This window comes from Ornithodoros turicata, chromosome 4 (genome assembly GCF_037126465.1).
Source record: "Ornithodoros turicata isolate Travis chromosome 4, ASM3712646v1, whole genome shotgun sequence".
Classification (NCBI taxonomy): domain Eukaryota; kingdom Metazoa; phylum Arthropoda; class Arachnida; order Ixodida; family Argasidae; genus Ornithodoros; species Ornithodoros turicata.
In genome coordinates, this window is record NC_088204.1 from 31000415 (window position 1) to 31144593 (window position 144179).

The 144179-nt window shown below is 44.5% G+C and overlaps 2 protein-coding genes, 1 long non-coding RNA gene and 1 other non-coding gene across 4 annotated transcripts; 1 reads left to right on the forward strand and 3 right to left on the reverse strand.

The window, feature by feature from the left end:
• Nucleotides 1-26636: 26636 nt before the first annotated feature.
• On the reverse strand, nucleotides 26637-27686 carry LOC135392279 (uncharacterized). Its single transcript, XM_064622996.1, has one exon. It carries the CDS (start codon nucleotides 27684-27686, stop codon nucleotides 26637-26639), a length of 1050 nt encoding a protein of 349 aa, XP_064479066.1.
• Nucleotides 27687-29919: 2233 nt separating this feature from the next.
• Nucleotides 29920-73625, forward strand: LOC135392929 (uncharacterized). The gene is made up of 5 exons (XR_010422312.1): nucleotides 29920-30108; nucleotides 32835-32945; nucleotides 35487-35700; nucleotides 72416-72730; nucleotides 73506-73625. It is a non-coding gene; the product is annotated as an uncharacterized LOC135392929 (long non-coding RNA).
• Nucleotides 73626-105202: 31577 nt separating this feature from the next.
• LOC135392281 (uncharacterized) lies at nucleotides 105203-106604 on the reverse strand. The gene is made up of 2 exons (XM_064622997.1): nucleotides 106208-106604; nucleotides 105203-106143 (listed from the first exon to the last, which is right to left on the reverse strand). Exons 1-2 carry the CDS (start codon nucleotides 106602-106604, stop codon nucleotides 105203-105205), a joined length of 1338 nt encoding a protein of 445 aa, XP_064479067.1.
• A 36818-nt stretch (nucleotides 106605-143422) lies between these two features.
• LOC135393617 (U6 spliceosomal RNA) lies at nucleotides 143423-143526 on the reverse strand. Its single transcript, XR_010422712.1, has one exon. It is a non-coding gene; the product is annotated as a U6 spliceosomal RNA (small nuclear RNA).
• Between the last annotated feature and the right edge of the window lie 653 nt (nucleotides 143527-144179).

A 144179-nucleotide genomic window follows, 5' to 3' on the forward strand; every position in this document is an offset into this window, starting at 1 on the left:
CTGAAACAAAGTCAAAAGCAGTAATTAATTTAGGCAAACATTTTTCATAATCACACAGCGCAAATATACATCACAGAAACATGTCTTTTTTCATTCAGAACCCACTAGTGGAAACGAAGTGAGAGAGTTCCCGTACACATTCGTTAAGGTTACGCCCGCAGGAAGTAGGGGAATCCAAACAATGGTCTCGGTATACAAAGCCATAAAATCGCTCCTACAAGTCAAGTTAGGGAAGGAGGGTCTCTTGCGCTGCCTTGTACATAGAATCACTAAAAGCAAACGTTTTTCCTGTACACATCACATCTTTTTTGTAAATTGACTTTCATAATTCTAACGTCAGGTGGATGATTACGAACCTGATAATAAAATTTTAATAAATAAAATTAGCACCAATATGATTTAATTAAATGTCGAGGCGCACTACAAAACAGAACAGACAACTGATATACATTGAAGAGATGGACAGATTTTGTACTCGTTACCATTCGTCATGGGAGGACCTGATAAAAAGTTGCTTCGAAAAGGAGGAGCCGCGAAACGATTCATTTATCGCTGCATTTCAATACGTCCTAGACATGGTCGTATTCGGAGATATGGTGCAAATTATGGAATTCAAGATGCGAGACATTGTATGTCGAATCTACAATAGTTATAAAAATATTTGCACGTCAACATCGGAAGGACCGTTTGGACTGATGGTGGAGTTTTTGAGGTTTGCTAACGAAGAATTGAAATACACTAGACCAAACGTAATTGTAATCATTGCAATGGGCATTGCATTAATCAAGAAAGCAATCAGATCAAATTATCATATACAAGCAGTCTATATCGCACGATTCATTACGGATTTGTTGAAATTACACCTAACGGTTGAAATGGAAAGTACATAAAAAATCTTATCACGTGGTATATTCCACCCTAGAACCTCTACACATGTATTTTATTCTACCAGTCAAGGATGTCGAATGAACAGAAGTTCAATATTGTCGTGCAAGGTCTGATGTATCATCACTTATTGAAACTCAACAAACATATCAATTGCGGTGGGCCACCGGACGATTTTCATCTAATACTCTCTTGTACGCCATTCAAGAATCTTCATACAAAGAAAGGAAGCATCAATAAGAGACTGTGCAAATTCGTCGCAACAAAGTGCAAGTTGTTGAAGCAATACAAACACGGCGACAACATATCACCTGCGTTAATCAACGCTGGATTCAAGCGCCCAATAATCAGAATAAATTACTTGATGTCTTCGGAATTCATCAATCAAGACAACAAACGAAAACTTCGGAGTTTGGAATAGAATTGTAATTTATCGAAATAAACAAGTGTATAATTGAAATAATAATTGTATTCTTTGTCATCATTGTAATGTATTCTACACAGCGCAATGAAAACAGCTTTTGATTAGATTGCTAAGGAGACACTACGTACAAGGATCTTCGCATGGAATCAGCGCTGGCAATCAAAGAGATTTTTACACGAACACACTCTATACAACACCGACACCCGAAGGAAAGAATTGTAGAAGAATCGATAATAGAAATTTAGAGGCATGTTACATCAATCTTTGTTTACAAAGAGGATCACTAATATTTCGCGAAAGCTTATTTTATGAATTAAATTGCATAGTGTATATATTTTCTCAAACGATTGGACAGTTGACAATACTATATTGAAAGGAATCTATTATCAAATGACGCGATGCAAGTGATGGACATGCATGACGCGCTAGCGGAGTCTACAATTCTAATCATCATAACATGCGGCACACAATTCCAATAAGATTTGGGGAGAATCGAATCACATCACTGTCATCAGAAATATTTAACCACTATGCAATGAAGATGAGCACTATCCATAAGATATGTAATTATAATAAGTAAATATTCCTTTTGCAAACTTAACCAAAGCAGCACCCATAAACAGAGCTCCAATTCACAGAATGTACCCAAGGTTTTTAATTAGCCATACTGAAAAACTATGAGTCTGTTCATTATGTCACGGCATATGAGGCACTACAAATGGAAGGACATACATTAATTTTAGGAGATTTTAGCTCATAATGAAACAAAACGCAAACACCAAAGGTTCGTGTTTAAATTTTCAAAGTCAAAACTGTATACGCTTTCTTACAATTTTTTATTATATAGATTAAAAAGCTGTCTATATAGTCACACATTGTATACAATATATTTGTTATTACATTAATGGATACAATTTATCAGATCACATTCCGGAGCAATGGTGACTATCGGTAAGTGTCTAATTAAAACTTGAACTGCTGCGGCAATTTACGAACTGAGTTGTAGAAAGTGTAATTTCACGGCTTTAGCTGGCTCACTTTGATACGCGAAGGTTTTAAGAACTCTTTCACGACGACAAAGAATTTAATCGAATGTATTGATATTTTCTATACACTCTATAACGTAATGTGAATTCTCCATGATGCGGATAGTAAAAGTTACGAATATTTTTCGAACAAAATTTACTTAAAACTCGGAGAAAGGGTCATCCGTGTCGTCGAACCCGTTTCCGGTAGAAAGCAACACGCTAGCGTGCGGTACCGCGTTAACGCGTCGGGCGCAGAATCGCGTTCGGTTTCGGGTACGGCATTCGGGAAAGGCGGCCCGGCGTGTTGCCGAAACGCATTCGACGACACGGATGACCCTTTCTCCGAGTTTTAAGTAAATTTTGTTCGAAAAATATTCGTAACTTTTACTATCCGCATCATGGAGAATTCACATTACGTTATAGAGTGTATAGAAAATATCAATACATTCGATTAAATTCTTTGTCGTCGTGAAAGAGTTCTTAAAACCTTCGCGTATCAAAGTGAGCCAGCTAAAGCCGTGAAATTACACTTTCTACAACTCAGTTCGTAAATTGCCGCAGCAGTTCAAGTTTTAATTAGACACTTACCGATAGTCACCATTGCTCCGGAATGTGATCTGATAAATTGTATCCATTAATGTAATAACAAATATATTGTATACAATGTGTGACTATATAGACAGCTTTTTAATCTATATAATAAAAAATTGTAAGAAAGCGTATACAGTTTTGACTTTGAAAATTTAAACACGAACCTTTGGTGTTTGCGTTTTGTTTCATTATGAGCTAAAATCTCCTAAAATTAATGTATGTCCTTCCATTTGTAGTGCCTCATATGCCGTGACATAATGAACAGACTCATAGTTTTTCAGTATGGCTAATTAAAAACCTTGGGTACATTCTGTGAATTGGAGCTCTGTTTATGGGTGCTGCTTTGGTTAAGTTTGCAAAAGGAATATTTACTTATTATAATTACATATCTTATGGATAGTGCTCATCTTCATTGCATAGTGGTTAAATATTTCTGATGACAGTGATGTGATTCGATTCTCCCCAAATCTTATTGGAATTGTGTGCCGCATGTTATGATGATTAGAATTGTAGACTCCGCTAGCGCGTCATGCATGTCCATCACTTGCATCGCGTCATTTGATAATAGATTCCTTTCAATATAGTATTGTCAACTGTCCAATCGTTTGAGAAAATATATACACTATGCAATTTAATTCATAAAATAAGCTTTCGCGAAATATTAGTGATCCTCTTTGTAAACAAAGATTGATGTAACATGCCTCTAAATTTCTATTATCGATTCTTCTACAATTCTTTCCTTCGGGTGTCGGTGTTGTATAGAGTGTGTTCGTGTAAAAATCTCTTTGATTGCCAGCGCTGATTCCATGCGAAGATCCTTGTACGTAGTGTCTCCTTAGCAATCTAATCAAAAGCTGTTTTCATTGCGCTGTGTAGAATACATTACAATGATGACAAAGAATACAATTATTATTTCAATTATACACTTGTTTATTTCGATAAATTACAATTCTATTCCAAACTCCGAAGTTTTCGTTTGTTGTCTTGATTGATGAATTCCGAAGACATCAAGTAATTTATTCTGATTATTGGGCGCTTGAATCCAGCGTTGATTAACGCAGGTGATATGTTGTCGCCGTGTTTGTATTGCTTCAACAACTTGCACTTTGTTGCGACGAATTTGCACAGTCTCTTATTGATGCTTCCTTTCTTTGTATGAAGATTCTTGAATGGCGTACAAGAGAGTATTAGATGAAAATCGTCCGGTGGCCCACCGCAATTGATATGTTTGTTGAGTTTCAATAAGTGATGATACATCAGACCTTGCACGACAATATTGAACTTCTGTTCATTCGACATCCTTGACTGGTAGAATAAAATACATGTGTAGAGGTTCTAGGGTGGAATATACCACGTGATAAGATTTTTTATGTACTTTCCATTTCAACCGTTAGGTGTAATTTCAACAAATCCGTAATGAATCGTGCGATATAGACTGCTTGTATATGATAATTTGATCTGATTGCTTTCTTGATTAATGCAATGCCCATTGCAATGATTACAATTACGTTTGGTCTAGTGTATTTCAATTCTTCGTTAGCAAACCTCAAAAACTCCACCATCAGTCCAAACGGTCCTTCCGATGTTGACGTGCAAATATTTTTATAACTATTGTAGATTCGACATACAATGTCTCGCATCTTGAATTCCATAATTTGCACCATATCTCCGAATACGACCATGTCTAGGACGTATTGAAATGCAGCGATAAATGAATCGTTTCGCGGCTCCTCCTTTTCGAAGCAACTTTTTATCAGGTCCTCCCATGACGAATGGTAACGAGTACAAAATCTGTCCATCTCTTCAATGTATATCAGTTGTCTGTTCTGTTTTGTAGTGCGCCTCGACATTTAATTAAATCATATTGGTGCTAATTTTATTTATTAAAATTTTATTATCAGGTTCGTAATCATCCACCTGACGTTAGAATTATGAAAGTCAATTTACAAAAAAGATGTGATGTGTACAGGAAAAACGTTTGCTTTTAGTGATTCTATGTACAAGGCAGCGCAAGAGACCCTCCTTCCCTAACTTGACTTGTAGGAGCGATTTTATGGCTTTGTATACCGAGACCATTGTTTGGATTCCCCTACTTCCTGCGGGCGTAACCTTAACGAATGTGTACGGGAACTCTCTCACTTCGTTTCCACTAGTGGGTTCTGAATGAAAAAAGACATGTTTCTGTGATGTATATTTGCGCTGTGTGATTATGAAAAATGTTTGCCTAAATTAATTACTGCTTTTGACTTTGTTTCAGATGATCACTCGATTGATATTAATAAAAACATTCTACTAGTTGGGAATGTATTTTTAAGTTGTGTGCGTTGATTTCCGCTATAGCAAACACAATAATTTGCATTTCACATGAGTTGTTTGCGACTTCTGCGTGTATTGCAAAGTTAACATAAAACGATGTAATTAAATTTGTTTCTCGTTTTCGAATTAGTATTGTTTCTATCACTGAATAAACTTAACTTTCACTCGATTGATATTTTGTGAGTTGAGAATAATGATTGCCTAGTAGTTGTGTCTGATTTGAAATACATTAAATGCAACGTTTCTCGTTGAGTATTGTTTGCACCGATAATATTTTCTCGTTTGCTTAGAAAGTCTATTCTTAGATTTTTTTTTTTGATAGGATTCTTATTGTGTTCTTGAGAGTCGAATAATTCCAATGTCTATTTGCGATCAATAAAAAATTTCGCCTCTGTACACCGGTCCTAAGAATATTTCCTTTTTGGAGGAAAGAATTTGAAAAAGAGAGAGGATTTCCCCACTCCGCAGATTGACAACAGGTTCCCGCTTTTGGGCTGTATAGATGGAGAGAGTGACCCCACCGGCCTGCATAGAGGGAGAGAGTGACCCCGCCGTGTCTCGAGTCTGGTTGTAATTATTGTAAAGCTGTGGTGCGTGTTTGGATAACTCTGTCAAGGTAAGTGCCTGAGTAGGATATTGTTAGCTCGCAAGGTTGATTTTATGATAGTTCAAAAGATATATTACTTCAAATTGTAATGTTTGCTATTATTTTCCTGTGTGTTGTTTACATGTTGGCAGATGCATCGTTCAAAGCCTTTCTCTGCTATTCATTCGTGCATGTTTATCGTTTTGATTGATTCTTTTTCAATTATTTTCCTGCATGTGTCTGTTGTTTACCGTTGGTAGATGCACCGTTTAGAGTGTTTCTCTGCTATTCATCCGTGCATGTTTCTTGTTTTCTTAGATTGTTCTTCAACTATTTATCCTCTGTGTACCTCTTGTTTACGTGTTGGATTTTGGCTCTCTATTATCTGTTTCAGTAATATTTTCCTGTCTGTTGTTTACACGTTGGCAGATGCGCCGTTTAGATTGTTTCTCTGCTATTCAGCGTTAGCTCTGTGCTGTATTAAATTATTCATCATGTGCTGTTCAAAGTGTTTCTCTGCCATTCATCCGTGCATGTTGATCGTTTTGATAGATTCTTTTTCATTTATTTTCCTGCATGTGTCTGTTGTTTATGTGATGTGTTTTGGTTCTCTATTAGCTGTTGATCGTTTTTCTCATTATTTCCGTATGTCTATGCTGTTTACTTAATAAGAAATTGATTAATTGTGTAATGTTGGAATAATCTTCCCTATTGCGCTCGAAAATGTTCATAATTGTCAGGTGTACGCCTCCCGTCTTCAACAAATCAGTGCAGATATTATTAGAGCTGATTGTTGGCTAGGAGCGTGCTACGCAGTGAAGTTCATTTTTTAATATATTTTCTGTGTTGAATTCATAAAACAAAGTAAGGTTTGTAGTGTCTCTTAGAATGAAAATTGTATGGGGAAGTCACGAGGATGATTTTATGATATTTAAAATGATAGTCTCCTCCTCTGTTGTTTTGATTAACCAATGTATTGTTATAGATTTTATTTCCTCTTGTGTTCGTGTCCCATGGTCTTCCAGGTTCTCTGCTGTTCACGTACATCTGTCAGAACTTCCCGCTATTGCACTGATGGTTCTCACATATAGGAATATTAATTTTCTGATGAGTTTGATTTTTTCTTCTGATTTTTGAATGATAGATTACTATGTTGTTTTGATTAAGAATAACTTCTTTGTAGTGGTGTAGATTTTATTTCCTCCTGTGTTCTTGTCGTTCGTATTCCGCGGTCTTCCGTACATCTATCGGCACCCGTCTTCAACAAATCAGGGTAGATATCATTAGATCTGGTTGTTGGCTAGGAGCGTGCTATGTGGTGAAGTGGAATATCTTCTTTGTATAGATTTTATTTCCTCTTGTGTTCTTGTCATTCTTTATTCTGTTTGTTGGCTAGTAGTGTGCTATGTGGTGAAGTGGAATATCTTCTTTGTATTGGTATAGATTTTATTTCCTCTTGTGTTCGTGTCGTTCTTGTTGTTGACTATGAGCGCGCTACGCAGTGAAGTTCATTTTTTAATGTATTTTCTGTATTGAATTCATAAACCAAAGTAAGGTTTGTAGTGTCTCTTAGAACGAAAATTGTATTGTGGAAGTCAGGATAATGATTTTATGATATTTAAAGTGATAGTCTCCTCCTCTGTTGTTTTGATTAACCAATGTATTGTTATAGATTTTATTTCCTCTTGTGTTCGTGTCCCATGGTCTTCCAGGTTCTCTGCTGTTCACATACATCTGTCAGAACTTCCCGCTATTGCACTGATGGTTCTCACGTATAGGAATATTAGACTTTTTATAATAAAACTTTTAATTTTGGTTGTAATCATATTGATTAAAAATATATTCTTTGATTAAATGTGTCATAATGGAATACTAGCTGTTGCGCATGAAGCTACATATCAGAACATTGTTATTAAAACTCCGCTATGGTTGGTCATGTTAGACTTTTTATAATAAAACTTTTAATTTGATTGTAATCGTATTGATTAAAAATATTTTCTTTGAATAAAATGTGCTACTCCTTCTGCTTAATTGAAAACTTGCGTGATTATCACTAATAAAATACCCCTTCAATGCTATTCCATCAGATTTTTTGGCTGAGTTTTTCTCCTTCACACTGAGTCATAACCTAATTCCTGACACTAATGACTTTAATAAATATATTTTCATTTGTACTTTTGTGTATGGCTATCCTTTGCATGTAAATCGCCTACTGCACACCTGCTGTAGCGGGAAAAAATTGCGATTGAAGTCGACACAGATTGAAAAATGATGAAAGAAGTCGGCCCAGGCTGAAAAATGTGAGCAAGTAAGCGCTCACGCAACCCTCCGGCCACGCTCCGCCCACTGCAGCAGCCCTCCACCCGAGCGCCGCCTGTCGCGCACGGGAAAAAGTCGCGAAAAAAATTCGGCGCAGATTGAAAAATGACGAAAGAAGTTGGCCCACTTTGATAAGAGATACCTCTTTAATGCCATTGAGTCATATCCATATGGAATCTGTGAAATTGGTAATGAGTAAGTATGTTCTTTATTATGTGTGTTGTGTTTCTTCTATTACAGGTTGTGAAGTTTTTTTTTTGGCTGGCTTTTTCTCCTTCACCTGATTGGCATCACAATTGGCAACTTGATTGGCATTAATAAATATATTTTCACTTGTACTTTTTGTGTATGACCCTTCTTTGCATGTCTCTGCATGTAAACAGCTCACCTGTTGTATCGGAAAAATATGTGAAGTCGGCCCATGTATGGCCAAAGAAGTCTGCCCAGGCTGACAAATACGCTACGATGAGCGCACGCGCAGCCATCCCCCGCCGATAAGCGCGCGGACAACCCTCCGCACTGGCGCCGCGCCCTCCGCACACGCGACGGTGTCCCAGACGCTGTGGGGTTCGAACCAGACACCTATAGAGCTAACTGACATCTGGCCTCACTCGATACCCCCTTTTACTACTTAGACCGTCGACGAAGGCAGCCTTTTCATGGTCATTATTTGAATTGAACTGTGAGAAAAATGTGTCGTGCGTTTGGCAAGCTAGGAGAGCCAGCAGAGCTGCGAAGACTCGTGGTGCTTGTAGTGTGATGATTTCCATCGAACTGAGATGATAGCAACGTTTCGGGAATCGCGAATACATTTCTCAATGATAGAGACGTGAAATGCACACAAGACTCTGATATCATTCAGGCATACTCCTAGCGTAAATGGAAGGTACATACGTGGGCAGAAAACAGAATCAGAACGCAAAGGGCTGCTCTCTTTAGTTCTGAAAATAATTTCATATCACACAAAGGGTATGTTTCGGTATTGCTCTAAAGCGACTAATTGCTGAGTATGTCTAAGGTATAATTATGTGTACGACGCGTCCACTGCTCTCACACTGTTTGTCGCATATTTATAAGTATCGCAAGCTGGAATTAGGTCAGCGAACATGTTCAGTTTCCTACAGAGAGCACCCGGTCTGTTTGTATTTAAACGGAACAAGAAAAATACCGCAATCAGCTAAGCTTTGCTGTTTTCGGTGTTTATATTTTCCTAGGTATTACGAGATAGAGCAAAGATAAGTGACAAAGAGAAGTTATCTTGTTACTTTATTATGTCGTAAGTCAATTCAGTTTTGTGCTACTGTAATTTGGTTTGGCGTTCATTTATACCGTGCTTCGAGAGGTCTCAAAAATTGTAAACACCGAAAACCGGAAGCCGGTTGTTCGTGCTGATGTAACAGCAAAAATATAGCAAATAAAAAGACCATAACAGTTCCCAAGCTCTAAGCCAGAAGCTATGGGCCATTCTTCGTCATTTTACGCCACCACTACGTGTCTTGATACGATGTCTCAGCTGATATCTGGCATGGTTCACAGTTCAACATATCGCAGGACAGGAAGTCAAGCAATATGAATTACAAATTACACGAAATTTTACCCACTGGGTGCTCCGCTTTATGTTTCTGATGCCATTGATGTAATCGTACGTACTAAATAAAAACGAAACAAAACAAAACCAGACTCCAAAACTTTCGCTGACGCTGAACTTTCGCTGAGACATCAACTGGAAAAGATATACGCTTTCTTTTTCTCCATCGATATTTGAAACCGGTGGAAATGCAGTAGCGTCTCGGCGTGGCCATGGTAACGCAGGTTGCCAGACGACCAGCTATCGCCCGCTAAAGCTAGACACAGCGCGATCCGTTGTACAGGGTAGTGTTTTGGAATTACGCTCCCCGGGCGGAGACCAAGAAAAACTGCGCTTTGGTTGAAAGGCGCTACTTCCCCAAATCGGGGTAGCTGGGACATGCAGTTTTTGGTAGTGGGGGCTTGCGTACGCGCTCGCCCCCGTTTCTATAGAATAAAAAAAGCAGAATATGAAACCTTTCCTCTAGTTCACGGAGCCCAGCATTTTTTTGTGAACTCGTGCTGCACACCCACGGCACTTTTCCCAGTCGAATGATCGAGTGTACTGCAAATGTCTGCACGTCCGTTGAATGATATGCGGGAGCTCGCACCGTTTGCGCTAGTGCATTGGTTACAGCCCAGCATTTTTGTGAGCTCGTGCTGCACACCCACAGGACTTTTCTCAATCGAATGGTCGAGTGTAGTGCAAATGTCTAAGCTTTCGTTGAATCGAATGCGGGAGCTCGCACCGTTTGCACTAGTTCATGGGGTACAGCCCAGCATTTTTGTGAACTCATGCTGCACACCCACGGCAGTTTTCTCAATCGAATGGTCGAGTGTAGTGCAAATGTCTGCACTTCTGTTGAATTGAACGCGGGAGCTCGCACCGTTTGAGGTCGTTCATAGGGTACAGCACAGCATTTTTTGTGATCTCGTGCTGCACACCCACGGGACTTTTCCCAATCGAATGGTCGAGTGTAGAGAAAATGTCAGCACTTTCGTTGAATTGAATGCAGGAGCTCGCACCGTTTGCGGTCGTTCATGGGGTACAGCACAGCATTTTTGTGATCTCGTGCTGCACACCCACGGGACTTTTCCCAATCGAATGGTCGAGTGTAGAGCAAATGTCTGCACTTCCGTTGAATTGAATGCGGGAACTCGCACAGTTTGCACTAGTTGATGGGGTACAGCTCAGCATTTTTTCTGAACTCGTGCTGCACACCCACGGCAGTTTTCTCAATCGAATGGTCGAGTGTAGTGCAAATGTCTAGACTTCCGTTGAATCGAATGCGGGAGCTCGCACAGTTTGCACTAGTTCATGGGAGTAGTATACGATTTGTGAGAAACTACAGGGGGTCCACTTAGAAACCTGATCCCCTGGGCCCTGCCCAGAGCCCTGCGCGTATTTTTCCCAGCGCGGCGCGTCCCTGCGCGTTTTTTTCCCCGCGCGGCGCGTGTGCGGAGGCTTGTCCACGCGGTTATAACATGCAGAGACATGCAAAGAAGGGTCATACACAAAAAGTACGAGTCAAAATATATTTATTAATGCCAGTTGTAATGCCAATCAAGTTGCCAATTGGGCTGGGAATTCTGCCAATTGTGATGTCTGCCAATTGTGATGCCAATCAGGTGAAGGAGAAAAACCCAGCAGAAAAACCTTCACGACCTGTAACAGAAGAAACACAATACACATAGTAAAGAATATACTTACTCATTACCAATTTCACAGCTTCCATATGGATATGACTCAATGGCATTAAATAGATATCTCTTATCACCATATGGCATGAGTGCAAGCTTGGTTGTTTCCACTGTATACATGCATTGGCGCTTACAACATATGGTCCTTTGTGGATGACTTACCTTCACACTATTAAACAAAACATCTTTATATACATCATGATGCAATTCCATACGAACAATACTTTTCTTAACACCTTTTGCTCTAGCAATTTGACTATCGTCACTCAAAAGGATAGAATACATTTTTGCTTTCAGAGCAACCACCTCTTCAATTATCCTACCCCCAGTCTCATCCTTGAAGCGGAACAATGCCCCTTTATTTTTATTACAATAGAGTGGATGATCTGTGGGATAGGATGAAAGGTCGAGGTGGTCATCTGCAATCTTTTTGATTTCCTCTTCATACTCTGACGTATGAAACACACCAATGATAGAATCGGTATCCGAATACATGATGGTGATGGGACAATTCAATTTTTCCAATAGAGTGCAATAGACAAATTCATACATTACCAACTTACTATAATCTAAAACACAAAAACCAATCTGTAATGGAAAGCTACACTTTACCTTCCTTTTCTTCATCTCATACAACACACAATTCTCTGACAAAATTTCAAATCGAATGCAATCATTTGAGGAGCTATATCTCTGGGCCTCTTCTTTGCTGAATGCTATCTTAATTGATCTAAATCGCCTGGGGGAAAGGAGTGTCATATCGCAAAGGGCGTTACAATTGATCTTATACATCTGCTTCTCAAAGTCCGTTTGCGCTGCAATGCGTTGCTGAATGTTCATTTCAATGTACGGGCCAAAGACCGTACCCTGACGAAATTTCAACACTCTATGAATTTTGCTCACCCGCATACCTAACTTGCAATACAGACTCAACAAACGATAATGTACAACATACTCTGTTTTATCATTACAAGTGAGAAGTAACTTACCCTGTGCTGCAGGTTTGTAATTGAATTGGTCTTTTAGAGCCAACTGATATTCTGACAACCAACACTCGTCAACCTCTTGCTTCATGGGAGCTAGTGGGAAATACCTGGTCTTCTGATGTAGCTCCGGCGGGTAGACGAGGTCGCACACGTAAATGTAGCCGTACTCTGCATCCTGAGGATGGTTAATGATGTCCAAACTCGAAAATTCAGATTCGGGCACCCACTCAAATCTTCCAATAGGCAATGGCAATGTTTGGCAACTGGCATACAGACTATTTGCATCCCAATAGGAGATGTAACTTTGCGCTTTCTCCGGGTCAAAGTTTGCACAATATTTGTTATTGGCAGCAGCATACCTCAATCCTTGTTGGCAAATACCACCTCTAATAGAAGACTCGATGGTTCGATACATATCTTCATCTGTAAGCAGCTCGATCTCGGCCTTTGTATACTTGAGTGCAGCATGCCAACTGAATCCAGGTAGATTGACAAAGTGCAGCACTTCCAATCCGTATGTCTTCATAGAAAGCTGTCTAAAATGCTGCATAACATCTAACAGGAGCAGGACATCACATTCCAAATAGATCAAAGTATAATCTTTGAATGACTTGCAATCAAGATGATCATATGTTTCCCGAGCAAAAGCATAGTCATCGTCGCTGATGTGTGTTCCATTCAAATCATCATAAAAACTCTCCTTCTCCGGCAGGCATTCTTCATTGTAGACTTGAAAGCTTTTGATCCAGGAATAAGGGTACACACCTTTCCTTGTTAAACGTGCAAAGTCAATTACCATACACTTGCTGTAGGCACTTAAATGCCTCAGTTCCTTCTGATACCTTCAAACTATCCACCAAGCAAGAAAGGGAACTATTTAGAAATTGCATGGTGTCCCTGGATATGAAATTGCCGTATTCAAAATTCCGAATCTTCTCCGAACTCGTCGCGATGAGCTTGGGTGGGTGCTCCAACTTCAAAGCATAAGCAATGCAACAAGGAGCCGATGTCATATTGAAGGTTGTGGATGAGCACTGGAATTTTGCCGCGATTGCTGCAACTGATGTTACATTCGTTACAAATGGTAGCCAAAAAGTTGCTGACACTGCTTTCATGACTGTGATCGTGATGACGCACCTTTTTCCTACGAACACTAAACAACACACCGCAATACTCGCAGTGCGTTGCAGCGACATGTTTACGACTCTCTTCGTCTGTGAGTTTAATGGGAGCAGGGCAACGACTGATATCGACCACCTTGTTATGAAAACGTAACAGACAGTCGACACATCTGGAAGCAGCATCTGGGCCTAAATATTTTTAATTTGCCAGTATTTTCGAATCATAGGTTCTGATTAGAATGCAGCAGAAGGAACTCATAACATGCTTCTGCACGGCACTTTTCACGTTCGTATTAGGGACGAGGACAGACTCTGTATCGAGTCCGATAATATATGGAATTGCAAACATGTGTCCAAACTTGTCAAATTTTAGAACATTCTTACCTGGCTCTGGGAACTCCAACAAAAGCTCCTCAAAATTCTTGCACACTCTCCTATGTGACACCAACTTTTCCTGCGTTCTAAATCCTCTCGTACACTTTTCACAAAAAAATCTACTTTTCTTACCAAACAAGGTACTGAAATTTTTTATCCCAAAAAAGTGATTATCAAATTCCAATAACTGCACTTTATCGTTAAATGCGAGACGTGGAACACGAGCAGTGTGGATACTCCCATCCTGATATGAGTACACATACACTTCAATTTGGTTCCGTTCTTCAAATTCTGCAATCTCCGAATACGATACCGGACCATCGGGCCACCTTCTGACTCTAGCCGCTGGATTCGATTTGAGATCAACGAGATATTTGCGATATGTTTTCCAATCAATTGCATGCGCTTTTTGAGGATGCAATAGCGCTAAAGTATTGTGTTTGAAACACTCATTGTCTGGACATTTTACATTTGTGAATGTTTTCTTTCTTTTTTTGAATTCAGCAGGAATTACAGTGTCACATCCAATCTTCTTTTTTTCAATCATGCTTATATTCAATTCGATTTCGGATACGTCTCGGGAGACATAACCGCTACCTTCACCCTGATAATTTTCAAGGTTGCGCGCTAACTCGCTAATCATTTCATTTAGCGCAACCATTATATCCGCGAGACTATGAATTTCTCGCGACACGGCACTTAGAAAAGCAAAGTGGCTGCTCATCGAATCGCCAACTTGCTTCACCATCAATACTTTCACGCGCATATAAAATTTAAAAGGTATGGGGTGCTGTTGTAATATAGAAACTATATCGTGCTGGTAATGTACCAGGTATTCGAATGGATCCTCGACAAAGTCGTCATACGGTGACGCCAACAGGATATAACGTCCAAGGTACCCTTCAAAGGCCGCAGCGGATTCAAAGAATGGAAAGTATGGTACGCTAACACCAGGATGAGCCCCCGAAACGTGTTCCGCGAGATCGTTCACAACAGGCTCCGGATTTTGCACGGCATCTGCCGGCGTATTGTCATCAAAAAACCCATCCATCAAAACCTGATCAAATTCTAAACCCCACTCTTCATCAAACAAAGCAGGATCTAAATTTGGAACGTTAGCTTCGTCCTCCATACGACGAATTACCTCCTCAACGCAATCGTGCCCACAGATTCCACAGCGAGGCACTAGAACAGGTATTCCATAAATTAAAATAGGAATAATATGCAAGAAGCAGACTTACTATTCAAAGATTTCGACAGCAGCACAAATGAAACAACCAGGGCAGTAGGACCTGCTGGGGAAAAACAAGCCATCGGCCAGTATTTTATAGTAAGTGTGGGCGGACTCGAAAATTGTGTATAGAAAATCGATAACCAATGGCATACCATAGATAACCAATAGGCATCCTTTCCATCGCATTCTCTCTATTGTCAACAATAGAAACAGACGTGTGCTATTCACTCTCCCTGGAGGACTGTGAGTTTACGGCTTTCTTATCTTATTCCACTTACTCTAAGGAGATTTTTTGTTTTAGATTACGAGTGCCTCCTGACAGGCGATTTGCCCATTGTTCAAACATTGAAGACACCACCCAGACGCTTCTTTATTCAAAATGGTGACCATCTGAGAAGATGTCGCTGCGGTGGATTGATTTCAACAAAATCATCAGAGTGGCTAGATCGTAATATCAGGCCATGTCTTGGTTGCCACCCCAACTCGGAATCAGCATGAACTCGGCTGAGAGATTTCAATTGACTATGCAGTGGATGATGTACAAGGACCTTTTGAAATTAAACTCGTACTTGAACTGCAACGGACCTGAGAGTGACTTCAAACTCATATTGCGAAGTTTACCGTATCAACTCAGAACAGGACGTGGACAACTAAGGAAGAGACTGCAAAAGTTTGTCGCTGTGAAATGTGACTTGTTAAGACGCTATCGCGATGATGAACAGATTTCACCGGCCCTTATAAATGCCGGTTTGAGAAGACCAATCCTTCGGAATTATTACATTCAACATTCGCACTACATCGTCCAGCGAAAGGAAGACGGTTCTCGCAAGATAGTGAGCCTGGAGGATTATCTTAAAAGAGCTTGTACATTGAACAAATAAAAAAAAAATTTAAACGAGGTATTCCTCTTCAGTCATTTTTATTATCTTGAGATCGTTATGTACAAGGTTATTGTCAAATAATGACATAATGCTTTTGAGTGAATAATTCTTGCAAAGACGGGAAGCAAATACGGAAACAAAGAGACCGCAGTGGGAGCTGTAGAGACTCTGTATACACTTGTCACAATATTCGTCAACAGGTAGATCTAGCAATTCTTCTTCAATTGGTGGTAGACCAAAGCTGTCCACATAGATGAATCTATCATTGCGATCCATCATGTACAACAACCAATGCTCTCCCGGGCCGTCCTGTGGATGCGTATTAATGACAATGAAACCTTCTTCTTGAAGTGGCGAAACTCTGTCGACAGCGTAGGTTCGTCGATACATTCTCACAGTTTGAGGATTCATTGAAAACAATAATTCAAGGTCTAGAACGTCCATGATTTAATCCAAGTGAACTGCAAGGTCGGCATTGACGGTCAATATCTTGGGGCTCTCACTTATAAGTATAATCGATACCGCTTGAGGCAATGGTTTTGTAAATTTAAGTTCAATTCTACAATTTCCCTTACGTATGGGATTAAAATAACCACCCACGGACTCGTCGGCACTGAGGTTCCAATGCAATATGAACGGATTAGTTTTATAATTCTGATAACGTAGCCTGACGCTTCTATCATTCAGTTGAGATAAGAATTCATAATAGCTCCCTCTGCATAGATCATTGTCCCAATCGTACGAGAGTTGTTTTCTATGTCCGTCAATCGTTAGCGTTACTGAACTCACATTGAAATGTTCAAAATTGAATGGACTCAACTTGAAGTCACCCTGATAGGCCTCTGTTCGTGTCATAACCATTGAGATTCGATCTGGAATGCGGTCAGTGTATAGATTATCAAAAACTCCATCCACTGAGCCGGCAGTTAATGTCTTAATTTTGCTCTCTAAACCTCGCATAGTATAGCATGCTGGATGCTTCTTTAATATAGACTGGTGAGAGAGGAAAGTTGAATTAGTGACTTTGACTTTACGTAATGACAATACTGCATTGTGTATCTTGATTTGATGTTGGTGTGTTTCTCCTGGACCAGTCAATAAGCGATGCGTATCGCTAGCGTGCAGGCGAATACCCTGACATCCAATCCTGGTAATAATAGCTTAATGTGATCTGTCAAATCTGTATTAACACGCATGACAACTTCGAATAGTTTACCACCACTTGTTCTAGATATGAGTGCTTTAGCAACTTTGGAATTTGGATCATTTGCAGCATATTCACCTGAACCATAAATATACAAACCACAATCATCTACTGTTTTCTGAAGATGAGTATTCGTGTGCAGCAAAGTGTCAAACATACATCGATAGGAATTCAGACAATTTGATGATACTAATCGCTGATTGATATATACGTTAATATATTTAAACATTGCGGCTCCCAAGTTATTCACAGGGAATACAACATCATTGACTACGCCATCCGCAGTTCTTGTATATGGATCACTTCAATCACTTCTCAATATCTGCATAGTTAGCTTAATGTACATGCTAGAAACATCAAGATAGAGGCCTGAAAGATTGCTTATATTTCATTCAATTGTAGATTCGCCACCGGTAATTGTCGATATAGAGTAGAACAATTGATTCTCACGTGATTCTATAGAGATTTGAGTTGGCGGGATTTGAAATAGCTCACACTCTCCCTTCAAAACCAGTTCGGACTGGGCGTGGACTACATTGACCAGTGACATGTTTGCGACTGAATACAAGTATCATCCTCTCCTTTGTTTTATTTTTTCAGGGCTTGCCAGACCACTTATATGACTCTTATTTCCGCTTTTCGCGAAGGCTTCGTATTATCTCCCAGGCAGTGAACCCCAATGCGATTGTAAAAGTCGATGACAGTGTGTCGCAAACGCTTTGACTTATCCCGCCGCGGTCAGTTATCTTCCCTTATTTCCCGTTTTGCCATATCTTGCCACCCACTGCAAGCCTTGGACGGCTCCTTTTTCCTAGTTAAACAATGGACAGCCACATTGTCGAAAATATTTGTTCCATGTCGCGAACGGCCTGCCGCAATCAGTTATATTGCCTTATTTCCCATTTTGCCATATCTTGGCCGCCATTGCAAGCCTTGGACAGCTCCTTTTTCCTAGTCAAACAATGGACAGCTGCATTGACGAAAATATTTATTCACCACTCCAATCGGGTTGCTTGTCAAAGACATCTTTTCTTCTTCTCCGTCTGCCGCCTCCGGCGAAATCTTTTAAGACTTGTGCTTTAAGCTCAGATGCACTGTTCTAATAGCTTCTTTCAAATGTTGTCCATCTGATAATTTCCGTGCGAGATTTTTTGCAGCATTCATTGCGGTCTTAGTAACATATGGTTGTGCTCGGCGCAGGAGTGGTAATGCAAACTTGCGCAATGATTTAAAGAATCCACTACCCCTTTGGAACATTGGTCCTGAGTACAGCGTAAGGCCGCCAAATCCATTCCCATAGTGGATTTCTGGGATTTCTTTAAGAAACATGTCTAAAGTGTAGAGCTAAAGCTGTTTTGCCTGGACCTTTGAAGTGGAGAGGTCGACCAGAGTCGTCACACAACTTAATTGAAATGAAATTTATTTCATTATGCAATAGCTTAAAATATTGTATGTTTTGGAATGCATAATGAACGATATTGTCTTCCTTTGCAGAGTATGGGACTAATTTTAATATTGGAAACTTCTTTGCACCTAAATGCGATGATTCGATAATGTCACAATAAACTATAAAATGATGGAATAAGGGTGTAAGCCTGAGGTGCGTGTTTCTAATTGTACTGCTCGCAAAAGTTGTAAGTGGTGCAAACCCCAACATATTAGAGAGGTATTCTGATAGATGAATGGTAACACCGTCAATTGGATTGATAGTGCAGAGCTTTCTCTCGTTACTATATGTGAGTAGAGCTTTGCCCTCTAATTGATTGTTGATTGTATGTAGCAGTAATTTCGGAGTTTCATAACGATCTGGTGGAATAGTTATTCTTTTTGTAACAAGTACTTCTTTCTCTATAATCAAGTCATATGTGCGTTCAAATGGATCTCCATAGTAGTAGGCTGTATCATCTTTTATATTAAAATTATTCAATCTGAGGAGATTCTTGAGCTGTTCTAGAATAGCAAAGAGACTGTGTAATGATTGTGACAATCTATAACTATCCTTTTGGAATGTTACACTTGCTTCAATTTTGTGCGTTCCAAAAAAACGATTTAATGTGGTCTTGATAGAACAACCTGGAATGAATGCGATCAAGCCAGTTGAAGTAAGAATAGAAATTTCTTCTAGTATGCATAGCTGCGAAGCGATTTCCTCTCCAATGAATGTGTCCTGACGAGGCACCTTAGAACCTATTATAGTATTGCCTTGAATGGATGACACTCCAATAGCCTCTTGCAAGTTTTCATCTATAAATTTAATTGACCGAATAGAATGTGGCAAATTGAATACATATCTCCCGTCAATATAATTGACAGAACTGTTCAAGTCTTCGAAAAGCTCTAGAAGGGCCATTTCAATAGTTTTTTTAACGACGATAGTCTCGCGAACCTCTGCAAAGTCTTTGTAATCAATCTGTATGACACTGTCATCACTCCGTGGTATATTATAGAAAAGATTGCAAATGGCTAGTTCTTCTAATCCAACTTCATACTTTCCACTCAGTTTTAGGGGCGCATTCAAAGCAACTGTAAAATTGTCCAGTGTATTTGATGGATATAATTCAGTACAATCATTGGATAGGAGGTACATATAAAACTCAGAGCCTGGCAACATCTTGCACTGGAACCCACGAATTAAATGAATCGTCATAACCAGCCCACTTCACTTTATGATGAGTGACTCCATCAATTTTCTTACTGGATATAATTTTTTCACTTGGATATGGGTCATCAGCCTCTTTAATAATGCGCTGCAATTCGTTTGCATAATATGTGCCCTCTTCTTCTACACCATCTGGGCCTGCAATGTAAAAGACAGGGGGATCTGTTTTCTTATACCTCGAAATTGTATAGATTATGTGAGACCAGTGTCCCGTGTACCCCTTGTCAAAGATTGATCGATTTAATAGAACACGCACTTGCTGGCCAATTTTGAACGTCATCATCTTTTTTACTGTTTAGTCTATTGAAGAGTTCAACTTCGTTGCTTTCATTCACTTCATTCGGTGCCATTTTAATAGTTCTATGGTAAGAATTGTTATAATCTTTGGAAGAATTTTAAGATATTTGTGATGTCCTTTACTACGGAAATATCGGAACAGGCGACCTTTAATTGTTCGGATTGCGCGTTCAGCTAAAAACGGTTTGAGTCCTGTCCTAGTGTGATACATTAAGATGCCATGACGCTTACACCAAGCCTGCACAACTTTGTTGAAGAACTCACGCCCCTGATCTACATGGATTAGTCGGGATTTTTCCCCTCTATTTCGATATAGCTTCATAAATCCTTTCTTCACGTGTTCACCTCGCTTGGTCTGGAGAGGTGTGGCCATGACTTGCCTTGACAAACAGTCTATCACAAGCAGTATGTAGGAGAATCCTTTATTGTATTTCTTGTATTGAATGAATGAAATGAGGTCTGCTTGGTGAAGATCATTCAGGTGTAGTGAGATGACTTTCCTTCTTTTAAATCTGCGTCTTGCATCTTTGTGGAGAGTATAGACATCGTCGCGTTGTAATTCTTGTAGTGCTTCTTTCCTTGTGATTTTCCGTGCCTTTTGATAACGTTTGACCCCTCCGAGCCCACCATCAGGTGACCTGTAGCTCATTCTTCTTCTGAGAAATATTCTTCGTCCGAAGATGAAAGCAACTTTGTTCTTTGCGGCGACTTGTAGGTCTCCCACAATATTTTCTTCTTTGATTTTCTTTTCTGTCTGATTTTATGCGATGGTAGAAGTTTTGACACCTTTACAAACCAAGCGGGCCTCACTCGACTATGACCGGAGAGGTATAATACCAATTCCATTATACTGGAGCCTTGAATGGCTTTGCCGTTATGAATGATTTCTCCTTTTTCGTTCCATGACAAACTCCTTGGTAGCGTTGACACTATTAGTCTTACTTTTTAATATTTATTTCATCTGGTAGAGAATCATAATCGAATTTTCTACTAATGCTTTCCGTCATTTGTAGTGGTTTTATTATCGGCGTGGTTTTATTATCAATTGATTTTTTATGGTGTAGTACATAGCTGTTAGCATACGTTTTACCTTTACGTCTTCACTTTCATTAGATTCCAAAATAGTGTTCACTGAGTTTAATACCTTGATTTTTGTTGCCACTTTCGAACACCGGCTACTTTAGCTATAGCCCGCCCTGCTACACCACCTGATATACTGGTCAAACCTGTTAGTAACAGTGGGAGTAATGGAGCCAAACCTCCTCGTTGGCGATATAGAAACTTTTGTAGTTTTGTTGGCGATTTGTGCAATGTTTTATATGCAATGTATCGAATGGTGGCTTTATATTTCTTTAAACCTTTGTATAGTTTTGGTGAAAGTTTAACATTACCATTCAATATATTCTTGCAAACTTCGGAAAGAGCTTCAATGCTGTGTGAAGGAGCCTCCCTCAAAATGTTTTCCCGTTCTTTTGGAGTACAAGTTGCAAGCACTTTAAGGAAAGTTAAATGATGATGTAGACTTTTCATTTTGGTATGAAAACAAATTGTGACTCGAGCTTGGTTATACCCATTCGCAATCTTTTATCAGACTGTGTAAATGGATGTAGGTCAATCACTAGATAACCAAACGGTTTCTCTGTTGCCTGTTCGAATGCATTCATGAAGTATGGTAACTGCGATTTCCCATAGATTTGACGTCCTAGAAGTTCGAGTTGCGCTCAAGACCTTAAATTATTGAATAATATTATATATGTACTGTTGTGTGATAGGGTGCGATAGTTTACATCGTTATGGAATAAGTACTGACAGAGAAAAATAATTGATGCATTCTTGTGATGTGATGCTCGCGTATAGAGATGAACCATATCCTGCATAACATTCTTTTCAGTCATGAGATCGTCAACTATAATCAGTGTTGGTATGTTCTCATCCCATGTCTTTGGTAATTCTTTACTAAATGTAATTTTAGTGAATTCATTCTGCCAGCTAGCATCATATTTACTGACATAAAATATTTGTTCGGGGACTACTGTGAATACTGATAAGTTTCTCAGGATGTTACGAACTAGGTAAGTTTTTCCTGACACGGAAGGTCCACATATAATAATTCGCGCCGGATGGATGAAAGAAAACGGTCTTATGTCCGACATTGTGTTGCAGAGGTAGAAAAGAAACTGAAAATAAGACGACTTGAAAACTAGATTTATTACCATGTAGTGCTCGCCCAACCATCGATTTGATCAAATTGACTTTTCGCCGACTGTCGTTTGAGTGCGAGGAGACGTTCGTGTGACAAAACACGCCTGATAGCGTCAGCTTTCGCCTTCATAAATTTCTTGTTTCAGTCGCCATTTCTTCTCTTCGGTTGACTCAACCTCCTCCTCCTCCTGTTCCTTTCCAATACATTGGCGAAGGAGCTTCCACATAATTATTTTTGGGAGTGAGAAAGTTGATGGTTTGGGGAACGAATAGGAAAAATGATGATGATGATGATGATGATGATTAGTGTTTTAATGGCGCAGCAGCAACGGAGGCTATAATGCGTCAAAACATTGTTAAAATTTCACTAGTTAAAAATGGAATGATAAGCTTAAAACCAGTACATGATACAAATTAGCTCAAGTACTGTGTTTTCAGAAAATATCGTTAAAATTACAAGACGTTTAAAAAACCAAGGTCTCTAATAAAGTTATAGACTCTACTAAACGGTAAAAGAGCGTCATCACCCAGCAGTAGGGCTGGGTGGAGTGGTAGGTGATTTCTATAAAACTCCTGGAAGTGACGATGGCGAAGAGGTTCATACAACGCACAAGAAATAAGGATGTGTACAACAGAAATGGGTTCCCCACAATGCGTGCACTCGGGTGGCTCCTCTCTGTGAAGAAGAAAACTATGGGTGAGGTGAGTGTGGCCAAGTCTTAGCCGTGTACGGGTTACTTCATGTGCTCTCTTTTCCAAGCTCTGTATAGGGTGTCCTATGTTATTTTTAACCAGGTGAAGTTTATTGTGTATCTGTGTGTCCCAATATTCCTGCCATATTTTGTTTATCGTCCTCTTGAGATGGGGCTTCAAGTCCTGAAAAGGTACATCAGACGGCGTCACATCAGCAGAGAGCGCAGCAGCGGCTGCTTTGTCGGCAAGCTCGTTGCCTGCTATCCCTCAGTGGCTAGGCACCCAACAGATGATAAGAGGAAGACCTCTGTTTACGATCCTGCTGGCTATGTACTGAGCTCGCTGCACGAGGTGGTTCTTCTGGGGTTGGATATTACATATGGATTCTAAAGCACTAAGAGAATCTGTGTATATATGACAGATGATTCAATGTTACTTTCTAAAATGAAGTTCAGTGCTAAAATGATGGCATAAACCTCAGCGGTGAAGATGGACGTGATGCTCTTTAAGCGGTGCATCCTACTACATGAGCCGGATACTATGGCACAGGAGACACCTGTGCTTGTTTTGGACCCATCTGTATAAATTTCAGTGTGGTTCCGAAAACTACTCTTCAGGTGCTCAAATTCCTGTTGTAGCACTAAGGAAGGGGTCACATGTTTTTTGTACTTTGTAAGGTAGCAGTTATATTTTAGCTGTGGTTGCCATGGAGGTACCCTCGGACTGTTTTCTGCGATCATATAACTGTAAGCAGTAAAGCCATAGAGTTGAATCTCATCTGATATTCGCATGCTAAAGGGAGGGATAACTGCTGGTTAGTTTAGGAAGAGTTGCGTAAAACGTGTGTTCTTAATGCAAGATAAAGAAGGATGTTCGGAGTAACCTCTTATCCTTAGTGCATACAGAGTCCCAAGAAAGAAACAACGTTTTGCTAAGGACCACTCGTTTGCTTCCACATACAGACTTTCAACAGGTGATGTACGGAAAGCCCCCAGCACGAGTCGCAGTCCCTGGTGATGAACCGGATTCAGAGCCCTCAGCACAGATTGGCGTGCAGACCCGTACACAAGGCATCCATAATCTAGTCGTGATCGGACTATACATGTGTACACGCGGTATTGTGTTTCGCGATCTGCACCCCAAGATCTGTGTGAGAGGATTTTAAGGATATTTACAGATTTCAAGCATTTCACTTTTAGGTTCTTTATGTGGGCTGCAAAGGTGAGCTTTGTATCGAAAATAACACCAAGGAATTTGTGTTCTGACTGGACTGCCAGTTCGCATCCATTTATGCTTAGCTTGGGCTCCGGGAATAACCCTCTTACCCTAGAAAATGGTACACAGACTGTCTTTGCAGCTGAAAACTTAAACCCATTTTGAGACGACCATTTGGCCAGCTTGTTAATAGTGAGCTGGATTTGCCTCTCACACATGGCCAAGTTCGTAGACGAATATGCTATCTGGAGATCATCTACATACAAAGAGTACATAATTGAGGGTGGAATCGCATTGGCAATAGAGTTCATTTTGATAATAAAAAGTGTAACACTGAGTACTGATCCTTGTGGCACACCATTTTCCTGTATGAAGAAACGAGAGAGTGATGTGTCCGGCTGTACCCTGAAAGCCCTTCCCTGAAGGAAATTAGAAATGCAGTGAAACAGACGCCCACGTATTCCAAAATCGTGCAGATCCCGGATGATGCCATACCGCCACGCCGTATCGTAGGCCTTTTCTAGATCAAAAAAGACCGACCAACAGTGCTGTTTTCTTACAAATGCTTCCCGGATGATAGTTTCTAGACGGACGAGATGGTCGAGTGTAGAACATCCGACTCGAAAACCACACTGATACTTAGTAAGACACTGATTTTCTTCTAGATAATAGACAAGGCGGTTATTTACCATCCGCTCAAACGTTTTGCCGAGGCAACTCGTGAGAGCTATAGGCCTGTAACTGCTTGGGTTAGATACGTCTTTTCCTGGTTTTAAAAAAGGAAGAATTGTAGCTAGTTTCCAGCGAGAAGGAAGCTGCCCTTCTTTCCAAACTAGGCTAAAGAAATGGAGAAGGCATTTTCGTGCTTCAGCTGACAGGTGCCTTAGAATCGAGTATGTGATGCGATCCGATCCTGGGGCCGTCTTTCGATGGCAAGGCCCTGAGAAGCTCAGTCATATTAATAGACGTATTATATGCGAAATGTTCACCATGACCTGCAGATATACTCTTCTTTTCAGCAGATGTTTTCACCTTCAAGAATTCCTTAGTGTAATGTTCAGAACTGGAATCGCTCTGAAAGTGTTCGCCCAGGACGTTGGCTTGGTCTTCCAAAGTGTCACAGGGAGACCCATTGATTTGCAGAAGAGGGGTAGAAAAGTTACAATAGTCGCCTTTAATATTTCTCAGCCTCTCCCAAACTTTCTTTGAGGGTGTATTTGATGTCAATGACGAGACAAAGCCTCTCCATGATTCTTTTTGAGCATGCCTCCGTGTCCATCTCGCTTTCGCCCGTGCTTTCTTGAAGTTAAGTAAATTCTGTGCAGGGGGGTACCTACGAAAGGTACCCCATGTTCGATTTTGTTCTTTTCGTGTTTTGTCACAGTCGCTCGTCCACCAAGGCTTGGAGCGCTTGTGGATGCGACCAGATGTTTGTGGAATGGACTCAATAGCTGCCTCTATGATTGTGGTTGTAATAAAGTCATTAGCCTGGTTGACATCCATATCAAATAAAGACCCCGATCGAAGTGTGGCTTTCTCTTGAAAGAGGTTCCAATCAGCTAAGGATAGTTTCCACCGTGGTGATCGTGTAGTCACAGTGTCTGGTGTATTGTTTAACCTTAGGACTAAAGGGAAGTGATCACTTCCTCGAGGGTTGTCTTCTACTGTCCAGTCTATGTCCTGGAACAGAGATGGACTGCAGAAAGAGAGGTCAATTGCTGAAAAGGGCTGTGTGGCACTAGTTACGTAGGTTGCAGCTCCTGTGTTGAGCATGCAAATCGACCTTTTAAGCAAAATCCTTTCTACCATCTTCCCCCGTCTATCGATCTTTCGACTGCCCCATAAAAAGTTATGGGCATTGAAATCTCCAAGTATAAGATATGGTGACGGCAGTTCATCCAGTAAATTTTCCAGTTGTTTTTGATCTACCGCCACCGATGGAGGTAAATACAAAGAGCAAACTGTTAATACCCTATGAAGACAAATTTGAACAGCAACTGCTTCAAGACCTGTTTTCAGTGGAAGGTGGTTCGTAGGAACAGAATTTCGTGTGAGGACTGCAACACCGCCAGATGTACGTGTTGCATCTAAACGATCCTTTCGGAAGAGGTTCCACCGCCTGAGTGTGTGCGTCTGTTGGGGGTGCAGGTAAGTTTCTTGTAGTGCGACACAGAATGCATCATACCTGTCCGAAAGATCGTTGACGTCATCCAGATTTGTGAAAAGCCCTCGACAATTCCACAGTACGATAGCCATAATGAAGAAACTAAGAGGAATATATACAAAACGTGTCTGCATTATGGAGAAAAGTGTACTGTTCAAGCAAAGTTTCCTTATTTTTTCTTTGGGGGCATTATATGGGCTGTCTCGGAGTTTTCTTCCGAGCAGCTGCGAGTTCCGTAGGCGATATATCGGGGAGTGAGCCACTCCCCGAAATACTGCTCTTAGGTTTCCTTTGAGATTGTGAGCTCGCACTCGCAAAAGAGCCTTGCGAGCTCGTGTCGTCATCGCATTCCATGGAGCTGGCCTCCACGGGTTGCGATGACGAAGGTGGCGTCTGTGAAAATGACGCCACGGAAGAGGATTGCGAAACTGTAGTTACTGTTACGGGAGGTGGTGTTTGAGAAAGAGGTGTATGTGTTTCTTCGCTTTGTGTTGACTTTTCTGTCTGTGTTGCACATGAAATCATCCTTGGTTTTTCCTTAACAACAGATGAAAAGGATTTCTGGAACTGGAAAGGAGATGCCTTCTTCCTGGCTTCTGGATAACTTAGTTTCTGTGTGACTTTGATGTGCATGACCTCTTTCTCAAACTTCCACTTTGGGCAAGATCTAGAATAAGAATAGTGGTCACCTGCACAGTTGACGCAGTGATCCGGTCCTCTGCACTCCTTGGAGTTGTGCTCCTGCTTGCTGCAGCGAGCACAGCATGCAGATCCTCTGCAAGTATCAGAAGGATGGCCAAAGCGGTTACACTTGAAGCATCTAAGTGGATTAGGGATATATGGCCGCACCTCTGCGGTCAGATACCCTACCTTCAGCCTTTCTGGTAAAGTCGGACAGTCGAACGTGAGGATTGTGTTGCGCGTCGTTATATACTCGTTGTTTTTCCGGATTTTTATTTTCCTGACATCAATCACTTTTTGGCTTTTTAGATTTTCCAGTATCTCTTCTGATGGAACGTCAATGAGTTCCGCTAGTGACACGACACCACGGCAGGTATTAAGGGTCCTACGCAAGGTTGCTGATATTTTGATCCCGTGCATCTCCTGTGTGGTCAGTATACGCTCGCAGTCGGCTTCAGAAGTGCATTGCAGCAGTAGGTCACCTGATCTAAGGCGCTTGATTTCTTTCACGTTCTTTGACAAAGATGCCACCGCCTTTTCGATGAAGAACGGTGACATTTTCCCGAGTGGAGTGCTTTTTTCAGTCTCTGTGTCCACACTGCTTACAACAATGTATTTGGTTTGAAAGGCGTCAAACGCCTGTTTGAAAACTTCGGTCCGCGGGCGCTTTCCGCCCGCGATCGAGGAAGGAATAGAATTTTTACCCATGTAAGGTTTAAGTAAACAAATGTTCCAGATGGTCACCCACACTTCACATTCATACATGTGGGAAGATCCCGGAGTTTTGAAGAAAACCCATCGGCCGTTGCTTGACCAAGGCCACGACCGTCACCGTTCAAGGTTTCTACCCTTCACCTTAAATCCCCTCGGCACGGTACGGTTAACACCTTGGGACTGGGGTCCGTGGTGGCGCCGCTCACCAAACATCAGCGTACGCTGATGCCCCCTGCGGGGGAATAGGAAAATGAGGAGCTGACCTTGTTCCACATGTAATAAACGGAATCGAGTGGAGAGGAGGTTGTATGATAATGAGGGTTGAGCACATTTAAAGTGAAAGTTCCTTCCTGTCAGCACTTCAAAGGTGTCGGACGAGAGTGGTAAGTTTTTGCTTTGCAATGTTGTTGTTTTTTCCTCATGAATATTGTCTTTTCTCAGTGTTCAGCACAAGCCCCCTGTTTTTCTTTGAGAACGGTAAGGAGTTATAATGATTATGAAAAAAAGTGTTCAAATGTTATTCCTTGTTTCAGATCATGAATCACGTCCACCGAGATGTATGTAATAAAACTGTTTAATTTTTACTTTAATATATGACAGACGATTTTGCTGGAGCTACCGATTGGTCTTGTATGTACTAACATATGATTAAGTTTAGTTATTACTAATTGCATGTATCTTTTTAGCAACTAGAGAAGAACGAGCACATCACCAGGAATGTGAGTAAAAGTTACAGGATACGATTATGATAATAAATGAGATTCTCTTTCAGATCGTTGGGGTCCACCACTGCCACAGTGTATGTATTATTGGAGTTGATATTATTGATGCTATAACGTCATGGTGATGATATTGAATTGTATATTTTCTAGATTATCCCATATGGTCACAGTATTGTATGTATTATTGAAAATAGAATATGATATTAAATGAGATTCTCTTTCAGACGCTTGGGGTCCACCAGCATCATGTATGTACTAGTGGAGTTGATATTATTGTTGCTATAATGGCAACGTGAAGATGAAATGTATGTTTTCCAGATTATCCTGTGTGGCCACAATATTGTATGTATTATTCAGTGCGAATATAGTGTCATATAAAGATGAATCATCTTTCAGGTCGCTGGTGTGGGGGTCTGTAAGTGATCAATTGGTAAGCAGTTTGACGAATGTTGATTTTATGTTTTCTTTCAGAGTCTAGGGACTGGATATAATAAATTTTGTATATTATCACCATGTACTGTCTTGTGTTTTTGTTTCTTCTATTACAGGTCGTGAATGTTTTTCGGCTGGGTTTTTCTCCTTCACCTGATTGGCATCACAATTGGCAGAATTCCCAGCACAACTGGCAACTTGATTGGCATTGCAATTGGCATTAATAAATATATTTTGACTCGTACTTTTCGTGTATGACCCTTCTTTGCATGTCTCTGCATATTATAACCGCGTTGACTAGCCTCCGCACACGCGCCGCGCGGGGAAGAAAACGCGCAGGGACGCGCCGCGCTGGGAAAAATACGCGCAGGGCCCAGGGGACCAGGTTTCTAAGTGGACCCCCTGTAGTTTCTCACAAGTCGTATACTACTCATGGGGTACAGCCCAGCATTTTTTGTGAACTCTTGGTGCACACACATGGCACTTTTCCCAATCTAGTCGAGTGTTGTGTTTTTAGTGAGGCAACAATAGAAGGAGAATACGTGAACCACAATGTTTGGAGAAGGAGGGCTGTGAAGCGGGTCTTGTATCCTACATCGTGCTGTCCAACCGCTTCTAGGCACTTCTTCCTACTCTCATACACTTTCGCGTACACACACATTCATACAGTCATCCTTTTGGCCGGGTATAGTCATCATACGCATATTCCTACATACGTGCATATCCAGTTCCTGTATTAGTCATCACACGTCATATATGTCATAAGTTACTTGGATTTGACCTGGCCTTAGTCCCTATCATTACTGCACAGACATAGACATAGACAAACATCTTTCGCCCCTTTTGTCCTGGCCAATCTCCCTTAGTGGCTCACGGCCATCATCTCATTGGTAGAAGAAGAAGAAGAAGGAGGAGAAGACGACGAAAGACTGAAGAAGGCTGTTCGTATCGTTCCATGTGAACAGCAGCAAAGCTGAATATGTCGTCCCCTACTTCGACGGAATGGGTTCCAGCAAGAACGAGCCACAGTGCCAGCTCCGTTGGGCCCCAGTGTCGCATTTGCTTTCAAGGATGTTTCAAAGAATCTCTATGCCAAACGTGTCACTGCAAAGGTAAATTACTCTGATGTCACTTAGGGATTGGAGAAGCGTTTTTTTCTTCTGTCTTCCAGTGTAGTTCTGTGCCACAATCACTGGGTTTTAAGAATTAGTGGAAGTGTTTGAAAGGTAAATATGGTACACAACTGAATGATGGTCATATAGCGATGTACTATCTTCAGACGCTGCGTTCCAGAAAGTCGTCACAAATTGTCATCCTTCCAACAATCACTTCCAAAACGAGGCCTAAATTACATGAGGTCCGCGGTAAATCTGCGTCAAGCGAATGTCGTAGCGTTGTGTAGTCGTGCTTTAACGATGTTTTGTTTATTTTTATACTCTTTATCGACACTGGACGTCGTCCTCACGACGACGCCTGTAAACAGGAACCCGGCACAGCGAAGTTATGGTGTACTAGAATACTCGGCGCAGTATTATACCCAGGAACACCCAGTATTCTCGTACACCATAGCGAAGCGCTCGGAACAGAAAAGCGCTATGATGTAGAGCCGAAGAAAAACCGGTCAAAGCGTCCACTCGTTCGTTAATAACTGGGCAGGTTGGTATATTATCCTTGACTGCCTCCTGTCCGTCCTCGTCCCTTTTGCTCTCTACAGTGAAAGCGTCACTTCCCGCCTATTTGATGGATCTGCTCGGCACCGTTTGGCGCCACGGTCGGCGGGGGCCTCGAAAATGGGAAATTTTTAAAACTCGGTAACATAAGAAATAATAGGATGTGGGACATTGCGTACGAAGTGCGTGAAGTGGGGCGTACAGACCCCACTAGAAACAAAGTTCTACCCATGTGGTTTCTCAACCCTCTCCAGATAACTTCAACCGGAAATACTTCGTGCTTGGATGTGCATTTTGAGGCTGTAGTAATCGTGGATGTGTTCATAAATGGCCTCCAATGCAAGTTTTTTATGTGCCTGTTTATGCTCGTCAAGTCATGTGATATGTTTCGTGGCACAGTATAAATGTTTGTCGTAAAAGAACTTACTTTGTTGTGGCTCGGGGGAGGGATGACTGATGGGAAAGATCAGATTCCCGCGTCACGTTTTCAACCACGCGCATGACTGAAGCTCCTGAATAGTAAAATAATTCATACACGTGCACAAGCATAGAAGCATGGCAGGACCCACGTTGTAGTGGGTCATGTCGGCAACGGCGATGGCATTTAGTGTTCGTTCAGTTACTTCTAAAATTATTTATATAGTTGCAAAGCAGACTGATTTAGCTGATTTTGCGTGCCTGATAATTGCAAAATCGTACATAATATGTATCAATACTGCTTTCTCGAAATGCTCTGAGGTTAATATCGGTCTTAGTGCTAAGTAAACTAGTCCAGATTTTAGCAATGACATCTGGAAATGTGGCGGGCGAAAGTAGTCCTTTCTTTCCTTTTTCTCTTTTTCTACTTCTTTTTTGTTTTTGTCTTTTGCGATGGTATGCTTTAACATCTAGTATGTGGTGAGATGCAGGGAAGGTTACTAGTATATTCTGTCGGATGATTCCATAGCGCTATCTTGCAAGGAATGGAATTTCTCTGCGTAGGTGAACTTCGGAAACGTCTTCGGGAGCGGTCTTGCTTTCTGTATGTGTCAGGCGGTATTCTTTCCTCTAGTATTACCCGTACAGATAACGTGGACTGGAAAGTTTTTGACACCCTACCTGTTATTTCCTCTTTTCTTTGAAAATCAGCACCATACAAATGCCGGCTAAAAATTTTGGGTTCAATACCTCTAAACAACACAGAAATGCGAACTGTTGCCTGACAGCATATAGGATTGTCATGTCTTGCGTCATGGAAGTGATTACCTCCACCAAGGGAAGATCGAAGCTTTTTAACAGCTGTCGGACGACGCATTCCTTTCTAAAAGAATCAAAAAATAAAACTTTGATATCAAAAATACCACGCTTATTATAATTCAGGTTTCACACAGCGGAAAATATCAAAATAAATTATGAGATTGTCAGGCTGAGCTGGGCTGGGCTCATAATGGCTCAGGGTGGTAGAATAGAAGGGGATGAGCAAATGTCCGCAATCAGCTCTGTCTTGGTGATTAAATTTCAGGTGAGCAATTGTCCGCTCCTCTGATGTATTAGCTTCCGTACCTTTCACCCAAGTTCTGTAACTCCTCCGATCTGCAATTGAGTGTTTTTACGAGTACGAACGAAAACGAAAAAAAAAAAAAAAAATCATGGTCGATCGATTGGTAGATCGACGGAAATACTTTGGCATTAAAACTTGAAAACCCTTTCTGAACTCCCGTCCAGAACGCTGGACATTCCTTCAACGACCCTCCACAAACGCTACACAACCCTACCGCAAGACAAACGAGCCTTTCGGGCTTGCCCCGATTCAGCCTGGCAGCGCCGTCTCGCAGTTAGCCTTCTTACGCCGCCGCCCTTCCGTACAGCCCATGACGCGTCCACGCAGAGATGTCTGAACCTGCCGACCACCCCAACTGCACTGCCAGTTGCCCGCGCCGCGCTCGCCACGCGCCCTCTCCCTTTTCTCATTCCCTCTCCACTCACCGCGCATGCACTCCAAGCCGTGGCTACAGAGAGACCACGCCGCGATTCTTGCGTACCGAGGACTCTAATGCTAGGGCATTAATAAAGAGGTGAAAGCTTGAAATAAAGCAGGCGGAAGAACAAGCCGCTTCCAGTTAGAAAAAGTAATAGGCGTTTATAAGAGAGTGATGACGAGTCTCATCCTCCGTTGTTCTTTATCGTAGGGAGTATTGGCCTGGTACAACCGTTCATGCCTGGAACAGTGGATGTCCCAAAGAAGACGCCCTGGCTGTGATATATGCGGCTTTACGTACGAGGTGGAAGAACGGCAGAAGGTTAGTAGTGTCGGATAAACTACACACAATTTGCGTGTGCCGAATAAACTACTTATGCCGAATTTATATGGACAAGACCGAAACGCTGTCGAACGCGCAAGGGGCTTTCAAAAATCAGTGATGAATCGGCTTGTCAGCGATATCACCGGAGCCTCTCATTTTTTAAATCTCCCTCTGCGACGAAACTACCCAATCGTCATCATCATTAAAATAAAGTTGTTGATCACATTTTCTGCTTTTTTTTTCTGCGACCGAAACAAAGTACGCAAAGCTCTCAACGTTCATTCGGACATTTGTGAACATTAAATTTATTTGTTCGGACGGAAACACTGAGTCTGAGGAGGGGGGGGGGGGGGACTAGACAGGACGGACACGGGACACGAGCCGACAACGACGACGCATCAGACTCAAGGAGATGTTTCCGTTCAATCGTATACACCCGCTTGCTTGCCACCTATACTTATGTTCAATGTTTATTTGTTTGTCGTAAGTTTCTCGTTTGGTGTAGTTCAGTAACGACTAGTGACTACGGCATATATGCTAGCGCTGTAGCCTTATTATAAAATAATAAGCAGCACACAATATATTGGATCAATATCGGCAGGTCATTGGCGATACGGGACTAATGTGGACCCATATTGCCAAGTTTGAGCCAATATGGGGAAAATCCTGGCAATATTGGCCAATTATTGCCCGTGTACGAGCCATATTAACTCAAAATGCAGAACATGGCACGTACCCGTGTTGTACAAATGCCCAAGCAGCACGGCAAGATTGGACGTTGAAGCGTGTGAAATGCCCAATTCAATACGTCGTTCCATTCAACAACTTCCCGCAGATGATACACATTGTTCGAAACAGTCAACAGACGTGGCAATCCCACTAACATTCACTGCACCTCAACAACTCAACTTTCCACTTGCTGTGAACAGCCGTATTCTTGCTTCGCCATGCCAATGCCAATCGGTCGAACCGACTGTGAGAGTGGTCCATTGAGCGAAATTACGTGTCCTACAACTAATGAGCATGCCCGACACTCGAATCGGACGTGTGATTCGGGCTACAATGTCAATGGTTCCACTCATGGTAACGCAATTGCGCAGGTCAAGTAAAAAACACAATGTTTGGTAAGAAGGGATGTGCCTTCTGGCTCGCGGTTGTCCCCCCTTCGTGTGTCGTCATTGTGTGTTTGTAATCATGGCTGTTGGTAGTCGCTGATAATATAATCCGCACAAGCAGTGGTTCTCTAATCTCAATCGAATGGTTTTGTTGCTCACTTCAAATGCCACATTGGTCGAATAGTCGCATTAGTCAGTCGGGGAGCGTGTGGAGCTAATAACTGAAACACAATCCTTCCTATTTATGTGTGCAGTGCATTGCACATATTTACTTCTTGTATGCATGCGAACGAATAAAATCATAACTGTTGCATTGGTAAAGTAAACCAGCTAGACACAAAAACTACTAAAAATATGCGCCAAATGAAATAAAATCAATGAATTAAAAAGGAAATATATCTGCATGCACTTCGATTTATTTGCTGCTTATTGCCCTTTGCCAATAGAAGTTCTGTCAAAATATTATCAGTAACATGTCAAATGACTTTAAGCTGCCACTGTCAGTCAGAAGTCAAGAAAGGCATAAAGTCAATACGGTCAATATAAATCAATCACTGGTCAATTAGAAGTCAATTTTGATTTTGTTATTATTTATTTTGTAATAAATGATGACAGTTTTCTTAGGAACCATATTTTGTAACGCTTTATGCCTTTGATGCTTATCATATCCCGTTCTTTAGTATGGTAATTCGCTTTATTACCAGTATCTGCGGAAATTGTCGTTGTCATACTAACGAGATTCGACTGTATACGTACATGCGAATTCGTGGTATGGAAAGTTACAGTTGTGTTGGAAGCTTATATGCGTAGCACGTTGAACGTGGCGACTTTGCTGCTGCAACCTCTGTTTATTTTCTACCAACGTGAAAAACACGCATCAGGGCAGAGTGTGCTGGCTTTCGTATTAAGGCTGAACCGCAAGGCACGAAGAAGCAGCCTAATTTTGAAAAACCGGAATCGCGACCGAACTTTTTTCCGTGCATCAGCGCATGCTACCGATCTGGAAGCCGAAGTTCGCCCGAAGACTTCTGACCTAGAGGCGCATCATCCTTCGACCATACCGCTCAACGAGATAATTCCTGTGTTCATGGAGCAGGAGTCGGAAACGCGGCAACAGTCTATCCCTTTGCCACGTCACTGTTGCTATGGTTATCCGTCCGGCTTATTAGCCATTCGATGCCTGCTGCTTCTTCGGTTTACAACACTTCCGATTTCGTAACAGAAATTCGCCACGAAACTCCCGTCGCCGAAAAAAGTTCGGTCCCGACTACGGTTCGGAAAGCATTTGGCTGGTCCTGCGGTTCATGCTTTAGATCAACGCCTCGTAGAGCTGTCACTGACAACTGTTAAACGTAAGACCCTCGACCTATTCAGCGGTTTGCAGAGCTCCACTCATGCGTGCTCGTGTTTTCGCCCTTTGCAGTCTTATCTGGATCTTCTGTTGGATCGCGACGCCCGAGGTCGACCCCTGGGCTACCTTCTGCGTGCCGTGGGTCTCCTAGTTTGTGTCTTCGTGCTCCTTCCCCTCAGTTGCGCTTTTGTCGCCGGGCTCAGATTTCGATCTTCTCCGTCTCACTCTACGTTTTCTGTGTGGGCCATAGCATGTTCTGGTTCAGACGACCAGTACTTTATATGATGTGAGTATGCGTTCCATGCGCTTTCTCTCAGAGTCAGCTCAGAAGAGCAATTCATTGCGCAGTGGAGTGTACGTGAATCGGCGTGCAATGGCTGAATTGTTTAAATTTTGCATCGAAGTCTCCGGGCAAAAAAAAAAGAAAAAAAAAGTCCCTCGAACGTTTTGTTTTACAGACTAGTATTTCACACTTGTTTCCGGGGCTGATAGTTAATGTGAGTGTCATCAACGCAAGCCGGAGTGCAGTGCAACGATACATGCTGAGCACACGCTTGAGTATCGGAATTCAAACACCCGCATTCGCACGCGGGACCTGAAGTGGCTGTAATATTGTTACGTGAACGTCTTCACCTTCGTGCGCCGGTGCCGACAATGATCGGCTACAACAAGCAGTTTGAGGAGGTCAAAATATTGGTACCCGGGTTGCGCAAACGACGGTTGTAAGATCAATTGTAGCTTCCTAAGAAAATATAAAATAGCGCAATCGAAAAAAATCCTATTGAGCTTTCAACTTCAGGAATGACCGTAGCTTCGCACACTGTCATATTCGTATAGTCTAGGGCCGGGGGTCCCATAGCCTCGATTTGAGCAGCAGCTGAGCGGCGGAGCAGCAACGGAGCCGCAGGCCTGCAGCGACACGAGCCGTCCCATAGCATTGCGCGTAGGGTTGTCAATCGAGATATCCCGAATCCCGAAATCCCGAGATCCCGGCCAATTTTTTTACGTCCCGATGTCTTGGGATTCCTTCCGGAAAATCCCTGGATTTCGTGAAAGAAAATATGACAGAAAAATCAAACACCTGTAGGCCGAAGAAAGGAGAAAGAAGGAATACCTGTAGGTCATCATGGCGCAGGCTCACTCCTTCGTAAGGAAAATACATTTTTTATGACTGGAGGTGGAAAAGGACGGCTGCCTACCTACACGTGCGTTCATATATTTGCTGGGTGTGGTTTCTTCCAGCGCAGAAGCTGAGTCCGGAGAAGCAGCAGTCCGGTAGCCAGTATTTGCACAAACGTTCGCTCCGAACTAGGGGACCCCCCCCCCCCCCCCCCGATGCTCTGTGCTTTTTCAGGTCAGTAGTAGAGACGTATAGAAACTACGGCATAGCGAAACTACGGCACCCCCCTACCCTGAGCCCTGCGCGTACGACATGGACCATTGGACCCTGCCCTGAGCCCTGCGCGGCGCGTGTGAGGAGGGTTGTCCGCGCGCTTATCGGCGGGGGAGGGCTGCGCGTGCGCTCATTGTAGCGTATTTTTCAGCCTGGGAAGACTTCTTTGACCGACTTCACATATTTTTCCGATACAACAGGTGAGCGGTTTACATGCAGAGACATGCAAAGAAGGGTCATACACAAAAAGTACAAGTCAAAATATATTTATTAATGCCAATCAAGTTGAGATATATTTATTACAGCCAATAGTGCTGGGAATTGTGATGCCAATCAGGTGAAGGAGAAAAACCCAGCCGAAAAAACCTTCACCACCTGTAACAGGGCGGTGCTCGGGTGGAGGGTTGCTGTGGTGGGCGGAGCGTGACCGGAGGGCTGCGTGCGCGCTTACCATTCATCCTGGGCTGACTTCTTTCACCATTTTCCTACTTGGGCATTGCGTGGCCGGAGGGCTGCATGTGCGTTTACTATTCAGCCTGGGCCGCCGACTTTCGTCATTTTTCAGCCTGAGTCGACTTTAATCGTAATTTTTCCAGCTACAACAGGTGTGCATAGCCATACACAAAGTACATGTGAAAATATATTTATTAAAGTCATTAGGAATTATGTTATGACTCTGCGCGAATGGGAAAAACTTAACCAAAAATCTGAAATAGAAGGAACACAATACATGTAACAATACTTATTACAGGTATGATACAATAGCATTGAATAGGTATCACAAATCAAACACAATATGTTTTATTAGTGGAAGTTTTCAATGAATCAGAAGTGAATAGCACAGACATAAGGCAATAATTCGAATCAATACATAGCATTAATATAGAACCTAACCGACATGTAGGGAAATAATGGCTACATCATATCAAAACGATCACCACATTCAATCAAAGAAGATATTCTTAATCAATATGATTATAAACAAAATTATAACTTGTATTACAAAAAGTCTAATATTCCTATACGTGAGAACCATCTTTGCAATAGCGGGAAGTTCTGATAGTTGTATGTAATTAACTGTGAACAGCAGAGACACTGGAAGACTATGGGACACGAACACAAGACGAAATAAAATATATACCACTACAAAGAAGATATTCCATTTCACCACATAGCACGCTCCTAGCCAACAAACAGAACAAAGAACGACACGAACACAAGAGGAAAATCAGAAGAAAAAAATCAAACTCATCAGAAAATAGATATGTTAAAAACGAACTTCACCACATAGCACGATCCTAGCCAACAAACAGAACGACACGAACACAAGACGAAATAAAATCTATACCACTACAAAGAAGATATTCCACTTCACCACATAGCACGCTCCTAGCCAACAAACAGAACAAAGAACGACACGAACACAAGAGGAAAATCAGAAGAAAAAAATCAAACTCATCAGAAAATAGATATGTTAAAAACGAACTTCACCACATAGCACGATCCTAGCCAACAAACAGAACGACACGAACACAAGACGAAATAAAATCTATACCACTACAAAGAAGATATTCCACTTCACCACATAGCACGCTCCTAGCCAACAAACAGAACAAAGAACGACACGAACATAAGAGGAAAATCAGAAGAAAAAATCAAACTCATCAGAAAATAGGCATGTTAAAAATGAACTTCACCACATAGCACACTCCTAGCCAACAAACAGAACAAAGAACGACACGAACACAAGAGGCAATAAGATCTATACCAATACAAAGAAGATATTCCACTTCACCACATAGCACACTCCTAGCCAACAAAGAACGACACGAACACAAGAGGAAATAAAATGCAGAGTAACCTATCATTCAGAAAATCAGAAGAAAAAATCAAACTCATCAGAAAATAGACATGTTAAAAATGAACTTCACCACATAGCACGCTCCTAGCCAACAAACAGAACGACACGAGCGCTTATCGGCGGGGGAGGGCTGCGCGTGCTCTCATCATAGCATATTTTTCAGCCTGGGCAGACTTCTTGGGCCGACTTCACATATTTTTCCGATACAACAGGTGAGCGCTTTACATGCAGAGACATGCAAAGAAGGGTCATACACAAAAAGTACAAGTGAAAATATATTTATTAATGTCATTCAAGTTGAGATATATTTATTAAAGCCAATAGTGCTGGGAATTGTAATGCCAATCAGGTGAAGGAGAAACACCCAGCTGAAAAAACCGTTTCTCAAAAAACAATTTTCCTACTTGGGCGTTGCGTGGCCGGAGGGCACACGTTTACCATTCAGCCTGGGCCGCCGACTTTCGTCATTTTTCAGCCTGGGCCGCCGACTTCACATATTTTTTCTAGCTACAACAGGTGTGCAGTTTACATGCAAAGGATAGCCATACACAAAAGTAGAAGTGAAAATGTATTTATTAAAGTCATTAGGAATTATGCTACGACTCTGCGTGAATGGGAAAAACTTAGCCAAAAATCTGAAAAAGAAGGAACACAATACACGTAACAAAGAATATTACAGGTATGATGCATTAGCATTGAATAGGTATCACAAATCAAACACAATATTTTTATTAGTGGAAGTTTTCAATGAATCAGAATTGATAGCGCATTTAAAATATTCTTAATCAATACGATTACAATCAAAATTACAAATTGTATTATAAAACGTCTAATATTCCTATACGTGAGAACCATCAGTGCAATAGCGGGAAGTTCTGATAGTTGTATGCAATTAAATGTGAACAGCAGAGACTCTGGAGGACTATGGGACACGAACACATGAGGAAATAAAATCTATACCACTACATTGGTTAATCAAACAACATAGTAATCTATCATTCAGAAAACGAAAAGATCAAACTCATCAGGAAATAGACATGTTAAAAATGAACTTCACCACATAGCACGCTCCTAGCTAACAATCAGAACAAAGAACGACACGAACACAAGAGGAAATAAAATCTATACCAATACAAAGAAGATATTCCGCTTCACCACATAGCACACTGCTAGCCAACAAACAGAATAAAGAACGACACGAACACAAGATGAAATAAAATCTATACCAATACAAAGAAGATATTCCACTTCACCATATAGCACACTCCTAGCCAACAAACAGAACAAAGAACGACACGAACACAAGAGGAAATAAAATCTATACCAATACAAAGAAGATATTCCACTTCACCACATAGCACACTCCTAGCCAACAAACAGAACAAAGAACGACACCGAACACAAGAGGAAATAAAATCTATACCAATACAAAGAAGATATTCCACTTCACCACATAGCACGCTCCTAGCCAACAAACAGAACAAAGAACGACACGAACACAAGAGGAAATCAAATCTATACCACTACAAAGAAGATATTCCACTTCACCACATAGCACACTCCTAGCCAACAAACAAAACAAAGAACGACACGAACACAAGAGGAAAATCAGAAGAAAAAATCAAACTCATCAGAAAATAGACATGTTAAAAATGAACTTCACCGCATAGCACGTTCCTAGCCAACAATGAGATCTGATGATATCTGCCCCGATTTGTTGAAGACGGGTGCCGATAGATGTATGGAAGACCGCGGAACACGAACGACAAGAGGAAATAAAATCTATACCACTACAAAGAAGATATTCCACTTCACCACATAGCACACTCCTAGCCAACAAACAAAACAAATAACGACACGAACACAAGAGGAAAATCAGAAGAAAAAATCAAACTCATCAGAAAATAGACATGTTAAAAATGAACTTCACCGCATAGCACGTTCCTAGCCAACAATGAGATCTGATGATATCTGCCCCGATTTGTTGAAGACGGGTGCCGATAGATGTATGGAAGACCGCGGAACACGAACGACAAGAGGAAATAAAATCTATACCACTACAAAGAAGATATTCCACTTCACCACATAGCACACTCCTAGCCAACAAAGAACGACACGAACACAAGAACCGCACTCCAATCGGGTTGCTTGTCAAAGAGGCCTTTTCTTCTTTTACTAAGTCTGGGATAGTGCAACCGATTGAGAAATATACATGCACTGTGGAATTTAATTCATGAAATATGATAAGTTTTCACATGAGATTAGTGATCCTTTTTGTAATCATAGACCGATGTATCATGTCTGTAAATTTCAATGACCGATCCGGCAATTCTATCCATCGGGTGTCGAATTTGTACAGAGTGTAGTCGAGTAAAACCTATTTGGTGGTCAGGTCTCATTCCACATGAGAATTCTTACACAAACTGTGGAATATTCGTTTCCTTAGCGATCATTGTTCTCAGTCTAGCCATGCTAAATGTAAAGTGTTTTTCATTGTGATGCGAAGAATTCATTATAATGATGACAAAGATTACAATTATTGTTTCACTTATACACTTGTTTATTTCGATAAATTACAGTTCTATTTCAAACTCTGACGTTTTCGTTTGTTGTCTTCATTGATGAATTCCGAAGACATTAAATAGTTTATTCTGATTATTGGGCGCTTGAATCCAGCGTTGATTAACGCAGGCGCTATGTTGTCGACGTGTTTGTATTGCTTCAACAACTTGCACTTTGTCGTGATGAACTTGCACAGTCTCTTATTGATGCTTCATTTCTTTGTATGAAGGTTCTTGAATGGCGTACAAGAGAGTATTAGATGAAAATCGTCCGGTGGTCCACCACAATTGATATGTTTGTTGAGTTTCAACAGGTGATAATACATCAGACCTTGCACGACAATATTGAACTTCTGCTCATTCGACATAGCTGACTGGTAGAATAAAATAAATGTGTAGAGGCTCTAGGGTGGAATATATCACGTGATAGGATTTTATGTACTTTCCATCTCAGATATGTGTAATTTCAACAAATCCGTAATGAATCGTGCGATATAGAAGGCTTGTATATGATAATTTGATCCGATGATAACTGCTTTCTTGATGAACGCAATGCCCATTGCAATGATTACAATTACATCTGGTCTAGTGTATTTCAATTATTCGTAAGCAAACCTCAAAAACTCTGCCATCAATTCCAGTGGCCCTTCCGAAGTTGATGTGCAGATATTTTTATAAGTATTGTAGGTTCGGCATATAAATTCTTGCACCTTCTGTTCTGTAGTTTGTACCATATCTCCGAATACGACCATGTCTAGGACGTATTGAAATGCAGCGATAATGAAATCGTTTCGCGGCTCCTCCTTTTTGAAGCAGTTTTTTATCACATCTTCCCATGACTTACGGTATCGAGTACAAAATCTGTCCATCTTTTCAATGTAGAGCCAATTGTCTCTTCCGTTTTCAAGTGCACATCTACACTTAATTAAAAGCATATCTATGTTTATTTTATTGATTAAAATTTTATTATCTGGTTTAGAATGCTATAATCTCCACCTGTCGTGAGAATTATTGTTTTGATTTTGTTTCAAGTATTCACTCGTCTGATACTCTGAGTTGTGAACTTACTGCCTGAAATAATTATTGTCTTGCATTTGTTCAATTGTTCACTCGCATGACATAAGTAAGTACCTCTAAGATTGGAATGCCTCATAACTCTGCGTTGCATTTCACATTTGATATTTCTGTGTCGTCCATTAGAAATTTCTGTTGCAAGGTATTACAAAAATTGATGTAATTAGTTTTGTTTCTCTTTTTGATTGAGTATCATTGCTACCAATTAATAATTTGGACTTTCTCTACATCTTCAATAACAATATCGCATCTCTATAAACTTAGCCGACTTGTCAACCACTTTGACGAAAGATTTCCGTTTCAGGGAAAGGATGCGAAAAGATAGTGACCCCAGCGAGTGTTATCGACATCTATTTGCGCTGCACAATAAACTATATCGCCTTTGAACTCTCTTATCTGACCTCTAGAGCGCCCCGTTTGCTGGACAAAGTAATATAGCCCCTAACCCTTTGAGTGATAAAGCATGCGCTGTGCTATGGTCACATAGATATAGACAAAAGTCTCCCGGCTTTGAGGAAAAGAGTGAAAACCGTGCATATTTCCTATGTCTTGGATACCTCCATCAAGGTTCGTAGTGTTTGTTAGAATGAAAATTGTATATTGATCGATTTTATGATGGTTCAATGATAGATTATTTTCCTATGTTGATGGTTACGTGTCGCCGCGTGTTCCTCTGTTCTTCAGCGTTAAGTCTGTGCTGTATTGTTAAGTCTGTGCTATTTCGCCATTGATAGATTGATTAGCTATTATTTCTCTATGTGTTTGATGGTGCGCAGGTTTGGCTCTCTATTAATTGTAGCTGATGATTGTGTTGTTTCTCGTTATTTCCTTACGTCTATGCTGTTCACTTAATAAGAAATTAAGAGTTGAGTAATGTTGGAATATGAAACTGAGATTCCCTATTGCGCTCGAAATGTTATGGCAAATATTCACGCTATTGCAAAGATGGTTCTCACGTCTCAGATTTTTATAATACAATTTGTAATTTGATTGTAATCGTATTGATTAAGAATATCTTCTTTGTAGTGGTATAGATTTTATTTCCTCTTGTCGCTCGTGTTCCGTGGTCTTTCATACATCTATCGGCATCCGTCTTCAACAAATCATGCAGGTCAGATATCATTATATCTGGTGGTTGGCTAGGAGCGCGCTATATGGTGAAGTTCATTTTTAACATGTCTATTTTCTGATGAGTTTGATTTTTTCTTCTGATTTACTGAATGATAGATTACTATGTTGTTTTGATTAGGAATATCTTCTTTGTATTGGTATAGATTTTATTTCCTCTTGTGTTCGTGTCGTTCTTTATTCTGTTTGTTGGCCAGGATTGTGCTATGTGGTGAAGTGGAATATCTTCTTTGTATTGGTATAGATTTTATTTCCTCTTGTGTTCGTGTCGTTCTTTATTCTATTTGTTGGCTAGGAGTGTGCTATGTGGTGAAGTGGAATATCTCCTTTGTAGTGGTATAGATTGTATTTCCTCTTGTGTTCGTGTCGTTCTTTGTTCTGTTTGTTGACTAGGAGTGTGCTATGTGGTGAAGTGGAATATCTTCTTTGAATTGGTATAGATTTTATTTCCTTTTGTGTTCGTGTCGTTCTTTGTTCTGTTTGTTGGCTAGGAGTGTGCTATGTGGTGAAGTGGAATATCTTCTTTCTATTGGTATAGATTTTATTTCCTCTTGTCTTCGTGTCGTTCTTTGTTCTGTTTGTTGGCTAGGAGCGTGCTATGTGGTGAAGTGGAATATCTTCTTTGTATTGGTATAGATTTTATTTCCTCTTGTGTTCGTGTCGTTCTTTATTCTGTTTCTTGGCTAGGAGTGTGCTATGTGGTGAAGTGGAATATCTTCTTTGTAGTGGTATAGATTTTATTTCTTCTTGTGTTCGTGTCGTTTTTTGTTCTGTTTGTTGGCTAGGAGCGTGCTATGTAGTGAAGTTCATTTTTAACATGTCTATTTCCTGATGAGTTTGATTTTTTCATTTTCTGAATGATAGATTACTATGTTGTTTGATTAACCAATGTAGTGGTATAGATTTTATTTCCTCCTGTGTTCGTGTCCCATAGTCCTCCAGAGTCTCTGCTGTTCACATTTAATTGCATACAACTATCAGAACTTCCCGCTATTGCACTGATGGTTCTCACGTCTCAGACTTTTATAATACAATTTGTAATTTTCATTGTAATCGTATTGATTAAGAATATTTTAAATGCGCTATCAATTCTGATTCATTGAAAAGTTTTTCCCATTCACGCAGAGTCATAACATAACTCGTAATGACTTTAATATATTTTCACTTGTACTTTTGTGTATGGCTATCCTTTGCATGTAAACTGCACACCTGTTGTAGCTGGAAAAATTACGATTCAACGACGGCCCGGGCTGAAAAATGACGAAAGTCGGCGGCCCAGGCTGAATGGTAAACGCACACGCAGCCCTCCGGCCACGCGACGCCCAAGTAGGAAAATTGTGAAAGAAGTCAGCCCAGGGTGAAGGGTAAGCACGAACGCAGCCCTCCGGTCACGCTCCGCCCACCACAGCAGCCCTCCACCCGAGCACCGCCCACCTGTCGCGGGAAGGATGTTGGCCCAAGTAGGAAAATGGTGAAAGAAGTCAGCCCAGGATGAATGGTAAGCGCGCACGCAGCCCTCCGGTCACGCTCCGCCCACCACAGCAACCCTCCACCCGAGCACCGCCCTGTTACAAGGTTTTTTCGGCTGGGTTTTTCTCCTTCACCTGATTGGCATCACAATTCCCAGCACTAATGGCTTTAATAAATATATCTCATCTTGATTGGCATTAATAAATATATTTTGACTTGTACTTTTTTGTGTATGACCCTTCTTTGCATGTCTCAGCATGTAAACCGCTCACCTGCTGTATCGGAAAAATATGTGAAGTCGGCCAAAGAAGTCTGCCCAGGCTGAAAAATATGCTACGATAAGCGCGCACGCAGCCCACCCCCGCCGATAAGCGCGCGGACAACCCTCCTCACACGCGCCGCGCAGGGAAAAATACGCGCAGGGCTCAGGGCAGGGGGTGCCGTAGTTTCGCCCCCGGCTTGTTTCTATCCGTCTCTCTACTAGTCAGGTCGTACTTTAATCATTGTACAATGTAATAAGCACGCAGCGACGTTGTTGTAAACCGTTTAGTGTTTCGTTTCTTTCTATTCGCTTTTTGTTGTTGTTGCTGCTGTCCTTCATTCAAGCCGAATGTTACACTATGTGAGGAAATTGTGTGAGAAATATGTCCTGTTACTTCAAGCGTGGCGGGACAAGCCTTCTTTTCAATTGCAATACAGTGAAATGCAGATAAATAAAAAAGGAGCGGCGAAAAAAAAAACGTAACCATTTCACCGTGACTATCTCACCAATGTGGTTACACTGCGAATTTTCAAGTGCTTTCTTCCAGGAAGAGGTAGAATTGACAAACCGCACATGAACTGCGCACAGCGAGGCCGATACGGTCACTTGAGGTAAATGGACTTAAAAGTAGTCCTGCACGGCCCGCGCGCACAACTACACGGCACACTATTAGAAAGCACACTGAGTTGCTCAATTTCTTACGCGTTTGTACTGCCGTCGCTCGAAATATGACGTAAAATTTCGCTGGCAAGGGCGGAACAAACGCTCACACAGTTAAAATGCAACAGCGCCTGTGTGTCCTTCTTTGTCCATGTCGCATTTCGTATGATCATGCCTGAAGTCGCAAACCAACACGCATTTGCACCTTTGTCCCCTGCGCTAATGTCGTACAAGAAACCATGCACAAAGGCATATCTAACCATCAGGCAAAGGCCAGGGAGTACTCTCAGTTTACTCGTCAACGTTCATCGCGTTGTGGGTAGCGGTTCAAGTGTCGATGAGCCTTTTGAAAAAAGATGCGTGTTGCGGGCTCATGCGGGTCTCAGTTTGTAACGGGACGCGGGTTGGTGTGTCGTGTGCGGATTTGAACCTGCGGGTATAGGACAGATGCAGGTCAGAAAATTCTGACCCGCGCAGGACTATACTTGGAAGCACCATCTGAACTCGTCACAATCCCGAGATCCCGTCCCGGGATCCTGGGATTTCGGAACGGAATTTCGGGATTGTGACGAGTTCAGATCCCCAGATTGACAGCACAAAAATCCAGAAATCCCGGGAATGAACAAATAGCTCGGGATTGACAACCCTAATTGCGCGAGAGCAGCAGAAATTCCCTGCTGCACCTTTTTTGGTTGCAGTGCTGGTCTGCTGCTCTGCAGCCGGTCTCGCGAGACAATCAGGAGGTTGGTTGGTACTGTTCTTGTTCGACGGTGTCTAGGGGGTTTAAGGTTAGAATAGCGGTGACTGGGGGTTGAATGCGCAGTTCTGGAAGTTTGTGGTGTTTAATTACATCAGATGGTAAATGACACGCTTGTGATGCTTGTAACTTGTGAGTGGTTTGAAGTGAGTGCTGGATCATCGGTACCGCATGAATTGCGCTCTCTTGGTATAATTCCGTTCGTTTCTGTTACTATCTGCAATGAATGCGGTATGGTACACATGTCGTACGGCAGTTGTGATAGCTATAACATGTTCGCTTGTTTCCGGGCACGCATTTGACGACACATCGCTTCATGACATTGAAGCAAATATTACATCCACGTCCGCACGGCGTGAAAACCGCAGACTGTTGCAGTAAATGAAAATGTCGAATGCACGTGACGAGGCGAATTGATACGACAAAATCCTGGAGAAAAGTTTGCAAACTACCACAGTAAAGGGTGTTATGCACAGTGGTGTAAAAGGACGTACTTACGTTGAACGTCACGAAACTGACTGTACACATGATCGAAGAGTCAATCAGGTAATATATGAGGCTCAGACTATCACCACAATCATTTCAAAGTTCGCTTATGAGCTAGAAATGCTCAATTCGCCTCTCCAGCTGGCTGCTCGCCACCTAGCGGACCCCAGCAGAAGCACTCAATGAATGATAGTAACAGCAGACGACAGGTATATTTCGCGCTGAGCCGAACCTGCCACAATTTCACTTCGTGTGCGATGGAGTGTCCCGGATTACGGAACTCAAAACAGCAACAGAAATGCCCAATTTCGCGGTGCAAAACTACTGTGGAGAAGAATATTCAATGTCGGCAAGAGAAAGAGGAAAAATATAATATCAAAGGAGCGGCGTGAACGAAAACAACGAAGACAGCAGGAAACCACGCGCGAGTTATGTTATTTGGACAATTTTTGAAGCGTGTCTCGTGAAAGAAGGCACGAAGCAGGGCGATTTGTTCATCGGCAATCATTCTCTTCTGCGCCATTCTGAGGACGACGCGAGCGCCTCTATAGGTAGTTGGAGAGGCGAATACATCTCTCACACAAACGCGTTTCACTGATCTAGGATTGCATTCCTACGTGTGTGGCGTACGCCTTCGAAATGCTGGGAACGTAAACAATACCGCAGTTGGCACCATGTTTCGGGTTTCCTACGATACTGCAGCCGAATGTTCAAAAACGAAGCTATGGGACGCCTCTAGCAGGGGAATGAACGTGTAGTATATTTCTATTGTCGGGAAAAACTCACGTGACCTCAGACGTCGGGCCAATCGTTGGGCCTCGGTAGAGTAGTTTTTTGCTTTGTTTTATTTTGTCTCCATGGGTGACGCGTGATGTAAAGCGACGCTGCCGAGGGGTTCTTTTTCCCTTTCCCCTCTGTTCTCTCCCCGCTTTGGCGGTTCTGGATTTTCGTTCGCGTCCAGTGAAATAAACAAAAAGCGGAAGCGTTGGCTCTTTCTGTTGCACAAGGTGCTTTATTTTTCGGGATTGGTATTTCCAAATCACACATATGCAGTCTTCTGTATCTGCGCCAAACACGAACTTTACATGAACATTGTTTCTGAAGTTTCGAGTAATATGCCGAAGCAACTTCACATTCACTGTTAGCTGATGTCTCAAGTGGAAGACTTCACAGTAGATCAGTAAATTCACTGCACAGGCACACACATTCACAAATCCAGCATGACAGAAAACATGTCCATATCCCTTTGCTGCTTGTATAGTGTCACATGTCAAGGCTGACCCGTCACAAAGGAACCTGTGCAGCTGCTAGGCCAAAAGATGATGTTCCAACCACTCAGAGTGGCATATCCATTCTATTGCGTCCATGCCGATGCTTTTCTGAAGCAGATATGAGTTGAGCAGTACCTAGTTGATACCTGAGCAAGAAAGACCAGAATAGGGATCAGAAAACGTGAAAACTAAAAATTCTACCGGCCGAAATGCTGAGTATATGCCACAGGTGCGGTGCTATGCTATGCTATGCTACGCTAAGCGGCAGAATGGAATAGGAACTGACTTACCTGCCATCGAGTGGGAAAACACAGTATTGATCCTTCTTGAATCGTTGTCGCGCCAAGCAAGCGAAGCAGACCTGCGCCTTCCACTTATCTATCACTGAATTTACTTGCAGAAGTATCCAAGAGGATTCGAGTTTTGCAGAGTCGGTATCGACGGGCACTAAAAGCCATCCAAAGCGGTACCGGCAAAGATGCTATGCGTGCGTCCCTGCTGCACCATATTTCGAAACTTTACGGCGAACTGCTCCGGCACCCCAGACACGGCGGTGCCCGCTTTCCCGCGCCATGAAAATGTTATAATTTCAAACGGACCAATGAGCGCTCGCATACCAGTGGAGCGGCCGCAGGAGCCAATGGGATGCTCTCGGTAGAGAACTCGCGCTTCGACGTAAAAAATTTGACGGTTCATGACGTTTGATGACGCGAAAGGCTCGCAGCGCCTCACTTTAGTCCGCAAAGGAACTCGCGAGTTTCATCCCCTTGCCTCTAGTAGCAGAAAGCTGTTGTGCTGCTATGTTGACGCTGTTGCTGCCGCGCGGCCGCTGCTGCTGCTGGCATAGAGCTATAGGGATCCGACCTAAGCCACGAGCAGACAATGATGAAGCAATAGTACACATCTTCAGCTCGTCAACCAGACAAATACTGGATAAAACATCAGATGTGATGCGGGCACTCTCCACTGTATTGGCCGTTCGAAATGGTGGGTATAGAATAGTCGGTGTTCTACATTAGAGTCTTGATGCGTATTCCCTCTTACTGAATGCGTTTGCTGGACAGGAGGATGTGTTGTAGATCACTCTTGCTGGGGTAATTGCCGCATTTTTATCCCAGGGTAAACGCATGGCGAGAAAGGGTTGGATGCGAAAATTTCACTCTGTGGGTGGGGGTTGCGGTCACAGCTTACTTTGTTTTGAAGCACATGAACTCGCTACGCCGATATGCTGATCAGTGCTTTTCAGCTAAAAAGTGCTTAAGGGGAATAGTTCGCTCCTCTTACGCTGGCAATTCTCCTGCTAGATTTTTCGCTCCAAATCGTTGTATTTCCAAACTTATCAGTATTTTGCCGTGAGAGCGTGTAGAGTGAACGGATCCACCGGGGAGGAAAAGTAGAGAGACTCTGATCCACTCAAGTGATGTTGCATGACGTCCACTCTGGAGAGGTCACGTGGCAGCGATGCTGACAGACAACAGGAGGCCGGTGCGCTGCCTGATCTATAGCCAGGCGATGGTGGGAATGCTCTCGCAGCGTTGTAGTGTTGCCAAATGACGATGCGCATATGTCCCCGTGCGTAGGAACTTTATCAGAGAGACTTAAGATATAATAAACTCATTTATTAATCGGAGCGGGAAGACAAGCGAGCGGGAGCAAGCCGTTTCTGCCCGAACCAAACGACCGACTCCACCGATTCGAAAAGCTTAGGGGATGAACTACAGAGAGTATTTTATTAAACCGGAAGAATCATTCATCCCCAAACGCGTTTCAGATGATGGCACAAATTGTATCGTGGTGTATCATTCACATGTTTTCTTGTAGTAAATACCACATATCGCAGTGTATACGTTCCGACTTTGCCTTTGTGGAAGGCTGTACATCAGACGAACTATGCCGGTTAATGTGTTGTCACCGTGCTGTCAAGCAGACGCCGGCACAGTTGGGAGACTCGATCCCACATTGATGAATCAGGATGTGTAGGAAGCAATTTCGCTTTTAAAAGGGTTAATCACCAATGTGCGAGCCTCCCTCGATAGTTGGACCAAACAGGGAGCGACACAGAGATGAGCACTTCGCATAGCTTTAATGCGCTTTGCATATAAGAACAAACTTTCTGACACGGAGCACGTGTTCCAGTGCCCCAACTGGACGCCGATGCGTGTGAAATGCTCTACTCAGTATGTCATTACACCCAGCAATTTACCGCAGATGATAGTATACAGGGTGTCCCAGGAAACGTGTCATTGAATTATAATAATAATAATAATAATATAAAAAAAAAACTACACGACCTAGTATCATGCGGTCAACGCATTTGTTCTTAGTAGGTTTTTGCCACTTCCTAATGTGAATGCCATGTAACGTAAGTTTAATGATGTAATTTTTTTCGAACTGAACTCGGACATGTGCCATGTAAAGGAAACTTTTTTACCCCGTCAATGTGAAGCGCGTGCCAACTTTACTCAAATTAATGATAACTGACAGGAACAGTGAGGAGCCATCCCATCGGAAAAAACAATCGTACATTATGCTGTACGGATCTCCCGGAGGATAGCGAGCGACCAATTTTTCAGCGCAACTGTTGTTCGTTCTACGAAAGGGGGTTGGCAACCCAGCCCACACCGGCATCGTAGAAAGCATGGAGGAAGGAAACACAAGGAGCGGCTCTTCGATCCAGACTAGCGTAGCCACCCTCTAGCGGTCGCTCGAGTCAGAGTCGCCATAACGTCCTGCCCACCACGTGATCCCCTCCAAAGTTTCGGTTTTGCAAGGCAATGTTTCTCGCGCTGCTCTCCGTGTGTTTTTGCTTTTCGAAAGTAATTTGTTGTGAAAATGTGAGCACCATCGTAGAAACGACGTATGGTAATGTGTTCCTGTCCCGGCTGCGGCTCTCGAACTGAAAGCAGCTCTGTCACGGGAACAGGTTTTGTTCGTAAGTACACGGTCAGTTGTTTTAGTCTCCTGTGTGTGTTCGAATCACCCTGAATTGTTCGTTTGGGACCTGACACTGTGCCGCAGATTCATTTCATATCCTCGGTTGTTGTACAAACCTGGGGTTCGCATCTTCGCAGACGTGTATTTCCTTCATCCCCAACGTGAGAGGGGGAAGGAGCACAGAGCCGCCTCATGCGTCGAAGATGAGCTTTAACTTGCGGAAACAAAACAAAAACAAATGTGACTCTATCGGAACTGGCCTTATCTGGGGTTGCATGTTCTGTTTCCTTTTAATCTTTTTCCAGGACGCGAGAGGCGATAGTGTGCTCTTTCTCCCTCTCACATTGGGGATGAAGGAAAGACGCGTCTTCTAAGAAGCGCAATGAACAAAATAAAGAAAAAATGGCGTTCCTTCACGAATTATTTGCGGGCGATCTATGGAACGGATTTTTGCTCTGAAAACAGCTACGATATCAGGTGACCGAAAGGAACAGAATTAATGAAAGTTAATTAAGACATTGCCTTTGGACTTTGCTAATGCCCTCCTAGGGAGTGCCCTTCAGCATATGCTCTATTGCAGTTGATTTCACCTTGGAAAAAGTGTTATATATATTTTTTAAAGATCTATATACACTTAGCTGGGACACCCTGTATATATATTAGTTAGACGTATTTGGGACACCCTGTATACCGCCGGTAGCAGTAAACGTCTGGGAGTCTGGCAGTCTCAAAGCAACTCCGTATCTCCAAACAGCCACCATCTTGCTTTGCGACGTGAATCGGTCGTGCTCGCCGAATACAGCGAGCCGAATATAATAGATATAATATAGCCGAATACAGCGAAACGACTCGTGGGTCTTTCGTACGAAATCGCGCTTCCTACAACTTGCTCACTGATTCGTACAGCGCATGCTCGGCGGCAGTATCAGTCGTTTCGTTTTGAGGAAATGGACGCGGTAAGACTCCCTAATGCAACCACCCAAACAGAAAACTCAAGGAGAATGTTTCCTTCGCGCGCCTATCTTCATCGTTGATGTTGACAAAAGAAACTCGTGTAACGCAAAATTGAGCGTCAGCCGTGCGTGTGGTGAAATGAGGCCGGATGAAAGTGTGTAGACAAATTTAGTGACGCGCGTCGAGTATTGATTTTGTGATCGCTGAAATGGTTGGCGAGGTGAGTGGTGACGAGGTGAGAGGGGCTCTTATCGTGTACGCTTTCGGCTATATACTAAAAATCCGGTGATTCCACCTATAGCGGTTGTAGACCGGTGCGGTTTTCCTCCTTACCCCCCGACATGTCGCAGCGGACGACGACGCGATCTGGGGAAAGTCTGCACTATATCACTACATGACGCTGTAAAACTGGCGTACTTTGGTTTTTAACTCATTTTCCTGACTTTCCATCGATAGCGGTTGTAAAGAAACAAGTTACAAGTAACTCGTTACTGTAACCAAGAGCAGCATTCAGGGACACCCCCTCTGAAACCCGGCTTGACCTGATAGCAGAGGACTACGCAAGGAAGCTAAGTTTACAGGGTGGTGCGTGAGTACGTGAGGAGGAACAGATCTGGGCAGGGAGAGGAGGACATATCTGAGGCGAACAATTCCCTTTTGGCACCCCGACCTGATAACAACGCCGATAACACGCCCGGGAGCATTCGCGTAAGATAAAGAAAAAGACGTGATGTATAACTGTGGGAACGAGCATGAGACTTTCCAAATATCGGGAGATTGCCGGATGAAATTGACAGATTGGCGCCTGTGATAGCCTTCTGGACGACAAATTCACTAAATGCGAGTTCTAAGAGTGCAGCAAGGACAGCAGCTACGGTCCGCAGACGATACACAGACTACGTAATTTTATGATGATACCGTCAGTATCAAATTGGTATCAAGAGTTATTACGAGCTAAAATAGAGGAAACTGACAAATTGGTGAGAGTGAGTGCCACTTGGGCAACGATTTGGCAAAATGTCTGAAGTATATAGATTGGGCTGGTTGGTGTAAATCCACAAGCGACCAAAGAACAAACACGAAACAACAACAGAGCGACTTGTGTCTGATCTTGTCTCCTGTTTGTTCTGTGGTCGCTTGAAAATGAATGATTTGACCAAACGCTACTTCGCAGGCTCTGGCAAGGGAACCAGGTATGAGCCGCGGACTCATAGCTATCTTTACTAGTTTGAACCGCACCGGCTTTCAACAAACATAACAAAATACAGTTAACGTTTCGGGTCCCATTCGGGTCCCATCATCAGAATGACGCTGTCCTGGTCGTCACTGGGTATTTACGTAGAAGAGGAGCGTAGCATTCTGGGAGGGGGCCTGGTTGTCGATTGATAGCTTCTTTTGTTTTCTTTATGTGCCATGACTCCAGTTGTCTCCTCACCCCCCATTTGTTCTTTTTCGCCAGAATGCATGGGTTGTCAAGGTCTAACACGTGTCCTGTTTTACGCGCGTGTTCACACAGTTCTGTTGGGTTTGTTGCTGATTTCTCGATATCTTTCTTGTGTTCCTTCATTCTTGTTCGTGTTTTCCTTCCTGTTTCTCCGATGTACACGGCAGGGCAATCTTGACAAGATACCTTGTATACAACGCCTCGTTCTTCTTCCGGTGGTGTTCTGTCCTTGGGGTGGCTTAGTACGTTCCTCAGTGTTGTCGTGGGCTTAAATGCAGTTTTAATGTTCACCTGGGAGAGCACCCGTCTAATTGGTTCTGACACACCCTTCAGGTAGGGGATGGTAACGTACAGTGCTGGACAAAAGTTTACGGAACGCGCGAGCGGCGTATTTTCTCTGGCCAGAGACACCCTAGCGGCGAGCGAAAGCGGGCGAGTCCACTCGTTCAGAGGGATGGAAGAGTGCGCTTGTGGCGACCCACCGTGGTAGTAGTGGTAACTTTGCTTTTGAGTGTAACGAACGCCAAAATGGTTTCGTTTTCGGTCTACTGCACCGAGCGAGTGGCTATCGCGGGAAGACGTCTCTCCGCTATCGGAGAGAGAACAGGGCGCTAAGATGAATTGAGGTGACAACGGGCTGCAGTACCTAGCTTTTCTTTTTTTTATGCCTCAGCGTAATGCAGCTGACATGGCCTGCGCAGAGCCCGGACTTAAACATCATCGAAAATGTCTGGGCATCCCGAAGAATAGGATGAGCAAGAGACGGACGCCTACAAGGAGCAAGGACGCACTCTGGGAATTCATAGAAGCAGAGTGGTCCTTGCTACGTGAAGACGTGGACCTTGTCCGTCCGTTTTTTTGTGTGTGTGTGTGCTCAAGGGTATACGCTCTTTTCTTCTGTTTTTGTCCAATGAAAAAAAAGAAAAAAGCTAGGCACTGCGAGCCCGTTGTCACCTCAATTCAGCTTAGCGCCCCGTTATCTCTCCGATAGCAGAGAGACGTCCTTCCCGCGATAGCCACTCGCTCGGTGCAGTAGACCGAAAACGAAACCATTTTGGCGTTCGTTACACTCAAAAGCAAAGTTACCACTACTACCACGGTGGGTCGCCACACGCGCACTCTCCCATCCCTATGAACGAGTGGACCCGCCCGCTTCCGCTCGCCGCTAGGGTGTCTCTGCCCAGAGAAAATACGCCGCTCGCGCGTTCCGTAAACTTTTGTCCAGCACTGTACATGGGTCTTTCTTGACTACTTTCCGCCTGTTCCGGGCGTGTATTCATCATTCGGTGGTATGTATCACAGATAAATTGCTCGGGGTATGCCCTTCTTCGTAGATCCGCTTTGGCCTTTGTTATTTCTCTTTCCTCTTCTACGTAAATACCCGGTGACGACCAGGACAGCGTCATTCTGATGATGGGACCCGAATGGGACCCGAAACGTTAACTGTATTTTGTTATGTTTGTTGAAAGCCGGTGCGGTTCAAACTAGTAAAGATGTCTACTCCCGGCAATTGGACTATATTCAGACTCATAGCTATTAAGCATGGATATACAGATTACGTAATTAAGTGATGACATCTTCGATATTACGTTTATATCCAGAGTTATTACTAAATGAAATTGAAGATACGGACAGTTTGACAGATACGGAAGATACGGCAGTTTGGCGTCTGCGAGTGCTATGGCGATGCGAGTGGCAATGATTTGATCAAACGCGACTTTTTTGGACCAGATATTTTGGAGCAGAACTAAATACCAGATTTTGAGATAACGCTAAACAAGTGCTACGCGCCCTCGAATACATTATTTATTTCTCGTTTAAGATGAAGTAATGCTTAGATCAGGGCAATCAGGGCTCTCACACACGCGGGCCGCATGTGCATGGCTTGCAGTCAGCTATTCTGTGTCCCGAGGGCTCTTGACCACTAAATAGAAGCTGCCCCCCCCCCCCCACACACACACACGCGCGCACACCAATAATGAAGAATTCGGAATGAAACCAGGTTTTCAGGCATTGTTTTTACCCTTGCTCGATGTAGTGCTGCTCCTGTCGACGTTAGGAAGGACATTCACAATTGAGCAGTTCTTGTGACTCATGAACCTCAACTAGTAGTTCTAGCGATTAGCGATCTGGTCTGAACGTGCATTTTGATAAACTACACTGTAAGTAATATGATAATTGAGAAGTAATAGTGGAGACAAGTGCAGACAATGACACCTCGACCTGCAAGAAATGACCCACAGTGTCCTTCTGAAACATTGCATCACTTGCCAACTTCTTTGAGAAAAGTAAACAGTAACCTTTCTGCAACCCCGATGATGGCAGGGGCAACCAAGGAATACACCACACAGAGTCACTGGTGTATTCTGCATAGCGAAGCCATTATCAACAACTTATACTAGGCCCTTGTACTGGGATTTTAACAGTGGTGACCCCAAAATTTGGAAAAGGCGCCGGCACAGCCCTCTAAAACGGGCAAAACCCTTTGTATCATGGTGCCAAAGGCATATTCGAGACGGCTTATGCTATTGCCCTTCCCACTGGGATTGTAACGGAGACGACCGCAAAATCCGTAAAAGACCGCAGCAGAGCCCTTTAGAACGGGCAAAACATCTTTAATCATGGTTCCAAACAGATATTATCAACGGCTTATGATGCTCTTCTACAGGGATCGCAACAGAAGCGACCACCAAATGCGGAAAAGGCAGCAGCAGAGTCCTTTAAAACGTACGAAACCCCTTGTATCATGGTACCAAAGGCATATTAATGACGGCTTATGCTATGCCTTTCTACCGGGATTGCGCAAGAGGAGACCGCATAATTTCGATACGGCGGCAGCAAGGCCTTTTAAAACGGGCGAGACTCCCTGTATCATGGAGCGAAAGAAAGAAAGTTATCAGTGGCTTGTGCAATCCTATTCTGCTGGAGTTATAACACAGGCGATCGCCAAATTCGGAAAACGTGGCAGCAGCAGAGTCCTTTAGAACGTACGAAACCCCTTGTATCATGGTACCAAAGGCATATTAATGACGGCTTATGCTATGCCTTTCTACCGGGATTGCGCAAGAGGAGACCGCATAATTTCGATACGGCGGCAGCAAGGCCTTTTAAAACGGGCGAGACTCCCTGTATCATGGAGCGAAAGAAAGAAAGTTATCAGTGGCTTGTGCAATCCTATTCTGCTGGAGTTATAACACAGGCGATCGCCAAATTCGGAAAACGTGGCAGCAGAGCCCTCTTAAACGAGTAAAACCCCTTGTGTCATGCTGTTAAAGACATATTATCAACAACTTATACTATGTCATTCTACCGAGATCATAACGCAGGCGACCGCAAATATCGGGAAAATGATGCAGCATAGCCCTTCAGAACGGGCGAGACCCCTTGTATCATGCTGCCGATGACATGTCATCAATGGCTTGTGCAATGCCGTTCTACTGGGATTGTAACAGAGACTACCGCAAAATACCGAAAATGCGGCAGCAGAGCCCTTTAAAACGGTCGATACCCCTTGTATCGTAGTTCCAAAGTCATATAAGTACACGCAACGGCTTATGCTATTGCCATTCTACTGGAATTATAACGGATGCGGCCGCAAACTCCATAAAAGGCTACAGCAGAGCCCTTTAAAACGGACAAAAGCCCCTTTAATCATGGTGGCAGACATTTTACACACCTATAAAGACGCGACGGCTTATGTTATGCCCCTCTCCTGTGATTGCATCGGAAACCACCGCAAAATTTGGAAAAGGCGGCAGCAGGGCCCTTTACAATGACTCAAATGATATGTATCGTGGTGCCAAAAAGGTACTATGAACGGCTTGTACTGGGATTGTAACAGAGGCTACCGCAACGTTCGGCACCAGATCGAACCCTTTAAAACGTGCGAAGCCCCTTTAATCCTGGTGCCAGGCCGTACATGGAGAAGTCGCGTTTGAAGAAACTGCTTCCGAAACGACACTCCCTAAGCAAAAAGCGTCCTAAGCTGATTTTGTAGTATGTATATGAGAAAGTAAGATCACGGGGTTTGAACCCCGTATATTGTTCCCCTGTTGCACCCTGAGAGGGCGCGTTTTAAAAATCGCTTCCAAAATGGCACTCGAAATGGCCAAATGGCCTATTTCATCAACTTCGGGGCTTAATATATTTTGATATAACAATAATATTAAAGACGTCCTAAGCTGATTTTGTAATATGTATATGTGAAAGTAAGATCACAGGGTTTGAACCCCGTATCTTGTTCCACTGTTGCACCCTGAGAGGTCGCGTTTGACAAAATCGCTTCCAAAACGGCACTCGAAATGGCCAAGTGGCGAATTTCGTCAACTTCGGGGCTTAATATCATTGGATATAAAAATAATATTAAAGATGTCCTAAGCTGATTTTGTAGTACGTATATGTGAAAGTAAGATCACGGGGTTTGAACCGCTATCTTGTTCCCCTGTTGCACCCTGAGAGGTCGGGTTTCACAAAATGGCTTCCAAACCGGCACTCGAAATGGCCAAGTGGCGAATTTCGTCAACTACGGGGCTTAATATCATTTGATAATATTAGAGATGTCCTAAGCTAATTTTGTAATGTGTATATGTGAAAGTAAGATCACAGGGTTTGAACCCCGTATCTTGTTCCCCTGATGCACCCTGAGAGGTCGCGTTTGAAAAAAATCGCTTCCTAAACGGCACTGCAAATGGCCAAGTGGTCAATTTCGTCAACTTTGGGACTTAATATCATTTGACATAAGAATAATATTAAAGATGTCCTAAGCTAATTTCCTAATATGTATATGTGAAAGTAAGATCACGGGGTTTGAACCCCGTATCTTGTTCCCCTGTTGCACCCTGAGAGGTCGCGTTTGACAAAATCGCTTCCTAAATGGCACTGGAAATGGCCAAGTGGCCAATTTAGTCAACTTTGGGACTTAATATCATTTGATATAAAAATAATATTAGAGATGTCCTAAGCTAATTTTGTAATATATATATGTGAAAGTAAGATCACGGGGTTTGAACCCCGTATCTTGTTCCCCTGTTGCACCCTGAGAGGTCGCGTTTGACAAAATCGCTTCCTAAACGGCACTGGAAATGGCCAAGTGGCGAATTTCGTCAACTTCGGGGCTTAATATCATTTGATATAAAAATAATATTAGAGATGTCCTAAGGTAATTTTGTAATATGTATATGTGAAAGTAAGATCACGGTGTTTAAACCCCGTAGGTTGTTCCACTGTTGCACCCTGAGAGGTCGCGTTTGACAAAATCGCTTCCTAAACGGCACTGGAAATGGCCAAGTGGCGAATTTCGTCAACTTCGGGGCTTAATATCATTTGATATAAAAATAATATTAGAGATGTCCTAAGGTAATTTTGTAATATGTATATGTGAAAGTAAGATCACGGTGTTTAAACCCCGTAGGTTGTTCCACTGTTGCACCCTGAGAGGTCGCGTTTGACAAAATCGCTTCCAAAACGGCACTCGAAATGGCCAAGTGGCGAATTTCGTCAACTTCGGGGCTTAATATCATTGGATATAAAATAATATTAAAGATGTCCTAAGCTGATTTTGTAGTATGTATATGTGAACGTAAGATCACGGGGTTTGAACCGCGTATCTTGTTCCCCTGTTGCACCCTGAGAGGTCGGGTTTCACAAAATGGCTTCCAAACCGGCACTCGAAATGCCCAAATGGCTAATTTCGTCAACTTCGGGGCTTAATATCATTCGATATCAAGTTAATACTAAAGATGTCCTAAACTAATTTTGTAATATGTATACGTGAAAGTATGATCACGGTGTTTAAACCCCGTAGGTTGTTCCCCTGTTGCACCCTGAGAGGTCGCGTTTGACAAAATCGCTTCCTAAACGGCACTGGAAATGGCCAAGTGGCGAATTTCGTCAACTTCGGGGCTTAATATCATTTGATATAAAAATAATATTAGAGATGTCCTAAGGTAATTTTGTAATATGTATATGTGAAAGTAAGATCACGGTGTTTAAACCCCGTAGGTTGTTCCACTGTTGCACCCTGAGAGGTCGCGTTTGACAAAATCGCTTCCAAAACGGCACTCGAAATGGCCAAGTGGCGAATTTCGTCAACTTCGGGGCTTAATATCATTGGATATAAAATAATATTAAAGATGTCCTAAGCTGATTTTGTAGTATGTATATGTGAACGTAAGATCACGGGGTTTGAACCGCGTATCTTGTTCCCCTGTTGCACCCTGAGAGGTCGGGTTTCACAAAATGGCTTCCAAACCGGCACTCGAAATGCCCAAATGGCTAATTTCGTCAACTTCGGGGCTTAATATCATTCGATATCAAGTTAATACTAAAGATGTCCTAAACTAATTTTGTAATATGTATACGTGAAAGTATGATCACGGTGTTTAAACCCCGTACGTTGTTCCCCTGTTGCACCCTGAGAGGTCGCGTTTGACAAAATCGCTTCCAAAACGGCCAAATGGCGAATTTCATCAAGTTCGGAGCTTAATATCATTTGATATAACGATGACAATAAAGATATCCTAAGCTGATTATGTAATGTAATGTATATGTGTATGTACATGTGAAAGTAAGATCACGGGGTTTGAACCCCGTACCTTGTTCTCCTGTTGCACCCTGAAAGGTCGTGTTTGACAAAATCACTTCCAAAACGGCACTCGAAATGCACAGTGTTATCAAGTTGTATAGTTTAATATAAAAGCGATATAAAATACAAAATGGTATCATTTGTATATTACTCACTCAAAATAAAGTTGTCTGTTCTGTCAGCCACTTCGAGTTCTGGAAAAATGACCGTTCTCGTTTCGAACTCCTTCAGACCGGCCGTACAGTCTCAGCGCATGCGTATTACGATAATACTGGGACTTAGTCCGTCGAGCGCCTAAGAGGGGAACCCTGTCTGAGTCGCAACTTTGAAGGCCCTGGGTGCATCAGGATTAACACTCACACATCGTGCCGTGGTTGGTATGTGGCCTGGAGGACGTACTGAACGAAAATAGGCGATGACATTTCCAGAATTTGACTGCCTTTGTCGAAAAATCGTAGTCTAAACATGGGCGATGTGCAAAAATCGACGGAATCCCCATAGGCGCAATGCATTAAAATTAATTTGGCCAGGGTGCACTAGGCTTATATTCTGCTGGTGCCTTTCATGTCTCCAGGGGTTCTTTACATGGTGTTCTTCTCTATTAGACGATGACATCTTAAAAAATTTATTCTGTTTTGCTGTTAATTGGCATAAACGCTGTCTCCCATTGAATTAACATCCTGTAAGGCAGCTTCCCGCATGGCGGCTGAGTATAGTGACGGAGTGCGCCGGCGGGGGGTGACCGCGAATTTTGGGATTGTAAGTTTTTTTTTGGTACTTAACTCGGTACTTTTGCGCCGTGTTAACCTGCAGAGGAACTCGTTTCTTTTTCAGGTAACGTTGCCAAAGTAACTTGAGTTAAGTTCCAACTTGCTTTTAGTTCGCTTTTCACTCACGTCCACGTATTTTCTTGCTTTCTCTCCGGTTCCTTCATGGCATTCTTTTCCATAAAACGTGATATTCAATCAATGACTGTGTTTTATTCAGGAAGTAAGAAACCGCTGCCATTGAAATGAAGCTTAACCATTGTGCACCCACAGGGAGTAAGATGCAAAGCGTTCGAATAGATCTCTACCAGAGAAACGTCATCATGACGCTGGTAGCCAGTCATGAGACTTGCGGATTGGGGGTCTCTACCAGCACCATGCTACTGACCCCGCCCCACAAGTTATACTTATTGCTGCTGTTCAAATAAACTGAACTTGAAAAAAAAAGAAAATCAGCCACTCTGGTCGCCGCCTCTTCATCCTAGTGGTCCAGGGCGCATAACACCCTGTATATCCGGACTGGGGTTCAGTAGTGTGGGAGCAGTGTCAGGTTTGTTGTCGTAATCGCCTATGGTCAGTGACCACATAAGCCATGCACTTAACCCCGCCCCCACACAAGAATCACTCCGCGCACGCGAATGTAGTACGACGCGGCCAAGTGGGCACTGGGGGGAGAGAGAGAGCCGGTACTACATTGCGAAGCGGGGACGTCGTGCAAAGGCTGGTAGCCAATCGCAGGACCCTGCCACGGATGAGTGGGCGGTCCCAGTAGTAGGGCTTAGGGTGTCACTGACTATAGTATCGTTGATACGTCAGAGTCCGTCTTAAAGTCAGGCTTGTCTTGATTTGAGTAGAGCTTGAAATGAGTAGATGTTGCTGTGCGGGTCTCCTTCCACTCGTGTGGGAGATTCTGATGGAATGTGTACATGCAATTTACAGTGTCGCAGATGATGTGTGGACCGTCGTACAAGGTGATCAGTTCCTTTTCTCGGGTTCCTGAGGGGTACCAGACTTTTTGTCCAATATTAAAGTTAGGTTTTCGGTGTCTCACTTCATAGGGAGAGCTTCAGTTGGTCACGTATGTCGTGAGGTAATTATTGGACTCGTTTCGCATCGCTGTGGAATCCGGAAATTCTTCGGATGTATGTCGGGCACGTTGTCAATTTATTTATTTATTTATGTATGATACCCTCAGGGCTTATTAGCATTAGAGACGGTAGGGGCATATGTAACAATAAGTTCAAATATAAGAGGATGCATACAGAAGACACAAAACAATGAAAAATTAGACAAAAAATCACTTTGTGACGTTCAGATGATAAGCATTCTTAAATAATGAAGGGTCAGTAATGGATGAAATAGAGCCGGGAAGGTGGTTCCGCTCGAGAGAGGTTTTGGGCAGACATGACTGGAAGTATACGTTAGTAGTGCAAAAGGAAATGCCAAAGTTCGGTGCATGGTCCAGCCGTGAAGAGATATGTGACGGACGAGAAATTAAATGTCGGTGGATATCGTTATGATAAAACATTTTGTGACATAGACGAAGACGACTAACACTGCGTAGAAGTGAGAGATGGGATAGGTTAAGACTAGCTTTCATGGAGGTAACACTGGCTGTCCTTGCATAATTACCGAGAATGAACCATGCTGCGCGGTTTTGTACACTTTCCACTTGAGCAATGAGTGTCGCCTGTCCCGGGTCCCACACAGAAGTAGCATATTCCAGCTTCGGAAGCACGAGGGTTCGGTGTAACATAAGTTTTAGATTTAGTGGACCAAGGCTGTAATTACGGCGGATGTACCCTAGAGTGCGTGTGGCGTTTTTGGTTATAAACTCGATGTGTGGTTTCCAGGATAGATTCGAAGATATGCCAAGATATTTATATGTAGAAACACGTTCCAATGCAGTGTTATTAATCATGTATGTATGACAAGGTTCGTTGTTGCGGCATATTCTCATGTGCTTACACTTTCGGAGGTTTAGTTCCATGTGCCACGTGGAGCACCATGTTAGTAATGTATCGAGGTCTTTTTGTAATAAGTCAGAGTCAGAAGTGGTAGTCACTTTTCGATAGATAAGACAATCGTCAGCGTAGAGACGAACAGAAGAGGTTAGGAAGGTCGTTGATATGCGTAAGAAAAAGTAGGAGGAGGAGGAGGAGGAGTGTCGTTGGGAGGAACCGAGAGGTCTGCCTGCCTGATTAGGCGGCATGTTTCTCGGGAAGGGAAAGGTGGTGGAGAGGAGGAGAGGAAAGGGTGAAGTGGAAGACCGAGCGGAATCCGCTCGGGGGGAGGATAGCTGCGTCCATGGGCCGACGTCAGGAGAACTGTGCCGGCATACGCCTATTACACATCTGAGGGAAACCCAGGAAAAACCCCAGACGGCACAGCCGGCCCGCGGATTCGAACCGCGGACCTCCCAGTCTCCAAGCGCACACGTTACCGCTGCGCCACCGGAGCTGGTTAAGAAAAAGTAAGGGGCCGAGAACCGAGCCTTGCTGTACACCAGATAAGACAAAAGCTATATGTTTGAATTCCCATTGTTAGTAACGACATACTGCCGGCGATCAGATAAGAGAGAGTGAATCCAGGCTATAACATTTTTGTCAACTTTGAGCCTTGTTAATTTGAAAAGTAAACGCGACTAGTGCGCGCGACTTTGTCAAATGCTTTAGATAGATCAACGAATATGTAGTCTGTGTAGGACCCGCGATCAAGGGCCTGATGAAGGTCATCTAGGAAAGAGACGAGTTGGGTTTCGCAAGAGAATTTTTTCTTAAATCCATGTTGACTATGGTGAAAAAACGAGCTAAATTAAAGGTGCTGGACTAAGTGGGAGTAAATTATATGTCCCATTATTTTACAGGGAATGCTAGTTAAAGAAATGGGGCGATAGTTACTTGCACAGTGTCTATCATCAGATTTAAACAAGGGAACCACCTTCGCGATAGACCAGTCATGAGGAATGCAACCTGACTCTAGCGACTGCATAAAAATGTGAGTTAGAAATAATGCCGAACACGTGGCAGTGTTTCAAAAACTTTGTATTTTGAGAGTATCAGTTATCTTAATACTGCCATACGTCAATAAGTATAGGATCCATAATAATGTAATTGTGAACACTCAATTCGGGAAGGTTGTCGGAAGTAATAGAGGAAAAAGCGTTAACAAATGCATCGTTCAATGCATTAGCACACTGTGATGGGGTTATTACAACAGGTCTAGAGTACGTAATGTGATTTCTGTGTTATTCTTTCGATTTACAAAGTTCCAAAACTGCTTAGGGTTGCGTTTTAGCATTTCGGGTAAAGTGTTCTTAAAATAGTTATATTGGCATTATGAAGCTCTAGCCGGTATGCTTTCAGGACTTTATAATAGGCGCCCAAACTCAACGGGCTGGGAGATAGCTTTGAGCGACGAAATAGCCGTTTCTTCCTATTTAGAAGCCTTCTTAGCGTTTTGTTGAACCAAGGCGTTTGAGAATGAGTGGAAATAGTTATTTGTGGGATATATTTATTGATTGGCTGCATCACCTTGATCTTGAACAGGTGCCAGTTACTTTCAGCCGAACGGAGTGGAAAGTCAGCTAAAAAAAAATTAAGGTACTCATAAAGTTCGTCATTTATAGCAGCAAAGTTAGCGTTTTTATAGTCCCTAATTATCCTGTCCTTACCACGGGCGACTGACGTATTAATGTAATAATGAAGTATAGAGCGATCACTAAGCCCGTCGAAGTTGGAAAGCCTATCAACAAGATCGGGTGTTGAAGTTAACAGCAAGTCTAGTATGTTGGAATATGACTGGGTTACTCTAGTAGGACTTGTAACTGTGAAAGGTTAAAGGTGTTATACATTTCTATGAAGGTAGTACATTCATGGGATGTTGACATAACGTGTGTGTCATGGGTTTGCCAATTGATGAAAGAGTAGTTAAAGTCACCCATAAGAAATATAGGCAAATGGTGATATCGTGCCACAACCAGATTAACCCAGGCAGCACAATGTACTGAAAGTCGAGTGCAATAGGGGTGGACGGGTAGGTGAAAGGCCTTGAACACACTCGTGAAACCAAAGAAGATTGATAAGACACATACCGTCCACCCCTATTGCACTCGACTTTCAGTACATTGTGCTGCTTGGGAAGTGCATCATGTAACTGAGATAAGATATTTCCACATGAAGGCGGCCTGTAACATACACCAATTACCATTCTCCTGTGTTTACAATCCGCACTCACCCAGATCATTTCTAAAGGTGAGTTAATATCAATCAGCTGAGACCTAATATCAATATATAAGTATCAATATATATATCAATAAGTTAATATCAATCAGCTGAGAGCTAGTAGATTAGATACCGCAATAAGAACACCGCCTCCGGTTCTTTGACCTCGGTCGTTGCGATGAATGTTAAATAACTTGTCGCAGTGAAATAATTCCTTGTTGCATATTTTGGATGATAGCCAGGTTTCGGTTAGAATGACAAAGTCTGCATCACAGGAGTCCATAATCGAGCATTATTCATCACGATGTCTACTAATGCTCCGAATATTAGTGTAGAGAACAGAAAATGGCTGATCGAGAGAGGGATTGTCAAAGACAGGACATGATTGAGCATTATTATTGGGACAATCATTCTGCGCTGCAGGGGTGTTTGAGGCTCCAAAACCACCGAAATGTCTTGTTTGAAATTCCGTAACACTATCAGTATATGATCGTAAATGAAACACTTGTCCTTAAAGGAACTGTAAAGTGAATTTCAACCCAGGGTTATCTTATGATTTTATGAAATCCTGGGAAGAGTACATCTCAGTTACGAAATATTTCTTTTTAAATCCTTCCTTTCTTTGAGTAATCGGATTTCAAAGATTGCATTCGAGCGCAAAGCTCAGTACTCCCTCACACACAACACTGGGTTGGCTCGTGTCGGCTACGGCTAGTCTCGCTTTTCTAATCCGCCTCCCGGTCTGTGGCGGAAGGTGGCGAAGGCGTAATGCTGTTTTGAGGTCCACGTCGTGTGATGTTGATTTTTCCAAACTTGAATGCCCTTGAGTTTGCGATAGTCCAGCAGTCACGCCCGCAAAACGTTTGTTCGTACGAGTGCACGCGGTAAACGCAGTATGACACGACATCATCCGCAGAATCGTCGACGGAGGATGAATTACCGTCATTGCAGTCACCTAGCGGCCGTGGGAAACACTCTTCATGTGTAATGAAAATGTTGAGAAGCTCGCAGCGGAAATATGGCATTGCTCTTTCGGTTCAGGTGTCCTTGTTTCAGATGCGTGCCGATGCCGACGTTAGAAGAATGCCTTTGTTGGCGCGAAATGAGACGTTACTGAAGCAGCGCAGCGGTTGCATTTCATGAAATATGTACTTTATCCTACTGACACGTGATAGAAAGCGACGAGTACGCTGTTAGGAGGAACAGCAAAGTGAACAAGTGAGTTCATCCATGTGTGCCTTCGGTTTGTTATTAGTGAAGTTACATATCATAATTTCACACTGTCCATGATACATGCAGGAAGTTTCGGTACGTTGCCTACAAACAGTTTACCAGGTGGCTCTGGGGATCATTAGGAAAGCTGAAAGCACTGCAGAAAAGTCCTCGAAGCGTGGGCTGTACATGCCATAATGGAAAACTTTCCTTCTGAGGCATACAAAGGTTTTTGCCTTTTTTACGTGTGATGCAGTAGGTGCTGTCTGACCATGTATATGTCTGTTTGCTTTCACTGAGATGAAGCTCTCAATTTTCTTTCAGGTGCTTGAAGGCAGCATTGAATGCCTCCCATCTTGACAACAGTACACTGGATGGTTTGGTCGTAAACACTGCTTTATCACAACAGTATCCCTTTCATGAACAACAGAGGTCTGCCATATACCCTTCTGGAATAACCAGACAGCCGTTACACAGTAAAATACATTCTACAGACATCAAGGCTTGTAATGTTGCTTTATTGATCACTGTGTTTATGAATGAGCATACAAGTGATCGCAGTAAACAAGCAAACAATGAAAGAGAACATCCCCATACTGTATTCATATCAATTTGCAAGTGCTACTTCGCACCAACCAGTAACGCAATGTATGTATGCTTTTTTTTTAATTCTGTGCAGTGCACAGGTGTTTGCCGCAAACACGTTCCAGTCCACAAGCTCTAAGAGAACATAGGCTATCACCTTGCCTATAATTGATTTATATATTGCTATAGATATATATCGATTCAGCTGCGATCGTATCAAGGGTCAATTTCTATGTTCCACGTTGAAACACTAGAACCCACAAAACATTTTATGTATGTGGTAACAGTTAAAAAGAAATCGCCTTCTTTGAGGCTTCAGATTGTATATAACTCCCATTCCGGGGTTTTTGATCTGTTCAGTGGTGACCTATTTGGCGTCGTACGCCAACTTCGATGCCTCATTCATGATGGGTCCAAAGCAAGGCCAGTTGTTGCCTTACCATCTACATGGTTTTGTCTTTGTCGTAGTTTTCGTTTTCTCTTATGTAATTATGGTGTTTTAATTCATTTCTTTGTATTGGCTGTCTGTATGGTGCACCATTAAGGAGGCCCTCTGGCCATTCATGGGCACCAGGAAAATAGAAATAAATAAATACATAAATATAACATCTCGCGGTCATGACTTTATCAGTATAAGAAGGCCTTACGTGGGGTCATGCCAACGGCATCAACAGTGGCTTCTCTTCAGAGGCTTCCCTATCGTTGACAAAAATTTTAGACTTTAGACCTTGTGTCTGTGCACATCCATCTTTGCAACACTTTCTCAATTTCTTATTATAAATTTCCCATGTTTTCCCTCATACCAGTCCAATTGCAATCATTGGTGCGGGCTCAGGCCTTTTGCAGACCGCTACTATTTCACTGTAGCTCACATCTTTGCAAGTTGTTGGTGTTTCACTCAGGAGGTGATCTACATCCTCTGCGAAGATAAGATATGGTCAGGGCTAAGTGTCTTCCCTATGCTCTTTATATCGAAACATGGCCCCTCATGGCTGTCATGGCTGTTGAAAGCGTGCCAGGTCAAACCTAGACACATTATCTCGAAGCTTGTATGCATTGTTTCCTGAATGACAGCTGATTTGTATACGTAAGCTCATACTTCTCCACATGCTAAGTAGAAGCTCTGCATTTCCCAAAGTCTTCTTTACCATGTGTAAATAAATAAGTTGTTCCTACCGTTTAATATCACTCTTTCATTTCCCTCAGAATTGGAACTACACCTGTAAAGGTGGTTACAAGTACGCTGCATCCACTGGTTTAGCTCAGCACGTGCACGACAGCGTGAAAGCGATCGATCCAGCTTGTTTGCCTTTTTTGAGGCTATGCCTATTTAAGGAGTGATTAATGGTATCCCATATTTCTCGCGTACAGCCATTAGCTCGGGAAATGCGGTTCTGGTAATATGTAGATTTAGCAGATCGAAATACTGATCTAAGAACGTTATTATATCTGTTCAATCTGTATATATCTGTATCTGTATATATGTTGTTTACGTGTTGGATGATGCATGGGTCTGGCTCTTGCTAGGTGTTGATCGCGTTTCTCATTATTTTCTTGCATGTGTGCTATTCACTTCATAAGAAACTGATAAATACATTTGTGTCGTGTTGGAATATTCAACTTAGCTTCCCTATTGAGCTTGAAATTACTTACATGTAATAGAACCTATAATTAAAATTAAAACTCTGCTATTGCAATCATGGTGCTCACGTCTCAGACATTTTATAATAAAGCTTGTAATTTGATTGTAATCGTACTGATTAAGAATATCTTCTTTGATTAAATGTGCTACTCCATTTTAATTCAGATTAATTGAAAACTTGCGTGTATGATTACCGTAAATACAAAATATTGTGTTTTACGTGTGATCTCTCTTCACTGCTATTGCTTCATACCTGTAATAAGTAAGCATACTCTTTATTATGTGTATTGTGTTTCTTCTGTTTCATGTTCTTTGGCAGGGTTTTTCTCCTTCACACAGAGTCACAACATAATTCCTGCCACTATTGGCTTTAATAAATACACTTCATCTTGTACTTTTGTGTATGAGTGTCCATTGCATGGCTATACTTGCATGTAATCTGCCCACTGCGCGGCTGTTGTAGCGAAAAGAAAATTATGAATGAAGTCGGTCCAGGAGGAAAAATTGCCAAAGAAGTCGGCCCAGATGTGACGGTATCATCGCCTGACTGGGATGACAGTGTGCATGTCCCAACTTGCATGTAAACCACTCACGCGCCACCTGAAAAACAATTGTGAATGAAGTCGCCCCAGGCGGAAAGATCGCCAAAGGAGTCGGCCCAGGATGAAAAATGTAGGACCATAAGCGCACGCGCAGGCCTCCGACCACCGATAAGCACGCGAAAAAAGAAAATTGAAGAGAGAAAGAGTGAAGTCAGCCCAGGTGTGATGGTGGCAACGTGTTGGCAGTGTGCATGTTCCTACTTGAGTGTAAACCGCCTACCACACGGCTGTTGTAGCGAGAAAAAAAAATTACGAATGAAGTCGGCCCATGCTGAAAAATCGCTAATGAAGTCGGCCCACTTGACGGCACCTACGCTTGGTGGGGTTGCCTCTGTGCATGTCCCTACTTGGATGTAAACTACCCACGCGGCACCTGAAAAAAATTGCAAACGAAGTCTGCCCAGGCGGACAAATCGCCAAAGAAATCGGTCCACGGTGAAAAATTCACAACGCACGCACAGCCCCCTGCCGGCTGGTAAGCACCGGGACAGCTCCTCAACCGCGCGCCACCCGCCGCGCGCTGGAAAAAAATTCAGGAGAGGAACCCACAGCCCACACGTGCCGACCACAGATCACTTCATAAGAATCTGATTAATTAAATTTGTGTCATGTTGGAATATTCGACTTAGCTTCCCTATTATGCTTGAAGTTACTCACATCTATCATAATTTGTAATTAAAACTCCACTATTGCAATGATGGTGCTCATGCACGTCTCACACTTTTTATAATAAAACTTGTAATTTTGAATGTAATCGTATTGGTTAAGAATATCTTCTTTGATTATATGTGCTACTCCATTTTAATACTGATTCATTGGAAACGTGTGTATGTTTACCATTATTAAAAAATAATGTGTTTGATACTTTCTGTGTGATACCCCTTCAATGCTGTTGGATCATGCCTGTAATAAGTAGATCCTTTATTACGTGTATTGTATTTTGTTTCTTCTGCTTCAGGTTTTGCGGCTAGATTTTCCCCATTCACAGATTCGCATTACAGCATTGGTTTTAATAAATTTCATCTTTTGCTTTTGTGTACGGCTATCCTTTGCATGTCTATGCTTGCATGTAAACCGCCTACTGCACACCTGTTGTAGCGGTAAAAAAATTGCGAGTGAAGTCGGACCAGGCAGATAAATGGCGAAACAAGTCTGCCCAGGCTGAAAAATGTGCGAGGGTAAGCGCACGCAGAGCCCTCCGGCCACGCGCCCCCGCACCGGTAAGCGGTCGAGCAGCCCTCCACCCGAGCGCTGCCTGCCGCGCGCGGGAAAAAAATCGTGAAAAAAGTCTGCGCAGACGCGACGGCGGCGCTGCCTTAGTGGCCATGTCGTAGTCTGGACCACCCCGTATACTACTAAGCGAAACATTCTCTTTTGTCGCCGCAATGCGTCATGTACATAATGCTTCAGCGGCTGAGATATTCGGGACATCCACGTCCCTCTTGGGGAGGGGTAGCGTACAGTGCCTTGGGTTTGGGCGGTTTGGGGGCAAGCAAGAGGCGATGTGTGGTCCTGAGTGGTATGTGGGTAAACTATCCAGACCCCTATGAGACAGGATAGATGTCCGGCGCCGAATTGTGACTTCAAGTTATCTTTGATTCCTGCTTTTGCCCTCCTTAATTGTCAAATCCTGAGTCTGTGTACACAGAGGGACGACGCGAACACACGACACAACTTGAGTCGACTTGAGTCGTGTGTTCGTGTCGAGCTCAAGTTCAACCACCAGCTGGCCTGCATATACGTAGCAAGTTACAAGAAAGTAACACGTCACTTTTAAAAGAAGCCCTGAAGATGATACCTCGGTACTGCGGCGTCTAAGCAACGACTACAAACAACTCCGGTATTTCCGATAGGAAGCCGATATTTCCGCCAGAGGAACGATATTTCGAACCGATACTGTAGCTACCGATATTTCGAACAGAGACTGTTCTTCAGAAGAAGAACAGTCTCTGTTCGAAATCGGCGGCTTCTGTCCTGAGGCAACTCCCTTCCTACATCTGTACCGGTTCGTTGGATTTCGACCCATCTACGTCCAGTATCTGTAGGTTGCCAGTTGCGACGGTTGATCGCCTTCTCCCACCGCGGACGTTCCCGTTTGTCTTTTGGAACGCGAAAGACACATACTCCATCCAAGTGTCCACGACACGTATTTACCATTTCGTAGCTTAAAGACGATGTAGAAACGCACAGCGTGAAAGCGATCGATCCAGCTTGTTTGCCTTTTTCGCTGCTCGCACGTGGTGCAATGGGCTTCTCCACGAATAGGAGCACGCCACATCACCGCGCGCGTCACTCCATACTCTCCGATCCTCTTGTGCGCAAAAACTCACTTACAAAGCGTATATAGCGGGGACTTCAATCAGTAGGAAACAAGTGGTCTCGCTGTAGGGACTGACAGTGTGTATTCCCGAAGCACCAGGATCGATGACATGGAGCGTACGATTAAACCGAAATGTGTATAAAACTCACGTGATTGTAATACAAGTGGGTTACATACGGCATCCATACACCTGCCTTCTATGTGGTCAAAAGACAGGGGTTTCAGTGAACACTTCTGATGATGCGAAGGACTGAGTTATGCACTTATTTTCACACAGCACTGAATAACGGTGATCTCATACTTCGGTACCACGTTTTCTGTCATGTCTTGTTTCGGTGCCACAGCAACAGAAACGAGTAAATTCGATGTTCAAAAGTGCAAAGTTGTAACAATGTTATATTAGGCGCAAAAAGTATCCTTTTTCCTGGAGCACTTTCCAAACGTATCACGTGGCATACTGCAAAGAAGTTCATTCGTGGAATGAAGACGCCACTTCGATGCCTAAATATCGGCTGTCTTAATCGGTCGGTATGCGAAGTAACCTGCAAAGTAAGAAAATACGATGACGAATACCGAAAGTGTCCTCAACTTTTCCCTGTCTTCAAGTAGCTGCACTTTACTATACAATGGCTCTTTTAAAATAGGGGAGACCTTGTACGTCAGAAATGCACGCAGAAGGAGCGTAACGATGGCAGAAAGCAAACGTTTTGTGTTCCCACAGCTTTCGATGGCGGTGCTGAATGAGATGCGACTTTGCCAGTTATGCAATTGCTTGAAAGGTTCGAGACATTCATTACTTCTGCGTGTTTCAGAGAGGTCACGCATTCTTGCATGGAATGGCGCCGAAACTCGACCTACATGAAGCTGGTACTTCCACCACCAGCTGTGGAAGCTCGTACCAGTGCAAGATCCGCAGAAAGCCCGGGCATAGAGGGCAAACCCCATATATTCCGGATGTTCCTCTACGGGATACTCTTCACGCTCAACATGACCGTAACGACGCCTCTAGCGTGGCTCTGCGCTTACGACATGCGGCACGGCGTCCCTGGGGTCGTCCTTTTCCATGTGTACCTGTTCCTGGTAGTACAAACCCTCCTCTGGACGGTGCTTCCCATCGCTTGTTTCTGGTGAGGGAAGCTCGACGTAACCAATGTTACGTATTACCAGAGTAAAAAATATTTATTGTAGTGATGTCACGCAAAATCTAGACTAAGTATCCTAGGCCCGTTTCTCACTCAGCCGCGTAGTGTTCACCTAAATGGGGCTATACCGTTGTGGCGGATGTGAGAGTTGAAAATGGGGGGACAAACACAGCAGAAACCTCACAACGCCCTGTTGCACACATCACTTGAATGATGGCGGTCAACCCCAGCGCTGGTGCATTTTCATTTACTTTCATCATTCAATTGTGCTATACCGTCGCCTATCATGTGAAACGCTTCCGTATTTCAAATATTTGTAGATTGTGCTAATGGTAGCGGAACAGCACACGCTACAGATGCTACGCGGCAAATGACGCCTTTCTGTAGAGTACCTCCTTATAACTTTATCGTCTTGGTATTGACATAGCTCCTCTATACAATATCCCGAGAAGCAAGATGTGAGCTCAGAGCCTTAGTTCACGCTCATTGCGTATCTTGCTACCACGCAGTCTACTAGCTATGAATGCTCACGAACAAATTTAAAACGACCAGATGATTCATTGTGGCGGAAGCTCTCACTCTGTCGTGACTGGATTTTGTGGGAACACACTTCTGTCAGCAGGGCTGCCAGAAGTTTATGAGAATTTAGTGGCCAATAACGATGGTTTCTTTCGAGCTTCAGAGAGAACAGACAAAATGACTAAATTCTGAAGCGTGAAAGTGTTTCCAATACTCAGCAACTTTTCATTCGTTTTTGCAGGCGCTTCTGTTATGTTTACAAAAAGAAGGCATCGACACTCTCCTCAACTGAAGGTGTCCTCTTATGAAGAGACAAGATTTCTTCGTCCCTGCTTGCTTACGTTTAGTGATAAATGGATGAAACAAACCTTGCCTTTTCCTCGTTTCCCTTCCAAATAATAATGTTGAAAATAGGACAAGGTGTGACGCAATCAACAAGCTGTACCGAAAGTTGAACAGAAGCGGGTCCAGTAGACGTAGGTAGACTGGTTTGTCGTTTGGTTTGTACTACAATCAAGAGCAGGTTGGAACATATTCCCTGTGGAAACCGTGTCCGCGCTCGGTAACACGTTGCCATAGTCCTGGGGCAGCATAGCAAGCGGTATCGTTATTTATAATGACGAATTCCATTGGGAGAGCAATTTTTGCCCCACGCTGGGTGGGGTTTCAGTGCATGCTCCCGGCGGGGTCGCACGGGTTTGCTTTGTCAATGGAATGCTAGCGTTCAAGGCACGATGCGCGCTCGTGCATAGCGCTTCCTGAATAGCGCGGGTTTGCTTTGGCCACGCTGGGTTCACCAAACTCTTTCGGAATCGTACAATATAATTACACAACGGGACGCGTAGTATTTACACTGTTCAAGCGCCGCACGCCTACCTACGCGACACACGAGCAAAAAGAAAAAAAAAAACCCCAAAGATCATGGCCTAACTTATCGCGCACATGCCTCCTCTATTCGGTCATGTTCCGGTGAGCTAATCGCTGGGTAAAAAAAAAAAAAATATTGCGCCTTGGGAGCAATTTTTTTTTCAAGCATTCAACGCATGCCCCGATTCTACCAATGGAACAGTTTTGGCCCCTTCCTGGGGCAGAACATTGACCCAGCTCTGCTCCGTGCTCCAAATATCAGGTTGCGGCACCTGAAAACGATCTCGGTTGTCCGTCGGTTTCAAATAAGCATTGTGATTGGCTTGGCTGCCCGCTTCATCTTCGGCAACTACCAACGCACAGCCAGCGTAACTTCTATGAAACATAACTTGCAACTTACTAACCTAGCTTTGCGACGAAAAATTTTCCGTCTGTGCCTGTTCCACAAAATATATTATCATAACGACAGCTTGCGATCTCGCTTTATATTTCCACCTACAAATATATCAAATCGCGCTGACCATCGTCAAAAAGTATAATTCCATCATCATTCGCGATATAATAATAATAATAATACTTTATTCAATAAGGTGCCTGCAAACAGCAGCGCCTATGCAGCAGTGCACCAAGTGACCTACAGCAAATCACAGCCTGAGGTAACAGAGGACCTCTGTCTAAAATGACTACAGGATGAGTGAAATAGGTCAACATGACCTGACACACAAAAGACGTCTGGATACGTCGCGTGGGCGACTGACGAGCTCGAGTATCATCCACATAAAACAGACATATTTCGGACGATGCTAATTGGGGCGTGAAAATTCAGGAAGCTGATTGCAGATGTCGTATCTAAAATATTATGAACACATTTATACAAAAATGTGCAATCGCGGCTAATTCTGCGATCAGTCAAAAACGATGGAGACAGAGAGAATAAACTTTCAGAAGGAAATCTCCATGAAGCAATCTTCACATATCGTCTAACAATGGCCTCTAAACGCGCGACATTGGTCCTACCAATACAGTTCCATGCTACTGATCCAAACTCAATCACTGACAGTAATAGAGTTCTAAAAGCACATGTAAACAAATAGGGTCGTTCAAGTCCTTAGTGGCCCTACAGATCAGGCAAAAAACTCGATAAGCCTTGTTCACAACATTGTCCATGTGATTATTAAATATGAGGCGTCGATCAACAAAGACACCAAGATCTCTCACAGCTGACTGCCTTCACAATTCAGTATCATACAATGTATAGGTAAAAACTACAGGGTTCACCTTATTCGTAAGTGTCATCATTTTAGTTTTGTTGGAGTTCAATACTAGGCCATTCAAAATGCACCACTCAGCAATTGCATCGACATCAGATTCGAGAGACAAACAATCAGACATGGTAAAAATAGCAAGAAATAATTTCAAATCGTCAGCGAACTTAAGATTTCCACATTTGATGACGCCATCAATATCGTTAATAAAAATGGTAACCAACAATGGCCCCAGAATTGAGCCTTGGGGCACACCTGAGACCGCCACATAATTGCCAGAGAAGGCGCTGCCAACCTTCACTGTGTTGTGCCTCCCGTCTAAATAGCTTGAGAACCACTGAATAAAATCGCAAATGAGGCCATGGCGCTCAAGTTTACGCAGCAGGAGGGAATGGTTGACTAAGTCGAATGCCTTAGTGCAGTCAAAGTACACTCTGTCAACTTGACCCTTCTTGTGCAAATAAAGGGCCACATGATCAAGAAAGGTTACCAAATTGGTCTCCACTGATCGCTGGGGCAAAAAACCATGCTGAGAATCATTTATAAATCTACTAAGATGTGACAATAGATATTTGTGCATCGCTTTTTCAGACACTTTTGAAAATGACGGTAGCAAATATATAGGCCTGTAATTAGAAACAACACCTGCTTTTCCACCCTTAAAGACTGGGACAACAACGAAAAGCTTCCACAGTGCGGGATACGGACACTGAGTTAAAGGGACTGTCGCATCCGGGAACGTATGTACGATACCGAAAGGGTAATGTTCCTCGCAACTTCAGAGTCAACTTCGCCAAATTTCTCTTCCGAAAAAGCTTACATATTAAGTAAACGAGTTTTAAAGGTCCGCATTCCATATGCAGCCACGACGATGATGACGTAAGCCAGGCGCACGAATTGGAGCCCAGCGCAGGCGATTGTCTCCGAGATCGTCTGCTTGTCGTTCGCATCGCAATATACTGAGTGAAAAGTCCTCGGTAAATACGCTGACTTTCGCTTACCAGTGTGAGTGCAGACGTAACCATGTTACGTGAAACACGGCGTTACGCTCCTGGCTGTACGAACACGTTCAACGTTAACCAGAAACAACATTCCGCGAGCCGGTAACAGAGAAGACGCCGTCCCCTAGCATTCCGCCTCGCTGCCCGCCTGTCGGTCGGTTGCCAAGGCTACCAAGGTCCCTCCGGCCGCTCCGTGATTGGTATTCTCCATGTCAAAGGGCGCGCAGTGATTGGCCTCGTCCGTGTGTCGTTTCCAGAGAGGGAATCCAGGAATGCGTCGTCTGCTCTTGCCAAGTTTTATATCAAACTACACAGGAACAACGCTGCCAATTCGCGTCGGGTTTTCGGCGTTATTATCAGTGATGAACGCGGAGTAAAAAAGCACTACAGTTTCGGAATCGACCGGGACGGATGCGATAGTCCCTTTAAGGAAAGGTTGAATACATGAGTTAGCAATGGTGTTAGAATGTCAGCACATGCCTTAATTATGAAGAATGTTATCCCATCATAACCAACTGCTTTTCCCGGAGAAATGTCGCAGATGGCCTGCGCAACATTGTCTTCTGAGATCACCCGTGTTTCAACCACATCAGCCATTTCGCACGAAAACTCAGGGTTTGGGAGAACAGTGGACTTGAAGACGCTTGAAAAGTATTGCGCAAAGAGTTCACTTATTTCCGATGGGTCGCTCACGTTTTCACGGCCGCTCACTATCAACACACAAAGAAAGTTGATCTGACGTGGAAGAATCTCTCTTCCCCTTTCAAGTATAAATGAATATATTGGTGACACGTGTGACATTCCACGCTGTCTGAAAGAAGGTGAAAGAGTTTTTGACGCCGGGCACGTCGTCGACTGCAGAGTACGGACATCGGACAACGTCGAAGTCTTGTTCTTTGCACACGTGTTGTCAACTTCAGACATCAACGGCAGCCCACATGAACTATCCCTACGTATAAAACAGCGAAATGTGAAAACAGCGAGCTGTTCCTGGAAAGCTGGGTGAGACGAAATTTCGCACATCCTTCTGGACACCGAGCATAAATTTCTGTACATTCATATTACATGAGCTCGAAGTGTAAGCATATGATAGCACTTCTGTTGCACATCAATTTGGTGAAGAAATTCGAGATCCTGTTTCAGACTGATGATGTTTTGTAAAAGAAAAGCATGCAGCACGCCCAGCAGCCAGCCTTCCTTGTGCAAAAAAGGGTAAGTTAATCAGTCCAAATAAAGCAAAAGATATAGTCGCATATAGCTGAAACAAAAATATATTTTTTTAACTTTCTTTTTTGAGCAGATACCTGTTTCCCTGTGATAATGTTTTATCGAAGCATCTTAAGTGAGCGCGCCTCGTCTTATGCGTGGTTCATTGGGATTTCTGATACCCTTCTCATCAGCTTGCTTTATAGAATGACAGTGGCTGTACATGGAGAGTGAGCACTGGGTGACAAAAAAAAAGTTGCAGGAAGTATATTAGATGGAAATACAACAGCACCTCTCTTCTAACTACGCATTCACGCAAAAGTGTCAGGTTTTTCATATGATTATCGACTAATACCAACAAATCAATATTTTGTGCACTGTTACAGGTAAAACGGTGTGATGTTCCTCTTCCAGGCGGCAACATCCTTGCTAGACTTTTACACGGCCTGAACTACCGCAGTGCTGCTGCACTTCACAGTGAGACTTACATCCAGCAAGCACTTCCTCTTCCTGAGTGAATAAGTGTGAACTCCCCTCAGAAAATGGTTTGCGTTATATGTGGCAGAGAACCTTGTATCTGTTTCAGAAGGTGCATATGTGAGACTAACAATGTTGACACGAAAATAACTACACCAGCAACCATAGTGCATGTACATGAATTTCACATCTACCCCAACACTCAGTGATGATCATGATAATAATGCAGTACTGCAATGTAGCATAATATTAGGCTTAAAATGCTCCTGAACACCATCTTATTGCAGTTGCAGTGTTTTAAACATGGTGGCGTTTTACAGGCGACGGAACACAGCGGCAGCAAACTGAAAAACAAAGGGAGCAGCACAGCAGAAAAGGGGAAGTGCATTCCATATCTCATTCTATCCAGCCACCAAGTTTGAAGGAAATTGTTGAACAACGAGTGAAACGCCTTCAGGCGCGATGTAGATATGTATGCACCGAGCAGCTGTACAAAGAACTTCTAGAAGAGTACTGTGCAGACTCTTTGCGTGAAATAGAGTGCATGACAAGAGGCAGAGCAGCTCCGCATCATGATTCGAGTGCCGCACAGGTATGATAACAGCATCGATTGTGCACAGCATCTTCACACGTGGGAAAACGATAAAATCCAAGATGGGACCTCACGACGTGAGACCAATACCACATTTGGTTATGCGTGCCCGCTCATGTACGACAAAAGCAATGACTAGGGGAATGAATCTTGAGGCCGTGGCAAAGTTAGCCTACAAGACAGCACATCAGAGTCATGGAAACTTGAAAGTTGAGCAATGTGGGCTCTATGTCCTCGATCAACACACCTACCTTGGAGCCAGTCTTGATGGGGTAGTAACATGTGACTGTTGCCCACGGAGGGCTCTAGGGGTCAAAAGCCCAGGAGATATTTCTGCATTTGCAAAGCGAGAACTGGTGGGAGAATGCGAAAACATAACTCTGAAGGTGACAAGCCGTTATTTCTCACAAGTCCAAATGCAGATGGCATTAGTGAATGTGCAGTCAGCTCATTTTTCTGTGTAAGAAAGAAAGGCAAGACGATCAGCTTATGTCCCCTTCGATCAAGACTATTTTGCTGAATTGGTTGTTAGGTGTTCATTCTTCTTCAAGGCATATACGTCCTGCAGCATATGGTTGCACAGGGTGTACCTTAAACACATAACTGAGTGAACTAGACTGACTGACTAACTGACTGACTAACTAAAGTGAACATCAAAGTGAGTTTAAAAGTGTTTTAGTGTTTAAATTCTTTCGCAGTGCAATAATATGTACATGAATTTTATAGAAGTACTTATTCATTTTCTTGCACATGAAAAACTTTCATTGCTAACACATTGAAACATAACACAAACACAACGCTCTTCCTATACAAAGAGAAACTTATTCTCCCTAAAGATTGGTTTGCTGGTATTTGTAAGCCCAGCAGCTATCATGACAAATACGTTAATGTATGGCAAGAAGTCCACAGGAAATCTGTGCTGCAGGATTTTAAAGAGATTTATCCTCTGGATAACGCGTACCACATGAACCCGAGCGCTGGCTATAGATTGGGTTGCCTCTGCTTCACCAGGAGGAAACTGCTTTTTGTTTCTCAAGAATGGGGGCCGAATAACTTTCAGGCGACGTTCAATAGCAAGCTCGTCAATCAAGAACCCTTTGTCAATCACCACACTGTCGATGGGCGGTTCACAGCTTTGGAGAACCTCGCTCTCCTTTGTAATGAATGTGTCTGAGCACCTTCCCCCAGAAGCAGGCCTCACGTAACTGATGACACCGCCAGGTGTTTCACAAACGAGTATCTTGACAGTGTGGGTCTTTTTCTAATGGCTGTATGTTAATATGCAGGAAGCAAAGTCTTTAGGCTTCTGAATTGGAATCTCTGTGCAGTCGAGTACCATGCGGGTGCTGCTGTAGGTCTTGAAGTACTTTGTTAGGCTGCCAAGTACAACCTCTTTGGATGGAAGAAACATAGCATGCTTCAGGATAGCAGCAGTGACTTGCACAGATTCTCTGAAAATGCTGGAAGCTGTTGTTCTATGTACCCCGAACAGTACACCAAGAAGGGAAAACGATACATTCTGGTAGAGTTTCATGAAAGTCACCATGACTGCATCTTCATCACTAATGCAGAAACCCCTTGCAGACTGAAGTTGACGTGTTTGACTGCAGTTGACTTGAAGTTTGACTGAAGTTGACGTGACGGGGGGGGGGGGGGCACTAAAAAAAGAGAGAAGACGGGGGGGGGGGGGTCGCCATGTAAGACGGCGAGCTGCTGCGCTTTCATTTCACACCAGAACTTCATTTATGATCTACATGTTGCGAAGCTTAGCAAGCTGTAGAGGAACGCCACCGTGCGGCGCCGGAATGGGGGGGTAGAGGTATGTCTCGGGGGGGGGGGGGCTAGGGCCCTACCCCTGGATCCGCCCCTGCTGGGGGATAACAAAGCGTGAATTAACTTTTGTTATTGGTTACCATCTGCAACATATCAGGTTGTGAATCTAGAGAATGGTATACCTCTATTTGTGAGGGACTAATTACACACCACTACCCATACCTGCGTCGCTATTTTCATCCTGAAGTACTTCATCGTCGTGATGTGAACTTTCACTTGCAGAGTTCAGCTCTCCTGAATAGTGCAACTGGTCAACAGAAACGTTACTCCTCAGCTGTCGTTCCCATAGCCTTTTCGTGCGATCCGACGTTGCAAACAGCATTCCTGTCGTGCTGTCGGAAAGGCAGATTCCTGCTAGGCACAGTGCCCGCTGCAAGCTTCCTGCTTCTCCGCCCTTTAAGGGAACATTCATGGGCGTAATGAAAACCAGATTCCAACCAGTTCCAGGTTCATTAGCACAACTATCGGCATTGCTTCGAGCTCCTGGCTATCGCTGTTAACAACGGAATTCCAACTTACCGAACAACAAGGCGCCCACAGGGTAAACGAAGTCCTCTTCGGCGAAATGTTTGGTGCAGACGAGGCTGTATCGCGAAATTTCTGTGCTCATTTTAAGCTTTACTAGCCACTCTTTTCTCAGCCGCGCGTCCGTCAGGTACATGTGAAAACTTACACCTTTTTCGGTAGCGTAAGTGTTGCACTGCGGCACTGAGCAATACACCACCATACAGCAGTACAGTGCAGGAAAGGCTTTCACATAAAAAAAACAACTCAGTGAATCAGCTAGAACATAATCAAATCCCCCACTTGAAACGCGCTACCACAGGCAACCCTAAGCGACGGCAGAAACCTATCCAGTATGTGACGTCAAAAAGCCATGTGATTCAGCTGATCGGAGCGCCCCGTACGAAAATTCCAGATCGGCCGGACACGAGCCCGGATTCAGGCCAGATCGGGTCAGATCTGAAAGCGAGCATGTTATATCCGGTTTTATCTGGTTTTAACCGACAGGTGCCGGACGCAGATCCGGAAACCAGTCTGTGTTAGTCCGGATTCATCAGTATTATCCGGACACCTGTCCAGATCAACTGGAACCAGATCCGACCAGACAAGGTCCGATCCGGACTGACGACCATATAAGGTCCGGACAGGCCGGATCCGGAACTCATCGGAATGATCGTGCCCTTTACGAGCATGTCCTGTGTGATGCAATTCACGTTGGACGAATCTTTCGTGATAATTAACCGTCGCAATTAATGTCCGGTGCGAACGACTAGTGATCTAGAAAGAATAATGGATAAGAGAGACAGGAGAGGAACTAGTTAAGGTCTCTCAGTCCCGGTCGTCAAACAGCAACGACAAATATCAGTGTACGACTGTTCACGTTTATTTTACATGCTAACCAGTAAAAGTAGAGTTCACTACAAATTCAGTTCTGTAAAGTTGGGCGATAAGCAGACACAATCAAGGACCCTCACACATTTCTTTAGATCCTGCGGCAAAACAATTATTTCCAATGCACAAGTTCTGGCCCTTAATGCACAAGTTCATGTGTTAGCTGGTATGTCTTTCCAAATTAAATAATGAGGTATAAGAGAAAAGTACTGCGACCTACCACACAACTGCAATAACTATATAAGGCCAGATCTGGCCGCACACAGTGTGTCCTACTGAAATGCACAATGGTTTCAAAAAGTGGTACCACACTGCAAAAGTAGAAAACAACATACATATGCTGTTTTCTACCTTTATGGTGTGATATCCACCTTCTTTACATCTTTGTGAATATTTTATGTGGGACACTGTTTGCAGTCAGATCTGGCCTGATATACAAGCAGATCTAGTCAGGCCAGATACCAGACAGATCAGGAATTGGGACATTTCCAGATCTGGCATATTAATCAGGCCAGATACCAGACAGATCAGGAATTGGGACATTTCCAGATCTGGCCTGACACATAACAGATCCGCCATATTAATCAGGCCAGATACCAGACAGATCAGGAATTGGGACATTTCCAGATCTGGCCTGACAAAAAAGCCAGATCTGGAAATGTCCCAATTCCTGATCAAAAACAGATCTGGAAGTTGTGATCAGGTCAGATAAAAATCAGATCTGACTTTTTCGTAAGGGGCCCCCAGTGTTCGCTCTCTAGGCGAATAGGAGAGGCTCTTCTCTTTCGGATCTGGGGTCACGTGATGGGGTGATGTCGGCCGACACCACCTACACAGAGAGCCTGCGCATTGCCTCCTCTAACTCTTTAAATTAAAAGTCAGAATTCGTCTACTACTGTGATTCACCGTTCTGCGAATTCAAGAACCCGCAAATGATTGAAGCTCACCTGCAGACCTAGGTATTCAGACAAAAAGTGCAAGACTCTTTCCAGAAAATCAGTTTTAAGAAAGATTGAGGCCGTATATTGCACTTTATTTTCAAGTTTTCCCATTTAGTACGCGGAGACGTCCAGTCACAATTCGTAGACGACGGTGGTTCTCCTCCATGGCCACGACATTTGAAAGCACGTTGTGATTGGCTACAGCCGTTGAAAACACGATTCCAATTGATTGACTCTTAATTGTTACGTCACTTCGACGAGCGCACAGGCTTTCTGTATCTAGGTGGTGTTGCGTCCTCCACCATCAGTGAGCAACACCGCTGTGTCCAGAGCGTCTGCTGCTGTCTGCTACTGCTTCCGACACGCTTGACGCTCTTCGGTTACGATTCGAAGGCCGTCAACGACCTCGACGTTTGGGACAACTGACACTACTATGGGAAGAAAGAGCTGTGCAACGCGAATCCCACCGTGTGTTGTACAGCGACACCCCAGTTCTCCTCGACGGTGTGGAGTTGGGAGTTGTTACGTCAGAAATGTCTTCGGTGACGCCACTGGAACGTTACAACTGATCTGGACATCGACATATAAATTGGACTGTAAAGGGATGCGTCTGCTAGATGTACTGTTGGGGGACACGGTTGTCTAAACTCCCCTGCCCGTGGCCGAGCAGTCCTCTATCGGCGATGTCACTCACGAAGGAACTACAGTCATGTCTCGATTATCCGGACAGCTCGGAAGTCATCCATTTTCATCCGGACAACGAATTTCCGTATAACCGAACCAAGCATACTTCCGGGGAAACCCGAAAAATTTGGGAGACTTCTTTATAGTTCCAGAAATGGAAAACAAGGAAAAGATCGTTACTTCAAAAATTCATGCGGAATGAGTTGCTTAATATTAGTAGACACGCGTGTGACAGAATTTTGGCTACAGCCACGATAACCGTTGCGTCACCCTGCTGTTCAAATATATCAGAAAGTTGGTCCGGCGCACATATTTGTGTCTTTTTGAAAATGTCTTTGGCTTAGGCCAAAAGACAGGCGATGCTTTCCGACGGCCTGGACGTTGACGTTCAGATGTGGATTTCTTGCGCCCGGTGGATACAGGGCACCTCTTCCGAATATCGTCTAACATCTCTACCGTGTGCCTGCACACACAAAAAAGGGGATGACCTCTGAAGAAAAAGGTTTCGACAGCACAGAATGTCCCAGTGCAATTTCCTGGTATTTTCCCGGAACAATGCGAACACAGCACATGCCAGGGACAGAGGACTTTCACACTTTTCCGGACAAGCGAATCAGAATGACCTAGGTCCTGGAACATCGGTCCCCGTACTTGCTGTGCGGATACGGATAACGAATTCCGGATAACCGAGACAAAATCCAATGGTAGCATGTTCGTCCCCGGTAATGTAGTCCGGTTAACGAGTTTTCCGGATATCTGAACTCCGGATAAACGAGACATGACTGTATAGACCACTTTCTGTTTACAAACATGTGGCGTCCCGAGAAGACCGGTTCGAGGTTATATTTTGCTCTAGTTGGCAAGAAGCCGGAAAAACGCGTCTGCTGATAGGCCAAAAAGGCTGATAAGGTTGATAGGTGCCCACCAGCATGCTTTGCGCGGCGGCGAAACGTAATCGATGACGTAGGGGTGCAAGTGGTCTATGCCATTACAGTCTCCGAGGTAAGGCCACGCAGCGCCACCTGTTGGGAGAGAGTACCGTCGCGTACTCAGCGTCGTCTGCTAGGGAGAACAGTTCAGCGCGGCCTCCCCGAGGGGAGGATAATGGTATAGTTCCTTCGTGCGCGACATCGCCGATAGGGGATCCCTCCGCCACGGGCTGGATATTTTAAACAACCGTGTCCCCAACAGTACAGTACATGCGGCAGCTGCATCGCCATGCCGACCGACCGGGGGAACATCTGCTACCCATCGGTGACAAAAAACGCTCGGCAGTGATAGATGATCGATCGCCTTCGCTGAAGTATAGACTGCATATTGTAAGGTTTTTATCAGGCTTTGTATCCTGAGGTTGAATTAAAGCGAACGTCTTGCTTGTTGCTGGCTCATTCGGCGGAACCTTGTACAAGAGAGAGTCACGCGTTGCCCTTTTCATTTACGCAACTCTGAAGTTCGCGCTGGTGGGCTATAGGCTCCGCGCGCTAACCAGAGGACGCGGCGAAAATTTGTCACGCGCGCCACTTGTGCAGAAAATCGGTATGACTGAACTGAGCGCTGGTTGCTGTCATGTGTTGCGCAGTGGCGAACTGGCGAACGCAGCAGCTAGCATCAAACTCAGATGCGACTTGCGACCTCCTAAATAAGCAAGTACGAAACGATAAAACCTCATACTTCTCTTGCTTCTAGGAGCTGCAAAGACGCAGCAATACGAACCATGCGGATTATGGGTACCCGAAACGTACTGGTCATTGCAAAAGTCGAAAAAAAAATCAACAGTCGCTGCATACGGCAGGAAGGAGAGAGCGGATTCGCCTTCAGTGCCGTTTCGCACCTCCTCGCCGCTTGGGTGGCTTGGGGCGCTGCCTTCGCCTCCTCGAAACACTAGCGCACGGAGCCTATACGGCCACACATTTCGCTGGTGTGGGGACACGACAGATCAAACAGACTTTGGCGTGGTTGGGAGTTAACGAATACGCCGGAGCGAAGCCCTACAGGAAACGCCTCGTAAGTATGCGCGCTTTGAAGGGCGCACTGAAACTAAGTCGCTCCTCAGTGCACCGAAGGACTGCACAGAAGCGACGGATTTTGTGGCCGCCATACTATTTGTCGGAGTGCATCCCCAAGAACACACTGTCATTCCAGGGATGTCCAAAAAAGCATCCTGTATGGACAGGGATGACATCCCCAGGAGGGTCAAATGTGATCCTCAAAACTTCCTCATCGTGTCAGTGTGATACTATACAGGGTGTCCCAGAAAACCAACGTGTCATTGAATTATAATGAAGAAAACTACACCACGTGGAATCATGCGGTCACCGGCATTTGTTCTTACTGGGTTTTTGCCACCTCCTGATGTGAATCTCGTGTAACGTAAGTTTCATTATGTAAATTTTGGCGAACTGAAGTGGGAAGTTTGCAAAGTAATGGTCATTTGTCTAAGGTCGTGTGCCTAATTTACTTAAACTAATGGTAAGTGACAGGGATATTCAGGGGCTATCCCATCAGAAAAAATCGCCGAACATCATACTCCACGGAGCTAGCGCGCCACAATTTTTTCAGCGCAATCCTTGTCAGTCCGACGAAAGGAGGTTGGAAACTCAGCCGACACCTGCATCGCAGAAAGAGATAACACAGGTATGGCTTATCGCTGCCGACTTTCGCTGGGATCGCACTTTCCCTCTCCCAGTTTCAAGAACTGTCACTTTTACCACTCTGTGGGCTGGGTTTGGAACCTCCTTTCGTCGGACTCACAAGGATTGCGCTCAAAAAGTCGTCGCGCATTATGGTCCGGTGCTACGAAAAGCATGATGTTCGGCTATTTTTTCCGATGAGATAGCTCGTGAATATCACTGTCAATTAGCATGAACTTGAGTGAATTCGGCACGCTCTTCATATTGGTGGGGTAAAAAAGTGACCTTTACTTGGCAAATTCCTAAGTTGAGCTCACAAATATTTACATAATTAAACTTATGATACATGGTACTCACATCAGGAATAGCAAAAACCTAGTAAGAGAAAATGCCGTTGACCGCATAATTCTAGGTGGCGTAGTTTTTTTTATTATAATTCAGTTACACGTTTTCTGGGACACCCTGTATATGGCATACTCAGAATGTCCTCAGAACTTCCTTGAGGACAATTTGGTGACAGAGTAATGGCACATCAGGGACGAAACCTAGTTTCAGTTCATTGCACCTTATTTTTTCTTCATGTGCTCAAATAGGATAACTGATACGAAACCATACGCAGTCCGCAGTCCTGATAACTTCTGTTGTACTAATGATACATCTTGGTAAACTGCCGCAATAAAGTCTGGCTGTTCGTTTCTAATACATTCGATAACTGACAATAAGCACAGCGGTTTAAAAAGAAAGCAGGCAGAAATATAATAGACACAGAAAGAGTCCAAGAAACCCACTCCGAAGTTCTCTTCCGAAGCGTAAACAGATGCTATTCATTGCTCATCACCACAACCCTCCATAAATTCGACAGTCCTGCTCGCCTGCGACACAAAACGAAGGGTGATGAGATGTCCACGTTTCTTTCGATTACGCAAATAAAACTGCTCAAAGGGAGGAATTGATTGAAGTACTATCTCTGCATCACTGCGAAATCTATATTTCTTACTCCTTTTGGTTTGGGACATTCAGGCAGGACTTTTGAAAATCAAAAGCAGTGTGACAGAATCGCGCATTTCTGCCCTTCCACGATAAATGCTCCATGTATCATAGACAGTCATCGTTTTCGGAGACAGCTAATTTTACGTTGGACCACCCTTTATTTCAGAGAAATGTCAATTGGGTCCAAGGATAGCCCTCCCCCCCAAAAAAAAACAAACAAACAGATGTGTGTCGGGAGTCTGAGCAGGTAAACTAAACAAAGAATATTTCTCGTCCCGCTACCTACCCAGAGGGACGGGCAATGGGTGTTATCGGTCTTATCGTAAAAGCAAAGATAGGAATGAATATAACAACCATTGATTTCTCACTCTGTATGGTCACATTAAAATGGTCGAAAATTGGTTTTTACTATGTTCTTGGTTGCGACGAGTGGAATTCATTGTAGTAATCCTCACAATATGTACTGACAGAGAAGTCATACTCGATCTTTCAATCTAATTTCTTTGTTTTGATATCGAACACTTATCTTTGATGTGATCTTCCAAGCTATGAATCTTTCGTTTGCCATTCTTGTCCTGAGTAGCAATGGATTGAGAGTGTGCCAAATATGTAGTAGTTCCTTATGATAGGCCGCTTGAATCCAGCGTTGATTAGTACTGGCTATATGTCTTCGCCGTGTCTATAGCGTTTTAGTAATTGGCATTTGATTGCCACAAACATGAGCAATCACCTGTTGATGTTGCCCTTTCGCGCATGTAGGTTATTGAAGGAGTGCAAGATAGCAAGAAAACTGTCCAATGGTCCACCACAGTTGATGAGGTCATTGAGTTTCAATAAAGGTCGATACGTGAGATGTAGAACTGTCGCAATTAATTTCAGCTCTTGAATCATTTTTGGTCCAAATGGCGATGTCAACTGGTAGCCGGAAATAATTGCATCGACGTGATGAGGAAGCACATCATGTGATGTTTTTTTTTACTTTTTAATACTTTCCGTAGCAATAGACAGATGGAAATTAAACAAAACTGTAGTGATTCATTCGATATACACCGCTTGTAGGTGGTTAGTTGATTTAACTGCTTTCTTTATGAAAGCAACTCCATCGGGCGAGGATTCCGACCACATCCGACGTCGAGTATTCATTTTTTTGGGTAGCTGAGCTAAAAAATTCGACCAACAACCCCAGTGGCAAAAAGGAAATTCAATGATGATTAAACGAACGAAGAATCGAGGTACACGGGACACGTTCTCAAACACAGTAAATGGTTTATTAACATGAAGCCTCATAAATACCCAACAACTGCCGGAGGGGAGGGAGAGGGAGAAAGGATGGGCTATGTACACAGTTCCCGCGTTGCGTCATCTCCAGTCATCTCCACAGTCTCTTTCATAAGTATTTTCCATTTATCTCTTTTCTTGGAAAAAACGACGAGCTCTTTAGAAATAGGCTGACAGTTGTTGCATTGGCGAAGGTCTAGTGGTCCTAGCGGGACATCCAAACTTGATGTGCGACTTAGAGGTCTAGGCACTGCGTAGAAGTACAAAATGGACAGGACAAGGGGAACAGACTATACACGAGACAAGCGCCTGGTATGAACTCATACCAACTAGTCCACCACCAAGCACTATTTGACGTGCAGGTATTTTCGTAGCAAGGGTAGATACGGCTTCTGCGCACAACTTTTTGTGCTTCCCATTTTGTAATTTCTCCCATATCTCCGAATGCGACCAAGTCTATGACATATCGAAAATCAGCGATGATGATATCGTCTCGTTGGCCTGTTTGGAAGCAGTTCTGTACCAACTCCTCTCACGAGTCATGGTAACGTATACAAAATTCGAGCATCACTCCACTTAGTGATGTGCGACAGTCGTCCAAAGGCTATCGATTGTACTATCCATGGTTGGGCCGACCACTCATTTCACTATCGATATTTTTCTTACAAACTATCGATAGTGACTTGCAAAAGCCTGCAAAAGCCTGGGCACACATGGTGATCATTTTCGCAGTATACGTAAGTGCCATGATTCACGGGGTTTATTCACACCTAACGAGTGAGGTGAAACGAACAGTGTATTTTCTACCAGTCTTTGATAGAGATAAAGACACACATGAATGGTTTACTTGCCCTTTCCTGCTGTCGAATAACGCGAAGACATGCCACCAGCCCTAGGCAGCCGCTGTCCAGCTGAAGGTGTTCTCGGAACCGTAGGTTGCCAGTGACGTAATTTATAAGGCTTTCCCAACTTGTAGTTCGTGCTTCATATCACATCAGGTCAATACAGGGCTCAGACAATACATTAGGCCGGCACGTAAAAGGCGCGACAGACTATGAAAATGAAATAAAATATGTCGAGTGATATATCGAGCGTCTTTATTGAAGTCACGGATCAGACGTGGTGAAAAAAAGAAAAAAGAAAAAAAAAGATCGCACAATTGGAAATGAAGATACATGAGAAGAATGTTTTTCATGCATCACACGTTCTTCCACTCTTCAAGAGACAAACCCCCCATCAGTACTAGCTTTTCATCGCGCTTTGCGTTTAATCGATTCATCTTTACTGTCAGTGTGCTTCCCGCGTTTGAGAATACCCTTTCTGAAGGAACTGATGTGCCCACAATACAGAGGTACTTCTCCGACAACAAGTGGGTACTTGGGAAATTGTCTCTATTTCTTTTACAACATGCAAAGGGGTCCTCAGTGCGTTCGATGACCCGGCTTTGTAGATACTGTATGACGGAGACGAGGAGTCCTCCGAGAATGTCCTCCTGCGTCGTCACATTTTTACTTACTAGATTTCCGTGAAAGGACCAGATGTCATTAGGAGTTGCCAGGTTTACAGGTAAAGGTCTCTGTGCGAGTTCACACTCAACAGTCGGCATCTCCGCCTCGGCGTTCAATGCACTGAGGGCTCTTGCACAAGCCAAGCTGTTTTCAAAATGTAGGCTTTTAAAGCGAGGGTCGAGCAAGGTGGCAATGGCTACGAGCCTGCTCGATTCCACATTCCCAAACCTCTTCTCGAAGCTTCTGTGAGGTCGTCTTTAAGTTCCGAACAAGTGTCCGCTGTTACGACGCACCGCTCAATGGCATTCTTCATACACCGAGGAGAGGAATCACGTCACTTACAGTCACGTATACCTCTGCTGAAATTTCTCTGGTGACAACTTCAAGGGGCTTCAGGAGCAAAATCATTTCATTGATTTCGTCAACCTTCTTTTTTGGAGGAAGAGACGTCCCATTGAGGTTCATCAGTACTTGAACAATACTGTTGTGCAATTCCATGTACCGTACTATCATGTAGCACGTATAGAGTTCCATCTGGTACTCACTCCTTGGAGCGGTCGCAGCAGATCCGAGTTTGCTACGCTGTTCTTCCTCTGTTCTGAGCGCAGCAGATCCATAGCCTTCACCCTTTGTTTGAGGAAAGTTACTATGGATTTCACTTTATTGATTAGAAATGATGCATTCGTGCGTGCGTGAAGGGATCCGCTTGCCATTAAGTTCAATATATGCGCGAAGCAAAGGAGGTGCCTTCCCCTCCCAAACAAATTAACCGCAGCTTCTACTATGTTCGCCGCTCCATCGGTGATGCAGGATACAACTTTGTCATTGGAAGTGTCCCAGTCACTCGGAATACTTTCAAGCACGCTCGTGATGTTATCTGCGGTGCGCGCCTCCGCCAGGCATCTCACCGCAAGAGTCCTGCTCTCAAGCTTCTCTTCAAGAATGAAGTGAGCTGTCAGTCCAATGTACGACCTTGTATTTCGGGTGTCAGTCAAGATGTCATCAGAGTTAGCACTAACTTTTTCTTCAAGTACAGCACCACGGATTGGAACTTGCTATCAAGTAGCTTTTTGATAGTCCGTCGTGAAAGCAGGCAGTAGCGCGGGTTCAATCCCTTCACAAAAGCTTTGAATCCTTCAATCCCTTCACAAAAGCTTTGAATCCTTCACCATTGACGGTGTCTAATGGCATGCAGTCTTGAGCAATCATGAATAAAAGAGTGTCCGTGATACGCACTGTGGCTGGACCAGTGAGAGACACAGCACAAATCTGGCTGAACTACTTACTGATGCTTCGCTGTCTCAGTTGAGCTGGCAACAGGTGCTGCTACACTGTCCTCAGTATTCAATGCGGATAGAGCACAGGGCGCTGGCCCGGACCGAGGAGATGTAGATGCTCCAGGTTTACAGCTGGAGCTTCCTTCGTCGTTGTCAGTGCAATGTAAAGGCGATGGTGAGTTCTCTTCAGGTGGCCCCACAGGTTCGTTGTATTGCCAGCTGAGGGAAAACTGCTTTAAGCATATTTTGCACTTCGCCGTTGTGCCACCCACTATATCAAAATGAGTCCAGATTTCGCTTCGTTGACGTTTCTTGGAGGGAGACATTTTATGGCACCGACAAACGGCACGGAAAGTTGTTGTGTAACCAGGTGACTCTCACACGTCAATTATGTGTCTTTTACTCCGTCACTCCCTTATTCTCAACCCGAAAAAAAAAAGAAAAAAGAGAAAGATGAAAAAAGCCCCGTGTCCTAGAGACTCACTCGGTAAGCTGATTATACACGCTTATTGTGCTGCTTTCAGGTTCAGCCTTTGCATGCACTTGGCATCAAGTAAAAAAAAAGGAAAGAAAAGAAAAAGGAAAACTCTCTACCCTTTCTATTGCACGGGTGTCTTGAGGTTCGAAACAACTACAGTCACCTATTTAGTGACTCTAGAAACAACGACAGACGGAGATTGCTATCAAGCTGACTCTCATGCAGGGATGGGCGTAAATACACTTTTCGGGTATTTAAATATAAATACAAAATACTACATGTTTTCATTTATTTAAATACTGCCTATATATACTTTATGATAAAACTAATTCAATACAAAATATAAATACATTAAGACAGTACTTAAATACTGTAACTACTTTCGTAAATACTTTGAGCCGTCCAGGTACATTATTCTTATAAATTAGTGTATAAATGGGGACACCTGTGGATGCATGTCTGCTACACACAATGCCCACATATTTCTTTATTTTTCCGTGATGCAGTCTGATGATTTCAGCATCTTGCGTGGACCGACTTTCCACTGAACGAAAACGTCTCCTTGAGTCTCAGGAGCAGCGAGAGGGGTACTAGACAGGATGGACACAGGACAAGAACCGACGACGACTCAACACCAGCTAATGAACTCGTTATCGCTTCTTCCACTTTCTCTACGTCGAATAAAGTGTTCATTTGTTAATTTGGTGGTTTTGAGTCGTTGTGTGTTCTTGCCCCCTGTCTGTCCTGTCCGATTCCACCAGCTGCTCCTCGCGCTCAAGGAGATGTTTCTGTTCAATCGTATACACCAGCTTGCTTGCCTCTTCTACTTATGTTCATCGACTTTCCATCTTCAGCGACGACAGTGACAAACTCAGCGTCAAAACCTGTCTGGTGAGCTGCAGCCATTGTTCTGAGTTCCCAGTGAATGACTGAGTAGAATTGCCGCTAAAGGTGCTAAAGGTGCAGTTTAAGGGTTCGCTTTAGACACCAGGCTTTGTCAAGTGACGCAAGAGGGTCACGAATCACATTTTTCCCAAATTGATGCTCTCATTTCTCTCCCCGCTTCCAAGACTGAAGCAACGGGTGCAGTGATGCCCTCATTCGCACATTGTGCTGTTTTCTGCCACTGGTAGACGTGGCCGAAGCACCCGTCGGGGTTACGGAAATCCCCGAACACACTGGATCAGCGACCTGTAGCCTCTAAGATACCTTTCATCGCTGGAGGCTAACAATGTGGAACTCGAGAGAAGCCCACAAATATGGGAGCATGAGATATGTGTATTTACGTGTATTTTAAATATAAATACGCCTAAAACAGTATTTAAATATAAATGCATTTTTCTTGCCTGTATTTAAATACGTATTTTAAATACCGTTCTAAATACAATGTATTTAAATACTGGCCGTCCCTGCTCTCATGATATTACTGCACACAAGAGAGCGTAGAGGAAATATATTTTGTCTTTGCGTACTGTATCTGACTTTGTAAACTTTTTACTTGAGGTGTGGCGTTATGTTGCCTGCGACGTGCTGCTATATGATGAATAACTTTTATTGATAGTTCCGCTACCTGTGTAAACACCATCTTTTTTTTAGCGTATCTAATACGAAGCTGACGTGTATGGTGCAAGCCAGAAATCATAATGCTTGCTAAACAGATAATATTAATAATAAATTTGATCATTATCAACGCCCAACGTAAAGCCAGACTTTACCCCTACTGAAAATATCGCACACACTTGATAAATATCCATAACGAAACTCTGATTTGTGTGTGTTGTGTGTGTGTGGGGGGGGGGGGGGGACACATAAACGATACAGACACAAATGTCAAACACAGCTAATACTTTTGTCGATGACTTTTCTCGAATAAAGTTTTAGCTGTGGTTAAGATCTATGTCGCTTATGTGTATACCCTCAATCTCAGGGTTTCATTATGGATGTTGGTCGCCACCAGCTCGCCCGTTTCCTTACCGTTCTATATAATATATCTTTCTTATAGTGGAGCCCGTGGTCTGGGAACGAATAGCAAATTTTCCGTGTTTCGAGTATAAGAAACAAGGGCTATAAATGGGCAAAACCGAATACCGGAGCAAACAGGACAAATATGAATTTTTGTCCTGTTCATTTCAATGTTTCCTTTTACACCCTTGTATTTAGGTATTTCTGGCACTGTCCAGCAGTTATGTTTCTATTTTCAGCAGTGGTGACGTCTCTTAGTCTTTTTCTCCATGGCAAGAGACCCGTAATCGATAACTTTTTGAATGCAAAAAGTTTGCGAATAACATTTGCGAAGGAAGGCCGAAAGGAGTAACAGTGGCCTGTGTGAAAATATATCACGATGTCACTCAGAGACAGACATGTATAAGATACTTCAAAAGGTATTTAAAGTAAGCTAGTAAATACTGCTGTAAAATTGATAGAGTATACGTACTTCAAAACGAAAGTAATTAAGGTGGAGTATCAAATACTTGAAACTGCGGTTACTCCGTAACCCGCAGTTTGGATAAATCAAGGTCGGCGACCTCGGTTTCAGCTGCCAAACCGACCAAACCGACAATATGGCGCCGCCCGTGCCAGGTGTCCGGAATCTTCCTCATCCTCGAAGCGCGTAAAAAGATCTGATGGAGTGGCCAAAGAGTGGCTTCGACTTGTGTTGCTTTCTCGAGTTGGTGCGGTGAGGCTATGAACGACCATAAATTCATGCAGTGAAATTTATTTCCACTATCTGTCAAATGACACACGCTTGAATTTATTTGTTTCAGAATTAAGTGACAATTGGAAGTACTTTCCGCTTCGCCAGCACCACATTTTATGTTCGTGGCCGCGTCACGACGGTGACCACGCAACCGTGGTTAAATGCACTGGCAGACTCTCGTGTAACAGCAGCGAACTACGGTTGACTGCAACCGAGGTCAGATCGAACAACTATAGTTAAATGTAACCGCGCTTAAAAGTGCCCGTGTAACAGGGGTATTTGACTCCATTCTGCGAACTGACAACTCGTGCAGAATAACTTAATGTTCATAAATACAAAAGTCCCAACAGGGCTTGCGGCAGTCACTGACCGATCTCTCATACATTACAAAGAGAAAGGGTAGCAGCTGATCAAGCATGGGTGTCCTAGAAGGCAAGAACAGAGCCAGAGGGGATAGTGACGAAATCTGGGTTTGTTGGTATCAGACCATATTGCTGCTGAGCGCTATAAGACAGGACTCAAGAAGGAACACAACACATGCGCTAACTTCCAACACTTTAATGAAATTTGTCGTACCAGCTGCTTAAACGCTTCTGGCCACCTGCCGGTTCTTTCTACTTTTACACGTGTCGAGGTACGTCAGCTCCCTGTCAGATAAAGCAATGGAAGGAACACTGACACAGGCCCGACCCAAATCCTTAATTGTTTGGGCCTCTATAATCTCTCTAGCTGTTCTGTCTGGATTCCTTCCGATGATTACACATTGGGTTACCACATGCTCACACCCACACACCCTGCAGTATTCCGCTAGCCACCCACCCCTGCAGTTCTTGAAGTTTAGCCAATGCTCCCGCAGTCGGTCGTTCAGACAGCGCCCTGTTTGTCCCACGTATGACTTTCCGCACGAAAGTGGAATCCTGTAGACAACGTCTTATAGCGCTCAGCAGCAATATGGCCAGAGGGGATATTTAGGCCAGAACTCTGCTGCAACTGCAGGGCACTCATTATAAAACCATTGCTCTTGAATTCAGATTTTCCAGAAAAAAAATGTCCAGACCAACGTTCGGTGTCGGAATAGAAATTCCCGGAGAGCGAGCACGCCAATGAAAAAAAGAAAAAGAAAATGAAAAACCGAGGGGCGATCCAAAAAATAGTTAGAGTATTGATTAGAAGATGCCACGAACTGTATCTGAAATAGAGTACATATACTCCCCCGAAAAAGTATTGAGTAAGATACCAAGATACCACAACGAGTATTTAAAATACAGGGGTCAGATTCACAAACGCGATCGTAAGTAACGCTGACATGCGCTAAGACGTCGCAGCCTACGACGCGCGTACGACAGCGTCGTAAGCACGATTCACAAAGCTATCGTAGTGGAGAGAGCACAGATCTCGATTGTAAAAGGCTGGATCGCGGATAGGGAGCGCGAGCGTGAAGAAACCGGCCGCTATCTTACTGTACAGCCGTCGCCACACTTAACCGTAATGCGCGATCGCGTGGCCCCACAGGCGTCAGCGCCGCCAGGCGTCGACACTGGGTTCGAGACACTGGATAGTTCAACACAAGCGCCTCCTCTCGACGGTGGCTTCGGATTCCCGCATGTTTCACCTACTGCCCTTACCTACCCTGGGCTAACGCTCGTTCCCGGCGCGCGCGACGGGTGCGACTGAGAAGAGACATTGGGAAGGGAATGCGCGCTTGCCCAATGCGGAGAATAAATTAAAAACTAAAAGTGAGCCTCCAAAGACGTCATTAGATATGCCTTCAGCACCAAGGAAGGAGTTAAAGATTCAGGAGCGGTGATAACGGACAAAAGCTGAAGCTTCGTTCGTCTCAAAAGAATGTTCAAAGAATTATATCAAACCTATAGCCCACTCACAACACTTATTTATTCCTTTTATCGCAGCAAGGTAGAGTGCATCAGATAAGCGCGCATTTTCACATTCACAATCGTTCGTGGCCGAAGCACCCGTTGGGTGAGGGCGCACAAACACAACCTCAGAAGGTGAGAGCATATCGAGCCATTGCCGAGCCACAGCCCAGAGGCGGCGCCTTTGTGCAATGATTCACATGTCTCGAACACACCGTCGAAGGTTGGCCGCTTGGTGACTCTGGTAGCCACACGTGCCACTCGATCGCGCGTTACGGTTAAGTGTGGCGACGGCTGTACCCACAACAGTCGCTGCAGCGATCATGGCAACTTCTTACAATTACGGTCGTACCAATTGTACTGGCAAGGATTCAGGGCCTAAATTTATACAGGTGAGTCATTCTTTATCAAGGAATAAATAGGCGTCCATTCTGTATATTTAGTTGACAATTATGAAGTGTTTTTTTTTTTTTTTTTTTTTACCAAAACGAGCACTGGATGCTGGATCGCTCTTCCGAGGTTCAATCGAACAAACTTGCATTTTACCTGGCGGCAAATGCAGTTTGAGTGCATAATATGCTTGAGGGAACATGTTGCACTACACTGGTAGTGTAGTCATCAATATATGTGCGAGCACTCGAGCGCTTTTCTGCATGCATTGCTTGCATGGTGTGTTCTCTACGGAAGCAAGTGCACATTCATTTCTTTGAATTACCTTCGCGCACAAGTTCGGTATTACGTCATAATGAGACCAAGACTGTCACCCTTTTTCATGTATTGGTATTGGTTTGTGCCGTGGTATGATTTGTGAGAAAGAATCCTACGTAACGGTGGTGTGGCGCGACTTGAATACGGCCTTTGTGTCTGAGCTATATCGTCAGCTTGTTGGGATAATAATAATTTGTAGCGTGTCGTGTTATTTGTAGCGAGCGCAAAATTAAAGTATTCTGTTGAAGGTTATCAAGCAAAAAAGTATGTCACTGACACTTCAGGGATTTTCTAGAAGGTTATGTGGCAAAGTGCAATGCGTGGGCGCGTATTATGAAGTCTTTGTTTGCCGTCTCCAAATGTACCGCTGCCAAATACACCGGCATCTTTCTTCGTAAGACAGCGTGGGAGTTCTCGCAGGATTCCGCTGTAAGCTGCGAAGATTCCTCTTATTTTTTTTTATATAATAAACATATCCCCCCCTGCGAAGATTTTGCGACGCGCTCGCTTCGTGAATCAACACTTCGTCGTATCTTTCAGGTATGACGGAGTTACGACAGACACCGTCGCACGAGCTTTTTGTGAATCCGACCCCAGTATCTTAAATACAATACTCTAAATACGTACAAGTCTGCTCACAGATATACTCTCTGTTGACGGTGCCGCGGGACGGAAAAATAATAACTTAGAAATAAAGCTTATTTCCAAGCTGCATGTAAAAAGGTTGGATTGGATACGATTGCCTGCGGCAGCATTAGGCGCGAGCGGTTTTGCAGCTTTGCCACCCTATAATTCTATTACGTGCTATATCGATAGTATATTGCACATGTACGCGCTGAGTGCAACAGCGAAGAGAGCTGGCACTTGTCGTAATTTACAACATTGCTTATCTGAGCAATTAGGAAAGCTTTTCTTTTTTTTAAAGGAATAGCAATTCGGCCTACGCCGAACTAACCTTTCCTTCATTTTTCAATAAACATATCCCCCTTCCAAAAGTGCAAACTATGCAAACTAGTTTGCACTAGAAGATGCCACGCTACGCTATGCAAACTAGTTTAAAAGTGCAAACTATGTACGTTGCGTACAAACTATGTACGTCGTCGTCGAGCGAAAAAAAAGCATCAATAATGTGCAGGATGAAAGCGCATCAGTCGAATTGCACTGATATGTCCCAAATTTTAAGGGTTTATTTTTCTATTATACAGTGTCAAATTCTGAGTGAAAAAATATCGATAATTTGCCAGGGAAGCGCAGTGGTGAAATTGCATTTGTAGATTTCGCATTTTCAGGGTCCCTTTTTAAAAAGAAACCCTTTGAAGCATTTAATCCGTCTTAAATTTCTGGTGAGAAAATTGTAAGGTGTCCGGGAGAGCAAAGTACAGGGCGGTTGCGCCAGTCTAGATTGGCTTGGCTTGCGAGCTCGACGAGGTTTTAACCACAGCACCACCTATAATTGACAACGGTCGCGAAACTATCGATAGTCCAAAAACTACCGCGACAGTATCGAAATCAAGATTAACTCGATAGTTCAACAATCGATAGTCAAATACTATCGATAGTATGGAATGTTTCGATAGTATCGCCCATAATTAACTCCACTAACTTTACTAATATTGTTGTCGAATGTCATCGCATAATGTGTATTGATGTACGAGGCTCATTTCCAAAATTGTGTGTGATTCGAAGTAGCCTCAACTAAAGCACACCGTGCAACACTGAGATCCCGAAATGCATCCTGGCGGCTGTCTTCTTTAATTACAAATTGTATTCCCAGCCAGTGCCGTGCACTCGAAATCAATTTTCGCTGCACGACCTTATAGACGTATTATCGCGAAGACGGTCTTCGATGAAAAATGCATGCTCAAAATTAATGATTAACTAACAAAGTTTTGGTACATGCAAGTGTTGTTTCTCTGTGAACTGATCAGTGATATGTAGGGAAAAAAATGTAGTCATACGAATGCTAATGAGAGAAAAACAAAGAAAAATGTTTCCTTTATTGAGCAAGTGTCTCCTTGTTTTCCGTTGTGCTTTTGCACTTAATGAATGCACACCGCATGCTTCTACTCAGATTTGTTCGTTGTGCTGTGACAATTGTTTATTGTATCATCCATTGTCTTTCTTCGGATGTTCTCTTCTTCACTCTATTGACATTGGCGCTTCCTGATTCTTCGATCTTTAAGTAAAAAATTGTGTTCCCCACTCGTGCCTCGCTTTCTAAATTAATGTAAATCTTTTTTTTCGTTGCGATGTGTAGTATAGTAGTCTTTAGTCTTATAGTATAGAAATTTGACAGTTATACATTAATCTTTCGTTACGTTAACCTTTCACCGTTGTCATTGAAGTTGTTTTCAAATTCTACAAGACATGTCAAAGGGGTGTTAGCGAGCCTAATTGCCGAAATGGTTAAACAGATAATGAGGCGGCAGTTTGCAAATATACGAGAATCTATATTAATCCCGCTCGCTTCGAAGAAAGTAGCAACGAAAGCGTGAGAAAGTTGGAAATGACTTCTACCGAACAGTGTCTTTGTCGTTTTGGCTCTGCCTGCATTATCTCCAATGGATTTCATCAAGATATGAGCATCATTCAATTTAGAATGAAAATTATCGTGTTCGCCCAATCTCCGGTCGCTGTATGTCGCGAGGATATATTAGTTGCTCGTGAATGTCGTTCTTCTGCCTCTTTATCAATTCTCTGATGTTCCTCTGATTGGTAGCCTCAGCTATTGTTATTTTTAATCATATTACTGTGACTGGTTGTGCCTGATTATACTCCAACTTGCTTTTTCCTTGTATTGAAATTTTGATTGTGCTGTGATGAGTGTAAGACTTCTGTCGTTGACTATTGCTAGTTTTAATAGGTCGCTCATCTGTACGTACTCCATCTGACCACGCATTCATATATTGTGCTCTCTAATTCATAGATTCGAATTGGTAGGTTTCCAATATTATGAATATACAATAATCAACTTGGATGAAATAATACAATGTATTGGTTGATGTGTTTTATCCAGCCTCGGTTGTGCGTTTCAGTTGATAGATTCGAATAATATTAGTGTAGATTAAATCCTTGCATATACCTGGTTGCGAATCGTTCGTTATGATTCCGATAATAACATAGTGGAATGAAAGAAGGAAGTTACTGTAACAGTGTGAAATAAAACATTCTTTAAAAAAGTGTTCGATTAGCTCAATTGGCAAGAGCTCCTGGACTGGTAATCAAGAAGATGTGGGTTCGAATCCTACAGCTGGTTGACCTGTTGAAATGACTTCCTTCTTTCATCATTCGTTTCTTAGGAACTTGAGGCTTTGTATGCATTTGTCCTTTCTATGTGTTCCAACCTCAGAACATCAATTCCCCTCAAGTTTAACGTAGCGGGCTCACTGGTTGCTACCAGGGTGTCGAACCGAAACGTTTTTCGTTCCGGTTTTCGTTCCGGTTCTATCATAAATGGTCCGGTACCGGTTCTGCTCCGGAGCAAAAAAATAACGGTTCATACCGGTTTTGAACCGGTTCCGCTTCTGGTGGCCATATTCATTCCCAGAAAAAAAAAAATGTTGCAAAATGTAAACCCATTTATTCCGCACACATGGTATTTAATATTAATAGGCAGCTGTGAAATTGGTAGCTCCTGGTTCCTGTAGGTGACTGTCTGTTCAAATAGGCTTTCCCCTTTCTTGAAGCCCATGATACAGACGGACTTGTTTGTCGTTATGTCATACGTAAAGTACTTTCTTGCTGGATTGGTGCGATCGCGTCCCATCCGAATGTCTGTTGCTGCTTCCTAGCCAGCAAGGATCACCGCACGAGTACGACGCAAATAGATGAACACCTTCACTTACAAACGCGCTCGGCGGCTCCGTCTTCTTTTCTTCGTGTCCTGTCCACAAAAGAAGCGCCACTTCGTACGCGCTTGCCCTCGCGGATACGTACATGTATTCAACTTCGCTGTTCTCAAACAAGGGACGCGTTGCGCGACATTACCGATAGAGCATTACGCTACGAGAACATTACGCAGCCCCCTTGGGTCGTGTTTAGTTCAGGAGGGTATGGGCGGATGAAATTAAAACGAACACTACGGCACATTGGCAGAGAGTCACAACCGGTCACATGTACCTGTAAGTCTATGTGCGCGAACGATAAAACGTTACCAAGGGGTCATAGTATACCGACATACATTCAACCGTACCCGTAACCCTCGTAAAGTATCCGTGACATGACTTCAGAACACACGACGTCAGTTTCATGCGCTCATTCGTAGTCCAAACCGGCGAAGCTTTTTCTTGGACCGAAAACCGTTAAATAAATTTTTCGGTTTCCCTCCTGAGCGAAAAAAAAAAAAACGTATACGGTTTCGATTCCGTTCCGGCTCGCACCAAAATAGCGTTTTTTTTTCGGTTTTCGGTTCTGGTTTTCGGTTCGCTCCGACACTCTGGTTGCTACACGTAGCATAACCTATTGCAATGTTGGGTTTGCAGCAGGCCGTGGACAACGACGAAGATGGACACGCGCCTGAAGCACCCGCTTCTCAGTTCCACCGGCGCGGCCATAGAGATAAGCCACCGTCATCGTCCCTCCGTGGCATACCATCATCGCCAGTGGGGACTTATATAGAGGGGCACCACCTCCTCTACATTTGGTGACCCGAACGATGAACACCAAGTTCGGCGCAATTCGGCCCTTCATCATCCCAAATTTCTGACCACATCATCGACGAGCACTACCATGGCACGCTATACCTGGACATAGCCTCCTATATACTGATCATGCCTGCCCGCTGAGCGCGAAACACACGCGGAGGGGCCGTTCACTTTGGTGGCGCCAGTTTCTCAGGATCGTGATGGTCATACCGATGGGTGTGCTCCCTGGAGAACGGTGCTTGCTGTTATGTGATATAATGCGTGAGCGCTTTGTCGTCTGCTACTCCGCGTTGAAATGTGCGCCACGTGTGTCTCGCGCCTAAAAACCGTTGTTTTTAGGTAATCGCGCAAGAATGTCTAAAGGTACTCTCATTAGATACGGGTTTCTGATACATGGCATTGCCTGCCACACGTGCAATGTCTGTAACCTCCCGGGCTATTCTGATTACATTTGTGTGCTTCTCCCAGTCCTAGAGACACTCGAAAACGTTTGGGATGGCCGGTGACCACTCGTGACAAAGCAGACATAACGGAGGACACGGCTAGCACAAAACAAACTTTTGTTTTAAAGTAAAGTATGCTACGACAACATGTGAAGTAAACATGAAATTGATATGGTGGACTTAAGGATGTGGGAGATGGGGTGGGATGGGGATAACTACAGTACGATCTCTAGGATACGATTTGCAATACAATGATTAGGGGTTTCAACTTAAGCGCGTACAACAAGAAAACAGCCGCAGTTCAACCAACGTTCCTTCCAACACAACTAAAGTATCCGACGACAACAACAAGAATTAAAATGGAACTTGATGGAACGGCGGTGAGATTGGGTAGGGTGAGGCTAACTACAGTGGGATCTGTCGAATGATGAAAAGTTTCATGAAGCAATATAAACAATTCAAAAGACGAGAAAAAAAAGAAAAAAGCCAGAACGCAACTGCGTTGGCGGTCTGTTTCAGAGTTCACATAGCTTAAGCCGCCTTGGTGGAAAGCCGTAGAGAATTCCCCACACCCGAATGTGCAGTAAGCTGCAATTTCTGATGAGTGATACGATGCTTTATTATCATACACCAGGAGCGAAATTATTTCATGGCTTTGACATGCTACAGCTGAGTGCAGTCCAACACCTCGAAACATTTATGTCAAAACTGGCCTACACGCTTAATAGGGAACTGCAAATACGCTTGAAAGCACAGCAGAGCTGTGGCGGCCCGGAAAGGCCTGTAAACCACCCTCGCGCGGCTTCCCTTCCGCGGTAGAAGCGATGCGCAAAGCGTAGAGTTAACGAGGTTGGCGAGGGAGGGAACTGGGAGAGTGCGATCAACGGCAACGTATCACGTCTGAGTTATCGGCGAAGTTTTCGCAGCTCTGCTTTATGAAGGAGCCCGTGTATCCTGAGAAACTGGCACCCCCACGTAGTGCGGTGAACGGCCGTTTCGCGCTCAGCGGGCAGGCATGATCAGTATATAGGAGGCTATGACCTGGAACAACGCCTCCTCTATAAATGAATGCCTGTCAGATCGCGCGCTTACCAATGGAACGAAACGAGCCCTGGCGAAGGCTCGGTTTCCCTCGTGCGACGAGAGATGGCGGTAGGCCCCGTGTAAGGACCGCCAGTCTCTGTACTTGTTTCGCTCGCTCCCGGCTCCTTTTAGTGCTCTTCCGTTTGTGTAAACTGCAGAATGATTGAAGAACGAACAGCTTTATCGTTTAATTATGTGCAAACTGTGCGTAAGTGTTTTGTTAGGCCCTGACATGAATGACTTGCATGAGAGCAGGTTTGACCCGAGCACCCGACATGTACGCTAAAATCTCACTTTCAAATTTCTCAATACGAGAAAGGCGATGAAAGATAAAAACTGCGTCACGGTACCTGCAGGTACTGCCCTGATGTCCACTTTCCTGCTGTCACACTGTTCTCGTGCCTCACTGTACCGACTGTTCACTTTCGAAGATTGAAGTTGTACAAAACAAAAACAATAAAAAAAAACATTGTTCACTTTCAGAGGCAGGAGTTATAGAAAAAACAAACAGAACAACACTGTTCACTTTCGGAGACTTGGAGAAGAAGCAAACAAAAAGAAGAACACTGTTCACATTCGAAGACTTATTGTGCAAACGCTGCTAAGAACAGAGTGAGAGAATGCTCTAGAGTTTCAGTACTTTGCGTGACAGTGGCTTTCTTGCGAACGTTTTCGCGATAGAATTTTTGTCAGTCACAGTTAATGCGTGGTTGCTAAGGAGAGGTTTTATAAACTTCCTGCACAAAAGACTCAACAATGTCCTTCTGTGCTCGCTATCTCCATTTTCGCACAGAAGTACGGGGGCATCCATCAGCACCTCGACAGCGTGCCTTACACAGGACTCAAGTGGCTTAACCATAGGCTTCCTGTGAAGGAGTACAACATCTAAGTAGCTTCTGAGGCCTATAAGGACGGAAACAAGCTCTTTCGAAGGATACTTGAGACCTCCTCGATCCTGGTAGGCGATGAGTCCATCGACAGGTGTGTTTCCCTTCGCTGGTTTTTCAACCAGCTCGATGCAGGAGGAGCAGCTTAGCTTTTCTGATATCACGCGAGCTAGGTACCACCGATTAGAGCAATGCTGGCTACCTCTGGGTCCGGCAACCGCGGTTTTGGTGTCGTGCGCAGTTCACGGAGTCTTTCTTTTGCCAGCGGTGGGAAAAACTCGGCGGCTGAAAACCCCCGTTCTCAATGACCTGATTACTGATCGCTTGTGAACTGAGGAGTGACACGGGGCAACTTAGGTTGCTGCGGTTAGATGATGTCACAATACCCGTCTTCAGCATTTTTTCAATACCGCTGAGAACGCTCCTCATGTCCATGGCGTCGTTGCATCCTGCAGTTCTCCGGAGAAATCCGAAAAGCGCCTCGATTGGATCGCTTGAAAACTTTCGTGTGAGAACGAACATGAAATTTTTCTTGCTGAGTAGGAAGCGAATACATTGCACGTTTGAGCTTGTTGTCAGCACCAAGGCGTGAAATGTCTCCTTGCTCAGGAAGTTGTCGGGATCGCTCTCGTTCCTCAGTTTTTGCACATAGTCGAGAAAGACTGTCTCCAGCCACTGCAGCGTGTCATCATGCACGTCATAGAAAGGTCTTGTATCCGGGTCGTTCTTGTGAATATGCTGCCGCGTGTTACTCACGTCCATAACAGTGAACCATTTGTGCATCATTGTCATGAACTCCACTGTCGGCCCAAGTGATGCGAACTGCACGTCACATGTGTGACCAGCTTGGTCTTTTATGTATTGCAGCGCCGCCGTCACAAGAGATGAAAAAACCTTTACAGCGTGCACTACGCTCATCTTCTCGATGTTTGAAGGATAAACGTGCTTGCGGGTGAGGAACCTTATGGGCTTTACGGTTAACCCTCGCTGCATCTTGTAGAGGTCCTTCAACCATGAAGATGACATTTCTTTCTGGCCGCCCATGTCCTTCGCAAGAAACTGGGACCTGACATTTTTGATAATGTGGCATTGGTCAAATGCCCAAAAAAAAAAAAAAAGACGTCTCGATGGGTCCACAGGGTGCGGGGCAAACGTCGTGGCTTGTCCATGGCAGAATATGTCAATGGCGGCAACATTGGTCTTGTGGTTGTCCGTAACCAACCTGACAATTTTGAACCCCAGCTGTTCTTTTTATGACGTATACGATGGCTTGCGCAAGATCCGGTGCTGTGCAGGCTTTGGTGAAGAAGTATGCAACCGGTATCTTGAAACGATCAGCCAGGCCACAGAGCAGGAAACAAAGCAATGAATTGGCCAGAGTGGTAACATGTTCGGCTGGCGTGAGGTGGCCCAACTCCTTGCCCATGGTGACGTCCCGAATGAATGCATCTCGCTGTTTGTTATATTCTAACCTTTGCCTAACGTGCATCTCGTCGTTAACGAGACTGCAAACTTTGGACTGAGGCGCAGCTAGGCTCTGGAGCTCAATATCCAGCCTACAGTGAACGAGAGGACTAAAGCCAACCTCGCCAATCGATGTCCCGATGTATTTCTGCAAGGTGTTTCTGCACGGTAGTCGCAGCAACTCTTCACACCGAACGTACTCATAGGCCTTGATGGAAAGATTCCTCAAGACCACACAGTACCTTACAGTGAGTTCTGACCATGTTGGCCTCTTCCTCTTGTAATTGACAACTTGGTTAGGAACAAATGTCGCTCTGATGTCGTTTTGCTGAGCTTCCGTCACGACATCAAGGAAGGCATCAACACTGAAGTCGGCTTTGAGCTGGCGAAGCTCCTCCTGATGTTTCCTTAAAGACTCCTTCAGTCGCGATATTTGCTGCCGAAGAGATCGCTCCTTAGCCCTCCATTTACGTCGTTCAATAAAAGCGGTGAAATTTGCCTTTTCCGTCTGTGTCGAGAACGATCGCTTTGCGAACACTGGAGTACTCTTTAAGTGGTTCAAGTGGGAACAAGTACCTCGATCACTTCTTGCAAAACTGTCCGATGTGGGTTCTTGTCCCACAGGCTGTGCAGGGGGCTCCTCCGTAATAAGTAATCCTTTGCCCACAGAAGAAACGTCGTCGGAAACCACAGAGTCTATGACGGACGGCGTATCGCACACGTTCGTCGCAGTTGTCTTTCGCCTTTTGTGCGACTCTTGCGTCCTTGCCCGTTGCCTCGTCAACGTAAGCAGTCATGGCGCGCTTACGGCTCTCTGGTTCTCGGCGAACATGAGGAGCCTTGGGCGTCATGTACAACGGGTAGCCTGGGAACACGCTGGGTACCGCTCCCTTCTTTAGTAAGCGCAGCCTTGTATTTTCCTTGAAGTCTGACACGACGAAGTGCTTACTGCAGACGACGGAGGAGTTGCACGTGGAACTTGGCTCCCAGTTCTTACGGGCAATCAGCTTCAGCCACTTCTCACGTAGCTCGAGGTCTGCCGGAACCTTGTGGAAGGACACACCAGGGTCCCTCTTTCGTGTACTCGACGAGCACATGGGCACGCAGCAGCAGCGCATTGCAGATGGTAATTTTAACAAACCAATCGAGATAACAACGATGTACCCTTATTCGGGTCGAATAAGCACCGTTTCTAATACCAGCACGCGTTATGGACCCAGTCGAACAATGGCTAGAAAAATATTCTGCGCGTGAGGAACCGAACGCGCCGCGCGCATACTTCCAATCAGACTTGTACGTATTTGGAGTGTTGTATTAAAATACTGTATTTCAAATACAATTTGCGGTATTTTGGTACTCTACCCAATAATTTTTGTGATGATGGTATTTTCTACTCAATACTCTAATTACATATTTTGGATCCGCCTCTCAAACTTTTTGTGTGTGTGGGGAGGGGGGGGGACTATAGTTAAAAACCCGTGACGCAAACAGCAGGCACTCGATTTTTGCGTATCGGTGTTTTGCAACATTGTGTCTCCCTCCATTCTTTTCTACACAGAATGATAATTTCAGTCTCACACCTCTCGTTCCCCGGTTTCGTTTCACAGTTATTGCTTGCAGTAAATGCTTACTGTATTGACATTCGACACTTACTGCTACAATGATTTATGAACAGGAGTAAATGCTGACAGGTGCGACTGTTCACGACTTTGGCGCTTTTGACTCACGACTTTTGATATCTGATATCATCGCTGACGAAATAAGTTCAACTTGCACGACACTAATTATGAGATTAAACATGTTTATAACTTCTGAAACAGCTCCAGCACGACCATAGAAGTTACCAACAAACAACACTCATGTAGCGGCAGCGACTCCCTCTTCCTCACCAGGTGTGCACGAAATGGTGCACCATAGACCATTCCCTGGATTCAGCATGTTCATTTTTTTTAAATGCCGAAGTGGAGCAAAAAGAATTCCTGCGAAGAATTCCTTAACGTGATCATCACGAAGATCGCAATTCAAACTGCGGCGAATTCGCGCGTTCTAAGGACACGGCAGTCAGCGCCAAGCGCGGCGAGCGCACGTGGAAGCGAGAGGGCAACGGGAGAGGGCCTGCAGCGGCGAAAGAAGCTCATCTGACAGGTATTCATTTATAGAGGAGGTGTTGCCTGGAAGCCATCATTACTCGGCTCATCATGATCACATCCCGAACGCTCTTCGCCTCCTTCCTGCCACGCCGACCGCTTCTGTCCAGGCTACCGATCAGCTACCGATCCGACCGACCGGCAACGACCCGACCGCTCACTGACCATCGCATCCTTCCACCGGTTCACGGCTTCCAGGGACCGACCTGCGCTGTCCACGGGCCCCGGCACACTGACCACCTTCACTTCATTTCTGCATCTTAACTCGCATCTGCTGCCGGCCACGACACCTGAGCGACGTGACGATGAGCAACGCTACTGCCGAAACCGGCAGTCGCGGCAGCCGACGCCACGGCACGTATCAGCAGCGTCTCGGCACTCCTCACTTCCTGGGACCCTACGAGCTCTCGCTCCCGTGCCGGTTGCGGCACCCCAGGCCACGACTCGGACGCTCGACTCCGACGCCCAGCGACTTCTCCCCTCATATGCTCCGCTCATCAACCATTTCCTGCAGCGAGTGTTGTGCATCCACGGTTGCTCTTCCTCTCCTCCTCCAGTGAGAACGCGGTTCTTCTTTCTCGCCGCTCCGCGTCTGGGAGGGAGAGTACTGTAGCAGGCCGTGGACAACGACTAAGATGGACACGCGCCTGGAGCACCGACCCCTTGCTCTTCAGTTGATAACTTTCGATTAATATGAGCATCGAATCATTAATTCCTTACATGTGTCTGTATAGCTTGAATTGGGATAATATATATTCTTTGCAGGTGTAGCCTGGGATGTATTGTGGAAATTGTTGGCCCGCGTAGGGGAACCGAGTCTGCCCCTCTACCCACCTGTTCCCCTGTTAGTACATGATTTCTATTGTTGACGATAGATAATTATTGCTAAGGTTGGTTGCACGTGAATCTATCCATGTGTTGATCTCTGTCGTGGGGATGGTCACATACAGGAATCTCAGATGTCCTATAATAAAATGTGTAAGTTTGATTGTCATGGCATTGAGTAAGAACATATCTGCTTCCATTAAAAGGTGTGTCCCTTGACCAGTGTTGTACCCGCTACCAAAACAAAGTAACGAAATACGCAGTAAGCTATAGCTAAGTAGCGCATTATTAGCGTCGCTGCAACTTTGAAAAAGTAACGAGATAGCGCTGCCGCTACCGAATGAAAGTAACGTAAATACTATGCCGCTACTTATCCACTACCGTGCCCTTCTCTATGCAACACCCTACCCTAGGCATCTCGTTGTAGAATGCGTCTAAAGACGGTGCAACACTTAAGTTCCCTCGCATAGCTGACATGCAGTATAAAGTATACCACTACCTACAGCCAATATACAGGCTGTCCCAGCTGACTGCGACCAGATTGTTTAAAAAATATAGAGTGTGATTCTTTTTAGCTGCAACAAATTTTCATAAAAAGGAGATTTGCCTTAGGACGCTCTTACTTACGTCATTGGGTTACTCAACGTGGCTGTTACTAGGAAGCCATTTTTATTCTCAATTATGGGACTAATCAACAGATACATTTCAATCAACTTTTTAATTATTGATTTGAGGTAGCACATTGCAATTGTATTACTAAAGGAGCATGGAAATCATTTGGAACATATATTGTTTTACCGCTTGATATGAACATACTACCTTCATAAACTGTCACGCAAAATATTTCCTTCGAAAAGCGCGAATTTCCTGAGAAAATTAGTTTGCAAGAATGCGCTCCGCGGCGACAGTCTCCTCCAAGCCGAGTCTGGCGTGTGGTGACGTCAGGCGGCCGACCATTTAATTGGCTGCCGAAAGCGTCCGCTCCCCGCCAGAATCGTCTGCTAGCTCCGGAAACGTGGCAACTTACCGACTGAGACGCTGTTGGGCTATTTATTTGCGTTTGACATTCACTTGCGTTCTTACATGATTTGTCTGGTACGTTTTGCATAACACAAGACTGCGGGCAGTGTAAAAGGTGTGGCTAGGCCTCTGTGTTGCCGTGACGGCCCGGGTTGAGGTGGATCGTACTCGGTTGTGGTTTCTGTTCCGATTGTGCTGAGGTGTCGTTAATTAGTGAACAGTATTGTGCCTGTGTGTGCAGCATATATACGATGCAACTAAACACATTCCTGTCAGTTGGAGATTTATTCCATGTGCCATTGTTGCATGCTGCGTATGACTATTCAAAAAAGAAAATGCTTATTTGGCCATGTGTTTTGGGGTTTCCCACAGATCGCAAGCAGATGAACTCTACTGACTTTATTTTGGTATCCATGTTGTTGTGCTTGTGGAGACATTGCGCTCCTGGTATCAGTAAGATTTGGTAAGCGCAATGTTACACAGCTATGCATTCATCGGTCCGCTCTTTCGCCTCAGAGATGCCAGTGTCTATGCGGTTCAGAGGCCATAGTGTTGACCACAACACGGAGAAGTCAAGATGGTCGACGACCTCTTCAAGTGAAAACACTGGTCACTGCGCCGCGTCTTCTTGACTATGCATTTGTAACCAAGAAGAGGCACTATATTTCAATCCGAATGTTCGTTCACACTTAGCAACATCACTTACCAGCCTCCGGCATATTCGTGTGGCGAAATAGAAGCTGGCGGAGCTTAGGCTCCAACTCCATAAAACGTTTCGTCAAGAAGAGCAGACGTGTGGCCTAAAGAGTGTTCAGTTCACCACCTGTCCTTTCCGCGACGTCCGATGAATATCAACGCTTCCTGCTCGGTCGGCTTGCCGGCGCCGCGACGCCGGAGAAACCGCAAAAAAGAAAGAAAAAGACGGCGCGGCCATATGACGTCAGCGGCTGGCAGACGAGTGATGGAGCATTTCTGCCGCGAGATTCAAAGGTCCCTCGCACTCCAGGATTGCGCGCTACGCTCAAACTTTTTGTGCGAATGTATCACAGGGCTCAGAATCGTAATTTCTACTACTCCCGTCATATTTTATTCCGATCATTTCCATGGTCCTTTAAAGCCTGATCATCACATGACGCGCTCGAACCACTGGCGAAGCACGAAAATAATCGCAGCGCGTGCCACCGACCTAATTATTTGAGCTCTGCAGTCTATTGCGCAACTCAAGTGGTCCACAAAAGACCGACGGTGACGTCGATATCTCCGCCCTCACTTAGCGTCCTAGAAAAAAGTAGCGTTTCACGATATTTGTTTTGTTTTTCTTTTTTGTTTGCAAAGCACTTTGCGCGTCACCACTACATATCAGCGCTTATCGTACCGGAGAACGGCAAGAGCTGTGTTCGGCAGGACGAAATGACTGATACGGCAGGCGACTGCGAACACATGAAGGAACGAAATGAAGGAAAAATAAAGCAAAACAAAGATCGTGAAACGTACCGCAATAAGTGTTGCCAACACTGTGCCAACGTCAACATGACGTCACCATTGTAACGAATATGAAACAAATAAGAACAGTGTCTGGAAGCTAAAGTAGATGTTAGAGGACGTATTATGCTTCAAAATTCTATGTCAAGACTGCCACTTGGTCCGTTTCTCTGCGGATAAATCGTAAAAATTTAAAAAGAACGCCGCTGTCTAACATTTCCAATCGGCTATACCTGTGTGTCAGCTCCTTTCCGTCAGATGTCGAAACGGTCGAACCCGGCGTTGCAGACGACATCGAAACCAAGCGAACAAGTGGAACTGAATGCAGAGTCGCGCTCTGCAACGCCGCGTTCGACCGTGTCGCCGTCTGACGGAACCCAAGCAGCAGACAATATGGGCCGATATTGGCTGGTCGTTGGCGATACGGGTCCAATATGGGCCCCATATTGCCCAATTTGAGCCAATATTGGGAAAATCCTGGCAATATGGGCCCCATAATGCCCGTGTACACCCCATATTGACTGAAAATACAGGGAATGGTACGTACCCGTGTTGCACAAATGCCTAAGCAGCATAGCAAGGTTGGACGTTGAAGCATGTGAAATGCCCAGTTCAATACGTCGTTACATCCAACAACTTCCCGCAGATGATACACATTGTTCAAAACAGTCAACACACGTAGCAATTTCATTGTAACATTCACTAGAACTCGACAACTCAACCTGGGGCGCGAAGCTGTAGTAGAAATCTATTGTAGCGGAAAACTCACGTGACCTCCGGAGCTGGACCAATGACGTAAATGACGTGTCGCCCGTTTCTCTCTCACTATTTTCCTCCTCTCTGCTCTGCTTCGCGTCTTCTTTTGTTGTTCTATTTTTCTTCCTTTCAATGCTTTTTGGTTCGCGTTTCTCCGAATGCAGTGGGAGACACAGGAAAACGACGGAGCCCTGGCTGTTTTTGTCACATTAAGCATTTTATTGTGCGACATACGGTTACGACATAAGCAAGACGTACAAAGAGTCCAGGCAAGAGGCCCAGAGGCACAAGAGGCAAATCCCAGAACGAGTGTAAAGGGTTCCAGCCAGGGGCTGCGGGGACTCCGAGCAACGACACGTTCCACGCCGTGAGGAAAGCGTCGAAAAAAAAAAACAGTACCGGTGAGTGAGAAAAAGAAACCTCCAGTGATGGAGGAGTTGTTTTCGATGCGGAGCGCAGCATGCTCCAATTGCACGCCGGTTTTTGAAGTATAAGTGCCATACATGTAAACGGGTCGGGTACCTAGCAAGAATGTGGTGATGTGCATCATCTAGACGAGCATAATCGAGGGGAAGAGGAGCTAACTCTGTACAACGTCGAAGAAAGCAAAGCGGCTAAAATACCTTACGAGGTCGAAGTTTTTATTAGTAACCAGCCCGTAAAAATGCAAGTTGACACGGGGGCTGTCGTATCCATTATATCGGAGGATGTCTGTTCAAAGCTGGGATTAGACGGCGAGCTTCAGCGTTGTGCATTGGGACTGAGAACGTACGGCGGAACTCCGTTAAAGGTGATCGGCAAGTTGGATGCGCTTGTCGAACCTTGAAAGCTCCGGGGTGCTCGTTCCTGTCAAAAGGAGTGACTGGGCGACACCACTGGTGGTGGTACGGAAAGCGGAAAGCCAAGCCAGTTTGTGTGGTGATTATAAAGTCACGGTCAACCCGTGTATCAAGCCCGACCACTGCCCGCTACCTGTAATTGATTACCTTTTCGCCGCTTTAGCGGGAGGCAAGGTCTTTACGGCGCTGGATTTGACAACAGCGTATCAGCAGCTGGAACTCCACCGTGACTCGCAACCGCTATTAACAGTAAACACGCACTTGGGACTCTTCAACTTTGTACGAACGCCGTATGGCATATCCAGCGCGCCAGCCGTCTTTCAGTCGGTCATGGATTAAATGCTCAAGGGGCTGAAGGGCGTTGTTTGTTACCTGGACGACGTGTTAGTGGCGGGAGCATCGGTAGAAGAGTGCGCCGGCAGAGTGGAGATTGGAACGCATTGTAGAGCACGGAGTTCGGGCAAAAGAAGAAAAGTGCAAATTCTTCCAGAAATCCGTCAAATACCTGGGGCATGTGCTCGACGACAACGGAGTGCATCCTTGCGCGGAAAACGTCGAAGCGATCCAAAAGGCACCCAGGCAAAGGAACGTGTCAGAGCTCAAGTCCTACCTGGGCATGATCACCTTTTACTCTAAGTTCATTACTTGCATGTCGGCAGCGCTAAAGCCAACGTACGACCTGCTCCGGAAGGAGAATAAGTGGGTCTGGACCAAAGAAACTGAAAGGTGCTTCCGAGACAGTAAGAAGTGGCTCGCCCAAGACAGAGTGTTAACGTTTTACGACCCTTCGAAAGAAGTCGGGTTGGCGTACTTATTGGGGGCTGTGCTTTTTCACAAAATTGGCGATGATGAAAGGCTCATAGCCAATGCATCCCGTACTTTGAGCAAAGCAGAATGTGCGTACGCGCGCATAGAAAAGGAGGCATTGGCCGTAGCGTTTGCCATTAAGAGATTCCACAAGTATTTACATGGTAGAGAGTTTACTATTTTTTCTTATCACCTACCACAAGCTGGAGTTTTTGGCCACATCAAGCCTATTCCCTCCTTGGCAGCGGCGCGTATGCAAAGATGGACGTTACTGCTATCGGCATATTGTTACAAATGGGTGTACCGAAAAGGCACGGATGTAGCGAATGCTGATGAATTCTCGATATTGCCACTGCCAAATGTTGATGATAGGAGTGATACCGTGCAGTCATTCTCGGTCGTGGACGATTTACCCTTATCTGCGGACACGATTGGAGGCGCAACGAAGAAAGATCAGATTTTGCAAAAAGTTTTGTTCTGGATATTGAATGGTTGGCCAGGGCATGTCACCAAAGAAGTCTTTAAGCCCCTATTTTATATGCAGGAATGAACTGTCCGTAGAACAAGATTGTATTACATGGGGTAACCATGGTGTGATACCTGCGTCATTGCGTTCAGTTGCATTAACACTACTGCATGAGAATCGCCCAAGAATCACTATAGGATGAAAATGCTGAGACGAAGCCATGTTTGGTGGCGCAAGGATTCAGAGGAGATTGGAAGTGCTGTAAAGCCTTGTGCAACGTGTCAGCTGACTCAGAACGCCATGGAGCAGGATCCATTAACATCATGGAGTATAGCCACAAGAAGGTGGCAGCGAGTGCATTTAGATTTTTCGTATTGTGCCCCGCATTGGGTTTAGGTGCTTGTGGATTGTTATTCAAAATGGGTGGACGTCTTGTGGATGACTTCGACGACAGCGACAAAGACTGTGACAAAGCTGCGAACTGTGTTTGCCACGTTCGGGTTACCAGAACTGATAGTGACCGATAATGGTCCTCAATTTACTTCCGTATAATTTTCAGCTTTCCTGTCTGCAAATGGTATTATCCACAAGAAGATTTCTCCGTATCATCCAGCATTGAATGGAGCAGCGGAACGCTTAGCCCAGACGGTCAAGAAAAACCTTCTCAAGCAAATGAAGGATGCAGAACAATCTGGGGCCAAAGGAGATGTGCAGCACTGTTTGGATCAGTTTTTATTTAGTTACAGGAACACTCCATGCCCAAGAACGGGCAAAACTCCGGCCGGGTTGTTCCTGTCATGGACACCAAGGACAATACTGACCCTTCTTCATCCTGATCTCCACAACAAAAGTCCCTTAGAGAATTTCAAGCTGGCGACGCCGTAAGGGTTAGAGGGACCAGACCAGGAGACCCACTTTGGCTACCGGGCAGAGTAATCCAAAGAGTCAGCGCGGCAACATGCACAGTAAGATATAATGACCAAGAAAGATTTGTGCATGTAGATGACTTAGCCGCTGCGACATTCCACTAGTCAAGTCCTACAGTACCGTTGCCATCACCACTGGACAACAGGTCGCACCAGGAGGCGAGGACTCCGCCACCTTCTTCCAGCGAAGCTGGAAAAGACCCTCCAGACAAATTCCTTCAAGAGTCCACGTCAGAAGCAGCGGGTACCATGAGAGCCAAGCCTCGGACCAGGCGAGCTTCGGCCCGACAACTGAAACTCAAGACGCGCCGTCCACCGCAGCTGATACAGCTATCACTCGTTGCGCAGAAGCCAGCGGACAAGACGTCCGCCTGATCGTTATGGACGTTGTGTTAATTTAGGGGGGAGGAAATTATGTGTCATCGTGTTTTGAGTAGCTTAATCAATTGACGCGTGTATGTGCGACTGGTATCGGGTTAAAGGTAGCAGGTGAGTGAAGCGCCACAGGTTGTACTTAAGCGACTGACACTGAATAAGCGGGTCTTCTTGTTGACTTGAAACCTCGTCTGACTCGATACGACAAAAAAGAAACGAGTTCCTCTGAAAGTTGCCACGGCGCAAAAGTACCGAGTTAAGTTATAAGTTAAGTTTAGTTATCGTATTGCCAACTGTAGTTAAGTTTAGTTATAAAAAAGGAACTTACAGTTACTAGAAGTTACAGTAACGCGTTACCTCGATCACTGGTCCGTGATTGCCATCTTGCACTTGAGATGGACACTGAAATTAACGGTGTAAAAGGCCCAACGCCGGTGATGAATCGGCAAGGTAAGATTTCCATCGCAGGTGTTCTTTTGTTACCCTGCAATAATGCAAACTTGAAGTGATAGAATCCTGTCACCATTACGGGCTTGCTACCTTGCGTTTGCATTTTGTATCGACTACTGTTCTCGAATGAAATGTTCACTCAATTTCATGCACTTTCACTTCATGACACAGCGCATTACATTCTCAGGGTTCGATCTTGTGCGTGGATGCAGCGTCGAACACATTCATTCCGTGCTACTTGGTGTTAAGGAGGCTACTTGGTGGGAAGGGGCAGTTGGAGGCAATGGCGAATAATAACATGTGCGTTCTGAACAGTCGAGAGCCAACTCAACATACGATCCCCAACGTCACTCGATGTATTGGACCTCTCGTGGTGCTCAACCGACATAATGCGCCACTTGTCGTGCGCTACGGACGTCGACACTAGAGGTAGCGATCATTTTCCTCTATATATTTCGCACGACAGGCTACCCCTCTCAGCATCTACTGGAATGATTTCTTTAACAAACTGGTGACTTTTTTGTGAGGGCCTCAGAACATCTGTGCACACCGGTATGTCCCCAGAGGCTCTCTCGCAAGCAATTAGCCGCGGTATTCAGGACGCGGTGGTCATGTCTAAAAGGGTAACAGGACATGTCGGTCATTCTCCAGCAATTAACCACCTTAGGGCATTACATCGCCGAGCAGAAAGAACGGCTCGTCCGACAGGGCCACTTACGGACATTGTGGAATACTGCCGGATGAAAGCTAAAGTAACACGAGAACTTAAGAAAGAGGACAGGAAGCGTTGGCGTAAGTTTTGTCACCATCTTTCACCGTTTGACCCAGCCACGAAGACCTGGCGGACAATCCGATCTCTGATGGAGGCGCACCCTCAAAAGAATCCTCTCGCGGTTTTGGCTATCGTTAAGGGTGTAGGCGAAAACACGCTAGCGACGGACTTCTGTGTGGTACTAACGACACCGGCGGCTGCCTCAACGACACCGCTACACCGCAGTTTTGTCCACAGTTTGACGGCTGAACTTCACGAAGACTGGCCCCGTCCACCGGAAGTTATGGACTGCAACTTCACACTAATCGAGCTAAAGGCAGCGTTGAAGCTTGTGAACGCCGGCTCGTCCCCGGGAACCGATAAAATCACCTATGCCGCACTGCGAAACCTTGACGGGCGGTCACTCCAAGCTCTCCTTCATGTGTATAATACGCCTTGGCAACAACGACATTTACCACCTACATGGAAGGAGGCATTGGTTGTTCCTATCTTGAAACCAGGCAAGCCCCCAAATGCCCTATCGTCCTTTCGCCCTGTGAGCCTGACAAGCTGTATGGGAAAACTGATGGAGAGAATGGTTTTGCATCGCCTCGACTGGTGGCTCGAAAAACAAGGTGCGTTCCCTCAAGAAATGGCTGGATTTCTTCACCACCGAAGCTTCGTGGATCCAGTTCTCGACCTAGTGTCTACAGCCCAACATGCTCGTGCCCATCGGCGGATCGTCCTATCGGTTTTCCTCGACATCAAGCGCGCATATGATACCGTCTCGCACATTTGTGTGCTGCACGCATTGCGCTCGTTTGAGGTATCCGGTCGGCTCTTCACCTGGCTCCAAGACTTCCTTACGGACAGAACTGTCGCTGTCCGTACGTCCCAAGGCCAAAGCCCTCAGGATCCTGTTCATCAAGGAATCCTTCAAGGAAGTATTCTCAGTCCAACACTCTTTAATGTGGTGATGGCCGGCATACAATCAGTAATTCCTCGCAAAGTGTCGTTTTCCGTGTATGCAGATGAAGTCGCCCTTTGGACAGTAGGAAAATCACGCCCGGCTCTCCAGCGCCGCCTGCAGCTCGCTTTAAATAATGTACATACGTACCTCACACACCTTGGGATGGACCTTCACCCGAAAAATGCGTCGAGCTCCCTTTCACGCGTAAAGCTATGGCCAATTTCCCTCTTTGGGTTGGTCCGAAGAAGCTTGAGCCGGTCCGCTTCCATCGCTTCCTTGGCGTGGTACTCGACTCGGACTTGCGCTGGGCTCGCCACATTAAACACCTTGAAACTAAAGTGCAGCGATGGCTCCCATCAATTCAACATCTTTCTGGCTCAGGATGGAGCTGTGATCAGCGTTCCCTGCTCGCAGTTCACGCCGCGTTGGTGAGGGCGACTGTGCTTTACGGCCTTCTTATTTTGCACAGGCTATCAACAACGTCATTAAATACCCTTCGGTCCCTGTTTGCTCGAAGCCTTCGTCGCTGCCTCGGAGTTCCAAGAATGGCTGAAACACGGCAAGTACTGGCTGAAGCTGGTGAACTCCCGGTTGAGGTTCTACGTGACCCTGAAACAGCTCGGCACTTTCTACGTTTGCGTGCTCACATTCCCCGCCACCCGCTCGTCAGGAAAATTCGATACCGCCCTGAAAGCGGCTTCTATCGAGTAGCGCAGACGACACGCCAGACTCTCACTGGCTTCATAGCTAAGGACATTATACCGCCGGAAGCCTCCAGGTCTCTGCCGGTACCACCGACTTTCGTAAGCCTTCCAAACCTTCTGGAAAGAAGAGATCAGGTCCCCCCTAGGGTCCTCCGAGCCCACTTTCATGCTCTGGTAGACGAGAACTTTACGGTGGTAGAGAACTACTAGTAGAGAACTTTACGGAGAAAGTTTACGGTAGCATATACAGATGGCGCATCCCGCAACAACAGGTCCTCCTCAGCATCCGTCATACCATCCAAAGGCGTAGTGCAAGGACGACGCCTTTCACATCCAGCCTCCTCAACAGCTGCAAAACTCTATGCCATCCTTTTCTTTCTACAGCACATCGCTGATTTTACCCCGCGGGAATGGGCAGTCTTCACAGACTCCAAATCTGCACTTCAAGCTATTGAAAATTCCGGCATACGAGGCCCATTTGCACCCCTAGTCACAGATGTGTTAATGGCTTACCAAACTGTTCACGCAGCAGGCCACAGGCTAGTTCTCCAGTGGGTTCCAGCCTATTGTGGTGTCGTGGGGAACAAGCAGGCCGACAGCACCGCAGAAGCAGCACTCTCGTATCGGAAACGGACCAGTATTGTTCTGCTGAGAGGAGACCGCCGTTTCATTCTGCGATGCCTCGTGACACCCCTGGCTTCCCGCCAATGGCCAACCGACATTCTCCCCCATCTATGTTGAACAGAGTTGATCCAACGCTCCTTTTCCGCATGCCACGAAACACCTCTCGTCAAGATGCTGCATTAATCCATCGAATACGACTCGAGGTGGCCTTTACAGCTGAGTGGCGTTACCGCTTGAGACAAGTTGACTATCCCACCTGCTGCCACTGTGGTGTTCTTGAGGATCTGGAGCACATTCTTCTTCATTGCCCACACTACCAACCTTCCCGAACCGCACTCTCCGAGTCTCTTCGTCAGCTGGACTCTCGCCCCTTCTCCCTATCGAAATTGCTTGGTCCCTGGCCAAATCCAGCCCAGCAACGATCTGCGCTCAAAACTCTTTTCACACTTCTGGACACCATCGGACTTCGATCGTTATTGTGAAGGGGCTCGTTATTTTATTCCCCACATTCCCATCAGCAATGGGGTAGAGTACTGCCTCTAGCGATGAACCTCCCCACTCTCCATCTCAAAATAAAGTTGTTGTTGTTGTTACTTGGTGTTACTCGGCAAGTTAACGAGTACCTTTTCAGCTCATCACACTCTTCAGAACGTCAGTACATAGGTATTCAAATATACTCCATATTTCATTTAGTATCTAAGAAATGCCTTCCGATCTACAATATGCAGGGTATTTTTGTCTAGCAATGTAGTTGAGTGCGTGGTGAGAACGAATCAATAAATAAACAAACAAACAAAAACTAAGCATCCCAAAAATTTGAGACTTGTGTGACGCTCCTGAAGGTTTTTGTCTGACTTGCACGCATGCTTCAGGTGATCAGTCACCAGTGAACTAATGCTTGAACATTATTCTAGGTTCTCGAGCTCACCTGTCAGCGGTCAACTGCCGCCACCTCTCTATAAAACCGCTGCACTTCATCACAGGACTCCCACAGAGCATCAGTGACCGTGCCCACTGGAAGGCATCAGAGTTGAGAAGTTGGCTGCTATTCTCTACCTATAGTGTATCACCGGCATGGCCGAGTGGGTTAAGGCGTCTTACTCGTTTGTGTCGTGCTGACTGAGAGGTGGTGGGTTCGAATCCTACCACCGGCTGTGCTGTCTGAGGTTTTCCATGGGTTTTCGAAGACTTTCGAGACGAATGTCGGCACAGGTCCCCCTGAAATCGGCCCAGGACGCATACTATAACCCCTCCTGTCCCCCACTCCTTCCTGCTGTCGTCTCTCCATCTGTACGCCGCTCATAGCCACAGTTGCTTCTCGGCACTAACACGAAAGTAAAAATAAAAAATAATTCTCTAGTGTGCCATGCACAGTGAATATCCCTCCAAGAGGGCATTGGAGACACATGGCTAAACTCTCGGAACTCTCTGAGAGAAAAGATATAACATAACACGTGCAGGTATTTGCAACTTTGAATCATCAACATATGAAACGTGGGGGCTTAATCGCAAGTCTACCTCACGAGCTAACGAGAGCAACGGCTATCGTTAAAACTAGCGCGAGACGGGTTTCACGGGGCATATTTCGTGCTCGCTTCGTCAACGGGACAGTGGCGTAATCTCTGACCACAACTTCGACCAACTACGTCGGCTGCATACCGAAATGGGGGAAGGTACAGAACCCGAGCGATGCGCGCGGCCCTAGGAGGTGTTCTACCGAATAGAACAAACGTAACGACGCAATCGCATTTCTTCGTCAACCGATGTCGTTAAACTGTCGGTGTCGTTGCGGCCGTGTACGTGACATTAGCTGACTACACCTGGGGCGCGAGCGCATCAACGTCATTTCCGTCACTTCATTTCTTCGGTTTTTCGACTATTCTTTGGAAGGCAGCAAACATGCCGTCGTCGCGTGGTTTTCGCAGTCCTCGAACAACTGCCTAGCAATACGAGGTTATGGTCCGATGCATGCAAACCAACGGTATTTTAGGGTGTAGTTCCGTATCGGGACCACTCATTTTTAAAACTTTGTGAAGGAGTTAGGAAGGTAAATATTGCAGAAAAGTGGAAGAAGGTCATGTATTGAACCTTAAAATGCAAGAATTATAAAATTCTGTGGACTAGAACTTTTATATGCATTTCAACAGCCCCATCTGATTCGGTTTTAGCGCAGGGGAAACACGGGACTGCTAAGCCTAACGGAGTCGAAACTTGCCATCTTGCAAGAGGTAGAGTGCAAAAGGCACTATGCGGACTGTGCCTCCACAGTGAGAGAGACTGTGCCTCGGGTTAGATCAGAAGGTCCTTAGTAAAGATGGCGGATCGCCCTCCAGAAACGGGCGATAAAATTAAATTGTTATGCGTTTCAGGCAATATACGGGGGTAATTCCTGTTTAATTTCGTTACTAATTAGCTCTTCTTTCACGTAAAAGCGTTTGATTATTGTTTTTATTCCTTCTTGTTTAAAAAAGCCTGTGGTCCCGATACGGAACTACCGTATTTTCGGTGTATAACGCGGGCGTTATACAATAAAAAAGTCCTCTGAAGAGGTCCTGCGCGTTATACACGCAAATATTTTCCTGCAGAGTCCCTTTTCAGGTTAGTGACGTACAAATTCTAGCCACTTCCAGGCTGTGCTGTGGTTTTCTCCCGTATCTCTTATTAGTTGACAGATCCATGCGAAAGTACACTGGACTTCATAAACTGTCATTTCAGAATAATGGCGTGATTGAGAAGGGACGCGAAACGGAAAGCAGAGAGGACACTGAAGTATACTATGATGTAGACGACGACGACGACCGAGCTATGACGGAGCGAGGCTCGTGACCTGCTGTTTGCATTCGTCAGCTGGCCCACAGCTGATCAGCAGCTGTTCCTGGAGAGCTGGTCATTAAACGCCCTGCCAACGTGAACCCAGCCTAATTCTTATTCTAGTAGCTTTGCTGAGACTACATATTATGACAGCGACGCTGTTGCATCGGAGTTTAATGGATTTGACTAAGTGTGTTTCAAATATAGCACATGCATACGTATATGATACACCGCTTTGGTTTATTGTGTATACTGGTGGCAGTACAGAATCTTGTAGCACCATTGCGGTGCGCGTTATGCACCGGTGCGCGTTGTACATCGAACATTTTTCAAATTCGACCCGTTTTTAGGGGAGCGCGTTATACACGAGTGCGCGTTTAACACCGGAAAATACGGTACATCCGTAATATATTCCGAGGAACGTCCACCATATACTGACTGGGAAGACTTAGCAGCCAGGATGAATGCTGTTGGAGGTGCCGTGAAAACCGTGCCGGCGAAAGCGCCCCACATTTTCCGAAGCCATGTATTATACCAGTACCTGTTCTCCATTAAATCCTCCCACGTGGCTTCCTGCGTGGCGAGTAATCTGCAGGAGCTCCCCTCTACGTTTTACACCTGCACGTTGTGAATATGAGTTTGTGGCAGTGTTGTACCCGCTACCCGAAAAAGGTAGCGCAATACCGATACGCGCTACCTGAGCAAAAAGTAACGAAATCCCGATATCGTTACACGTACCTAAAAGTAGCGGAATACCGCTACCGTTACCCGTAAAAAGTAACGCGATACTTCATGCGCTACTTTTTAAGAAAGAAACAAACAGTATCGTTGATGACGTACTTCAAACGTCTTAAAAACGTCTTAAAATAATAAATAATAAAATAATAAATCGACGTCCAATGGAGGTTACACGTAGGTCGCCTGAAGGCTAAAATTTGGAAAACCGTTTTTTACAGATTTACTAAAGCCTACTCGATATCCTGCATATCTTTTTCTCTTCCTCTAAAGCAAATAAAGCACAACGCAAGTCTACCGATAAAAGGCTCAACAGCTTTGTCACAAAAAGAACTCAGATTGCACGGAACGAAAAGTTAGTAAACATACCATGGTGTGCTTTTTCAAATTGGACGTTTACTTCCTTGACGCACAGATCAAAGCTTTCCCACCTAGGCGCATAGTAGACATCTGAACACCACGCTACTGTTTTCTTTCTCCTCCTTATATTCAAAGATGCTTGCTGTAGCAGGCCATGGTCCCTCCATTGCAGCGGACAAGAAATGGCAACGGTCAAGCACCTAAGCGTACGTGGTGCAATGTCATGTGGAATGTCATGACTCATAGTTAGCGAAGACAGCTCCAGACTGCAGTAGGAGTGACGTCAGTTTGCAGACAACTCCGACAATACACGAAATCTTCAAGAAGGTTAATCCCAAGTAGGGAACATGTGGAGGACACAGCCTCTTTGTAAGATAACGGCATCTGTGCCCTCCTTTCGGCTATTTGCCCAGTCTTCGCAGAATGAGTTGTGATATCGGGCAGCTTGTTCGAAGGCAGGCAGTGGAGGATTGATGATAGGTCGAAGTCGAGTTGTCGCGAACCCCGCTCGGAAAGTAGCGGTAGCGGTAGCGCTCATAGATTGCGCTACCGCAAATTTGTAACGGAAGTACTTCTTTCGTTACCAGTTTAAAAAAAGTAGCGCGATCTCTACTGCACTACCGAAAAAAGTAACGGATACGGTAGCGCTGCTACTACACAGTAAATCATTTTACACCTTTATTTGCTGAAACAAGGTGTATTCTTATAAAAACACCCTTTTCTATTCCACAAAGAGTGCAAAAAGTGCATTAGTAAGGGTGTAATATCGACATACGCCACGTTTTATCCAATGTGGATCATTAGAATGCGGTGTTGAAACAGGTGTTTTCCGTCGAATGCACCTTTTTTACACCCATTTGAATTGGGAGTATGGTGTCAAAAATGGTGTTTTATTTCGTGAGAGAAAAATTATGCTGGTTTCAGCGCTCCGCTCAGCAAGTAATCACATTATAGACGATAACGTGAGTTAAAAACACAGTATTTGACAGGGAGGGATGTTAGAAATTTAACTTATATCTTTGACTCGTTGCATGCGTGAGTGTTAATTGCAAAAACACATTCCCGCCACCGCTACAAACGTTTCCCGCCCCACCACATGTAACGAACGTGCCCCAACAAATTGTATTTCAGTATATGATCCATCCGACACGCCAATATAGGCTACTGAGGGTGCCCTAGGTCTCTTTATGCCTCTGCATTCACGTTGGTCCCACAGTGTTACCAAGCTAACGAGGCGTGCCTGCGACGCATTGCGCTCCGGTTTAGGTTCTACGATGGAACTACGACTGGAAGTCTACCGTGTTCGCGGTGCTGCTTGCCATAGAAGCAAGAACGTCGAACTGCATGTCTCGGCCAGTGGTGTCGGTATGCTGCCGCGGAAGCTCCTATTACACAATTTGCGAGGGAATATTTGCTAGCAAATAATTCCATCATAAAAGGTGTTTTCAATAGAATACTCCCATTTTAAGGGTGTTTTTGTTTTTATACACCCATTATAACAGTGTTTTACTAGGAATACACTTAACTAAAGGGTGTATTAGAAAACACCCATCATTTGAGTGTAAAGGCAACACCAAAAAGGTGTGCGCCATGGGACAATCCATTTACACCAAAACAGTGTAAAAAAGTTTACTGTGTAGTAACGGCGCTACGTACAACACTGGTTTGTGGGTACGGTTGTATGCGTTCGTCTCCAGGCATTTTCTTTCTCCCTTTCCTTCTCGCGGTAGTTGATGTTATTAAGGCACTTGTCGCTCAATATTATTTTGTTCTAATTTTGTTACGAGCTATATCATGAAAGTGCCACTCTTATATAAAGCGCTGAAATAAATCGAATATACCAGTTTTCCATGATTAGACCCCGGGTTCGAAAATACACATTCAAGGGGATATATGTTTATACCATTAGGTGCAAATAGTATACCTTCAGGGGGTATAAAATTACTTTTATACCTGGGACAAGCTGTTTATACCCTAAACGGTACAAAATTTTCTAACAGTGTAGTACGTGGGCTGCTCTTTTTGACAGGCGGAATAGCTTCCTAAAATCTATTTCATCTAACTGAAATCCATCTTGAAGGTTACGGCTGCGTGGGTCACGGTTCGCAGCTTCCGTTATCTTCCAGGCAAAGAAACCTTCCGCCATTTTCTTGTTCTCTGTGGGCGCATGCAACGTTAACGTCTTTTCACCTGGGTTACCCTCTCGTATAATACGGATCAAGGTATGTAGTTTGCCTAAGCCAAAGATTGCGCCACTTTTAACGAAAACGAGGAAGTTACGTCATGCGTCACGAGGAGCAAATCACGGGCCCGCTAGGCCCGCTGTGACAGCCTCGTTTCCTCGTTATACGTGCAACTTCGTTATCGTTTTTCGTTTCTGTAAGCTAACGATTCCTTATGTCGGTTCGTTTCGCTCGGGCAGTGATTAATGCTTGGTTCACACTGTTGCATTTTCATGCGTTACGGATGCGGCGCGACACGGTTGTCATGACAACGAAGCACGACACTCCGAAAAGCACACGCACCGCAAGAGTTGAGCTCGACCGAAGTCCATGCGGTACGGGCTACCTGCGGAGATGCAGCTGACCAATGAGCGAACGCGCTCCGCGCAAGCGCATCACTGCTGTGCTGTCGCGTGCTTTTCCAACATGGCTGCCTCCGGTGAAAGCACGTTAGCAAAAGAAGAAGCTCCAATTTCAGAGATCGAGAAATACCCGTGGCTCTACGACCCACGCCGAGCCGAGTACAGAGATTCATTCAGAGTTTCAAAGTTTCGCCGACCACATCACGTTGCCCGTTCATGGCTGCCTGTGGAATGGAGACGTGGTGAAGTGGAGACGTGATTGGTCAACCACAAGCGTTTGACGTATCAAGAACGCATATGTCTGAACAGCGTGTCGTACGACAGCCGCCTCCGCACTGGATCCGCACCGTAACCGCAACGGAGAGAAGTTGTAGTGTGAACCACGCATAAGCCCCCAGAGTAGCTCTGCTGAACAGGGGAGGCTTACCATCAGGGATCAGAACTGTTATCTTTTGGGGTTCAGTTAAAGTTCAGGTGTATTGGTTTGGTTTGACTTTAGGTTTAGCGAACCAAAATAGCTGTTTGAACCGCTATGCAATGGGTTCAGTGGCTTTCGCAATCCAAACATCCACATGTGACAGAACAGGTCATGTTCACAAAACGCAGCATTGACGACTGATTATCAGTTATATGGATTCGTATAGACACTAAACGGCACACATAGTTTTGGCTACATCTGGCCCGATTGGACTGCAAGCAAATAATGATGAACTGGAAATATTAATTAAACACTAACACAAACTAGCAGTCGTCCTGTCTTCCTTCTTTGTCCGCGTCTTTGTGCTGCTTAATCACGATTAATTAAACACTCTGGTACGCAGCCTAAAACTATGAACATAGTGGAGAAATTCTGAAAAATTTAATATTTTGAACATTCAGAATGTTGGCATTTTTAAAATTGTGGAATTCAAAATTTGTTAACAAAATTAAAAATATTGGCTACAAAAAAAAAAGAAAAGGGAGACAGAACAAAAATTGATGCAGGTGGTGCCATACCACGTTCAGTTTCACTATGCATAGTTTCACTACGCATAAAGCTGGCAACATATTTGTCGTTTTGCAACTATGCTATTGTGAGGTACAAGATGGCCCATAGGTGCTATGGCGGTGCCGGGCGGTGCAGGTCCAGTTCTGAACTAGCGCAGCACTAGGCCAGCTTCAGTTCAACGGTGCAACACTAGTGCCGCCGCGAACGAATATCGAAGTGCAGCGCTAGTGCAGGCCTTCTGCTCTTCGCGAGTCTTAACACAACTACGGATTGTAAGAACGTGTGAATCACATGTGCATTGCTGCTTTTTAATTTCGAACACAATGAACTGTTCAACAATTGTGCAAGCAGCCATGGAACTTGTGGATTCTGACAGCGAGGACGAATAATTCGACGACCTGGTAACCGTGATAGCGTTGAATCTTCTGCGAGCTGACAGGAACCGTGTACCAATGTACACCGAAACTGTAGTGAACCGTTATTTCGACTTCGCATTCAAACGTCTTTTCCGGCATTGACATTAAGTATTATTTGCCTTGTGTCGTCTGCTGCCATTGCCGCCATTACTCTGCACTACTGTTGAACTGATCCCTGCGGGAGTGCAGAGTTTCCTTACACTATGTCTAAACTTGGCGTGCACTGGTTTGAAACGAACAAGGTGGTGCAGGGGGCGTTCGGCTGCACTGGCGAAACGAACGGGCGAGTGCAGCACCACCGGAGCTGGTTCAGGCAGTGCAGGCCTAATCGAACGTACCTAGAGTTGCGATAGAAGAAAGAAGTTTGCACCCTCCTCCAATAATGGGCGTACTTTCGATGAAAGCACACTTGTTCCACATCCGACATTAGCCCATGCTGGGAACTGTGTAGTCGCGGTAATCTTGTACAATAGGCACAGGGGTGTGCAGTTTAGCTAATTGTCCAGGTAAAAGTTAATCGCAAAAATCAGTCTGGAAATTCTGACAGTATAATTTGACCTCCAGATCAGGCCCCACAACCACCACTGGTGAGTGGTGACCAGTCTTGAGAATGTCAGGCCCAGTGTGGTAGTATGTTTAACAAGTATCACATTCAGTGAACCAGTAAATAACGCAAACCGGTCACCGGTCTGCTCAGTGTCCGTTCCAGTCAAAAGTCATCACGTACAGTAAACGGTATAAACTGGTCCCAGTTTTAGCAGTACAACTTCCAGCTTTGGCAGTTAGTTTCCAGTGTAACCAGTATCCAGTATAGACCGGTGCCCAAAAAACCAGTGTCAGTTCAGGTCATGCCAGTAATACTTCCGGTCTGACCAGTCCGAACAAGTTACAATCCCCGTTGGAATCGTACTGTGTTTTTTTTTTTTTTTTTTTCAACGGAGATACGGTCATGCGGACATCCTCTGGAAGAAGATATGCAACTGCAAGATGATTAATTACGTAAAACTCTTTAATTACGGAATTTAGGGCGAGAGCGAGATAGCAGAATGGTAGACAATTCTCGTTGAAATACATTATAGTTTTTTAAAAAATAAAGAAAACAGCGTGAGCTGTGAACTATCCATCGCTAACTTTCGGTATGCAAATGAGCGGAAACGGAAAAAGCGCGCCTCAAGAGCGCATCGGACGGAGGCTTATCTATGTCAGAAAGCGGTTTATCATACCAGCTGGGCGACACCTACTCAAATCAGCTCTATAGCTCCAAATCACGTGGCCCTCTGACGTGAAATCAGCACTGGACTCCCTGCGTTCCCTGCCGCCGCCCATTCAATTTCTGCTGATTGGCACATCAAAATTCGGGGATAGATATTTTAACGCACGTGCTTGTTTCATAATTTTCTCAAGGATGGAATGGCGTTCATCGAGGGTTGTCTCTCAATCTGCTACCTGGTTTTTGCAGGAAGTAGCCTAATTAAATTGTTCATTAACAAATTATCGGTAATTAGTCATCTTGCAGTCGCATACTTTCTTTGAGAGGATATCCACCTGCTCGTGGAACTCAACTGCGAAAACGACATCGATGCTCTCTCATAGCTTTTGCATCGCATGTTTTTTTAGATATTCTGTAAAGAAAACAAAAACAAAAAAACACCCTGCATATGCCTTACTTGTATTTCTTCACGCATCTGCTCGAGTTGAGACTGGGAGGTAAGAAAACATGGGCAATATACCTCCTCGGAAACGCATGTGATAAGGTGTTTTCAATTTATTTTGGAAGGTTTTAAGCGTTGTAAGGCAGGACGAATTCAACTTCAAAGCTCGACCAATCAAGTCCAAAACGGCCTTTGATATCGATCCTTTGATATAGCCTTTGATCGATGGGATTGCATTCTGTCTGACATGACAGTGCGCGCTAGTAATTTCTCCACACCACGTGGGGCTCTTGTTGTTTTTCACTGCGTTCCGAAAGCATGGGAAGCACTTGAAAGTTTGGAGCTACTCGGAGCCATCCTCCTGCCGTGGACTTGGTATTTACGAGCATCAGTGGTAAACATAAACGTGGAATGACGTGCTGTCGAACAGTTCAATGAACGCGGCGAAGATGAATCACACCCTGTGGCGAAACATTAAAACCGTAATCCAGGTGTATAAGCCACACCGCAGATAAGCCGCAGAACCCGATTTTAGGAACGTTTTGAAAATTTTCGGGCAGATAAACCGCGGGCAATACGACGCGACTCATTTGTGCGAGAAAGGCAATTGTGCAAAGAAGGCCACAAACCATGTGGTCCATACTCCGGGGTCGGCATGGTGTACAACAAAGGATGTCAGTTCTATTGTTCTACCATGATAGGATTGTGGCCTTCTGTGCTTTTTATGGATCGACGTATCAGTGGTTTTCCAGAAAACATGAATAACTGTCACCAATTTCGTTAAAGCAGCTTGCGGGAAGACACCAGGATGGTCAGTCTACTCGATGTTGGTCGTGCCCCTGTGACGCATTGTTCGTGCATTGGCAGCGCGGTGCTGTTCCAGAGACACTGTCGGCCCTTTCGTTAAAACCGGGGTATGGAGAAAATACTAGAGCGAAATAGTCATCACAGCCCCACCCGTGGATAAGCCGCAGAACGCCCGTTAGAAAAAAAAAATCACTCATAAGCCGCGGCTAATACGCGTGAAATTACGTGTAATTAAATAAATTGTAATTGAGCAATGAAATAAATAACTGAGCACGAGAACTTGCAAATTCTAAGACCGATAGTTCACTTGACCCATTTCTGCACAATTGCTTCTAAAATAATAGTAGGTTCTTTAGTAGTAGTAGTAGTAAGGGTCCCGGGTTTTCTTGAAAGAACCACTTGTCTAGAATACATTAGGACTACCAGAAAATTCCAGAACAGCTCAGGTGTGCTTTTGGTAGGGTTCTGCTGTAATGATCGTTCATCAGGTGACGTTTATTAGGAAAATATATGGGGTCTGCCTACTCATGCCTTTAACCTTCGACTAACGACCCCTCGATTCGCGAGTGCCCTCGTTGTAGGGGACATCTCCGTGTTCCTCGTTGTATAAACCCTCGATTTCCGAACGGTGGACACATTGATGTGAAACCAACCTGACATTCCCAAAGAAAGGCGGAAAATCGAGCGAACCGCTGAGGAAAGGTTAATGGAACAGTCTCAGCACCGGAGTGTCCGATATTTCGAACAGACTGTTTTTCCCTAGAAGAGGAGTCTCTGTTCGAAATATCAGCGGCGCTCGTCCTGAGGTTGTCCCCTTGGGAATCCGACATCCGAATTTTTGACATCCATTGTTGAGTGGATTGTACAAAATCAGTCAAAAGCAAGCAAGCCCTCACGTGTCTGTGATGGCCAAGACAGAAGCCTCTGTACCAGGAACGGTGACTCAGCTACCTTTGGACAAGAAAAGGCAAAGAAATGTGTTTCTCAACTCGGTAGGCGGGGAGTAAACAGCTACTTGCTAAGGTAGAAGCATCTTTCGAGAATCTTGAAATCTACGATGGCATGGATTCCTCGCTCCTTGCAAACTGAAAGTTGTTCGCACGATAATCACAGTGGTATAGATACTGTGCTGAATATCATATCCCGCTGTAACGTGCCATTTATTGAGGTATATTGAACTACACCTAGGCTCCAAAGCGTTCCCTTGAAAATATGACACCCGATAAACATTTTTGGGCGAAATGAGACACCTTTCACCGAACCGGGATTTAGAACGTAATGCGACAGTTGGGAATTATAGGATTATTGGACGCAATGAGACTTTTGACCGCAGTGAGATGTTACACTCCTTACACTGACGGAAACGTTATCTTACGCACCGGATAAGAACGGTTCCATGGGGATATTGCCTTTTGTACATGCCATACCACGCGAACAATCCTGAATCCTTGGAAGAGTCGCTAGTGGGGGGGGGGGGGGGGCAGTACAGTCCTATTGGGCCTACAAGAACATGATATGTCACTCGTCTTGATCACAATCGAAGAGCCGAGTCACTGTAAAGCGGCGAGAGCACTCCACAGACCCAAATAATGACTGCTCACAGATGATCTGCACGCGCAGCTCGGCTCTCACTGCCTGGAAAATAGCCATGCTCCCAACACCTGGGCCACCGAAGGCAGGCCTACACCGGCGAATCCAAATTTAGAAGTTGGTTTCCCAGATCAGCAATGCTAACTGCTTCCGCTCTGCGCGTACACGTTGCTGGGAGCCCAAACATTTGCGCCACCCTACTCCACAGTCAAAGTGGATATGGCAGTGCAAAAAACAATGTTCTGCAGTCTGAGACATGCCAAAACACGGACAACCGTCCGTGCGACATAATCGAAAACGGTGCAAACGTTCAGGCAGTTTAAGGACACCACGGGGCAGCTTGCACTGGAGACTAGCGCGCCGTGCATCAAGCCAGCCTGCAGTGATACGCTGCAAGGCGAATTTCGTTGGCACCGCTGGCCTTGCGGGACCCGGTCGCATTTCGATGAAGGCGGCGTAGACGCTCCACAAGGAAGTGTCTTCACCGGGGCATTGGAGACGCAAGCGCCGCACAACATTAACACAAGGACTAAAGTCGTATTGCCAACTGTGGATGTGACAAGCGAAAGCTTGTCCCGTACATTTGAAAAATAGTACTGCACTCGCCCTAAAAACGAAGAGCAGGATCAACTAGATCAACTAAAGTAAGCGGGTCCAACGTGTGTATTGTCATCAAGCAGGAGAGATACCCTTGGAAGTAGTCCCCTTTGGACAGACACCAACTTCACGTTACAGTTTTACAAGCTAGATAGCACTCTTTAGGAGAGATTGCGTTCCGTAGTGACCATATCAAGCGAACAATCCAAACACGGGAGGGTCGCTGCGGAGTGCAGTAGCTGGCCAGAACACGATTTGCCACTCACCCTGAACGTGGTGGAAAAGACGAGTAGACGTCAGTCAGCGCCGAGAGCACTCCAGAAGGCCGTACAGTGCTCCTTTACGGGCGAAAGGCGGCAAAAGGGACACGTGGAAAATGCAACAATACCCCAGCGGCCAAGGCGGTCGCGCGTCGGCAGGACACGCCAAGCAAAATTCTACTGCGTGTCTTGGAGTGCGCCGGGGAGCCAGGATGGCACGAATGTCGACCAGCGGATTGCCGCGGCGTGAGCTGTACGGCGGGAAGACTGGGAAGTCCTTGTTGCACGGGACATGTGTGTAGCAAGTGTCAACGGTGGCGACGATGCAGGGTCGATGGCAGGAACGTAGCTGCACATTTACAGAAAGAAACGGATGACTGCGGCGTGGAACCGACCGGGAGCCTCTGCACTGGGGCCGCTGTTCAAGGGGCCGTCGGGGGCGAGATAACGTCGGAGAGGGCCAAGCCAATACTGTGAGAGCGCTTTTGCAGGGGTAAGCTCTGAACGCAGAATCCGCATCGTCGTACGCAAAGCCAAGGAGCGACAGGCAATGGCGATGTCAGGCAGCCCCCACCCACCCTCTCTGGGAGGCAACCGTAGCATTTCCTGGGAGAGCAAAGCCATTTTCCCCTTCCAGAAGAAACCCAAAACCGCCGTATTAATCCTGGCCGCCACTGACTGAGTTTTTTTTTTCTGAAAAGGTTTTATTCACAGTGATTACTTAAGTGTCACACATGAAAATCAATCGCCGACTATATACACGAGGGTGGCATGCCTATGCCTTGAAAACGACCTTTCCCCTTGAGTACCTCGTATATCGATTGCATAAACAGACTGAAACGAAGTGTGATTAAGAAACGCAAAGCAGATCCAGTGCTTCATCATCGCTTAGTTTCACCGGTGTTTCTCCGCGCTCGTTACCGTGTAGTATGTTTAGTACGCGCACATGGCTTCGCTTCAAAAATCAAATTAGGAGTAGATTTACTCGTAACGTGAGTCAGCGTATTTATGTGGCGACACTCTGCACGTGCCGCGGGGTAGGACTGCGGATAATTTCGACCAACCCGGGTTCTTTTGACGTGCGCCGGCAATCTCTGACACACAGTGCTGGAAGCAATGTTTACCTCCATAACATTGCTACATTAATAATGCAACACCAACGGTTCTTTGCTTGCGCAAAGTCATGTCAAAGATATATGTCGGTACAGTTCCCTTACAAGTTGACCTAGGACGCAGATTTCCCGAGAACGAACCGGATGAAATGAACTGGAATGAAACCTTACTGCTGGTTCATCCTAGGGCTCGGGATCTAACACGTTTTTTCCGATTTTCGTTTAAGCGTTTTATACGCCACTTAGATTAACGCATAGTATGGAAAAGTTAGACGTTTTGTTTAATGCGAAACGTTTAAAGGGACAGTCTCGTACAGATCGAGCGATTCCGAAACTTAGCTGAAATTATATTCAAGAGTGCTACAGAAACACAGTCGCGAAGTTTCAACCAGAACAACGAAGTGGTTTTCGAGAAATTTGAAGGAATATGCCGTGACAGCAGACGACGGAAGTCGCAGCTGGATTCAACTCCCTCTCATGCAACGTCAAATGTGACGTGGTTATGGTATTTATGGTGGCAGGTCGCCCATTGGGCGACCGAAGCGCAGTGCACAATACAGTCGGAGGTGTATGCGCTTTGCGCTTGGAAGTTGTCACGCGCGCCGTCGTAATGTCTGATAGCAAATTTAGCGATAGTGACGGGTCCCTGTCACTAAGCGGTGAAGATGAGCTCATCGGCGCCGATCGATTGAAGAACCGGGGACGTCGATGAACCTTTAGCTACTGACCCTTTGCCACAACAACGTGGTTAGCCAGTGAAAGTAGTGGATGATCCGGAGTCGATTGACAGGTAAGACTCATCCATAAAAGCGCACTGTTTTGCTTATATATGTTCCGCATTATCGTGACACCATTCTAAATTGTACAAACATTGCAGGTGTGTGTGTAGCCATTGCTCGCCAATACCAGCATGTGTTGTGCGCACAATCCGGAACCTGTTTCGATCTGTCACGTACACATGGTGTTGTATTCTCCTGAAAGGTGTTGTAAGGTTTGTTTTTGTTGCGCAGCTTTTTATTTGCATATAAAAATGTGTGTTTCATGGTACGTTATGCAAAATTTCAGATTTGGGCATTTCGTCATATGTATCAGAACTTCGATAGACTGCTGAAGAAAGCTGCTCTCTCTATCCATTCCCGCAAGCGGCAGGAGGTTGTCAACGTGATAAGTGAAGGCTTTCCATTCATGTCATTACACCTGGAGCAAATGACAGAATCAAGGATGAGCTGATCTACGTCAACGTCTTCCATTACCCCTGGCCTGTGGAAAAAAAAGCCCTTTTCAGGACCATCCAACATATCTACATCAAAGACCATGCTTCTGCATCGAATAAGCCCTTATCATCATTGATGATTATAATATTTCATATCAAAAATACCTAGACGTGCATTACGAATGTGCAAGATGGAACAGCCGTATTTTTGCTCATGCTACACCGGTGTGTTCATGATCCCATACTGGCTCACATTTTGATTGTGTCAGGGGTTGCACACTAAGATGTCCAGCACGTTGAATATAAAAGATTTGGAAATGTTTAAAAACTTTCAAAAATATCAAAAATACCTAGACGTGCATGACAAATTTGTAAGATGGAACAGCGGTTTCCAACATGTTTACATGTCGTCTGGCTTATTGTTGCTCATGCTACACCGGTGTGTTCATGAGCACATACTGGCTCACATTTTGATTGTGTCAGGGGTTGCACACTAAGATGTCCAGCACGTTGAATATAAAAGATGTGGAAATGTTTAAAAACTTTCAAAAATATCAAAAATACCTAGACGTCCATGACAAATTTGTAAGATGGAACAGCGGTTTGCAACATGTTTACATGTCGTCTGGCTATTGTTGCTCATGTTACACCGGTGTGTTCATGAGCCCATACTGGCTCACATTTTGATTGTGTCAGGGGTTGCACACTAAGATGTCCAGCACGTTGAATATAAAAGATTTGGAAATGTTTAACAACTTTCAAAAATCTCAAAAATACCTAGACGTCCATGACAAATATGTAAGATAGAACACCGGTTTGCAACATGTTTACATGTTGTCAGTCTTATTGTTGCTCATGTTACACCGGTGTGTTCATGAGCCCGTACTGGCTCAGATTTTCATTTTGTCAGGGGTTGCACACTAAGATGTCCAGCACGTTGAATATAAAAAGATATGGCAATGTTTAAAAACTTTCAAAAATATCAAAAAGACCTAGACGTCCATGACAAATTTGTAAGATGGAACACCGGTTTGCAACATGTTTACATGTTGTCAGTCTTATTGTTGCTCATGTTACACCAGTGTGTTCATGAGCCCATACTGGCTTAGATTTTGATTGTGGCAGGGGTTGCACACTAAGATGTCCAGCACGTTGAATATAAAAGATATGAAAATGTTTAAAAACTTTCAAAAATACCAAAATACCTAGACGTCCATGACAGATTTGTAAGATGGAACAACGGTTTGCAACATGTTTACATGTCGTCTGGCTTATTGTTGCTCATGCTACACCGGTGTGTTCATGAGCCCATACTGGCTCACATTTTGATTGTGTCAGGGGTTGCACACTAAGATGTCCAGCACGTTGAATATAAAAGATTTGGAAATGTTTAAAAACTTTCAAAAATATCAAGGATACCTAGACGTCCATGACAAATTTGTAAGATGGAACAGCGGTTTGCAACATGTTTACATGTTGTCAGTCTTATTTTTGCTCATGTTACACCGGTGTGTTCACGAGCCCATACTGACTCAGATTTTGATTGTGTCAGGGGTTGCACACTAAGATGTCCAGCACGTTGAATATAAAAGGTTTGGAAATGTTTAAAAACTTTCAAAAATATCAAAAATACCTAGACGTCCATGACAAATTTGTAAGATGGAACAGCGGTTTGCAACATGTTTACATGTCGTCTGGCTTATTTTTGCTCATGTTACACCGTTGTGTTCATGAGCCCATACTGGCTCAGATTTTGATTGTGTCAGGGGTTGCACACCTAGATGTCCAGCACGTTGAACATAAAAGATTTGGAAATGTTTAAAAACTTTCAAAAATATCAAAAATACCTAGACGTCCATGACAAATTTGTAAGATGGAACAGCGGTTTGCAACATGTTTACATGTCATCTGGCTTATCGTTCCTCATGTTACACCGGTGTGTTCATGAGCCCATACTGGCTCACATTTTGATTCGATATCAGGGGTTGCAGACTAACATGTCCAGCACGTTGAATATAAAGGTTGCGGAAGTTGAGTGTTTATGTATAGTCATCTTTTATTGTCCCTTATTGTAATGTACGTCCACAGCACTGACCAATTGTGTTAAAATTGGGTTGTTGGTATCGGGTAGTCATAATGATGTTCAAGCAGCAAGCTCTGAGCAACCTGTCGTCCTGTCCTGTCAACAAGGTTGTCTTGTCTTTTGCTGCTTGAACATCATATAATCACAACACTGATTTGTGGATTATAACTTACATATTTATATTATGCAATACTTTTCTCACATCAGCAATGTGCAGGGAAAAATTAAATAGAGCTGTGAAGCCTGCGAATTGGAGTTATTATATTTGTGACCCATTAATAGGTGTTGATTCTGGCACAGGAAGGAGTGCCACTCTCATCAGTTAGTGTCAGCTACTGAAGGGGTACAAGACAACATTATTGAGCATAGTTTGGCGATATACTGCTCCGGTAGGGATAATACCTTAGAGAGGCTATATGCAAAACAAACTGATGTAGCCTGCTGGATCAAGCACGTCCTTCTCGCAATACTACCGAGGTACGCGGGACTGCCGTTTCGTGCGGTGCCGACAATTTCTGTACACATCACTTTTGGCTATTATCAACAAAGTAATACCTACATTTCAATACTGCGCGTATCCAGTTCTTTGGACACCGTTGCCGCTAACAGTTGACTGCGTGACAGTCGACATCTTTTAGTTTGAGCTGCGTCAGGCGCCGTCCCTTACATATCGTGCTCGCAGAACGTCTCTTACCTCATATGCATCGTGAACGAAACGTGCGGAGTACACGCACGCGTGTGACAATCAGACCTTTTGTTGAAGATGCTTCGAGTATGTGACTCCCAACAGGTGCTTTTCTATATCCACTTTCGTCACATTGTCGTCGACAAAAGAGTTGTTATACACACGGGTTACGTTTCCACCACTTCCATACTTAATATTCTTTTCGCAGAGGTTCGCTCAAAATACCGAACGATACGAGACAAGTTAGTAAATAAGCGTCAACTGCCTTTATTAGGAGGAGTCATCCACGTAAACTCCCGCTCCAAATGAAGATGCGAGACGTACTGACATTGTTGTTCGGCCACATTTTACAATACGCGTCTTTCGTTTGACCAGACCACATGCAGCAAATTTATTGCCGTCGCCGTGATCCTCGAGCACCTTTTGAAAGTCGTCTGCTCTCACCGCAGCAAAAAGGCGCGAGAGCAGACGATTTGTTCATCCAATAAGCGGTCTGCCATGGTAGCGGATATCGCTGTTGCCAACAGAAATCGCAATGTGCTGGCGCTGTTCTTATCAACTTAATTCGTTTATTTAATAACCGTGACGATTCTGGACGAGCGAATTCACAGTATTACGTTTTCAGCAATGAGGAATCGAATGGTACGCTTTGTGGATGGGCCAGGGTGTACGAGACCGTCCCTTTAAAAGTGTCGTTAATATGAAACGTTCCCATCAGTAAAATTACCAACTACTCCAGCTTCTCACTGTCTTATGAGGCGTTTATTACTTCAGTTCATATTTGGCTTTTAAGCAACACTTATTTGTGTTCATTTTCGTCGTGCATTTCATTATGAACCGACGTGCTTCACTATAGTTTTAAACATGTCGAGCTCGTAATGGCGGTGATGACGTTTGAATCTTTTGGGTAGTGTATACTAAAAATTCCGTATTTATCTTCTTTACGCGAATAGTATTTTGCTAAAAAAGACTAACGCGGAAGATTGTCACCCTGAGCGACTACTTGCTTGGGGGTAAAGCTCCGTTCTTGGAGTGTCAGCGATCCCAATGCCATGAGTGCACGCGGAGCGCAGTTCGGTGTACGCTGCGAACGGGGTCGTGGCAGCGCTCTATTAACCGCTAAGAAACGGAACAAAATGCGCCCTGCGCTGTGGCTGCTCTTTATTAAACATAAGACGGTCACAAATGAGCGCGACAAAGTAACATGCCACTTTACCGATACCCTGCACTGTCTTTCAAGGAAAGTAAGCTGTAGTGTTTAGAGGAGGAAAGAAAACGATTAAGAACGATTATGTAAAAGAAAACGATTAAACGTCTCCTAGGAAAACGTTTATATACGTTTATGTGCCGCTGTACGTTTATGCGAACGAAAACATTTAAACGTATCCTGGGAAAACGTTTAGATACGTATACGTGCTGTCGAACGTATATGTAACAGAACACGTTTAAACGTGTTTAAAAAAAACGTTTAGTCTGTGAAACGTGTTACAAAACGCGTTTCTTAAGAAAACGTTTAAACGTTTTGATTTTTAAACGTTTACCATAGAGCTCTAGTTAAACACATGGGGTCAATTTACACTAGATGTCCAGAGTTACGCCACGAATTTTGATCTCCGGTCTCACTGGAACCCCGAAAGGAGCCTAGCAGGAAGGCCGGAGGTTCAAGAACAGTGCTGCACTTTTTCCTCTGTTACGTATTGCCCCTGAAACATCTCCGCAATGTTCAAACCCCTTCAGTGCAGGTCGTAGGGAACACTGACGAGAAAGGATCACAGAGAGGTCATCCGCGAACGCGAAAACAGGTGGTGGACACCCATTGGACAGTGACAAGGTAACAGGAAGCGCGCTCAGTCTCGAGCAGATGGTTGATGGCGATGGCGTACAAGGCGGGAGCGAGAGGACACCCTTGTCGGACTCCACAAGTTACATCAAAAGGCCGCCAGCAACGGAGGCAACACTTCTTGCACCACTGTACAGCGTTCCCACATAGCTGACCCTCGCAACGGAGAACCCGTATGCCTTCACTCGAGAGACAAGAGTTTATCTCGGCAATTAACAAAGCCAATTGTTTATGCTGAGTGCGCGGAAACGGTAACGGCTCTAGGAACCGCACTGTGGTCCAGGAGAGAGTCGAGAGCTGAAATACTCGCATTAACCTGCGCCACAGCAGAAGTGGTGCGTGACAACGCCTAGGACAGTGCGGCCGTTTGACATATCCCGCAAGACGTGCAACCGTCAGAACGAGAAATAGGAAAACGGCGCGATCACTCGCGAAGAGGAAGAACATCGTGGGCTATCTTCCACCGAAACTGACGCGGCGGTCATCTAGCCAGCCCGCGGTGATTCGACGGCAAGACAGCTTCGTCGGCACCGAAGGGACCGCGGAATCGGACTGCAACTCCCTGATAGCTGTATAAAAATCGCTGACGGCCCATAACTGGATGTCAGCGTCAGGAAGCTGGAGCCGTAAACGTCTTACAACATCATCACAGTCACTGTATTGATCAGGCAGGTCTTCGACATAGGCCGAAACCTAGGGCTCTCAACGAACCACCTGGTGGCACATCCCAGAGAGTACTGCACTAATGCGCACGCTGGGTGTTCGGGAGTGTGCAATGCCTCGAAATAAACGCGCGACTGAAGTGCAAGGCACTTGTCGAGCACCACCGTCACGCCTAAGCCGCCCCGGTCACGTGTACGGTGTAAGCGCGACCTCGCGATCCACTCCACCGAACCGCCCCAGAGAGAACGGAGCGCGTGCCTAGTGATGGCAGTACGAATTAGTGGTGGCGGCCCTGCAACGACTCCTATGAGCCACAAGCGACTGTAGTACCAGGCCACGAGCAGATGAGCGCGAAAAGTGATGGGCGAATCGACAAACTTAAGCTGCCGCAGTACAGCTCTGCACCGATTAAGCACACGTGGCCAATTTACACTAGATATGACAGTGCAATCAAAAGTCACACCAATAATTTTGACGTCTGGCCTCACTGGAACATGGAAAGGAGCCCTGCAGGAAGGATAGATGTTCAAAAACAGTGCTGCACTTTTTGATCTATTCAGTTTTGCACCTGAACAAGCTCCGTAATCCTCAAATGCCTTCGAAACAGTTCCTAGGGAACACCCGCGAGAAAGGGCCACAGAGATGTCGTCCGCGAACGCAAAAACAGGTGGAGGGCATCCATTGGGCAGTGCCAATGTAACAGGAAGCGAGCAGAGTCTCTCAAGCAGAGGATTGATGGCGAGTGCTTACATGGCGGGAGAGAGAGGACATCCTTGACGGACCCCGCAAGTTACATCAAAAGGAAGCGACAGGCCGCCAGCGACAGAGACAACGCTTCTAGCGGCCCAATATAACGTTTCCATATACCTGACCCAAACAATGGCGAACCCGTATGCCATCAGCCGAGAGGACAGGTATGCGTGTCGCACACGATCACATGCCTTGGATTGATCGAAGGATGACAGCACAGCGGGGGCATGGCCACTGTTAATACAGTGGATGGCATCACGAAGAGCGATTCTGTGAAGATCTGAGGACCTGCCGGGGACAGAACATGCTTGGCAAGGATGTAACACCTTCTCCAACAGAGGTGAAACGCGCAACAGAAGAGTTTTTTATTTTTTAGCTAAGATATTACAATCGCTCGTCGGCAACGTAATCGGGCGATAAGCATCTGGGTCCCGTTTTCGACACTTGTCTTTGCACAGAACAACACCACCACCATACTGCATACTAGGGCATAGCAACCCCTGGGTTAAGCAGATGTTAAAAACCCGAGTAATACAAGAACCAAAAACACACCAAAAGCGCTTATCGAACTCAACCGAGAGGAAATCAAAGCCGGGGCACTTTCCGCTCGCCGTTGAGGAGACAGACGCAAAAACTTCATTTTGCGTGAGCGACAGTGAGTCAACATGCTCTATTTGTTTCGCCGGCAGTGGGCACTCTCGGCTGACAACGGGCTCGTCGTGAGGTGACTCCTGACGAAGGGCCGCGCAATGCTCACGCATTGCTTTCTGAATGTCTCCGGGATCAGTCAGAATTGAGCCGTCAGCTGGCCGGAGCTCAGTGATTCGCAAGTTCGGATTTTCTGCCACATAGCGCTGAGTAACACACGGGAGCAATATGCTTCCCGGCACCATGCGCACCACATTGCGTTGCGCAACACATTTGTGCCAGGACTGTATTCGGAGAGAGGCTAGGCGCCTCCGCACATCCTCGATATCGGACGCAGATTCAGGACTGCGTGAGTCAGGGTGGTGAAGCACAGTTAACACCTGCCAGAGTGAATCTCTACACTGCCGGTGTTCACGCGCGCGCTGTCAGCCCCAACGCCGAAAACTGTGTGCTGCATCCAGCTTCAGAACCTCCCAGTGACTAGGCCTGAAATGAGGCTCGGAGCAAACATCCGCAAACCAATTTTTTACGTCATTTTTCATTTCGCGGTGATTGAGCAAAGGCACATTCAGACGCCAAAAACTGGAGCCAGAGCGAAAACTTAGCAGGCCAGATAGAGATAACAGAACACCAACATGATCCGTGAGATCCCCAGCAGGTCGCGTCACACAGCGGGAGATGAAACCTGACAATCCTGGTGAGACGTAAAATCTGTCCAATCGGCTGTGGCAGCCACGGCGGCCAAGCATCAATGAAGAAAATAGAATTTACTAAGAGCTGAAGTTCTCTATTTGTCTGCTATGCTGTCGGTCTATCGTGCAGTTGAAGTCGCCCGCAAAGAGTACATTTTGGTTACCATAGAAAAAAGGGTCAATTGTGCGAAAGAAATCTGAGCGGTCACTGCGACGGGTAGGGGCGTAAACATTAACAATGTCAAAAGCGCTATTGCCGTACTCTAATTCCACCGCCCCAACCCCACCTTCGGTGTCTGTGTCCAACCATCGGACGGTACCCCGGAATGACGGGAACACTAAAATACCCGTGCCAGCCCTGCGTGGCGAGCCAGGACTGAAGAAAGCTCTGAGCCCATGTGAATCCTCAAGACACTTGATCGCGGGCCCAGAAAGGCAACCAGTCTGTTGGAGAAGGCGAATGTCAACAGCAGCCAACTTCGCCCAATCGACCATCTCCACCAGCTTGGTCTCCCTGCTCAACCCCCGGATGTTTAAAGGTCAGCTATGCCGATATCCCAAATAGTCCAAACCGTTGTGATATTCTGAAAGCCGACATCCAGCTCTTCCCAAAACGCACCCTCATTCTCCCAGTTCTGTACAGTACCATGTAAAAAAAAAAAAAAAAAGATCATTCATTCCGAAACACACATGGGCGCAGCCATATTTGTGACGTAGATGTACAACAACAACTTTATTTCTTTAACTTTATAACTTTAACTCTCTCAACCGTCTTCTCGCTGTTGTGCAAAATCATTGTAAGGTAAAAATGACTGCCCATTTCTTGTCATTAAATTCTTTTTTTTTTTTCGCAGTGGTGAGATAACATCAGCTTCTACGTGTCAGGAAGAATTGTATGTCCAAGAGTAATCCAGCTAACAGTAACAAAAATGTGCCAAAGGCAAATTAACTGAACAAATGTAACGTGCCTTCTATATGAGACTGTGAAGCTTGTACCACCCCATCCACAGGAACCAGTCTTTGGACAGCAAAAGTGCTTGAATGGGAGATAGCAGTTAATTGGCATGGCGACCTTTGTTTTCCACCCTGAAAGCCGAGGTTGTAATGTTGAGGGCAGATTTCAGAGTGGGGCCAAGATGAGAGCACTTCAAAACAACAACAGGTGGGATATAGGTGAATGCTCAAATTATAACATCACATTGTCACACCTGTTGGTGGCAGCTGGACTGCAATTAACGTGTCAGCAATTCCTTCATGCACCAGATGCATGCAGACCCTGCCTTCAGCGTGCACCTGTGGTAATTCACAAGTTAGATAATCAATACTGTGTTGTTAATTGTGGCTATATCATCAGAGGAAGCACAGTAGGAGAGCTGCACAATCGATTCATGAAGGTCCCTATTTTTGTATCTGATCCTCGACTTACCTTTGCTCTCGCTTATGACTTGATCCTCCGTGGCAAGTCCAAAATTTGTGTGCCGGGCATCTCACTTCAGACGATTTCGTGCCGAGATTCCAAATTGCCTCTGGAGTCGCGCGTAACCTATGATAACATTCGCGGACGAAATCCTTGGAGTATAACTCAGTCCGCACACCTGTCGCTGTCAGCAAAAAGCTCCGCACCGCTTGGTCTTTTGGAAACTTATGATAGGTAACACTTGAATGCTCCGATGAATCGTTCTAACAAAGTAGCACCGTCACATTCTTGACAACTTCGCCGTGGCATGTCACGAATCACATCGCTTCAGCTCAGAAAAGGCAAGGTCAGCACAAGGAAGTGCGCTTTCCGAACGACGTCGTGCCAAAGAAATGTTCGCATGCTTTGTTTACGGCTTAGCAATAACATAACAGCCGTTTGCCAATGCACGATGTACAGAAAATGAAACCAAGGAAGCCAAGCGGCCAAGCCAAGAGTCCATGCCAAGCCAAACACAGATAAAGCAATGACGTCTGTGCGCCGGTGCGCAAGGTTTGCCGACGGTCTGACGGGCGGGCGGGGAAACAACGAGTAAAAAAAAAATGTTATCTAAAAAAAAAAAAAAACACGAACAGTTGGACCAAGATATTTCGCACAAATATTCAGTGTTTGGCAATGAACACACAGTGCCAGTATCGCCCAGTTCTGCCACTCTTCAAAATCGGCATATCTGACCTTTAAGGTAGCAGTACCTATGGAGGTATAGTCCCCATTGCACTGACACTAACCGTTGTGTGTATTGTCATCAAGCAAGAGAACTACCTATGGAGGTAGCCCCCTTTACACAAACTCTTATCTTACATACCAGATAAGAAAGCACCAGATGGAGACACTAACCGTCAACACTTCACGATTTTGCGTGTCAACCTTGCGCAGGGGCCATGCTAATCTGTATCTTTTCGTATCTGTATATATCGTATTGCCAACTGTATATGTACTTCGGAAGTACGGCCATCGTACATCGTGTACAGATTGTATAAACCGACAACATCGCACTGTGGCTGACAAGCCCAAAGCTGTTGCAATGATTCATCATCGTTTAGTTTCACCGGTGCGTAGTATATTTAGTGTAAGCCTTATTCACGCGCTCTTTGCTTCTCTTGTTTGTTTGTAACAAGAAAAAAAATTACGAGAAATTGAACTCGTCTCCGGACGTGTCCTGCCATTTCCTCATGGCTTCCCTTCAACGCTGCACCCACAACCCTTTGCTTGCTCGAGGGTGGTGCTCCGTCAGCCGGTAGCCATCTCAGCCAAAAAAGTAGCTCGCTCGTGCATCTAATCAGTCAACGATGCAACTTGATATAGCGGCCGTGACTCGAATTATTATTATTGTGGGTATTAATGTATTTTTTGTGGGTCAAATGACAATAGAACCGCTACCAAGTTTCAAGCAGACCTCTCACTGTATACAAGCAAACGACGTCAGGTGGTACAGCTTGGGACAAAAGTTCACGGAACACGGCACTGGCGTATTTCTTGATCGGAGCGGCCTCCTGCTAGCTATCGGGAAGATATCGAATAAGAAACTGCTGACAGGGCTATTCTATTCAACTCTTAGTATGTCTGTCCGCTCCTGTTCGCTGCTACG

Excerpts from the sequence above, each read along its gene's own strand:
- LOC135392279 (XM_064622996.1), bottom strand. The coding sequence starts at position 27,686 with ATGTCACCGTTCTTCATCGAAAAGGCGGTGGCATCTTTGTCAAAGAAC.
- LOC135392281 (XM_064622997.1), bottom strand. The coding sequence starts at position 106,604 with ATGCGCTGCTGCTGCGTGCCCATGTGCTCGTCGAGTACACGAAAGAGG. Across the intron at positions 106,144-106,207 it reads GAAAGACAACTGCGACGAAC|GATTACTTATTACGGAGGAG; the intron begins GTGTGCGATACG and ends CTGTGGGCAAAG.